This window comes from Bombyx mori, chromosome 23 (assembly GCF_030269925.1).
Source record: "Bombyx mori chromosome 23, ASM3026992v2".
Taxonomy (NCBI): Eukaryota; Metazoa; Arthropoda; class Insecta; order Lepidoptera; family Bombycidae; genus Bombyx; species Bombyx mori.
This window is the reverse complement of record NC_085129.1, coordinates 11,446,189-11,590,367: the sequence shown is the minus strand read 5'-3', so window position 1 is coordinate 11,590,367 and position 144,179 is coordinate 11,446,189. Positions and strand designations below refer to the sequence as shown.

Genomic DNA, 144,179 nt, shown 5'->3' with positions numbered 1-144,179 from the left:
TTTTTAATGAAATTTATTACGTACTCAACAAATGTTCACGATTGACTTCCACTGTGAAGGAATAACATCGTGTAATAAAAATCAAAGACGCAATAATTATAATTTGCGTAATTACTGGTGGTAGGGCCTCTTGTGAGTCCACGCGGGTAGGTACCATCGCCCTGCCTATTTCTGCCGTGAAGCAGTAACGCGTTTCGGTCTGAAGGGTAGGGCAGCCGTTGTAACTATACTGAGATCTTAGAACTTATATCTCAAGGTGGGTGGCGCATTTTACGTTGTAGATCTCTATGGGCTCCAGTAAGCTCCGGTGAGCTCGTCCATCCATATAGGCAATAAAAAAGAATAAAAAAAAACAGTAAAATAAAGTTAAAGAATTGCATTATTATTAAATGCTATTTATATACATATATATAAATATGCTTTATACATCTTACTATTTATATATTATATAATATGAAATGCTAAGAGCCACTTCACAGTATCGTTGACACTATAAGAGCCAAAGTAATTAGTCTTACAGCATCTAACCTTTAGTCTGTTCGTCATTCTGCTACACGCATTTATTAAGCCTCCTAAAAGATATATCATTGATAAGATGATGACTTGGTTCTTAAATAAATAATAATGTTTATAGGTATTATGATAGCTTTTGAGGACATGACAAATTGAAAATCTTCCACGGAGCAAGTGTTTTGCTCAGTAGACTGACAGTCCGATTGTTACAGTTCGGAACTTGTATACAAGCAAACTAATCTTGCAAGTATCGTTCAGGATTTACTATTTCTTACTACTACATCACTGCTCAGTGAAACCAGAGGTAGTATGAGTAAGCTGGGTGCTGCTAGAAAATTTCTATGAGTCGAAACAAAGTCAGTGCTATGGATCCATGTCATGTAGACCTGTTTAGTGAGATAAATGACCTAAGTGTTGATAATCTGGTAGTGAGCTGTAGCGACGTGATGAAGCACCAAAAAGCGCTGTGTATCGACTGCTTTAGATGACTTGTGTTTAACAGCGAGAGTATGGAAACGATAGACCTACATCAATAAAGCGCTGATAAGGTAGTGTGATAGCTGCAATTATTCCAATGCAGATTAATTCACAAATACGAACTCACAAGCTTTTCAAGACGTCGTTGATCAATCAGACGTTTGATTCCTGCAACTGCAATAACAAGAAGTAAATACAGTGTCGAACAAAATAACAGGGTACTTTTAGCGATATCGTAACGTCACTAATAAACGGTAATTTAACGCGACAAGTTAATTATGAACCGACATAAACATGTATCGACTTCGACGGAAATCTGCTCGTAATTCCAGACGTAGGTAACATTTTCACTGATTTAGCTGTTGAATTTGCTCTGAGGTGATGAAATGAATAAATTTTCAATAAATAAACTGATTAGCCTAATAAATAACGCAATAAAAGCAAAATAGAAAATAAATAATAATATAATCATTCCGTTGATAACTTCATTTCCTTGTCTTTTATAATATATTCAATTGTCAATCACTTTAAACACACCACTTGTATGGTGCAGCGCTGAACTGCCCTAACTTTGGAGCAAAAACTTGTGCTCTACAACAAGTTTAGGAGTAATTGAGAGATCTCATTTCGTAGCTAAGAGACACTCAGTCATAATATAATGAATGATAGTAATTGCTTCTATATTAAAAATTTATGTGGAACGAATCTACGTAAATCTTAAATTTAGTAGATAGATAGATTTAGAAAATTTAAGTAGATACGTTAACTAAAAAAGTTACTATTACAAAAACAAATAATAAATCTTAAGATTACCATAATAAGGGAGAAATTCCAATTGGTATAAATTTTTGACCTTTCTTTAAAACTTTCTCTGCAGAAAAATAAACGATTGACAAGTTACCGGTCGGTACGGACCTCACCTCATTAGCTCAGTATCAACACGTCTTGTGCCTTTAATAGATATATAATCATGGATATTATTTAAATTGCCTGACAAATTATATGTCGGTATGCGACTGTACCCGCTCAGATGTCGGTTGCGTTTTAAATTTACGTTCCTTGCCAGCCTCAAGCGGAACTCGAGATTCAATGGGAGAAATTACAACGAACTCCAACTAAATCAAACTATAATTTTCAAGATTGGCTTAATGAATCAATACAATTTTGTGTATTAAAAATAAAAATGATTTTTTGTTTACTCTTAAATTTCATAGCTATTGGGCTAGTGTAAGCAAGCTCTCTCAGGTTGAGCTCCCCCGCCCCCCAGGCTAGAGGTAGGGGGAAAAACCTTATGTGAGCTACAGTTCGAGACAGTGGCAAACAAATTTTCACTTGATGTCAAGAAGGTAAAATAAGTAATATAGAATACGAAAACAATGGACGCGTTATCCGTTTGACAAAAATGACAACAAATTCCTAGGGATGGGAAAATTTTGGGAGAAAAATTACGACTTAGAAAATTGTACTATTACAGTTTAATGTGCAAACTTGATAACATTTTCCATAACTTGATACAAACTTCTTCAACCTAATATCGAATATTTAATATTTAAAATCATCCATATTTATTAAGTCAAACATAATGATATTTAATAAACAATCAAATCACGCCTTCTTATTTATGTGGGCCGAGTCTATGACAATATCAATGCCTTATTGAATAAAAATAGCGCTACTGAATACAAAAGATGTTCTGTGCTCAATTGAGTGCCGCAAATCCAACCTCGATTTATCGGATTACGGCACTTTACCAAAACCATATTACTCCGACTAAGTAACCACTCTGAAAATTTCTTACATCAGTCAAGGCATCTCACAAACACGAGTTGCCAATGCGTGTGCAAGGTCCAGGAAAATTACATTTAAAATGACGAGACTTTCTGTAACTCAGAGGAACATGTATTTTTAGAGTGCGTTTCTTTTTAATTTCCCCTCGACGTATATCGGCCACCCAATCACTGACAACGGCCTGCTGTGATCGTATATACACTATTTAAGTATTCTAAAAAATAGAACGACCGATGAATATGTACCGAGCGATACAATTATACAAAATTCCAATTTTGCAGTCCTATTTTTCAACGTATACACACACGAACAACCACCACGATGAACTAAAAAGATCAGGTTAAAAAAAACTGAAGACTGTATTCTGAAGACCAATTCGATAAGTCAACCATTCAAAAAACTTAATCATCAATCTCGTATCTCGAGTTTGACGGAGGCTCGGACCACAGGACCATATACCATATACACATAAATTAGTTATAGATAAGCAACTCAAGCACTCAACAAAAATGTTTACGGGCGTCGGCCACTAGATGGCTTCGCTTCGATTAGTTTCTCATTGCTCCTGTAGATGGCAGTAACATATTAACTATCCTATATTATATTTCTAATAAAGGATTTTGTAAATTTTCAGAAACCACTAATTGATAAGATTAAATCAATTGTAAAAAAATTTAATTTATCTATAACAAATAAAGCCTTGTATGATTTATAAATTTTTTAATTTTTTGTTTAGTTATACCTAGTCAGGTAATAAATTCTGTCACATGTTTAATGTAATATAATTGAAACAAGTTTATTCTTTATGTAACCATTCATATACCAAAATAAACTTAACAAAACATAGAATCTTATGACACTAAAGTTTATTCAAAATGACCTCCGTGATTTTGAATACAGGCCCTCAATCTGCGCGGCCAGTCGTCTATCGCAGCACGAACGAGGTCCATGTCAATATCGGCGGCTGCCTTAATCAAGGATGTCTTGAGTGACTCCAAATTGGGATGAGGCTTTGAGCACGCCTTTTCCTCCAAGTGTTGCCATATCTTGTAATCTAACAGATTCAAATCTGGACTGGAGGAGGGCCAGTCTTCGTGCCGGATGAAGTCGATTTCACGCGCCGCCAGCCAGTCTTGTGTGCTCTTCGCTCTATGAGCTGGCGCCGAATCTTGTTGGAATACCCAGTGCCTGTTATTGAACATGGTATGAGAAACAGGTTCCACAAGGTTCGTCAGGACTGTATTTTGATACACAACTGCATTCGTTTTTACACCTTTCTCACAAAAATGTACCTCTGTTAAGCCCCAATAAGAAACTCCCAACCATACCATGAGCGAGGATGGAAAATGACCTCGTTGGACACGCGGAATACGGTTGCTCGCTTCTTCACTACTGTGTGCGTACACCTTATCATTTTGATTGTTGTAGCTCTCTTCTACTGTAAAAATTTTTTCATCCGAAAAAAGAATTTCCCGATATTTTTTTCCCGCGTACCGCTTCAACAAAGCGCGGCATCTCTTCAGTCTCAGGTCCATTAGACGAGCATTCAAACGATGTCCTGTTTTTCTTCGATATGCCCGAAGCCCTAAGTCTTCATTTAACACCCTTTTCACCGTGGTTCTGCTTAACCCCATCTGAAGGACCAACAGTTTCTGCTTACGTTTGGGATTTCTTTGAATTCGCGCCTTCACAGCTTTTATCACTGCTGGAGTCCTAACAGACCGAGGGCGACCACTTCTTGACCTATCATCTACACTAGAGTCTTCATTGTATCGTTTGATGGTACGATAAACGAATCTTTTGGTTATATTCAAAATTTTCAGTATGTTAAAAATTTGAATTGGCGCGTAACCGCAACGATGCAACGCAATAACTGCAACACGGTCTTCTTTAAGCGTCCCCTCCATATTTAAAAATGAGTAAAATTCTAAAAGTATACTTTTTTTTTTCCTTGAACAATTCGAAATTCGAATTCAATAAACTTTTTTGTGGCCAGCATTCTAAAAGAAAAGTTTTTACTGTGTGACAATACTTATGACCTGACTAGTTACAATAATTGAATGCCTTAACTTTAAAAACATATAAGTTTAGGGGCATCCGCTACAAGATGTCGATAGTTTCCATACAAAAAATATTCGACTTAAAGTATCGCAGTTTCAGGGGGGGCCCTGGCTCGGACATTGCTTTCTATAGATAACGGAAATCACTCAATAACTAACAACTAGAATATTTCACAAAAAAGTCGTATCACCGTGTATGCTCTTCAGATGAATTACAATATAAAATCGCAGATTAATTATCCTTTCGTTTTATATTTGAAATTGCATAGTTGAGTTCGTTAGCACTCATTTAATTAACGTCAAGACATTTGCCCTTTAAGTGCAGCCAACATGTCCAATAAATTATGTAATGTATTTAACATAATGCTACCACTAAAAGCATTCAAAGGATTATTTAACGAAACGCTAAAGAATACATAATTTATTGAACGTTTACTTCATTAGTTACAAAGGCAAACTATATCCAACAAGAGTCATGAAGGAGCTGACGCTACATAATATCAGAGACGACGTATTTTTTGCAATAAAACTATTATAATCATATTCTTAATTTGAAAATAATTAAAGCCTTTTTGAAAAAGAGACGTCAGCTATGTATTAGGGATATTATTTCAACTGTTTAACATTTTTATCCAGATGAATCCGTTATTACACTCTATTAATAGTACTTTTATTAATATATAGGTAATATTATAATCAATTTTTCCCTATTATATTTAATTAAGTAAAAATAATAATGTATTGAATAGGCTATAATGTACTAATACAGTATTTTCGTGTGATCAATTCGCAATCATATGTTTTCTCGTCGTATTAAAGCTGATAAATTGAATAGCAATATGCGGAAATGTGGTAATGCGTAATAATATGCAGATATTATGACATTATTACATGTTTCTTGTAATTTACGATTTGAATCATTATTTTATTAAGCTACTAAAGCTGTAGCTTCTTTCGATAATGACAGATACCACACTAAGTATAAGAGTTTGTTTTATCGTTTAATATTCAATATCGATCAAAAACTACACCTAGGTACAATAAACAATATACTACTAGCTTATATTGTAATGTAGTATAATATTTCTGAAAGCTCACCCTTAATCACAGCTTCTATAGAAAAAGTCACATTTCTTCTTCTTCTTCATCCAGTGCCTCTTCAATCCTGAAGGTTGGCTGTTAGCTTCCTGTATTCATCTCTATCAGCCGGAACAGCTGTTCGACGGAGGCAATACCGGTCCACTCCCGGATATTCCGGAGCCATGACTTCTTTCTTCGTCCAGCACGTCTCTTTCCGTCCACTTTGCCCATCATTATCAAGTGCAGCAGCATGTATCGTTTCTGCGCACGTGGTCGAGATATTCTATCTTGCGCTTTTGATAGAAGGCAACATTTTCCGAGACATATGAACGCGCTGAAGCACAGTTTCGTTCCTGACCCTCTGCGTCCAACTAATGCGTAACATGCGACGGTAGCACCACATCTCGAATGCCTGTAGGCGTCTTGTAGTGTCCTCTTTCAGGGTCCACGTTTCGCAACTATACATGACGATAGGCCAGATATAGCACACGAGTAACCTGACTTGAAGCTTTATATTCAGATTTCATTCACATTTCTAGGCTTTGTTAATACATTGCTAATTTTATTCTGCCTGGTTCCCAGTCCCAATTCATACTCATATATTAAACCACACAATATACAACCTTAGACTTTGATCGTAAGGTAAAAGTTTCAATTGTTAGGACCTACTTTTCAAGCTTGAGCACACGAATTACTTGCAACAGAAATAGGAAGACAATATCCGTGTTACGCACTCACAATATGCTCTGCCACTACTATTATTCTGGGAATTGGTACAAACGGGTACCATTAAAATTTTATGAAAATCTAACTATTAGTGTTAGAGTTATCCTTAATAATATATAGTTGTTTTCTTTTTTGTAAAAATTTTGTATTTCGTATGATATGCTTCTACTATAGTAGAATTATTTTGTCCGTGCAGTTTGGGTCATAAAACATAGCCCAGCTACGGCGGTGAGCAGGTTGCGCGGGCGCAACGCCATTATCGATAAAAACAAATGAGTCATCGAAGGCAGATACACGGCGACGGGGTGGTATACGAAGGGTGGTGAGACATTGTTATGTTATGAGTCTTTTGTACTTACCTGCAAGTTATAGTACATTATGTCGAAGAGAAATGTGATTTTAGGCAATCGTTCTCTAAATTTCTTTAGTGATACAATGGCTACTCCATCAAAACGGCAGAATTTATTCAAAATAATATTTACACGTGTTGTTATCAACAATGTGTTAAAATTTTCACTGAAATAAGAATAGATCCCGAAAAATTACAGTGTTAATTTCTGCCGTTCTCGTTAACTTGCTGCGGCGATATGTAGTGTAAGTGTTCGATTAGTGATTTTTCTTTGAATTTTATCAATAACCCACAAAATGACAAAGCTAAATACACTATCGATAACGCTTGTCGACAACAATAATGCGCATCACTAAGCCCGTCCGTAAGGCTCGTGAGTAGAAGAGAGAGCGAAATACTCGATTCACCGCTCCGATGTTTTATGACCCAAACTGCACGAACAAAATAATTCTACTATAGGCATTTAATCCCATCGTAGTCCAAACCAACTGCACTCATAGTGCGCCCTATCACTGCCTTACGGTCTCCCTGAAATTAAGCAGCTAATACAGAAACGTAATTACATGAGGCGTTTTATCTGTTCAGTTACGGTCGCTTCAAACGATATAAGATCTATTACGCTTATCTAAAAGTAGTTCGCTTATGTTACAAAAACAACACGAGTTACAAGCTACAGCGAACGTTGACGCCAGGTATTCCCCACGATTGGCACCATTTGTCATGGTTTAATACATTATAATTGTTTTATTCTACTCTGTTTTTGTCTTTGAAGGATGTCCGGCACACTAAGGCCAACATTGTTTACAATACTATATTTATTGAACTGGCCAATAGGTTATTTTTAGCAGCCTTATTTAATAGGTGTTTACTGTTGAATCATTGCGTATCGTTTGGTAATTAGCTTTGTAAAGTAATTTACAATCGAGATAGATTATTTTTTTTTGTCTTCAAATTGGAATTTTTTTTTGTGACTTTAAAGACTAATTTGTGTATTTCGATTTTATCGAATTCATAAATCGAAATTGATACATTTTAGATAGACTAATAAAATTGATTGGGACTCACAGATGCTATACACCCGATAATCTTTGGAAGGCTCCCAATGTGATACATTTCCGATTTAATTGGAAGATTTTATTAAATTTGTATTTTCATTAAATGCAGTATTCTATAGTATATAGTATATGACCTACCCAAAGCGAATCGATTGCCGTAACCTATGGAAAAGAAACGGGAATACTGCTTATGAACAGTGTATTGATACTACGTTTGTCCTGCCCTTCGAACCAAACCATTGCTTAACGTAGAAATAAGCTAGATATTATTACCCATTCAGCAAATGAGAGAGCATGCCTAGTACCCAAAACAATTACATCGGAAACTAATACTGTCACTCAAATTGCCTAACAAAGACTAAATTTGTTGACCTCAACCCAAACACATTCCCTACGACTTTGTTTAAAATAGCAATTACCGCAATATTTATAATGTACAATCTATTCAGAAAGTGAACCATAAAAGTCTATAAGACTGACATATAAACACACTTCGACAATACTTGGATAACAAGAAAACGATTTGCGCATGTTTACAAAGCTACTCAACACGTTGTCCGTAAGTTATCTATGACGTATTATGAATAGCACAAAACCGCAAATTGCGTGAGAGATATTTTTACTAAAATAGCTAAAATCTTTTGGTCCGTGAATCACGATTGTATTGGTGCTTATAATAATACCATACAAGGATATTAAATATAGCTCAGTAATAGGAGACATTTTTAAAAATGGCGGTTTTGTTGATATGGTATTTTGAATAATATATCTGTAAAGAATTTTAATTTTCTATTGTATCTCTTTTCTTCTCAGTCGGGCACTCTTAGTGCTGAAGGACAAAAGAGAATGCAATGTTGCCGACGAGGATGTCGAAGACAAAGTGAAGTGGAGGAGTAAAGTAAGGAGAGCTGACCCCACCACCATGTGGGATAAATAGCCGGGAAGAGAGAGAGAAAGAGGGAGAGGGCACTCTTATCAGACTAGGTGGTCGTGTTTGCGCTGACGATGTATGTGCAGAAGCACCCGTTAGGTCGCCCCATGCGCCCGATGATCGTCAAACAGGCAATACGCTTCCAGGTCTGGCGGTTCGAAGCGTTTCAAGCACATACGACCGATGTGGACTCAGTTGCCTTCTTTATTAAGTCAGTCGAGCGGTTTGGTTATCGAGCGGCCACGTGATCTCCTGCCTTCTGCCCGGCCTTGGATTACCAGTCTCTCCATCGAGTGCTCTTTTCTGGAGATGTGACCAAAGAATGATATTTAGAAAGTCCCAAAAAAGTTGCAACTTTAATCCTAAAACGCGACACATCATCATTATTTTCCTGACATTTACCTCGATGATACTTAGCTATCAACACTAATATCAACTTAAATACAAAATGACTTTTCGAATTTTATTCTCACAGAATGGCGACCGAACGAAATCACATTTATATGCTAATAGCTATCGTTAATATATGTTTGCGATATCATGAACGAGATTTAAAAAGGCCGCCAAATGTCATAAAACATTTGTACCAGGTGTAGCGGAAAGCTGTTAACATGTACAAAAACGAGTCAAAACAGCGAATTTTATTAATATAATGTAACACGATACACCTCTTAAATTGTAATAAAATGTCATTCCCAAACGCGATCTCTGGCCATAAAAACGATCGAGCTTATGTGTTTACATAGTAGTTTTTATTGTCACTTAATATAGATACGGCAACAAAGTATGATGAACGCTAATAATTTATAGGAAACTTCGTGTGATTTACGCGGTTGTATTTTATTTGAAAAGCACGTAAGACGCTTTTCGTACTTCAATATACGAAAACAATCATTCTAATTAAATTCTTTGACCTTCATCTGTGAAGAAACTGAGATTTTAGGAACCAAATTCTTGTTTTCCACAATCAAGGCATAACAGCAAATCAATACAAATTTCCTGCCAAATAGCTACCTACGAAAATCCAATGATTATTTGTAAAAATCAACGCAGCATCATTGTATTATTTGTTATCAAGTATTATCTTTAATATAAATTAAGTTTACTTATTATTAAAATAATTATTATATTTATTTTATTGCCCTTGTAGGCAGACAGGCATAGGGCCCACCCGAAGGTGAATGGTTACCGTCGCCCATGGACGTCAGCAATGCCATGGGCAGAGCCAACCTGATGCTTCCCGTACAATACTCTCCGCAATAATACACTATAATATTTCGACGAGCACAATTTGATAATTCAAACGTAACTTAAATGGGTAATGATGTAATTGCAACCTATGAGAACTAGGCTTAAAACAAACCTCTCACACCGGAAGCAATCGTAACGTAATATGTGAATATTATCTATGTGCTTAATTCAAATTTGTAAATCTATCTAATAGGCTCTACGCTGGGAATGGCAACAAACAACGATAAAGTCGCCTGTGCTGCTACCAAATTAAGGAATCATATTATTTAGTTTGTACTTATTTTCATTATTTAATACATGTCCAGTACCTACATAATACAGCTACTTTTGTTAAGGTTATTTTAAATTCACATCTAATAACTACTAACTCTACTTTCATTGATTTGTCCATTAGATTAATTACATAACAATAAGTTGACATCTTTTTTTGATAATTTGTTTCACTTGAAATTTTCATAGAAAACCTACAAATTTCGGATCACAAATAAACAATTAATTTTCTTCTGTCCATAAAATACTTAAACGCGTTTTATTTATCTAATGAAACCACAAAAAAATGGATTCATTTCTTGAAAAAAATTCTCATCCTACGAATTCGTGTTACACCAAAAAACCTTTTACACATCATTATATATATATTTCGAGTCGACAAACTTTCTAAACAGTAGTCGGACTTTCACAAAACACTATCATGATCCAGGACGATCCGTTATCGAGCATGCCTTCACACAATGAATCGGTACTTGAAAATAATCTTAAGTATAAGTCACTAATATATTTTTTATGATACAGTCATTGTAACGTTTCGGCATGTTTTCATTGGCAGTGACAGATCCTAATTGGATTGTTAAACAAAATAATTAGGGACGATGTCATCGTAAAACATCGTATCCCGTTCAAAAGATCAATAACCGAGCAATGAACTACTGTTATTTTTGATCGGTGATAGTATTAATATTTTAAATTGATTACTTACTTACCTTCTTCGACTATTCTAATATGCTATGATATTTTACTATAACATTAAAATTAATTTCATTCGTCCACGATCACGAAAACTATATTAGACTATTCAAATGTCGGAAATCGTAAAATAACCATAACAATAATTATATTAAACCTTAATAGTATCTTAATCGTGATTTACATATTCTGCTAAATTGATTTCTAACGAACGAAACTACTACTTAATTTAAAACCAACTTTACATTAAATTAAGTGTAAAACTAAAACCATATTTACGGTTTAATCTCTAATATATTTTTTGTTATATTGCTTCCGACATTTTCAATACTAGACAATGACTAAACAGTTTACCTGGCTACGGATGTTGGACCAAAATACTAAAAATAATTTAAAAAAAAACGCTAGACTAAACCGTAAAAGTAGCTTTAGTCATATCACCAAAGAGCCAAACTATTTCATAGACACGAATAAAAGCTATCTCTTGCATCTATGAGCAAAACAACTTATAATGATATATAAAATCTGATCTAATTGATGATAAAGATAACTCGGGTAAATCAACCCGCAAAAACGATGCTAATAATTGATCTATGCGTAGGCTTAATGAGTGGTTATCGAATCTTAGTGTGATTGATATGTGGAACTAATTGTGATTTATCGTTCGCGGCTATGTTTCCATACGTTTTTATAGTTTCGCAGTTGTGACGCATCGTAATAGAAATCTAATCTACATTTACATCGTTTCAATGAGGCCTTGGTGAAGTTTACGTTTATCATTTTTCTTCTAACACTGAAATAATAAGAGATTTGAATTTTTAATTTGATTTTTTATAATAGGAATACAATATTATAAGAAGCGAACTTTTTTACGAACCTCAAGTTCAAGTCAAGTATCAATAGAGTCATCCTGACAAGACACAAGAGCTAAAAAAATAAGATTCGGCCTGCCTTAATTTTTTTAATTTTTTAATCTACAACCACTTTATAGTTATGTAGAGTAAGCAAATGTCATTAATACAATCATTGTAAAATTAAACAATTGTGAGGTTCACATGAATGTCAAATTCGAAACTCTAAAACTAGTGTTCCATGTTTTAATTTCCTGAGGTTTTCTTTATTACATGTCAGTAAATGTCAAAATGAAATTCTCATGCGCGTTCCATGAATTTACACAAAACATCAAACTCCACGAAGCACACATCAAAAACACAAAGTTAAAAAATCTTGCCAATCGATGTTTGAACAAAAATTCAAAGTTAAAACATGCTTCACTAACGTCAATAGCAGACAAACTATTAATGTTACTGGCCCATAGATAAGATATTGTGATTACAAGAAATGTACAATGCTCGGCGTGTGTTGATAAAATACTGTTTGACAGCTTTTAACGTCATAACTAATGTAATTATTTATAATCGCGATTACGTGTGAAGTGTTTGTAACAGTCCTTTCATTGATTCTCTGTTTGTTTTGGATCAGACACTAAATATAGACGAGCACAAAAAAATATTATGACTAATATGAGAATATCGTTGAAATGCATTTACACGAAAAAAAACGGTACTGAATATTACAGTATCTAGATCATATAATACGTTACAAATCTGCGATTTCACTGCGAAGAACATTTTTGCCGCGGCGCGTAAACCAATGAGTATCTCTGTATCTTCTACAAACATTAGAATACTTAAAGTCGAAGTTTCGAGCGATGTTGAATATTTTACTTACAAAATACTTTACAAAGCACAAGTCCGGGCTCGCGTGGAGTACTGCTCCCGCATCTGGATCGGGGCTTGCAAATACCGGCTTTTTCCATTTGACTCCATACAGAAGAGGGCCGGTTTTTACGGTTTAATTTTGCGTTTGTTATTTCTTTCAATTATTTCCAAAAGGACAACTGAGTTTTATGGCTACGAGAACTGTAAAGTATTCGAAACGAAAAATACTTGTGATTAGTTTAATAAATAAATAATAAATAAATAAATATTTACTAACAATCACGCCACGTTAACTGGTCCCGTGATAAGTTCGTAAAGAACTTGTGTTACAGGTACCAGATAACGGATATAAATGTAAGATTTTTATTATACACATACATATATTTAATATACATCCATAACCCTGGAAAAGACATTTATATTTATCATACAAATATCTTCCCTTGGCGGGATTCGAACCCGCGACCCCCTTGTGTAGTGACCATGTCACTTACCACTACACCAGACGGCCGTTAAATAGAACAATAGAATTGTAACAATTTTCAACATTCCAATTTAAGGTTAGGATAGCAGTTGTTTCAATAGAAATACAGCTTATTTTTTATTATTGCATAATAGCCACTTAGCACCAGGTGAGCTGTGAACTCGACCTACATAAGCAATAAAAAATAAATAAAAAAAGAGCGTGAACGAGCTCACAGCGCACCTGGTGTTAATTGGTTACTGGGGCCCATAGACATCTACGACGTAAAAGCGCCACCCACCTTGAGATATAAGTTTAGGGTCCCAAGTATAGTTACAACGGCTGCCCCACCCTTCTAACCGAAACGCATTACTGTTTCACGGCAGAAATAGGCGGGGTGGTTGTACCTACCCGTGCGGACTCACAAGAAGTCCTACCATCAGTAAATCCATGCATGATCTATTTACGATAAAAATGACTTCCTATACTAAACTTAACTATACTATTTTCTAAACTAAATGGTACACTCCTCAACGTCGCTTTATTAAAAGTTTACCTTAATTTGAAATGTTTTATTTAATTGACAATTAAAACAATTTTAGTAGTACAATAGTATTGTCATCCAAAATATCGAAAACAGGATCATAAAAACTTTGAATCCTTATTTGACCGCAAATAATGTTAGCCATTAAAGCATAACAATCTAGTTAAAAATGCCTAGTCATAGCTTAGGAGCACCGTTGACGACATGGGTTTCTCCTGTTCGATCAGATATTTGTCCAAGTCCGTAATCTAAACGTGACACAACAGCGTCTATGCTAATTCTGGCTCGTGTATTCGGGCTTTTGATCGATACAAATTGAATTATTATTCATCATAATAATATAAATGCTTATTTCGAAACTAGTGGGTTATTTAAGGGCCTGTTTCATAATATACAAGTAAAGAGACCTTTAGATTAATTCCAATGACATGTGACTGCTAAATTATTACTTTAAAATCAAGAAATGAGATAAAAATTACATGTTGAATCTTTATACAATAAGCCTATGCTGGAATTGTCATTCTTGGTATAACGCCTTTCGTAACTTACAATTAACCTGCTGTTGAGTGGCTATCAAGCTTAAACGAGCTTAAACATCATAATTTCAAACCCACCTTGAGACAAGAGGCCTAAGTCTCAATAATAGAGTATAACTGGATTCCCACCCTTTAAACAGAAAGGTATTATCGCTTCATTGTAGAAATATTTCAATAGAAATCGGTTTGGGGTTATTTAATTTTTAATTTTTAAATAATACGTTATGCACTAATGAATTTTAAAAACATTTTTTTCAAATGCATTCGCAATAAAGTGGCTACCTTTGTTTAATACAGCGCCGTAAAAGCCTATTATTTACCTTCACAATTAGCGAGTCACACGGATTGAATATCACATCAAACAGCTCGGCAGCAGCCCACTAATTTGAGGTCATAAGACAAACTTTACGAATTCTTTACGAAAAATTGCGTATGAAGAACCGAACAAATTAATTTTGTGGTGGTGAAGTGTATTCTGAGAGAGCACGATTAAGCACCGTCATATTGTATGTGTTTCGTGAAACATTGATAATGTTATTCATAACGCCCATGTTATTTAAAGGCAATGCGTCAAAGCAATAAAAAAAAATTAATTAAATATCAAATTTTTGCATAAATATCAATTTTTTTTATTATTTAAGCTCGCTTTTTAACATCTAGGGTCATTAACGACCATAGTAAATTTACAGTATCATTTTAAGCTATATTGGTTTCAACATAATACTAAATTATACAATTCAATGATGTTTAAAAAACTAAGGACCTGCTTATATCAAATCAAAATCAAATCAAAAATTTTTATTCAACATAAATAAAAGTACATACTTGTTGAACGTCAAAAAGAACTACCGCCAATTCACAAAAACTAGCCTCCGTCCTGAGTAGAACTGGCAAGAAACTCAGCGGGCAAGTCTTTTTTTTTTTAAATATTAGATTTTTTTTAATGTTCATTCATCATTCATCAAACCCATCTTGAGTCAGACAGTCCGTTAAATTATCAGGGAATTTACAAAATTGTCTTAATAATTGAATATGTTGAAGAACGAAAATGTTAACTCTGCCTTTTTTTATTAACCATGAACATGAGCTCGTATACTTCATAGACAGAGGGAACTACATATAAAATGTACACACTTATACTTTAGAAATTCTAAGAGCGTCGTTTCACAACGGTGACTTCATGCCCTCACTCCGAGACTCATACATTTATGATTAATTTAAAATAATATTCAAGAAAGTGTTTATTTCAAAGATTATCAGAATATCAATACTTAATTCTAATCTATCAAACATTTGGCATAAAATGGCGTAAATTCGCACACTTGAGTACTTAGACCAACGTCATATTGCGTCATAGAATGAACTCTGACGTAGAAACAGACGAGGATGTAAGCGAGCATCTATTCTCAAATATCAGTTTATTTTGATAATTCTAGGAGATTTTTATAAACACATATATTTTTCACAATCATTAATTATTCGGGTCAAAACTTTTTTGTAACAACAAATGTTCAAATATAACATGTTTCCTTCTTATTAGAATATCCATACGAATCTTTTTGTGAAACAAATAATATATTGTTCTCTGGCTGATTTATATTAAAACTAGCTCACCCGGCAGACTTTGTAGTGCCTCAGTCGATAAATAAAAGACCTAAACTTTTGTATAAAATAAACTTCAAACAAACAATAGAATCCGTCCGACGGGGGACACATCAAAGGAAAAGCATAATTGTTATTTTTATTTAATTTCAAGCATTTTCATATTTATCTACCTTTTAAACCTTCTCTGGACTTCCACGAATAATTCAAGACCTAAATTAGCCAAATCGGTCCAGCCGCTCTCGAGTTTTAGCGAGACTAACGAACAGCAATTCATTTTTATATATATAGATTTAAGCCTCATTCAGACTATCGCATTCAAAGCAAATAAATTAAGAAGCCCTAGACTAGAGGAACAATAAAGCCGGTGACACGCGTCGTGATTTACTAAATGCAAAGCGCCATAATTTATTTTACAAAGTAGCAGTAGGAAGTCTCCCGCAGTACGCGAGAGTTGCGCAACTGCTGCGATTATCATCGGTCGTGGGCGTGTCTTCATGTGAAAACATTGGTGGCTGGCTCACTACTGCACTTTGTCTTCCGACTTAAAATTATCATTTATACCTTCATTGTATTAGATGAACAGAAATTTAGGTTGAAATTTAATTATAAATCAAACGAATAATCATTCTATTCTTTCTAATATTATAAATGTGAAAGTTTTGTTTGTTTATTTAACTACCCTTGTATCACTTCCGAACGAAGCCACGGATTAACATGATATTTCAAAGTGATCGTTTTAGATTCGGATTGTGATATAGGTGTAGCCTTCATCCCGAAAAAACATCTTGTTCACGCGTGAAAATACACTGACCCTTTCCCTTAACCACGCGGCGAAGCTACAGATAACAGCTTGTAGCTAATAAATATAACTTAGTATTTATAAGTAAGTACTCATAAGGTAATAATGAGGAAATTAAACTATGAAGCTACGCCTTAATAACGATAAAAATTATTGAACTGCTCTATTACTTCTAAAAACAATATATGTTGTTAATAAACAGACTTAAAAAAATCTTAGCGCGATTCAGGCATCATTCGATTTTTTTAAGTTATACTTCTTTAGGCGCGTTATGAAAAATTTATGAGAGTGAAATTTTACGATGCGCGCGCACCGTGACACAAAATTAACAGAAATGAAGTTGCCCACTAAATCGCTCATTACAATACGATCGACGTAACTTGGCGAGTCTGAATATAGCCGCAGGTGAACTTTCGCGCATGTACACTCGTAAAAAAAGTGTTATTAGCATTCATTTTTTTAAATCAAAATACGAATTAAAATTTCCATATACAGGGATCAAGTACAAATAAAATGAATATCAAAACACTAGACAGAAAGCTTTAAAAATAACGTAATAAATTAAAGAGAAATAATAAAAGAATAATAAATTAAGACAGAAAGCTGTAAAAATAACGTAATTAAATTAATTCGAAAGTAAGCCCGAATACTGCCTTCAGTTGCAATCCGCTGTACTGTGCATTGCGATAAACCAGTTTTTTTTTTTATTGCTTAGATGGATGGACTACCTCACAGCCCACCTGGTGTTAAGTGGTTACTAGAGCCCATAGACAACTACAACGTAAATGCGCCACCCACCTCGAGATATAAGTTCTAAGATCTCAGTATAGTTACAACGGCTACCCCAACCCCACCTTCGAACCGAAACGCATTATTGCTTCACGGCGGAAATAGGCGGGGTGAAGGTGAACCTACCCGTGCGGACTCCCAAGAGGTCCTACCACCAGTGCTAAATAAAACTGTCAACATTTTTTACGCCTTCTTCTTTTTCTTTTTAAAAAAATAATCTCAAATTATGTTTGTCGGCCGACGATTTAAAACACTTTTATGCTTTGGTGGCATCTTTGTTAACGAACAGTATAAATGCCAAGGGACACTTAATACTAAAGCAAATTTAAACACAAACAACCTTAAAACTAAACAAAAAACTGAGCACTAAACAAAAACAGTTTAAATAATAATAACAAATCAATGAAAACTTTTGTAGTCGCCCGTACTCAAGACAGAGATAGCGACACGAACACGACACTAGTACTAGCGTGTGAGTGAGACACATTACCGCGTACCGAGAATTACCGAATTTATACGATGTCAAGGAAAGAGATGTCCAATATGCGTGTTTGAGGATGATGTTTAATCGATTTTTTTCAAATTGATTAAAATTTAAATAAAAATATATATTTATATTCCATTTTATAGGAGGTTTAAAATATTCACAAACAGTCCCTATTGTAGTAGTTGTTTATAAATAACTGACATTCAACTAAATCATGTGTTTCAACCAAGAAAATAAAGTATAACTTCCTACGCGCGTACATAAGTACACGCACCCTTTTTTTTTCTTCATATGATTACCATCGATATCTATGGGCGTTTGTTGGATCAATTTACTTATATTGTTTTACTATTTATGTACTGATTGCATAACACTCCTAATTAATTTTCCCCAAGTCACGATTATTTTTCCCAAGCTTGTCAACGCTACATGGTAGTCTTAATAGATAATTGAAAAGGGGAATTTTAGAACAATTGATATTGTTACATTCCCATCGTATCTAATTAGAACTCAAACAACTCTGAAGGAAAACGTTTAAGTTATATAAATAAACTATGCAATCATAACTGACGTATGAACGATTATGTACGTGACGAAAAGCCATTCATGCAATGCAATTGAGAAATACTAATCAAATACCGGGAAATAAATAACATTATAGTCACTGATTATTCCAAAATAATTCGGAAAATATAATAACACTGAAATTCTACGTTACTTTAAAAACTAGAGTTTTGAATGTAATACAATGTGCAAAAGTTGTGATTTTTAGTTAGGAAGGGTTTTTTTATTGCTTAGGTGGATGGACGAGCTCACAGCCCATCTGGTGTTAAGTGGTTACCGGAGCCCATAGACATCTACAACGTAAATGCACCACCCACCCTGAGATATAAGTTCTAAAGTCTCAATATAGTTACAACGGCTGCCCCACCCTTCAAACCGAAACGCATTACTGCTTCGCGTCAGAAATAGGCGAGGAGGTACCTACCCGTGCGGACTCACAAAAGGTCCTACCACCAGTAAATACATATACATAACATATAGCCCGGCAGCTTTTTCAGTTTCCCCAAAACATGTAGGTGAGCACGGGCACAGCCAGGAGTTAGTTGGGAATTGTCAATTAAAAACAGGTCAAGGAACCTGTGATGCGCTAGTCAGGATCACTAATCACTAAGCCGACGAAATTATCAATACCCGTAGAAACAGTTATCTGAACAAAGATGAGGAATTACTTATGTACAGACAGTTCGCACTATGTGAGACATCAATCAATTCTGCGGTCAACATAACATTGATGATTAAACTTTAAATATAATATCGTCAATGCCAGTTATTGATTATGAATATTAAAACGTCAATAACATGGAGAACTCGTCGTATTCCCATACAAACAATATACTGAAATATTCGAACACGATTTATAGTCCATTGAAGCGGACAAATCGAGGCACGCTTCCCTTCATTCAATAATAACAGCGCTCAACGTATGGCGTACATTCAGGCGACAAAGTGAATACAATGCGATTACCCGAGGAAGAGCTATGAAAATAAATGGGATTCTCAATTTTATATCTGACTGTACATTTTACTCGATATTGGAGTTCCTATGCCTTGAACATTTAATAATGCATTAACTAAACGCATTTTCTCACGACTATTGCTATTACATAAAAGATATAAAAATACCTTGAAGCTAGTGGTGAAATTTTAATTAATGAAACTTCATCATGATAGCTATAGGAATGCAAAGTTAAGGTGTTTTAAACTAAAGTAATTAAATTAGTTATTTAATTACAGTAAATGAATTAAACTTGTGAATTGAAAAAAGAGTCTCAAAAATCTTGATTTAAATGTCTCAAAACTCACCTTAATAAGATAAATTGTTTATGCTTTAACCTTCTGTCTTAAAGTAAGTCTCAGTAAAATATTTAAAAATTAAAAGATCTCGCCCCACACGCGGCAAATGCCAGCGTGCTGTAAAAGTCAAACGATTTTACGCGAACAAGATCTCCGTAAATCTATGAGTCGAATGATGGCCCCAGTGTCACGGCTATTAAATTACATGTTCTTGTTTGTTAAATAGTGTTTACAAGAATTTTATCTTTTAAAATATATTATGATTTTAAGGATTTTGTTACGATATTAAAAGTACAGATTATAAGTAGTTTAATTTCGATATTAAAAGTAAGATATAAAAAGATATAAATCAGATATTAAAAGTAAGATGTCACATACCCGACTTCAACTGGACCGTTTTATTTTACAGCTTATAACTAGTCAGGTCATAAGTATTGTCACACAGTAAAAACTTTTCTTTTAGAACGCTGGCCACAAAAAAGTTTATTGAATTCGAATTTCGAATTGTTCATGAAAATAAAAATGTATACTTTTAGAATTTTACTCATTTTTAAATATGGAGTGGACGCTTAAAGAAGACCGTGTTGCAGTTATTGCGTTGCATCGTTGCGGTTACGCGCCAATTCAAATTTTTAACATACTGAAAAATTTGAATATAACCAAAAGATTCGTTTATCGTACCATCGATAAACAACGATATACAACGATACAATGAAGACTCTAGTGTAGATGACAGGTCAAGAAGTGGTCGCCCTCGGTCTGTTAGGACTCCAGCAGTAATAAAATCTGTGAAGGCGCGAATTCAAAGAAATCCCAAACGTAAGCAGAAACTGTTGGCCCTTCAGATGGGGTTAAGCAGAACCACGGTGAAAAGGGTGTGAAATGAAGACTTAGAGCTTCGGGCATATCGAAGAAAAACAGGACATCGTTTGAATGCTGGTCTAATGGACCTGAGACTGAAGAGATGCCGCGCTTTGTTGAAGCGGTACGCGGGAAACAAATATCAGGAAATTCTTTTTTCGGATGAAAAAATTTTAACCGTAGAAGAGAGCTACAACAAACAAAATGATAAGGTGTACGCACACAGTAGTGAAGAAGCGAGCAACCGTATTCCGCGTGTCCAACGAGGTCATTTTCCATCCTCGCTCATGGTATGGTTGGGAGTTTCTTATTGGGGCTTAACAGAGGTACATTTTTGTGAGAAAGGGGTAAAAACGAATGCAGTTGTGTATCAAAATACAGTCCTGACGAACCTTGTGGTACCTGTTTCTCATACCATGTTCAATAACAGGCACTGGGTATTCCAACAAGATTCGGCGCCAGCTCATAGAGCGAAGAGCACACAAGACTGGCTGGCGGCGCGTGAAATCGACTTCATCCGGCACGAAGACTGGCCCTTCTCCAGTCCAGATTTGAATCCGTTAGATTACAAGATAAGGCAACACTTGGAGGAAAAGGCGTGCTCAAAGCCTCATCCCAATTTGGAGTCACTCAAGACATCCTTGATTAAGGCAGCCGCCGATATTGACATGGACCTCGTTCGTGCTGCGTAAGACGACTGGCCGCGCAGATTAAAGGCCTGTATTCAAAATCACGGAGGTCATTTTGAATAAACTTTAGTGTCATAAGAATCTATATCTATATTTTGTTAAGTTCATTTTGGTATATGAATGGTTACATAATGAATAAACTTGTTTCAATTATTTTACATTAAACATGTGACAGAATTTATGACCTGACTAGGTATTATCCTCCTCCTCGCGTAGTTTCCTTGCTTAGGGGTGGTGACCATCATATTTCGACAGGATTTTACTCCTTCTAATGTCCCTCCAGCGCCTCCGATCATTGGCTGCATGAAGGGATTCGTGAAATAGGATCTCTAGGATGCGCCCGCGCGGTCTCTTTCCCTGGATCTTCCCTGGTACGAATAGTCTCTCTAAGCTATTCGATGTTTTTTTTTTTTTTTTTTTTTTTTTTTTTTTTTTTTTTTTTTTTTTTTTTTTTTTTTTTTTTTTTTTTTTTTTTTTTTTTTTTTATTAGGTTCACACAACTGGATGAAAACTGCACACATAAACATTGAACTTATTTACATAAAATAATACATTATCGAATTCACCCTTTTGGATGTGAACACATCTTGCTTAAGAGCGTTTGTGCTTAAGATAAAAATATCGTTAACTAATATTAAATCAAGACAAAGAAAACAAAAAACTGCATATACAAACTTACAAAAAAAAAAAAAAAAAACAATGAAAATAAAAAATTAAAAGAGGGAAATTAATGTTCTATAGAAATAAAAATAAATGTGATTGGTCTACAGCTCGGTGTGGATCACGGAACTTAAATTTATTTTAAGTGAGGCTAGAGAAGCATGGCAAACAAATATGTCAATTTCATCACGTATACTATTTGCCAGGGAAGTCATACGATAGACAGGAGAGTGCTGGCCAAGATTACTTTTGATTTTTGGTAGGTGGAAAGTTTTCCGATTACATAAGCGGCTGCCCAAGCGCGGTACGCTTAAGTGAATACGTTCAAGTATTTCTGGTGAGTCTATTATGCTGTGTATAAGCTTGTAAAGGAACACAAAATCAGCCGCTTTACGTCGGGTGCTTAATGACTGGATCCGATAGAACGAAAGGCGTTCCTTATATGATTTCAGTTGGTGACACTTATTATCATTAAAAGCGAGATGATAAAGGAACCGTTTTTGGATTCTTTCTATCCTGTTTGCATGTACTTGATAGCCAGGGCTCCAGACTGTACAACAATATTCTAAAATGCTTCGTACAATCGTATTATAAATAAGAATAGTTAAGCTAGGTTGCTTGAATATTTTCATTTGCCTATTTATAAAACCAGAAAGCCGAGAGGTCCTGCTAATTATGTTATCAATATGGGATCTGAAGCTCAATGCGCTATCCAAGATGATGCCCAAGTCCCGAACAGTATTGACTTCTTGAAGGGGTGTGTTGTTTATGAAGTATGTGGCTTGAAACGGAACCCTCTTTCTTGTAAATTTAATAAAATTACACTTTTGCAAATTCAAGTGCATGTAATTCTGCGTACTCCATTTGTAAATCGCATTGATATCTGACTGAAGAGCCATTATATCCGAATGGTCTTCAACAGCACGATACACTTTTAAGTCATCAGCATATAATTTAAATTTAGATTGGATGACATGCTTAATGTTATTGATGTAGACTAGGAAAAAGAAAGGACCGAGATGAGACCCTTGAGGGACCCCTGATGGGACCATGTGCACTCTAGATTTAAACCCTTGAATGTTTACCAATTGCGAGCGGTTGCGTATGTACGACTCGCACCATCTCAGTAACGATCCATGGATGCCCAGTTCTGCAAGCTTGTGTAATAGGCAGTTATGGTTAACTAGGTCAAACGCCTTTCTGAAATCGGTGTAGATAGAGTGCACCTCGCCACCTCCGTCCATAGTATCAATTATATCAGAAACATAACTAACTAAGTTAGTATTTGTCGATTTGGATGGCAGAAAGCCGTGTTGATTTGTGTCTATAGATTGCTTGAAATGAGTTATCAGTTTTTTATTAACTATGGCTTCCAATACCTTGCCAAACCCAGACAGTATGGAGACAGGTCGATATTGGGCTATATCATCCAGCCTCCCATCCTTGTGGATCGGTGTTAAGTGCGCTAATTTCCACTGAGTGGGGTAAGCACCACTTTGGAGAGATTTGGTATAAATTTTGGCTAGAGGTTTATATAAACTTAGAGCACATTTTTTTATGAATATAGGAGGTATCAAATCAGGGCCAGGTCCTTTGTCCGCATTTAAAAGCTTTAGCTGATTTAAAACTTCGGTTTCATTAACTTCAACGATATTATATGATGCATTGCCGGACACATTACAATAATGAGAAGAGCAACTTGTTTCATGATTAATGTTGGAATCATACACACTTTGGAAATGTTGAGAGAATAATTCAGAGATCTCCTGTCCTCCCTTAGCCTCTACCCGACCAAGCTTCATTTCGTTAGGCAAAGAACGACTATTAGCTGTTTTATCCTTAAAAATTTTCCAGAAGTATTTCGGACGGTTTTTGAGATGATTGGGAGCATTCTGTTTAAAATTGGAATAACATTCAGTTATCATTACATCGCATCGCTTTCTTGTTATATCGAATTGCAGCTTATCCATTAAATTTCCGTATTTTTTGTATCTGGAGTGAAATTTACGTTTATGTTTAAGAGCTTTTATTAAGGAATTACTAAACCATATTGGGTAATGATCGTTATGTTGGAAGCGGAGTGGAGTATGCTGATTGATTAACGGTCTGATCGTCTGATAAAAATGGTCAACCATTGTATCCACAGAATATGATTCTTGTAGTAAGTTGGTCCAATCAACCACATCCAATCAATCATAATTGGATTTGAAGTAGTTTAATGCTGGGGCAGAGTCAGGTTTCACAACATGCACAGATGTTTCTTGAAATGCAATGTCCAGTGGCGGATGGTATGGGTCAGGTGCAGTCGAAAAGCCCTTGGCAGATTCAATTGAGATATGACTTGACGCACCACTAAATACCAAGTCAAGGATTCGATTATTAGCGTTGATCATATCATTAAACTGATAAAGGTCGCAGTAAGACATGGCGTCTAAAAATTCTGTATAGACATTATTCCCTGATGTTGATGGGGTCATATATGCAGAAGAATTATCTTTACACCACTCAATATCCCCCATATTAAAGTCTCCTACTAAAAGAAATAATGGTTCAGTAATACCTTTTGTCATGTTGTTGTGAATAACCTGCACAGTATTTTTGGTAAAAATGTCGACAAAAATGTCGACATAATCAACATTCAAAGGAGATGGGATGTACACAGCACAAATATTTAACACCATTTTGCCTATTTTCAAAGTCAGCCATAAATCCTCACATTGGGATTCGCAATCAGTTTTTCCGATCAATATGACCGAAGTTCTCGAGTGCACGGCGAAGGCAGAGTGTGGACAGTCTTGTCTTGATCTGCAGTTGATCTAAGATAGACAGATTGCTTCTCTTCGCTGTCCAAGGTATCCGGAGCATTCTTCTCCAGCACCACATCTCAAAAGCATCCACGCGTTTGATATCAGCCGGTTTAAGGGTCCAGGTCTCCGTTCCGGATAGAAAAATGAAAAAGACCAGAGTGAGCACCAGTTTTATCTTCAGCTTATATTATACAAAATTTCATTTAATTACTTTATTTGAAACTTTATTTGGTAAGTAAAGACGTAAAGAAAAAAAAACCTCATCTGATTTGGGTCAAGTATTCCCGAAATATCAACAAAGCAAAGGCACTGCTAAAAATCGACTGTGTTCTCTCAGAACAACAATAATACTTTTTTTTAAATTAGAGTCAATTGTAAGACAGAATAAGCCATAATGTATTTTACATATAATACGACTTTACCTTAACATAATGTTGATAGCATTGAAACGTAGGCTATGAATCTGAACAGCCCATAAAAATATGTAGTATCACCTAGTAAAAAAAAAACATTGGATAGTATAGTTTTTTTTTAAGATAGGTTTGACTACAAATAATATCAAAATTCTCACTGGAAGTAATTCGTCCATGTTCGTCCACCACATCACGTTATTATTCGATTTTGTAATTTCTAAGTTTTGATATGAAGCTCGCTTTTATATTGTTTTTCGAAGATATTTTGAATACTTGGCAATTTTCGCGATAATTCCTTTTTAATATCTCTGCGACTTATAAAAAAATATTTCATACCTACCCGCAAAAGTCATTCATACGTCATATTCCATTGATTCATGTAGTAATTATTTCCCACACGTGAATAATTACCCAAACATCGTAACAGCTATTTCTAGCCCACTACTTTACCATTTTAGGGCTCACTATGATCCTGAATCATGGTGCACGTAGGCGTAAAAGAATATGTTACCTCATTCGCATAATTTCATCTCTCATTTGCCAAAAATACCGTAATTTCGAGCCATAACTTATAAATTGTAACTTGAATAGTAATTTTAGAAAGGAAATAACTAGATTAGCTTTGTTAAAATTAATTTATTTCTATGTATTATAAATTATAATATAACATAACATAACATTTGAAGCTAATCTTATAAATTTGATACGATTCATGTTTAATGAACAGTATTTTATTGCTGAAGTTAAATGCGTAAAATAAGCATTTGTGCTTGCGGAAAATATTATAAATAATAGTCTAGAATTTCACAGTAAAACTTGCAATTATACTAAAATAGTCTCGATCATAAATACTAAATTTGAATTAATAAGGACTGTGATAATTATTTGTAGACTCCAAATCTCAAAGAGTCTCTTCGTCGCGGGGATTGCCGAATCGCGGCAGCGGTTGTCGACGACTTTCACAAGGTCTTATCCAGCCTTATCTCATCCAGCACACTCAGAAAGACAGTCAACACAGTTTAACAATTAACACTCTCAATTTAACCGTGTCTTACGAACGAAGACGCCAACAGTGTTGTTGTACAATCTACGGCATTGGTAGTTTTCCAATTACAGAGCATAATGCGACTCAGTGACGCACAATGCCGAATTATGCTGAAGCTTAATTGGAACGTGAATTAGTTTTCAAATGCATCAGCAGAGTCCGCTAAGCTAGCACAGTTTTAATTAACATTGATTATTTCTAAGAAACTACGACGAAACGAAAGCCTTACAATTTTTTTCAACATTAAATAATATTACTAACGATAATATAAACAAAATTTCGATCAATGCCAACTTAAAAAAAAAACACTTGTCAATTTTCTGTCACTGAGTCGGTATCGATTGCGAGTATCTCGCGAGAGCAGTACTTTTGAGAGTGCTCGATTGTGCGAAGCGTTGCTGTAGATGGAACATTCAACGTTGAGCATTATGCCGCATAATGCGCTCTAGTGCTGTAATTGGAAAACTACCTATATCACTAGTTTGTTGCAGTTGTCATTTAATTTTATTCATGTTTCCACTATCAATCGCTAATTTGTATTAAATTATTCTTCTCTTCTGCTTCTAATTACAAATGTTTTTAGATTACAAGCAGCATCTCTGTTTCTAGCACAGTGTATATAATAATGAAATTATCACGATACGTGCGAATAAAATATTTTACTTTTTAAAATTAGGTCCTTACATATGAAATTGGCGTTTTGTACGGGAGGACCGTAAAGTTTTTTTTTTTTTTTTTGTAAAATATATTCAATAATCAAACTATGCAGCATTGTTATCTATGCACTTTTGTCATGTCATAGGTAGTTCATTGATCCTTTTACTAAAAGAACCATGAGGGCGAGAATCAATGAACTCTTTGAAAGCGGCTTGGACTGCCGCATCGAAGTTGAATTTTTTTGCTTGCAAGAAGTTATTCGAGTTCCGGAAAAAATGTAATCTATTGGAGTAAGGTCCGGGTCTGGGGGCACGGTGGATGTCGCAGACATTTCAATTGTAACTCATCTAACTTAGTGGTTGTTTGTTGTGCAGTGTGTGGTCTTGCGTTGTCGTGAAGCAGCAGTGGCCTAGAGCGTTTGACCAATCTCGGTTGTTTAGCAGCTAGTTCTTCATTCATGATTTGCAGTTGCTGACAATAAATATCTGACGTAACCGTTTGGACAAATTTTAGAAAACTGTAGGGAACGACACCGGCGCTGGTTCACTAAACACTCACAAGTAACTTTTTCTGAGTCAATTTTCGTTTAGGGCGGGATTTGGTTGGGTTTTCAGGGCTCAGCTATTGCGACGACGACCGCTTCCGATTATCGTACAGTATCCACTTTTCATCACAAGTAATGATTCGATTTAAAATCCCTTCGTTATTGTTTTTTTTTATTACTTAGATGGGTGGACGAGCTCATAGCCCGCCTAGTGTTAAGTGGTCACTGGAGCCCATAGACATTTTTTTAGTACTATTTTTCCTTATTAGGAAAGGCAAGGGGATCTAAGCCCATACAGCCTTGTCTGTTCTATGCCCATCAACATCTAGAACGTAAATGCCGCCACCCACCTTGAGATATGAGTTCTAAGATCTCAGTATAGTTACAACGGCTGATCTACCCTTCAAACCGAAATGCATGAAATGCATTACTGCTTCACGGCATATTGTGTCGGTGGATCAAAGTAACACAGCAGTCGACGCGTGTTTACAAGTTCGATTCACTCAATTCATGAGTTCAAGTTACCCATCGTTCAAGTTTTTCTTACTTTCCCGATTTTCTTCAAATGGATTAATACAGTTTTATCATTTACCCTGAAGCCTGCAACTATCTCTGAAGTGCTTTGTGATGGCTCCGCTTCCACAGTATTCTTTAATTCTTCATTTTCCACTTTGGTCTCCGGCCGTCCACGGGGTTGATTCTGAAGGTCGAAATTTCCAGAACGAAAACGTACGTACCGTGCTTTCTTTTATGACTCCAGTGCCGTACACAACATTAACCCTCGAGCTGTTTCTGCGGCACTGGTGCCACGGTAGAACTCGTACTCGTAAATATACCGATATTTCATGTTCCATTGGACGGAAGAAAAAACAAATGAATGACTGTTTTCAAAACTCAAATGAACACCAGCTTAATGAATTTATAGATTTGAATTTGGAATTCAATGAAGAGATATTTCAAATCAAAGTGGTCAGTACGACAAAACCCTAATTTCATATGTGAGGACCTAATATTATTCAGTTTTTTGGTTGTCAGATATTACAGATGAAAATGATAATAACTTTAGACTTGAACGTGAACAGGGTTTTTTCACTCTTATCACTCGACCTAAGTAATGGTTAAATTAGATTTAAATATACAGAATAGAAAATGAACAATAGAATTTGAAGTCGTCGTGGCCTAACGGATAAGACGTCCGGTGCATTCGTGTTGAATGATGCACCGGTGTTCGAATCTCAGGCGGGTACCAATTTTTCTAATGAAATACGTACTCAACAAATGTTCACGATTTACTTCCACGGTGAAGGAATAACATCGTGTAATAAAAATAAAACCCGCAAAATTATAATTTGCGTAATTACTGGTGGTAGGACCTCTTGTGAGTCCACGCGGGTGGGTGCCGCCATCCTGCCTATTTCTGCCGTGAAGCAGTAATGCGTTTCGGTTTGAAGGGTGGGGCAGCCCATGTAACTATACTTGAGACCTTAGAACTTATTCTCAAGGGGGTGGCGCATTTACGTTGTGGATGTCTATGGGCTCCAGTAACCACTTAACACCAGGTGGGCTGTGAGCTCGTCCACCCACCTAAGCAATAAAAAAAATGTAATTTACAGCAAACCACCCTTAATAACATACGGGTAATATCCTGTGCATTGAATCATATTCAAAGCTTGCGTATTGTAGGCGAACCTGAACTTCGCACGTCATCATAAAGTCTTTCGTAAGCTTACATCATCATTATGATGACTGTGAAGAAGAATTTGTGTGCCGTTGGATACGAATATTATGCAAATACAGTTATACTAATAAAAAAGGATTTTTTTTGTCCTAAGTATGTTTAAACAGTTTAAATGTGACAGATATGACTGTGTGTATGTATTTGTTGTAACAAATACTTCACAAACAATATTTTCTAATATTGTCTCGAATTGAGGACGTGCTTAAAGCTTTTTTTAAAGTTTTAATCTCCGGTTTTTTATTGTTTTTATATGATTTCTAAAGTTTTGAATATTGTAAATGTGGTCGCGACTTCTACTGTCTGTACCACTATTGTAGATGTTTTAGAATTGTTAAGATGTGTGTATACCAATCATGTAGCTTGTTATATGATCTGTTTGAAGAAAACTCGTATATGAGATAAGCCCACCCTTGAACATGCTGGTTTGTTTAATTTTGTTTAAACTTATTAATGTTGTTGTCTAAACATGTTTAATGAAAATTATTGTAGTATATATGAATTAAGTGATAACGTATTATTTAGATTCAAATTCTGCACTAAATCCATAGACATAATTAGCCATATCAGTGAATTTCCCAAATTATAGAGCGCAATCGTAAGCACATTTTTATTTGACTTCCACCTTGTATAAAAATAAGGTATTATATTTAAAAAATTATCTAAAATATTTTTTGACCACTAAAATTGTATGCGAAGCTTCCAGAATGGTAAAATTAAAATATGAATGTCCATTTAGTGTCCCTATACCGAATTTTTTTTTTGTTTATATTTAAAAACGACGAATTGTCCAAAGCTACATTAAATTATTGTTTTTTCACACCCATCTCTCGACGTACTACTATATATAATATATATTTAAATATTGGTTAACTGGCGCTTACGCCAACACAACTATTTGAGTATAATATTTATAAATAGAATAGAACTGTTGTTAATCAGAACGTGAATGTTGAATGAATTGACAAACAGAAATAGACGTCATACCAAGTTTCGTTAGTGGATGATTCACTGACAAACGTTGCGATCACAACCGTGTGACCTCGGACCTTGCATACTCTATGACTTACATAATTCCTGTCACTGACTAATAGGATATATGGAAATAAGTAAAAGTATTCTTTGCGGATGTTTATTCGCTTCACATCGAATGAACTTTCCGATGCTACTTTAAAGTTGCACTTGATACTGTGAGGAGACACCAAGTTTTATGGTCTGTCAAATGCCTATAATATGAATGCTGTACTTGACGAAATATTTTATTACTCAAAATTTTATGATTTTTTTATTGCCCTATTAGACAGACGAGCTTACGGCCCACCTACGGGTGAGTGTTAACGTCGCCCATGGACTTTAGCAGTGCCAGGGGCAAAGTCAAGCTGCTGCCTACCGTTACGCTTCCGTACCATAATAGACTTGGATTTTAAAGGTAAAGTAGATCAACTTTATTAATTTTTGCACAGATGGGTGAACGACCTCACGTTGCACATGGTGTTAAGTGCTGGCTGGAGCCCATAGACATCACATGTAGGGACATTTACATTAGAAACGATGTTTGCTTCGCGACCTAAAAAAGAAAGAGGCAAACTGATAAAAATAGCATTGAGGATATGGTGTCTATGTCAGCTCAGCATCAACTAGGCCATGATCGTCTACTCCTTCAGATATACACAAATAAGTGTAATAAAAGTATACTCTCAAATTATCATTGATAAGTTACTGCAATCGTTCCATTCAACACGCCTCACTTTCGCGCCACCCACAACGTCTAGCCGAAAAGCCTACACAACCCAAATTTTAGAAAGGGATCATAGAAAATGATGCCAAATTTAATGATATTACTATTATACTACTATAAGCCAAATGCATTACAAAAAAAATAATATTATTATTTGTATTTGAAACCTAAAAACCTTTTTTCTTTCTTTCTGAAATACTAACTACATATTAAACATTATACAGCCATATGCTTTTGTCTATATTTTAGTGTAATATAGCGTTGTGTAAGTAACTTGAGTAACATATGACAGGAAGGGCGTAGGATGACGTAACCAGCCTCGAAAAGGCTCATGACTACAAAAACAAAAGAATTACAGTTTATACTTTAGTAACTTAATTATATACATGTTGACTGAGATTAGTTAATACGTAGCAACTGATAGAGAGAACTCTGTTAACACTATAGACTGTAACTCGCTAAATTCATTATGATTATGAAAACGTAAGAATTTTGTGAATTTATATCTTTACTCGTTTATATTTCATTAATACATATAAACTTATGTGTTCATTTGACTTCCACTATGTCCACAAAAACACCTACGAAATTTGCGTAATTACTAGTGGTGTGTGGCTCAGTATCATATCACCACCACAGTTTGACGTTCCGGTTTGGTGAAGAAACAATCTAAAAGACAATTTTACGTTTTAAATTAAATCAACTAACGCGAACCTACCGATGAAGATCACGAAAACCATCCTCAACGGCTTCACAAATGAAACTTCACATTAATCTATACGGACGAAGAAATTTTGTAGCTTTATATAAGAATAACACTCTGCCTACCAAATCTATGGGCTTGTTATTAATATGTTTGACATAAAAAAAGAATGACGCAATAAGAAGGGCTCATAGAAACAATAACATTAGTATTACGCGTTCATAAATTAAGCTCACTTTCAACGCAAGGTCACGGCGACACCCACCAGCGAAGCCTACGTTTTATTGAAACAATAAAATTATACAAAACGTTTGATGACACTCAAAAGGAGCGAAATTGAAGAAAAAGCTATTTATTTACATTTGCGATTTTGATGATAAATGTAAAAAAATTGTGTGAGAATTTATTTTTTGAATTCGGTTGTTCTTTTTTTCTTAACCTGTTTAAAAGTTCACCATTTACCTATCTTAATGAACACTAGACCATAATCAATATGATTTTTTATAGGAACACAATCAATATCCATTTTCCTGTTGAACGTATACCAGTAACTAAATATTCTTGAAAATATCCTAGTTGAGATATTTACAGGTTAAGGGTGACATAATTTGTAACATTGCCTCATAATTACAAAACACTATTCAAGTAACATTTTAGACCAATTACAAATAACAGATAAAATTATATGTCACGCGACCGCTAAATTGAAAATAATCACCTTAATAATATTTATTGACCCAAAGTGATTCTCAGAAAATAATTTTCAACATGAGCATATTTGTCTGTAAACTAGCGAGCTATAACTTATATAATAAGTTTAATGAGTGGAATTGATTCAGTAATAACTTTGTTAGATATTAAGTATTACAAGATTACAAGTCGCGGTAAATATTATTAGTGCTACACTAAAAATAAAAAATAAGAAGAATATTTTCTTAATATTTAGCAAAAAGATGAAGGGTAGCAATTTGAGAATTTTTACTTTAATATCAATGATGAATTAATCATCATCTAATACCATATGTATTTAAAGGATCAAGATTCAAAGGAGGATCAAACATAAACGAAGCTTTTCCTAAGAGTACAACAAAATCTATTCCCAAATTTTCTTGAGTGTGCCTAAACTAAAAAAAAACCCTACATTCCAAAATCGAACAATTAAAAAGAGAATTAAGATTTTTTTATAGCTTGAGAGCAATTGCTTGATTATCAAGCATCTAGCCATAAAGTGTCCTAATCTAACTAAAAAATATTTAGAAACATAATTTTATAGAAAATATCGTACAGTAGAAGTGAAAAACCTAAGTGAAAATATTAAGTTGATTATTATAAGGTGTTTACAAAATGAACTATCAAGTTAATTATTCCATAAAAGGTCATTTAATTTTGTGCTTATTAGGTGAAACCTAAAATTAAATGCTCAGCAGGGCATGTATGTTAAAGTAATTATCGATTTCCTGCATCCATTATAACTAATATCTCTAGCTTGTTTTCATCTTATATGGAACTTGCCAATGAATATGTTTTTATTTAACGATTATATATTTTTTGTAATTTTCGGACTAAAGGAGGACAAATCAGACTTGTCACAAAAAAGGCATGCAGGGTTCAACCTGGGTTGGCAGTAATTCAGAATATGCTAAAGAATATTTTGAGATGATACAAGTTTACCATCGCACCACCCACCACCGGAATGTAGTTCTTATAAACTACCTAGAATCCCCGTGTTCATTCACAGAAGCATTTCTAGAGATATTTTTGCCATTTACCATCCATCTTTGGAATGAACTCTTCCATGGTGTCTCCTGAGCGCTGTCACACGTCTCTCTTCAAACGAGGTTTGTGGAGAGTACTTAGGGACAGGCAATGGATTGGCTGTTCCCCTAATGTTACTGATATCCTTGAGCGGCGGTAACGAGTTATCATTGGATGGGCAATAAAAAAATTAAAGTGATTTTCAACATAAATGCGCAGAAGTAGAGAACTAGCATTTTTCTGTTGAACTTAAGAAATTTAAAGTCCTACATGCGACTTATCGTTATGTACCGAATTTTTTTTAAACAGTCTTAAATTAAAGCAATAACTTGTTTGATGTTAATACAAAACAAAAGCAAGCGAAATATTACATTATAATCCAGAAAAGCGTGACCACAATTTTATATTATTTATTAATTGTACTGTGCGTCGTTACAAAGATACTATCTATACCATAGACTCACGTAAGTATTTACGTATTTGTGTCATTAATACAATCATCAACTAGCAGACAATGAAGAATTACATACTTTACCACCAAGTAACCTTAACTCTGCACGAAGTAATTTGCGGAGAACTTAATATAATATTGGATTTTAAAATGTATGAAGAATGGAATCAATGATAAGTGGCATACGTTTTATTTAGCCAAAACTTCTTCAATCTAACTAGTCTGGAAGTAAGCTTTTTGGAGCTTTTAATATATGTGGTACGAATTTAAGGTAGCCGAATAAAAGTTTTCCATTGCTACTAAAATCGTAGCTATTCGTCTATGTCCAGAAAATCGATGTATGTTCATACTAAAACTGTTGTGATTTTTTGTTGTGATTTCACAGAATTAATGCCTTGCATTTTCATCAAAATCAAATGACTTATTTGTTGTAATTTCTTTTTATCGATACCAATCAATAAACTTTCAAAATTAATGCACTAATTTCAAGACCGTTTCTTTGTAGCTGAATTAATGGTTAAAGCACCCTTCAAAGTACCTATATTTTTCAGAATTAAAAAAAAGGTGCCACATCTCTGAAAAACTATTTTCAGTGCAGCGCAATTTGGATTAAACAAATCTTACTCATCTTAACGGTAATGCACCAACTATCGCATCTTAAATCCTGATTTCATCGAGCTTTCACTCCTACACCAGCACACACTCATACGCCACTTATCTAAGTCACAATAACCAATTTATCGTACGTTGATTTTACGCGTTACACTTACCCAGTAAATCAGAGAGAGTAACCTTGATACCAATTTGCACCATCGAATTAACTATGTCATTTTTTTTGCGTGTCTGACCGGCGATATGCAAATAATGGTACCGTCTTAGTACATCGACCTTGCGTCGCCCACGATGTATGAATCAAAACGCGAACTAGCGTATCTTAGTTTAAAGTAGCTCCCAGTGACCTACTGATATCCATAGTGTTTGTGGGCGTTTAACGTTGACGCTGCAAAGACGTTTACGTATTCGCTAACGAGTAAAGTACTCGAAACCTATTGTAGTTGTCAGTGGCTTAGATTTATCCATCTACTTGTACCGTTTCAACAAAACAGTATTATCTGTTAATATGAAACAAATTAATGACATGTACTAGAGCTTTTTAGTCATTTTTTGGTAAAAAATGACATTAATAATTAAAGCATGCAATAAAAACATTCAAATAAATAAATAAAACAGAACGTGTGCTTCAAACTGGTATACAGTATATCTGTTGTTCATCAGTCTGACAAACCAAATCGGATTAAGAATTTTAAAAAAAACGCCAAACAAACCGATTAGTTTCGGATTATAATTACCAAATTAGATTTGCGTTCAATCCAGATCCTATCTTTGGACGCACAAATGACGAGGGTCATTGACAAATATCAATCTGACAGCTGAAGCTTCCCACAAAGCGTAAAGCAGCCTACACATCTCAACTGCAAAATATTCTATAGTCAGCTTTTAACCGCTTAACTATTCGAAGGACATAGAGCAGAATTTTACCCCAAATTCCATTTATTTGAAGATAGTGGGAAAATTTAAATCAAAAGCCCCGTCGCGTGATTGAAAACAACGTGTAAAGGTAAATTTAGTATACCGGTTTATTTAATGAAATCAAATAGTAGAATCCTTCGCAGTTGAAGTATAAGCAAATTTACTGCGACACAATTACATCTTTAAAGTGTTTGTGCGCTCAACATTGCGACTCATGTTCTGTGAGATTAGCATAATTGCCGTGACAATCCCGCGGTATTGTTTCGGAGATTTAAATGATGTATGCAAGAATCACATCAACAATGATGATGATATTAGAATTCATAATTTCATAATGAAGAAGGTCTAAAATCAGCATATCACTCTTCACTTAATAATTAAACCTATTGTGAAAACACGATCATGCTGCTTTGCGCTAAAATTTCATATATAATGCCGATTTTTGAAGTCATCGTGGCCTAAAAGATAAGATGTCCGGTGCATACGTGTTGAGCGATGCACCGGTGTTCGAATCTCAGGCAGGTACCAATTTTTGTAATGAAATACGTACTCAACAAATGTTCACGATTGACTTCCACGGTGAACGCAAATTATAATTTGCGTAATTACTGGCGGTAGGACCTCTTGTGAGTCCGCGCGGGTAGGTACCACCGCCCTGCCTATTTCTGCCGTGAAGCAGTAATGCGTTTCGGTATGAAGGGTGGGGCAGCCGTTGTAATTATACTTGAGACTTTAGAACTTATATCTCAAGGTGGGTGGCGCATTTACGTTGTAGATGTCTATGGGCTCCAGTAACCACTTAACACCAGGTGGGCTGTGAGCGCGTCCAACCATCTAAGCCATAAAAAAAACATATTTAATTAAAACTCTTTTCGGGTATATTCTACTACGTCAGACACTACAAAATCAATGGACGCGCACGGTCAGTTCCGATCGCAACACGGTTGAGCCCGGACGCGTTTTCCCGAGAAATTGTCGCTGCTGTCGCGATCGTGTGTTTGGATTGCACGACATTGTCGTCGACGTTGTTTTGCATTCCGGACGCTCTGTCGCTGGCATCGCGACCTTGAATCGGTAAAGCGTATTTCGTGTTCGTAGTTTTGCACTCGAAACGACAACTCATTTATCATCCACTCATTTCATTATTAAATTTATTTATCTATTCGGCGTGCAAAACAGTATTTTTAAAGACTGAACCCCCACTGCGATCACCGCTTGTTGTGGCACTCACAACCCAGTGGGGCCCCACCTTCCAAACTCCACCCCAATCCCCAGCCAACTGCCGTTTTCACGGCAGAGGCACTCCCCCCCCTGGTTGCTGGTAAAGCGCAGGGGGTGAACTCCTACTCAGGGGACTCGCCTTTCGGCGAGTGTGCCTTAAGTCCCGGGGACGCCCCCCCCGGGCAAGAAAACCATCATGAACACGAACAGCGCGCTATTCGCGCAGTTCGTGCAATTAATATGCCCGGACATTATGTCCCGTTTTGAGGCCTACAAGGCCACGCTAGAGTCGAACCCCGATGGTTCATCCGCCGCCGCCGCGATTATCATCCGCGACTCGCCGTTATCGCCTCCCGCGCCGGCACTCCGCGACTCGCCGATGTCGCCCCCCACCCCCGCGCCCGCGTCGATCGCGTCCTCCGTAGCGGAGAGCTCCGGCTCCGACTCCGAGTCGGAAATGGAGTACGAGTCCGCCGCGAGTCCCCAACCGGGAACCTCGGAAGGGTTCACCACCGTCGCGCGCGGGAAAAAACGCGCCCGCGCCGTGGAACCGTCCGCGGCGCCGAAGCAGCCCAAGGCCGCGAACGCGTCGCGTCCTAAAGTCGTGGTCACACCCGACTCCCCTCGCCGCGCAACTCCGTCGCCGCGCCCCGGGCCCGCGCCCGTCCGAAAAGTCCCCGCGCCGCCGCCGGTCATCCTGCGGGAAAAATCTTCTTGGGATCACGTATCCCTGGCCCTTAAGGCCAACAAGATAAATGTAGTCCATGCGAGGAATATTCCGCATGGAATACAAATCAAAGTAGAGTCATCCGACGACCATAGGTCTTTGACAGCATACCTCCGCGAGGAACGCATAGGTTATCACACCTATGCGCTCCAGGAGGAGCGCGAACTCCGCGTCGTAGTACGCGGAGTCCCAAAAGAGCTCGACGTCGAGCAAATCAAAAATGACCTGGTAGGTCAGTCCTACCCCGTCATAAGCGTGCACCGGATGCACAGCGGTCGCGATAAATTCGCGTATGATATGGTGCTCGTAGCACTAGAAGCCACACCGGAGGGCAAGAAAATTGCCTCATGTCTCCGCACCGTGTGCGGCCTATCGGGGGTCACCGTAGAGGCCCCCTACAAACGCGGCACTCCCGGGCAGTGCCACCGTTGCCAGTTATATGGCCACTCCGCGCGTAACTGCAACGCGCGACCGCGTTGCGTGAAATGTTTAGACGATCACGCGACCACCGATTGCTCGCGGGTAAAGGAGACAGCGACGGAGCCGCCGAGCTGTGTACTCTGCCGCAAGCAGGGACACACGGCCAACTACCGTGGATGCCCCAAGGCTCCACGGAAGCGCCCGGCAAACGCGCCCCCTAAAACCGCTGGCCCAAAGACTTCGGCGCCCCGCGCGCCGAAACCGGCTTTCGTACCGGCTCCGGTGCCCACCGTCTCCGCGTGGGCGAAACCGTTGCCGTTCACGAAGGCAGGAACGACACCGGCACCCCAACCGCGGTACGCGCCGCAACCTCTACTCGCGCCGCGCCCCGCCCCCGCGCCCGCGCCCGGTCCCGCGCCTCGCCCCGGCCCCGCGCACTCAAACGATTTTACAATTATTCGCGACTACATCGCCGCGATAAACATCGACCGCATGCGTGCGTTCGCCGACGCCATGCGCAGAGCGGTCACGGCCGAAGACCGCCTAAACGCGACGTTCGAGTACATCGACGTCATCGAGTCCGTCCAGCGCACGCTGGTTTGATTACCGGTAATCAATGGCGTGCAACGCGAGATTAAAACCCCATTCTTTGAAGTTAGCATTCTACAATGCTAACGGACTCGCGCGTCAGCGCGACCAGGTTTATGAGTTTCTACGTGACAATCTCATCGACATCCTTCTGGTGCAGGAGACCTTCCTAAAGCCCTCGCGTCGCGACCCCAAAGTCGCGAATTACGTCATGGTTAGGAATGACAGACTCTCCACCCGCAAGGGCGGGACTGTCATTTACTATAGGAGGGCCCTGCACTGCGTCCCTCTCGATACTCCCTCGCTCTTACATATCGAGGCGTCAGTGTGCCGCATCGCGCTGACGGGACACCAGCCGATCGTCATCGCATCCGTATATCTCCCTCCTGACAAACCCCTCCTGAACAGTGACCTCGAGACACTGCTCGGTATGGGGGACGCGGTCATTCTGGCAGGCGATTTAAATTGCCACCACACTAGGTGGAACTGCCATCGCACGAATGTGAACGGTAGGCGTCTCGACGCGTTCATAGACGACCTCACATTCGAAATATTCAACCCCCCGACCCCCACGTGCTATCCGTACAACGCCGCGCGTCGTCCGAGCACAATAGATCTGGCACTGCTGAGGAACGTAACTCTGCGCTTGCGCTCCATCGAGGCAATGTCAGAACTCGACTCAGACCACCGACCTGTCGTCATGCAGCTCGGTCGCCCCCTCAACCGCGAACCAGATACGAGGACCATGGTGGATTGGAAGAAGCTAGGCACGTGCTTAGCTGACACCGCTCCACCAATCCTCCCTTGCGGCCCGGATTCAACTCCATCCCCCGAGGACACCGTCGAATCCATAAACATCTTCACTGATCACGTCTCGACGGCGATCACAAGATCTTCAAAGCAAGTCGATGTGGAGGATAGCTTCCACCGCATCAGACTTTCCCCCGATCTTAGGGACCTCGTAAGAGTTAGGAACGCGGCAATCCGGGCCTACGATCGATATCCCACGGATTCAAACCGGACTCGGATGCGTCGCTTACAGCGGGAGGTCAAATCCCGCTTGAGCGACGCCCGAAACGAAAACTGGGATAGTTATTTAAAAGAACTCGCGCCCACTCACCAAGCATACTGGCGACTAGCTAGGACCCTCAAGTCCGAAACTATCGTCACTATGCCGCCTCTCGTACGCCCCTCAGGCCAACCACCGGCTTACGATGACGATGACAAGGCAGAGTTGCTGGCCGATGCACTGCAAGAACAGTGCACCACCAGCACTCAACACGCGGACCCCGAACACACCGAGTTCGTCGACAGGGAGGTCGAGCGCAGAGCTTCCCTGCCGCCCTCGGACGCGTTACCCCCCATTACCACTTCCGAGGTTAAGGAGGCGATCGATAGCCTACAACCACGGAAAGCTCCCGGCTCCGACGGCATCCGCAACCGCGCGCTAAAACTGTTACCAGCCCAACTGATAACGATGTTGGCCACGATATTAAATGCTGCTATGACGAACTGCATCTTTCCCGCGGCGTGGAAAGAAGCGGACGTTATCGGCATACACAAGCCGGGCAAACCGAATAACGAAACCGCGAGTTACCGCCCCATCAGTCTCCTCCCGGCGATAGGCAAATTATACGAACGGCTCCTTCGTAAACGCCTCTGGGATTTCGTATCCGCGAATAAAATTCTTATAGACGAGCAGTTTGGATTCCGCGCCAGACACTCGTGCGTCCATCAAGTGCACCGCCTCACGGAGCACATCTTACTAGGGCTGAACAGGCGGAAACCCATTCCGACAGGAGCCCTCTTCTTCGATATAGCGAAGGCGTTCGACAAAGTCTGGCACAACGGTTTGATATACAAACTGTATAACATGGGAGTGCCAGACAGACTCGTGCTCATCATACGAGACTACTTGTCGAACCGTTCGTTCCGATATCGAGTCGAGGGAACGCGTTCCCGGCCCCGTCACGTCACAGCCGGAGTCCCGCAAGGCTCCGCCCTCTCCCCGTTACTATTCAGTTTGTATATCAATGATATACCCCGGTCTCCGGAGACCCATCTGGCGCTCTTCGCCGATGACACCGCCATCTACTACTCGTGTAGGAAGAAGGCGTTGCTTCATCGACGACTTCAGACCGCGGCTACCACCATGGGACAGTGGTTCCGGAAGTGGCGCATCGACATCAACCCCACGAAAAGCACAGCGGTGCTCTTCAAAAGGGGTCGCCCTCCGAACACCACGCTGAGCATCCCCCTCCCGACTAGGCGCGTCAATAACCCCGCCCCCGCCGTTCGCCCAATCACGATGTTCGACCAGCCCATACCGTGGGCCCCGAAGGTCAAATATTTAGGCGTCACCCTCGACAGTAGGATGACATTCCGCCCCCACATCAAGACGGTACGCGACCGTGCCGCCTTCATTCTAGGACGTCTCTACCCGATGATATGTAGGCGAAGTAAAATGTCCCTTAGAAATAAGGTGACACTCTACAAAACTTGCATACGCCCCGTCATGACCTATGCAAGTGTAGTGTTCGCTCACGCGGCCCGCATACACTTAAAATCCTTTCAAATTATTCAATCCCGTTTTTGCAGGATAGCCGTCGGAGCCCCGTGGTTCGTCAGGAACGTCGACCTCCATGACGACCTGGACTTAGAGTCCATCAGTAAGTATCTTCAGTCGGCGTCCATGCGCCACTTCGATAAAGCGGCACGACACGAGAACCCTCTCATCGTGGCCGCCGGTAACTACATTCCCGATCCTGCGGACAGAATGGAAAGCAGTCGACGTCGCCCTAAACACGTCATCTCGGATCCTCCTGATCCACTAACGGTGCTTTTAGGTACTTCAAGCACCGGTCACCGTTCTCGTCGAACCCGTCGCTTGCGACGAAGGGCTCGACGAGTAAATTAACTCTCAGACACAGCCCACTGAGTTTCTCGCCGGATCTTCTCAGTGGGTCGCGTTTCCGATCCGGTGGTAGATTCTGCGAAGCACGACTCTTGCTAGGGTTCGTGTTAGCAACGACGTCAGGTTTGAGCCCCGTGAGCTCACCTACAAAAGTTAGGGTTACGCTGACATAGCCTCTCAAGGCTCTCAGCTTAGGTAGGGAAAAAAAAAAAAAGGCCTACGGTCCCCGTGGAGCAGGCAAAGGTTACGTCCGCTAGCCGTCTCTGCGGGTTGAATAGGAACTTCCAAAAATTTAGATTTTTTCCGGGTCAGAGTATACGCTGAACTTTCGCCTTCCTATTGGGGATGGTAGGCGTGAGAAATGGTTAGCGTAACAAAAATGCAACCTCCCATATCTGTTTCAGTTGTCTTCAGTACCCTGAGGTTATGTACGATTTGTCAAAAGTCACATACTTGGCCATTTGCAACTTCAATGCGAATTTTCACATACGCACTCGCTAAGAACTTACGCAAAACGTTCGAAATTCCGCTTTGATTGATTATTTTGTTAGCTTCGTCATGCTGCAGTTGCACAAGTTAAATCAAACCGCGTGCTTCAATGAAAGCTAATATTGCACAACAGCGAAGTCTCTATGACCTAAAGGATAAGCAGACAGGTACTAATTATCCTAAGATAATGCGTAGCTAGCATGGGTTCATGAACGATTTCCACGATAAAGGAGTATAGATTTATTAAGGAGTGTAGATTTATTAATAAAATCCGTAAAACTTTAATTTTTAAATAGTATCTAGTAGTTGTAATTAGTGGTAGGACCTATTGAGAGCCCCCACGAGTAGGTGCCACCATCCTTCCTATTTCTTCCGTGAAGCAGTTATGCATTCCGCTTTGAAGGATGAAATAGCCTTTTTACAATATAACTTAAGCCCATGTAATGTCAACAGGACACCTGTAAGGATAATTTGTATTAGTTTTTTGTCTATGATTCAATTATATTGTACTCACCATCCATGAGCAGGAGCATTAGCATGAAGAATCTACCATGATCACTATTATTATTGGTTCGAAGTAAGTATCAGTTGAATGGAATACTTTAAATATATTCAACTGATAATTGTTTTTAACAATTCGGTAGGCAGCGGCTTGGCTCTGCCCCTGGCATTGCTGAAGTCCATGGGCGACGGTAACCACTCACCATCAGGTGGGCCGTATACTCGTCAGCCTACAAAGGCAATAAAAAAATGTATCTTTTTTGTTGGTTTTGGGAATTTTAAGTTTTTTTTTTTTTTTTTTTATGATTGATGGATTACTGGTGGTCCGGAGGCCTTTCCAGTTTCACCAGGACAGGTGGGCGAGCAAAAGCTCAGCCAGGAGGGGTGGGATTTGCTAACAGCTACCCGAGCGCCTCCGAAGGAGACCTAACAACTCAAGAGTAGCTGCTTCGCGAATGAATCTACTACCGGATCGGAATCGCGACCCGCTGAGAAGATCCGGCGAGAAACTCAGCGAGCTGATTCATGGGTTAGGTTGCACGGCGAACTCTTTCTCGAGTTCGACGAGTACGGTTACCGAGGTCCCTAAGCCTGCTCCTAGAGCTGAAGGCGTCTAGTGCAAAGGTTATTGGATCTGATGGATCCGTAAGGACGTGTCTAGGGCGTCGACGGTGACTGGCTCCTGCATGATCAGGATTCGGGGAGTAGTCAGCGGCGGCTACGATAAGGCGATTATCATGACGCATAGCCTTATCGAAGTACCGTTCCGACGCTGACTTCATGTATTTCTGTATAGATTCGAGGCCCAGGTCGTCGTGTAGGTCAACGTTCCTCACGAACCACGGAGCTCCGACGGCTAACCTGCAAAAGCGGGATTGTAGAGATTGAAGGGTGTCTATGTGTGTACGGGCCGCGTGAGCGAACACCACACTCGCGTAAGTCATGACGGGCCTTATGCAAGTTTTGTAAAGTGTCACCTTGTTCCGAAGGGACATTTTACTCCGCTTACAGATCATGGGGTAGAGTCTACCGAGAATAAACGCGGCACGGTCACGGACTGATTTTATATGCGGGCGGAATGTCATCGATGCATCCAGGGTAATGCCCAGGTACTTGACCTTCCTGGCCCAGGGTATGGATTGACTAAAGAGGGTAATCGGGGGTGTGAGATTTCTCCTCCTAATACGGGAGGAAATCCGTGTGGAGCTTCCCCTCTGAAATAGCACCGCAGTACTTTTCGCTGGGTTGATGTCTATGCGCCATTTTCGGAACCACTGTCCTAGGGCTAGGGCTGCGCTCTGAAGCTTCTTCGCGATTAGGGACTTGTTTCTACTGGAATAGTAAACAGTCGTGTCGTCGGCGAATAAAGCTAAATGGGTCGGCGGCGACCGGGGAATATCGTTAACGAATAAGCTAAATAGGAGGGGTGAGAGAACAGAGCCTTGCGGGACTCCAGCTGTGAGAGGTCGTGGGGAGGAGCGGGTTCCCTCGACTCGATAGCGAAAAGAGCGGTTCGACAAGAAGTCCCGTATGATGAGCACGAGACTATCCGGCACACCCATGTTGAATAGTTTGAAAATCAAACCGTTGTGCCAGACTTTGTCGAACGCTTTTGCGACGTCGAAGAAGAGAGCTCCCGTGTATAACGGTTTTGGTCGATTAAGCCCCACAAGAATGTGCTCCGTGAGGCGGTGCACCTGTTGAACGCATGAGTGATTTGTATGGAATCCGAATTGTTCATCGATGAGAATGCCCTTGGATGAGACAAAGTCTCTGAGGCGTTTGTAGAGCAGACGCTCATACAGTTTGCCTAGAGACATGAGGAGGCTAATCGGGCGGTAGCTCGTCGGATGATTTTTTGGTTTACCGGGTTTATGTATGCCGATAACGTCCGCTTCTTTCCACACCGCGGGAAAGATACAGTTCGCCATAGCGGCATTGAAAATAGATGCCAACATCACGATGAGTTGGACGGGTAGAAGTTTAATAACGCGGTTGGATATACCGTCGGAACCGGGAATTTTAAGTATGTATCAATGATACTATGTACACATATGAACTTGTTGTTGTCTGAAATAAAATAAATCATTCGATTCGATTTCAAATTTATAAAGCTTAGAAAGATAATTTACGTGGTGATCAAAAAATAGAACTACATTTATTTACACATAGTAATCAACGCTAGCTTGATTAGCAGAAATTTATTGGAATTTCTGAAGTCGTTTCTGAAATCACCATAACCTAAAAGATAAGACCGCCGGTGCGTATCGAGCGATGCAACTGTGAGGGTGTTCGAATTCCGCTGGTGGGTACCAATTTTTATAATTAAATAATTGGTTAAGATTTGTTTACAAATGGCTTCCACGATGACGGAATAACATCTTGTACGAGAGGTATTGTGTCTCTTAAGCCTGCAGGAGGATTTATCACCACCTTGGTTATTTCTGCCGTGGAGCAATAATACGTTTCGGTTTTAAAATTAAGACGGAGTAGCCATTGTGTAACCATGGTAACCGACATAGCCCAAAAGATTGTGACGTTGAAGTGGCAGTGGGCAGGACACATTGCTGGTAGAACGGTTGGCCGTTGGGGCCTGAGAGTTCTTGAGTAGCGACGGCGTACCGGAAGACGTAGCGTGGGTAGACCTCCTACAAGGATCCGCTGGATGCAGGCAGCGCAGGACCGGTCCTTGTGGCGAGGCTTGGAGGAGCCTATGTCCAACTGTGGACGTCTGTGGGCTGATAATAAGAAGCCTTTGTACTGTAAAAATGAGACTTAGAACTCAAGTCTTTTTTTTATTGCCCTTGTAGGCATACGAGCATACGGTCCACCTGATGATGAGTGGTTACCGTCGCCCATTGACTTCAGCAATGCCAGGGGCAGAGCCAAGCGGCTGCCTATCGTTAAGTACTCTCAAACACGCCTCATTTGAGGAAGGATATGTCATAGCACTCGGGAAACACCGTGGAGGGGAGTTCATTCCAAAACCGGATGGTACGTGGCAAAAAAGATCTCTGGAAACGCACTGTGGATGAATGCAGTGGCTCCAGGTAGTATGGATGAACTCTACTCCGGTGGCAGGCGGTGCGATGATAAAAACGAGATGAAGGTATCATCTCAAACAATTCCTCAGAGCACTCCCCATGGAACATACGGTACAGTGTCTCAAGGTGAGTGGCGGTATTTACGTTGTATCTATAATATCTATGGGCTCCGGTAACTACTTAACACTAAGTAGGCCTCGACCTCGTCCACCCTACTGAGTAATAGAAAAAAAAAGAAATCAAATTGTATCCACGGCTCAACAAACACTAAGAGCATCCAATAATTTGATATACACCAACCACATACTTCTACACCTATTGAAGTTTGAAGTTATTGAATTCCGAGACCTTTACAAACCATACGTGGATGACAGAATGAACATGTTTTCCTTTTTGACATGACAACGTCTTATAATTCGATGGAGCCGGCTGCACGCACGAAAAAACATGACTCATGCGTCGTTACCTCGCTCTGAGGCGTTCCATTTAAGGCTTGAAGTGCAAGCGAGAGCGCGCAACGAGAGACAAATAGGCACATTGTAAAAAAAAAATGACATAATTGTATTTATGATCTATTCAATAGTGATTTCCATTTACCGCCTGCTCTATATCCATACAAAATATCTATCAAACAAATAAAATTAAAATTTTCTTTTGAAAAATGAAACCAGTATTTTCTTATGACGTTGTTACGTTCAACTATCGTCAGTAAACCGACTTTACAGACAACCGATTTTTTTTTTATAAAGTGTCGAATAAGTTTTACTTTATTTTTCGCATTTTGTTTCACTTTATTTTACTATAAAAAACAATCAGATAATATTTGGACGCAGTTATTCCGAAACAATAAAAATAAATTGTTTAGAACAATAACTACGGAACGGAACTTCTTCACATGACACATATGTATGGATAGTCAATACTGGGTTTACCATACATTCAAAACTAGGATGCCTATGTTAGATATTTTAGAATTAGATAAAATTATATTTTCATAGGAAGCGGTTTCTTGAATTTTTTGAGGTCATCTCATTATTTTTCGTATAGCACTAGCTGTTATTGGAGCAAATTTAATTTCTTCTATCTGAAACCGCAGCGTTAGTCCGCAGCGCGTCTCATCTCGATATAACATTACCTTTCTTTAAAGGCGTTCGAAAATATTTTCCAGCGGTAGGCCGCATGGCTGTGTCTCTATACTACAAACACCGTGACGGTAACCACTTACTATTAATAGGGCCGTAAACTCGACTTCTAATACCAGAAAAATCCTTAAAAGCTTAGGCTTTCAACTATAAGCAAATATATAGTTTATACCAATTACAAAAACGAAAAATATCAAAACATTAATAATCTAAATTCAATTTGTAACAAAAACCTTTTAACGATGCTATTGGCCCGTGTTTAATTGATTGAACATCAAGTTTTTTTTTTTTTTTATAACAGTATCCTATTTTGGACGTCCATAAAACGTAAAAGAACGCCATAAAAAATGTGTTCAATAATTTTCCACATCCTACTAAATACAGCTCGATTCAATATTAATATTTCATAATTGTATTAAATAGTACATGGACAACAAACGCAGTTAATGTTTATTACACACTAAAATTAATGCTGGTATTAATTTACATTGACGCCCACGTTTCTACAATTGCAGATCTGAATCTTGGATGTTCGGGCTATATTTTCTGCCAACAATACAATACCGTTTAAAACTAATTTATTTTTTGTTCAATAAATTGTTGCCATATTTAAAAAAAAAGAAACAGTAGGTAAAGATGTATTTTTTACTAGAACATTATATTCTCTTGAAAACTCCTTTATTCCGTATGGCAATTGGGTTCTTCTGATGTCATGGTCTCAAATGTCAAGTTTTTGAAAACTTTCAGGTGTTTAATTATATAAATACTTTTTTTAATTAATGAAATACCGACTTTAACGAAAATATTCATTTGAAATTGTAATCCATTAGGATGAAACATAATGAAATGAAATAACGCCCAAGTCCCTTTTTGAAAGAAAAGCCACTTCATCGTGAAAGTAGAAAATTGCCAAAACACGCTTACTAGAATATTATAATATTAATCCAAACTAAAATAGTAAATTGTAGAATTTCAAAACAAGAACTTTTTGGAACAATTAGAAATTGAATCGAATGTATGTGTCATCTTACTTCATCTTAATTTTTTTTTTTTATTAGCGATTATTTAAATTAAATGTCCCACAAATAACAGAACTTATAAACCGTTACCGGAGAACAATTGTATCAAAGAAATACATCGAGTTTAACAATCGTTCGCTCCTTTCGAAATAAATCATAAGAAATATACTAAATACAAATTCATAAATAACTCTCGTCCCACACGTCGATTGAAAAAGGACTAAGTAGGTGAGAAATTCTGTTCACTAGTAATATAGATTTTGATAAACTAACGCTTACTCGTGGCTCTTTCTGTGTCAGTGTAAAGCAAGTCAACAACAGAAATGATCATTTTGTAAAATTACAGATTATAATCGATTCGTCGTTAAAAATGTAATGAATTCATATTAAACAGTTACCACACTAAATTTCAAGAAGTTATTTCAAAATTTCTAGACTAAGTAAAATACGTCAATTTTTTTTTATGTTAGTAACTCGTTAATTATACAAATGGATATTTACTGAAACCTCTCACACGCCCTTTGTCTTTGGATGGTACAAAGTCTTCCAACGTGTCAGCCATAACTGTGAATGTTTCCCGCAAACAAAGCACAAACAAACCGAGCCACAATTTAAAAGTACATAATTCAACATGCAGACGACTCATCAACCTCCTCTATTCACAATTTCCGATTTTGCATATCGATTTCATCAAAATGTTCTGCTATACAAATCGTTGTAATATATTTCGCCATATGTGTTGAGCGACCGTTATTAATTGTCGACTATTCGGAGTACTAATTGGGAGAAATTTTAAACGAACCTAATATTTTTCGTAATTAATTTTATTACGTTGCTCTTAAAAGGTAACGGCGATTAAGGAACACAATTATATGTAGTTAGAAATTGTTCCAAATGGAAAAAAAACTTTAATTAGTTTGAAAATCCTTGTTAGCCATTTCTGACAACAATAATGTAAAATAGATTGCAACAAAAAGATTTAGTGTTATTTCATGGTAAGTAGTGGTCATCGTAAACAGGATGAGACATGAGATGAAACACTGTCTGAACAAGTGTTCACGTATTACCTCCACGATTAAGGAATTTGTGTATTAAAAATAAAACTCTCATAAATTATACTTTTTATATAATATTGTAAGCCTGCTAGGGTGTGTACCACAATCCACCCTGTTTCTGCCGCGAAGTTGTAATGCATCTAAAGGATGTTTTTTTTTATTTATTGCTTAGTTGGGTGGACGACCTCACAGCCCACTTCTTGTTAAGTGGTCACTGGAGCCCATAAACATCTACAACGTAAATGCGCCCCCACCTTGAGATATAAGTTCTAAGGTCTCAGTATAGTTACAACGGCTACCCCCCCTTCAAACCGAAACGCATTACTGCTTCACAGCAGAAATAGACGGGGTGATGGTATCTACCCGTGCGGACTCACAAGAGATCCTACCACCAGTCGAACAGACTTTATACAATTGATATTTTACCACAATGACATGTCTAAAGGTGAGTGACGGCATTTAAATTCTTGATGCGCACGGGGTCCAATAACTACTTTACACCAGGAGGTCGTACATAAGTAACAAAAATGGTAATTAACAATGATTTGTTGGGTTATGGACGCTCATTGACTTATTGAGAACAATCAAACCACTACTTAACACTAAGGACTCGTTTCAAGGACAAGCCTGCTAGACCATTACTGTAGTGGTATTATTCTAAGCAGCTGGTGGACACCAACATGTCGTGGCCAATTGATTTAAATCTCCAGTTTCCACACGGCTACAATGATAATAAGGGCATTGAGATAAAATCTTACAACACAATCGAATTACTAATATGCCGTCTAAATACTTAAGCGAACCTCGAAAGGTATCGTATAAAATAATTTATTCTTGTCTTGGGCCATATTTGAACAACAACTTTATCGATCACCATACGCATACCTATTTGAGACAAAATTTAGCTTTATACAAATATTACCGACATGTATAATGATGTAAAAGTAAAAAATACTTTTGAGAATGCTATTAAAAATCTGATTCTAAATGTTATTCGAGAACACTGTGGTCTACATACTACTATAGTACTAATACCGGTAATACATTAGTCAGGCTATTGTACTACCATACTGCGATCGCTAACTATAATTTATTGATGACAGAACGCATTGATCTAATCTCACTCACTCATTATCTAATCACTATATCACAATCTAATCACTCCTCCTTAAAGTCAGTATTCGCGAAAATATTCTAATTAAATCCTCTCAAACCTCTATTTTATACCTCGATTTTGCAATATCTAGCTTGACATTTGCAAGCAGAGCTGACACAATGTATCAAAGAGATCTAGTTATTTAGGGCAAGTGTAAGAAGTGAAGATAAAACAAAAAAATACAATACTGAATTATCCGGAACGTTCATTTCTAATCAGTCACTTGAATAAGCCAACGAACTTAAAACCTGCACGGTCTAAGCAGCCAAGACAAAAACAATACAATAATTGTTATTGATTAGTGCCAATTGAATACAATACAAATAACGGAGTCATTGTAATTATTGACAGCCGGGCCGCCCTCGCACCCACTGGGAACATATGTATGTACTTGGTGACATATTGTCTAGCAGTAAAGACATGTGACCAATCAATACTCGTTGGTAAAATAACGGAGACAAGCGCCGAGGCTGTTCTGGTACATAATACTACTTTTTTCTTTCGGCTACAAACAATGAGTACTAAGTGGAATGGAATAGTGACGTCACGACACCTACGAAACAGTTGCTGAAGCTTATCGACCGTTATAAGCCTCATGCTACTGAATTGAAGTCTTAATGACATTGGAATAGCAACTATCCTACCTTTGAATACGCAGCTAGCCGCTAAGTTCATATACCTTTTTTTATGTTTGAGAGATTGCTGGTGACCCGGAGGCCTTTCCAGTTTTACCAGGGCAAGTGGGCGAGCAAGGGCTCAGCCAGGAAGGGTGGAATTTGCTAACAGCTACCCGAGTGCTTCCAAAGGAGATCTAACAACTCAAGGGTAGCTGCTTCGTGAATTAATCTACTACTGGATCGGAATCGCGTACCTCTGAGAAGATCCTGCGAGAAACTCAGCGGGTTGATGTTTAGGTTCAATTGCACGTCGAACTCTTTGCCGAGTTCGACGAGTACAGTTACTGGGGTCCTACTCCTAGTGTTAAGGTGTCTAATGCAGGGCAGAGATCTGATGGATCCGTAAGGACGTGTCTAGAGCGACGGCAGTGACTGGCTCCAGTTTGATCAGGATTCGGGGAGTAGTCAGCGGCGGCAACGATAAGGAGATTATCATGACATATTACCTTATCGAAGCAAAATTCCGCTGCTGACTTCATGTGTTTCCGGATAGATTCGAGGCCCAGGTCGTCGTGTAGGTCAACTTTCCTCACAAACCACGGAGCTCCGACGGCTATTTTGCAAAAGGGGGATTATAGGGATTGGAGGGTGTGCGCGTGCGGCCGCGTCAGCGAACACCACACATGACGGGCCTTATGCAAGTTTTGTAAAGTGTGTCACCTTGTTCCAAAGGGATATTTTACTCCGCTTACAAATCATGGGAGAGGGACATAATTAAAAAAAATATTAACATTCTGCACTCCCTCCTCTATGTTCTCTATAAGTGTGGGCAATTTCATACTCCTCCGTCCGCGCAATTTTCGTAAAAAGGGGTACAAAGTTTCTACTTCACGTATTAATATATAGATTCCTATCACTACACTTGTGTTCAGCGTATCTTATAACGTATGTTTGGGAATGACATGTCATCCTTCAAAACTGGTTTCAGAAATTATACATATAACAGTTTTCTGGATCATTGCTGCTCGGATATAACTCGGCCGATTACGCGTATGGTATTTTTTACCAGCCTATTTCTGCGACAAACTGTTCGGATTCGCAGGGTGGGACAGCCGTTCTACAATAGAAGTGAGACTTCAGGCTTCAAACTTCAACCTATTTGATAGTTTAAATTAAATGCCTTAAAATCGTAGTATCAACTAGTATTTAAGCGGAAGTTAAAATTATGATCTGCTTAAAAATCATCGCATAAAAACATTTGAACACTTAAAATTCAATTGACAAAAAAAATATTCAACATTAGCTAATGATACATTTCGCGCTCACATAAAAAGCTAATGAGTCTCGTAACTATATATTTCTTGAGATCAAATCTTTGTTTGTTTAATACTTCAACTCAATTGAATGTGTAAAATGAGTGATGTTTGTTTGACGGATGTTTGTACAATTATATTTGTTGAAATCGCTTCTAAGGAGACCGTACTCAGATCGCGTCGATAAATGGCCCGACAGTACCTTATGTCACGCAATGACTACACGGTTTTACGAACGTTTACGTACCTTCAAGAAGGATGCGGAAGTTCATTTTCAAATTTAATTTCTATTTTATAAACGAGTGATACCACACACCTTAATTGAACGCTGCCATCTTGATACATGATGTCGAAGTCTCAATTATATTCTATAACAGCTGTTCTACCCTTAAAATCGGAACGAGTGACTGCTTGGTGGCTCAATTAACAAGGCAGTGGTATCCACTCGTGCGGACTTACAATGGATAAGTCCTATCTACTACCTAGCTTACTGGTGTTAGGACCTCTTGTGAGTCCGCACGGGTAGGTACCACCACCCTGCCTATTTCTGCCATGAAGCAGTAATGCGTTTCGGTTTGAAGGGTGGGGCAGCCGCTGTAACTATACTGAGAACTTATATCTCAAGGTGAGTGGTGCATTTACGTTGTGGATGTCTATGGGCTCCAGTAACCACTAAAGACCAGGTGGGCAGTGAGCTCGTTCACCCATCTAAGCAATAAAAATAAAAAAACTACCATCTGTAATACCGTTTTACAAATGTTGTGGCTACCATTTTCACAGCACGATATTAATCCTTCATCATTTCATTATTCCTTCGTCATGAAGACATAAGTTCTGAGGTCTCCGTTTTTTTACAGTACAACGGCTGCCCAAGCTACGAAAGGCACTCCTGATGTGGAAACAGCAGTTACAGGCCGGTGGCCTAATATTGAGTATTGCGAAGACACATTACATGTCTTTTAATGACCCAGATCCAGGTGACAACAGTCCGATTTCCATTGACGGTCAACTTGTAAACATGTGCGATCAATACAAGTATCTGGGTAGTATGATGCACAGATCTGGAAATTTAAAATGCAACATTCAACACCGAATAGCCGCAGCATGGCTAAAATGGCGAGAAGTAAGTGGTGTCACCTGCGATAGGAGGATGCCCGTTAAGCTCAAGGGTATAATCTATAAGACCATAATAAGGCCTGTTCTTATGTATGGCAGAGAAGCATGGGCGGCAACCAAAAGGAACGTGCATACCATACAAGTTGCTGAAATGAAGATGCTGAGGTGGATGTGCGGCGTGACTAGGCTCGATAAAATCCGCAACGAGTACGTGCGTGGAAGTCTAGGTGTACGGGACATCGCCGACAAGATGGAGGAGAGTAGGCTGAGATGGTATGGTCACGTGAAAAGGAAGCCACCTGACTACGTCGGAAATTTGGCGCTACTGCTTGACCTCCCCGGTCGGAGACCTAGAGGTAGACCCTAGACAAGGTGGAGGGACGTAGTGCTGAAGGACAAGAGAGAATGCAATGTTGCTGACGAGGATGTCGAAGGCAGAGCGAAGTGGAGGAGTAAAGTCAGGAAAGCTGACCCCACCACCATGTGGGATAAATAGCTGGGAAGAGAGAGAGAGAGGCTACCCCACCCTTCAAACCGAAACGCATTCTACGCAACTACTTCACGGCAGAATTAAGCAGGGTGGTAGTACCTATCCGTGCAGACTCACAATACGTCCTACCACCAGTAAATGTTTTGTAATTACTAACGAACTGTGAGCCCATTTAACACCCAATGTGCTGTAATCAATATAGAGCAATATAAATGTTTATTTAAATTAATGGATTGACTACTAAAGGTGTACTAAAGATACTCTCCGTGTTTGTTCTATTCGATTGAAAATAGCCACATTGGTATAATATGATTTAAATCATTCAGTACACTTGTCATAATTATTTTTAATTGTGTGCCTGCTGCAAACGGCCCTGTCGATATAATATTTTTTGTAATGTTTATCGTATAGTATATAGGGGATTCACAAAGTTGTACTTTATTTCGGGAGGATGCAAAGTGATAAACCAAGATCGTGTAAATATTTAGGCAACATTCTGAAGTTGTGTGTATACTTGATACTGTGATTACACTTACGCCGCACAAATGGAATATAAAATTAACTTATGGGCTTAGAATAAATACTGTTACTTTTCTATTATTGTAAGGGAGCAGGTGAATTATACTAACTAATATATACCCTATATACTAGCTAATATATTCTGTTGTTTGTAGAATAGAGTAAGTTAGAGTCGATTAATTCAAATCTAAGCAAAAAGCGGCTTCGCGATCAAAAACTATTTACCTGAAATACGCAATTTGTTTGGTACGCAATCACGTAGATTTCGTGAATTTTAAAATGTCCACATGAGGCTACTATTTTATTCAATGCTCGTGAGCATGTGTTAAATACAATACAGTTGAAACTTCGGTTATACATTCTCTTATGATCTTTATGGAATCTGGTAGAGCTCATCTGTAATAGATGGATTATTTGACTTCAATAAAACAAACCTAGAAAAATGGTCACTCATTAGACTCTATCCAGTAAACTAGTAGCTCCCTCCACTCCACGATCACAGACGCTAAAAAACTTAAAATTCTTAATGAGCATAATTTATGAACACTCGTTTTAAACAACGAAACGATTGAACTTTTAACTGTGTTACATTGAGTATTGCACTCGATTGAATTGGAATTGTTATCATTTTTTTCTAGTTATTGTTGAGAAGGGTGAATGACCTGAGTCTATGGTCTATTCTATCAGCTCACAAACGACCAGTGCTGGACATAGGCCTTCCCCAAGCCTCGCCACAAAAATCGGTCCTGCGCTGCCTGCATTCAGCAGATCCCCGCATATGATCATCACGACATAGGTGGCACCACCGTGACCTTGGATTCGAAGTTCCAATTATATTGTTTATCTGTTGTCCCACTCTTCAAAAATTTAAAAATACATATACCTACGTGCGAGATTTTTTAAGTTGGTAACACTACCACACCTATATTCATTTTTGAGAAAATTTCCCTAAACCTGATATTAGGCCATAAGCCATACAATGAGACTTCAAGTGAACAAATAGAACGGTCTTGGAGTGAAAAAAAGCAAATATATTTGCATAATACTGCCAAAGCAAATGAATATCTCAGAATCAATTTAGCGGTTGCTATTGTAATAAGCAGATGACATGCTTAGTACAGTTCGGAGCTGAAGGAGCAATTTGATATCACAAAGGAAACCAGAAATACCGGATATATGAGTATCAAACACACTACTTGTCAATAAAATTAACTGAACCTATTTGTTGAGGAATAATATCTTCTATTTGAAACGATCTTTTTTGGGCAGGCAACTTGGATTTGTACCAGCTAAAATACCTCTTTAATATGCCGCTACTTAGCCCGAATGAAACAGAGCGCAATCGAAGAATACAGAGGGAAACTTGGGCTTTAATCGCCGCTCCTCAAAATAGCATATAGAAAGTGTTCTCTCTCAAGCCCACCTCCTGCTCTTGTAAGATATTGTGCCCTTGCAGAAGTCGTTGAATTAATTCTGTTTACGTCTACACTTATTTAACTTTGAAAAATCTTCACGCTACTTCCACCAGATGATGTACAAAAATATTTTCTTGCTGTTGCAGTGGTATTTTAATGTATTTTTTCTAACATTTGGTAACATAAATAATCAATCATATACAGGATAAGAAGGCAGACGATGATAATGCCCTTTAATATGAAAATTAAATTTAAAAAAAACGTTTGAGATTTAAAAATAAATGTAGTGTTTAAAATAATGTTACAAAAAATTCAGTTTTAGAAACTATTATTTGTAGGCCAAATATTTTTTTTATAAATAATAATATATACTAGAAGGTAATGAAAATTATGATGACACGTTATCCTGCATGTTTGTGTATTTAAATACTTAACGAAACAATTACTTACCTAATATAAATAAACAATTACAATGATTTTTTCACTTTATGCTCTCTCTATACGTATATCAAATCATAAAAATAATTTTATTTAAACTTATTCGAATTATTAGAATTATTTAGATTTATATAGACGGTTTATTTTAGTCTTGATTGAAGTATGACAGTCGGTATTGTTATACAACTAAAGCCCGTAATACCAATTTCTATTTTTAATTTTTAATTAAAATCGAGAGTTTAACGTGTAACTAATGATCAACTCGAAATTTCATTCATAGTTAAGCTTTCCCTCGGAGCTTAAATTATCACGAAGCTAAAATGGCTACGAAGGAACGTTTAAGTCATAAGTTTGGTTTAAGCTGTTCTTTTCAAACTTTCCGCTCGAAATAAACAGCTATTGTTTTGCGTCAAACTTAGTAAATAGAGATATTGATAAACTAATGTGAAAAACTGCATTGTGAATGACTCTTGTAAATAAAAACAAACAAACTCTTTGGCTAGTTTTCAATCAAGTTTGATCCTTCATCTTATTATTTACAACACCAGTTTTTTTTGCCCTACCTTAGCTGGTTGCCTTGAGAGTGATCTATTTAAAGTAATGTTGAGCTCATCTGGTCGGCAGTTTAGCTAAGGGCACAACGCCGGCAAGCTAAGATTTTCAGATTACAAAAAGATACAAACACAAGTTCTAGACTCTGATTCTAGAATACCCTTAACAAAAACACTGATTCCAACTGAGAATCAAACGTAAGTGGTAATCCAATAGTTGCTACTCCAATGCTGCAAACAAAACCTTTTCAGAAAAATCAGATATACCTACCCGTATCTTCTATTTGCATCACCTATTTAGCTGCACTACGAGTTGCAGTAGCTGCAGAGCTCATTACCAAATTATCATAAACGTAGCTATCATATGGGACAGGCAAACACACACCCCGAATTGAGAACAGTTCAGAGTGCATTAATACAAAAACAAAAGTGAGCCAAGTTTGTATTAAGAAAGTAATTTACTTATCAGCTTTCACAGAAAGTAGCTCAGTGAACTAGATTTTCCGCGAGATGACATCTAGGGGAGACAATGTTGGTCGAAATTAGTACTTCAATCATTTTGAATGCATGTACTTAAAGCTTTATCTCTTAAATTAAATTTCGATTGAGTTCGTATTAAATTCCTAAAAATACTAAATCGTTTTCATTCATTAGAATAGAATTTCATGTATAGTACAGACCAGAGCCTGATATATGTACTTTTATACGTTTAAATATATGTATGAGTATAGATATTAGACAAAGAGAAAAAAGAGGGAAAAAGCTTGTTCACTACTTCGTACTAGCCATTGCACTACCTAGTCAGCCAAATAAATAAATGGCACTGAACATAAATCTGTTTAGAATTTTTTTAATGAAAGAATTCTTTGCTGATATTCAGTGAGAACGCTGTGTCCCTTTCGGGGTAAACGAGTGTTGAATATAACAATTGAAGATGCACGTGAACTTCAGCATTAGTTACATAGCTTACATAGCTTAGTGCTTATTTTTAAGCACTGAATAATTAAATTTCGTTTTCGTTCATTAGCTTTTCCTTTACCGAAAACAAATGAAGTGCAAATAAACTCTAACGAATGAAGTATAAAAATAAACAAAAAAATGTTTATGTATGCTTAATGACTAACTTAATTAAACGTAAAAGCGAAACTAGTTTGCTACTTGGAGATAGTAATAATTATAGTTGATTTTATGATCGAATTAAAACTTAAAAATGTTAAAAGTTCCGCCCTTAGCGGCCCCAAGCAGAGATTTACTTATGTACTGGGTTTTTTTTTGTATTGCGTAATAAAATGAACCAGTTTATTGCTTACCCAGTACGGAGTAGTGACTGGATAGGCATAACAAAGCTAATACTGCTATCAATATTGAGACATAGGATTGAAGCTTGAATTGTATTGTTACAAACTTTCAAATGTTAACTTTTAAAAGCTTTCAAACAGAAACGCGCGATTGCTTCGTGCCATAATTCAAAAGATCTTTAAAGTTTTTTTCTGTTTCTTGTGTGTTTTTCTAAATTCAGTACAAAAAGTTTCCTAATATTTCCTAAGTTTCTCATTAAAATAATTACATAGTCTTAATAATTTACTTTAGATTGCTCTTTTTGTACCGAAAAAACGGGAAAGGACTTCCACTATATTCAATTTAGATTAATTCGTTAATACGGCCTTGGGATTGCTACTTGCCTTGAATCGCACTATCATTACATTATAAAAATTATCAGCTTAAACTATTGTTTTTAATAAAAAAATATGAAACTTTTTTTTAGTTTACTAAAGGTAGTGGCCGAGTAAATAATAAATGAAACTTTTACTGATTTACAAAAATTTGAAAATCTAGAAGAAAATTTTGTACGCTCAAAACTACCTTTTCGATAAGCACTAACTCAATAAAGACGATCGTATTCGTAAATATTGCGTTTTTTTTGTATGTTGTTATTTATTAAATTGAGTCTTCGACCTCATGTCTCAAGGTGAATGATGGGGTTCATGTTCTGATATCTACCAGTCGCCACAACCGCTACATGGGTGATTAGCTGTGAGCTTGTTTGCCTCTATAGTACGATAAAAAAACTAAATGTTTGTGTCAAAGCAAAAACTGTCTAATGACATAAGCTACGTCTGTACACGACTATTTCATGTCGTATGTCTACGAAACTTATAGATAGAAATTTATGCAAATAAATTAAGTAAATTAACTAAAAAACAAAACTTAATATCATACTAATGTCATCCGCGTAATATTCAAATTCATTCAATTGATTTAGGGTGTTAACATTGCATCAGTAAAATCTGTTGTGAATTCATCATTCCGAACCGTCTATAGCCTAAAAGGTATTTAAGCTAACGAGTGTGGGAACTCCTAGTCAGGCGACTATACTGAGTTTCTATCCTGATTACTATTTTAAAATAAATAGGTAATCTGTTGAGGACTTTTAAAATACAAGAACAACAAATATTCTCACATTCACTTTTAGCATATCTGATTAATTCTAATTTTAAGATACATATTAATACAATTGAGACTCGACTGGATGTTCAAGGTGAGCAAAAGCGATCCAATCAATACTTCGACTTCAGATCTAGATTTTTTTTACTGCATATATGAGTGGATGAGCTCACAGTCCACCTGGTTTTAAGTGATTTCCGGAGCCCATAGACATTTTTTTTAGTACTCTTTTTCCTTATTGGGAAAGGCAAGGGGATCTAAGCCCATACAGCCTTGTCTGTTCTATGCCCATAGACATCTAGAACGTAAATGCCGCCACCCACCTTTTTTTTTTATTGCCTTTGTAGGCAGACGAGCATACGGCCCACCTGATGGTGAGTGGTTACCGTCGCCTGAGTTCGTATCAGTTCGTATGAGTTCTAAGATCTCAGTATCAGTACAACGGCTGCCCCGCCCTTCAAACCGAAATGCATTACTGCTTCACGGCAGAAATAGGCAGGGTGGTGGTACCTACCCTTGCGGACTCATAAGAGGTCCTACCATCAGTAATTACCTAAATTATAATTTTGCGAGTTTGATTTTTATTACACGATGTTATTCCTTCACCGTCAAGTCAATTGTTAAGTACGTATTTCATTACTAAAATTGGTTTCCGCCTGCGGGATTCCAGATAGCTAGATCCGAACGATGATATCCATTGGGAGTGGCGCATCTCCGAGAACACTAGACTCTATTCAACCCACAGATTAAATTGTCGTAGCCTTGTCTACGCGATACGCTAAAAAACGTAGAAACTAATGTCCGATTACTCACAGTAACGAGAGGTGACGAAACCTTTCGACCCGTACCAAATTTGATTACATCCATTGATCGTCGTATCCTATACGGATTTGGGTGACTTCGCAAAACGACTGAACTAAATCGCACTGAGGATGCGGACAACAATCGGCCACGCATCGGGGAATAGCGGATTTAAAGTAAACAATAAAAACGGGGTTTCCTCATAAACGAGTGTGCGAGTAATGTTTATTACGTATGAGGATACCGTCAGTCATTACTGAATGTTTTTGTTTATTATGATGATGATTAAATGAAACCACTTCCCAATGAGATCAAACGATGCATTATTAATTCGTGGTAATGCATGATTTACATGTAATTTAATATATGACATTTCTTATTATTATGTCCTAATTAAAATAAAATCATCAAAGTCATCCTGGAATGTTTGAATGACGTATTTATAGAAGGAAAATAACTGTAATGCATTAATGTGTGAAAATGATTTATTCAAAACTAAATTTCGAGCTATAAGTGCAATGAAAAACCCATAGATAAGACAGAAAGTCGTCGTGGCCTAAAGTATAAGACGTCCGGTGTATTCGTATCGGCGATGCAACGGTGTTCGAATCCCGCAGTCAAGTACCAATTTTTTTTTATGAAATACGTACTTAACAAATGCTCACGATTGACTTCCACGGTAAAGGAATAGCATCATGAAATAAAAATCAAACCCACAAAATCATAATTTCCGTCATTACTGTTGGTTGGACGTCTTGTGAGTCCGCACGGGTAGGTGCCACTACCCCGCCTATTTCTGCCGTGAGGCAGTAATGCGTTTCGGTTTGAAGGGTGGGGCAGCCGTTGTACTCTACTGAGACCACTGACCACTGTAACCCCTATTCCAATTCAGCTGAAACTTTAATCTTGTTATTCTAAATGGCAACGACAACCATGTTCTAGTAGTTTTAGGCCCCTTAACTGCTTAAAGTCAAGTTAACTGTGAATCCGCTACCAACTAATCTCTAATAAATAAAATAATTTTCAATAATCCTTTACAAAGTTCCGAGTTCCTCGCCAGTTTAATCTGTACCTGTAAGTCGACTCACTGATAGTAAATGTCAACTATTTGTTACAAATTAAATTGAATTATACATACAATAATTTAACATCTTCTTACCATCTTTTTTTAAGTGAGTACGATATTTCGGGAGTGTTGGAAGCGCTGTGATTACGGGTAGATCCTCTATAGCAGCTATCTATCGATCCACAGACGTACTCATTATGTACACATTGTAAGTTAAATACACATGTATATAGATAGCCGCGAAATTTTCAAGCATACAATAAAATAAATAAGAAAGAAGCGACATCAAATCTGAGTAAAAGACCTTTTATTTAAAGAAGTGATATAAAAACTCTTTGGCTATGTATTTACTGCACAAATAATTAAGTTTTTACGTAGCCTCAAAAAGCAAGCGGACAGTATGCTGTTACGCTGAAATACTGAAACGTTAATATATATTTAATTTAATTTATTAAAGCATACGCGAAAAACAGTATTTGACAATGCCTATTTGAGATTTCCAAAAAGTTGTACAAACATAAAAATAAAAGAAACAAACAGTTTAATATTTCAAGATTTTTATTAATAGAGAAACTGTGACTCTCTTACCAACGGTCCCAGTAAGATTCGAAAATCAAAAAATGTGTAATAATATCGTAGAGGTGAAGATATTTGTGTCGGCCAATCGAATGGGACGATCGGGATAGAGGCCAAGAGGCGGTCGTTCTACGGAATGGAGACTCCCATCACTGAAATTAAAACGACTCCCAAATATGGCGGATTTGAAACTTAAAAATATCTCTATACCTACATGTATTAGAAGCGTCGAATAAGCGCGGCTTCAGTTCAATAGAGCACATGTAATAGAAATTTAATTTTACGATTTTGAAAACTGTGTCGGTTGCAAATGTACTATTTATTATAAATTCCATTTTCAAATATGATTTAAATAAAAATAAAAACCGAAAATTCTCAACATCAGACCCTTTAAGAATTTTTGAGTTATTATTAAATTCCACTTCCATAGTCGTTTTTAATATCAGCTAATATTTTAATCATAAACAAAATTTAAAAAAGCACCCATGTTTTTACAACTTTATTTTGTAAACATCACTTTATACATAATATTTAAAACCTCGGGACACCCCTGACAACAGCAAACAAAACACTATACGTCGCCGTCAACGTATGTTCCCAATTGTTGAAAGCAATCGACCACGACATCATATTACAATAAAAACTGAAGACCGTCCGGGAACAAAGCATTTTCACATACCTTCAGGATCCGGTACTGAAACACGTGTATTTATTTGGACAAGACATTGCGTAAGAGCATATGTTTGGTTTGCGTCCTAATCGCGCGCGACGTCTTATTAGTGACGTAAAGGAGCACGGCGGGCCCTCTAAGCTAAACAATCGGTTTTTTGCACCCTTATCACGGGGGGCCGGCCGGCTACATAAAAGCCGTGGAAATACGTTCAGGACACACATTACACGTAAACCCGCGAACCGAACGTATCGACCTACGGACATCGTGTCCTGAACGAGACACGATCGCGAAATCGTTCGACGTTCAATTAACAGAATACGCACGTGAATTTGAACGTTCCAATTTTGAATATTATTAGTGTAGCGGTGAAAGTAACTAGCTCTTTTATATACTGTGGTATTTAATGAGGTTTTAAACCAAAGTTTTTTTTTTATCTGTGATAAATAAACAATATTAAGAAGATGGATGCTTGTACATGCAGCTGTAGTGAAAATCTCTCAAAAAAAGATTCTACCATATATAGTAAGTTTTCAAATATGCTTGTTTTTCTGTCTAGTTATTTTTTTTTTGTTACCTGTAAATTTTATGAAAAAAAGTTCATACTCTTAAGATGAAACTATCTTGTCTAAGTGAATGATTCATAGAGAAACCGTGAACACAATATTCAGTCACCTGAAACTGTATTACATCATTGTGAACTCATAAATTCACGGAAATAATTGTACAATTTATGTTGTAATAGTACGCATACGTTGATTTTTCCTCAAAACTGTAAACGTACCTATTACAAAAGAAGTCATCAAACTTTTGAAAGCGATGATCTAATTTTAATTGAATCATAGTGATAAAAATTTAAATCTGACTAAATATTTTTTTTGCATTAACAGGTGAATGAACTTCAGTCCATTTAATGTGAAGTGGTTCACAGAGCCCATAGAAAATATGTAAATGTCGACACCCATTTTGAGACACCATCTTGAGACTTGAGGTCGAAGCCTCATTGTATTTTGTATGGCTTGTAATCAATTTAATATTAGTGATAAAATTTCAAACTGAAAAATCAAACATGTAAAAAAAGTTTTTAGACTTTAATATAAATCACGCAAAGAAAATTTTCCTCGGTTCATCTGTATCGTATTAATATACTCAATATTAAAACTGAATAAACGTTCGAACTATTCGAACCGCAACCATGAACGATAGAAACACGGAAAATATATTGCAATCGTCTTAAAACCGCAGCGATCAATAGGGTCACGGTTAAATTACACTTAAAGCCAACCCCGCGAGGGACCGCATAGATTATCCCAACTTTAAATTACCTTATTCACTTTCGCGGCCACAGCTTACGATAGTTTCATTCATAAACATCCGAAACGAAAAACGTTTGAAGGCTTAGTATGAGATTGCATTAGGCTGTGGCGTAAAGGGGGCTAAGGGTAAGCGCGCATTTGCTTTGAGAAATGCCCACTTGATTTATATTGTGGCTCGCACAATAGCATTTTGCGTATTGGTAAAGTGTGACGAGCGCAGTTCAACTCGCGGAAGCTGAACATTTCGAGTTTACGGTAAACTAAAATTACTTGACGAAACTACATAAGTCATAATTCATTTTGTAACCGTCGAATAAGCACACGGAACAAGCAACTCCAATGCAATTTTACGATAAAAAGTGTTAAAAACGAGATAAAAACGCTAATTTTGTGTTCACTTTCAACGCTGACGTTAAATTTTTGCTAATGAAGTGTTGGGGTATTATACAATATCTAATGCATGACGAATCCTTTTGCGGAACTATCACGAATACTTTCTACGGTGTGAGTAATAGACTAAATTCGTATGACGCAGCTTTTATAAGTCTTCAGGGTTACACTGTAGGACAGGTTTTCTTGTGGGCGCTTAGGAATGTTTTATTTAAAACTAAAATATGGTTATTGTTTAGTTTTCGCGAGCTGTGGACATATTATCATTTAAAACTGTTTTTAAACCAGAAAAAAAAAACGCGGAATTAAATCGTAAAAGTATTTTAAATTATGTAATCACGGACCCGCGAATATTCAAATAGTCGGGTGTGTTTTTATAAATTTAGCGTTATTTATTTATGCCTACGTTCATTATCTATTTGCATATATAATAATACCAAAGCGAAATACCATTCACCCATCGTGAGATCTCCAAAACCATTCATCCGATAGGCTTTAAGTTGGGCTTTGATGCCAATTTTGCAATTTAAAAGATTTTGCCTAATTTCCATTGAAACATATTATCTCACTACGTACATAATACCGAAAGTAGCAGCATTTACCCAAATAAAAAAATTATATTGTAGCTGTTACTACAGAACTGGTTGTTGATGAATCAGAGAGCGACACAAGCATCTATCCCGGGAAATGTAAAGTGTTTCATTATTTCTGAATATTAAACTTAGCGTATGTTTAGGGACCAGCCAGACATGTTCATTGTTTTCAAAAGAATACATAATATATTCTAATTTCGTTAATGTAAACAAACAAAACTTTCGCACGCTTCTGCAATAGTTTCAAGTAAACCATTAACAATTATGTATTATTTTATCTAACAAGATTTACTCAAAAATTTATCAGCCGTTACTTGTTACAACAGGACCAAAAATTGAAATCAAACAAAGCACTATACGTCAATTTATATTTTGACATAAACATGTATCCAATTTTTTTGTCCGGCGTTGCACGAAAGTAATGGCTCGCGTTTCCTATAACGAAAAATTCGGAAATTCGTGACTCACACGATGATACACCGCCGGAAAAGCCTCCACTGACATCTAATTTCAGGCGATTTTCATATGATACAAATAGACAATGTTAATTAATGAAAGCCATTATGTCGCTAGACTGCTGGGAAACTCCTGTGTAAGGCGAGCAAAAACGTTAATTGCTTTGACGACTTGATAATACTCTGATGTAACTGCACTTGGCATTGTATTAACCGATGTTTATATACACATTAGTAATGACGTGATGAAAAATTTAGAAGCTCCCTGTCAATTTTAATTATCTCAATAGCATTCTCCAGTGAGTCCACGAGACAGTTTAAAGCATTCTAAACATCGGATATAACATAATGACAGTAATAAATGCGAGATTAAGTCGTAAAATGAGTTTTAATCATAAGTTATCCGCCTAATTACAAACGTTCGCCAAACATTATTAACTAAGACAAAACCTTTATTGAGAAAATTAAATGTAGATTCGTAACAGTCTAATTATCTTGATTACATTCGTATATGAATCAGCTATGATATTAAAACATAATAGTGAATAAAAAGAGACATTTAATTGGTAGTAGGGTGTATTGTGAGCTCGGGTAGGACTACACTTCTGTTTATTTCTATGCGAATCAATCAATCATTCTGATTTGAAGCATAGAACAATTGATTTAGAATACAAATTGATATTCGACTTCCTATATCAGGGTGGGAATCAACTGTCACGCCCTGACGTCAATGGGATTCTTTTAACCACGTAACCCTCGGTGGCTCCACAGCTTCCCCTACATGTCTGGTGATATAAAAATATTAATAATAACAGCTTATGTCGACCGCAACTTTGTTCACTTAGAAACAACCCGGGAAGTATATTATTAATCACAAACATAATAATAGCATGTTGACACTATCACTAAGCGAGTACAATATTCTGTCTTGTTAGTCGTTGAACAAAAACGTGTCAAAGTAAACATGACGCTCGGTTCGACCACAGACCACATGCTACATGAATCCCATACGAAATCAACTAAAAGTTTACAGTGCGCTAAATATCGTATTAGAATTTTATTATCCTGTGACGTGGGAGCATATCGGATCCTTTAGATTCTGAATACAAATTTAGTTTTGCATTCGAAATGCGGCCGATCTGTACATTAATGTTTGAACAGGTCTTTTTTTTGGCCGCATTGTTAACTTTGTTTCACATTTCACGAGCCTCCTTTCCCATACTCGTACTTTTAAGTCAACTTTAAAAGTTTGCTGTTATATTTAGTCCTTTAATATTTTTTTATGTTATTAAAAAATAAAGTTCGTGAACAAACGAAATGTCACGGTGTCAAAAAGAAAATGAAAGTTGTTTATAATTTAAGCAAACGATAAATCTAGGGGACATTTGCATAAGCCAATATTTTTGCTTGTTCATTTTTCTGTTTAATTAAAACTGATACAGAGACACGTCATCGCACGTGGGTCGTTATTTCGTAAAAAAAAAATATACATATATCTGAGATTCGGGGCAAACTAACGCACAGCTTTTACTTGATATCCTTCAGCGAGAGAAAGGGAATAGATAAATCGTATCCTTTATCTCAAAACAATGCTTTATTACCGCCCACTATCGACTAATATTTTTGATATCGACGATTGATTAATCACGTCACGTTTACACGACACAGAATGTGTCCCGACAAAAAAAGTTGTCAATGGAAATCTAGTGAGTAGATCATTAAATTCCGCGAGGAGTGAGTAGTGATCTGACAAGACACGTGGTCACAAGTATAAGCGTAATCAGTGCGCGGGCGCGACTCACGCCCGATAAAACTCACTTTAGGATAGACTCGACATCGATGATTCAGCGCTCAAGTCTAAACGAATCACTTGCACAAGTCAGAGAAACGGACGTCCGTGGAGAAGACTGACTTAATTAATTTACGAATATTTTTACGTCATATTAAGTATGTCTTTTTTATAAAATAAATTCAGATATAAATTGCTATTGCTGATAATAAATTTTATTCCTGATAATATAAATTTTAAAATAATGTATTGTTTTTATCGTAACGTCGAATTTATATACACTTTTGTGACCAAAACACACCTAAATAGTTATTAAGTTACAAATGTATCCGTTAGTTTAGATCTACTGGTGGTAGGACCTCTTGTTTTTTTTTTTTTTTTTTTTTTTATTGCCTTTGGGGCATACGGCCCACCTGATGGTGAGTGGTTACCGTCGCCCATGGACTTCAGCAATGCCAGGGGCAGAGCCAAGCCGCTGCCTACCGCTTAATACTCTTGTGAGTCCGCACGGGTAGGTACCACCACCCTGCCTATTTCTGCCGTGAAGCAGTAATGCGTTTCGGTTTGAAGGGTGGGGCAGCCGTTGAAACTATACTTGAGACCTTAGAACTTACATTTCAAGGTGGATGGCGAATTTACGTTGTAGATGTCTATGGGCTCCAGTAACCACTTAACACCAGGTAGGCTGTGAGCTCGTCCACCCGCTTAAGCAATATGAAATTTTGGTAGTACGTCATACAAGAAAACACGACATGAAAATATTGAGTGTCGAGGAAGTCTCCATAAGGGTCGTAGTTCGTTTTCCGGCGGCGCGGGTAAGGGTTTTCGCGTAATGTTTGACCGGCTATTTCATGTACGGTGGGCACCGAAATGTGCCCATTCAACGAGCGGAGGCTGCTCGCGCGCCGGTCTCGCACATTCGTTCCCCTCGCCACGACGGTGACACACGTACAACTAACACGACTTATTAAATCGAGAGTGCAAATCGACATCACTAGTGCTTCCAATATTTGATTTCGAATTGTGTAAAAGAACAGTGAAAAACGAACGGTTCGCGTGTGCTTTCGGTCAGTGTTCCCTCTGCTTCGTTATATTGAACGTTAAAAATTCGCCGGTCGGGATATTTTTGTTCGAATGAACATGGACTTGCACGAAGGCGCTACATCAATGCGTTGTTCATGGATGTCTTTTTAACTGGTGTGTGTTTTGTTTTTAACATAGTGATGAAAGCGTCCAGGTAAATTCATGAAATAATCGTTCCCATCGAAGATCCCATTCATGGATCTTGTGTAAACAGTATTGGTTTTTAGCGCGGGTACCTGAGTTTCTCCTTCGGAAATTTATTAAAAAAAAAAAATTCTGTCATATAGTGATATTCAATCTTACCCACGTTTTTTTAAGAATATCAGAAGCACGAGAGCTATGTCAAGAAAATTGACGTTGCAAAAATGTCACTAATGACAGTCGCTTTTACGAAAAGTCGACAATTAAACAGTTCGAGTAAGCCATGTTATAAAAAGAACATTACATAAAAATCTAACAAGAAGGAAGAATGCTTTACATAAATTATTCGCATTATTGAACGAAATGAATGATAGTGTCAACATCACTGCAGGTCTTACTGTAGTCAATTAAATTCGACAAAAAAAACATGCAACTAGTCGAAGAGGGAAAATAAAACTCTGTTAAAAAAATCTGTAATAATCTATCTAAATTCAATATGATAAATTTTTTGTGTTTTTTTTTTAAATATTTGTTTCTATTAACGGTCTATCTGTCAACATATAATAAATCTAACCACGATTCACTGGAATTTTTGCGGCACTCTAAGAGGACATATTAAATTACTACAGATCCAGCGATTTCAAATTCGGAACACAAACGAATCGATGTGTGTTAAGAAATCGATATTAGATCCTTTTTGGTATTGCACCGGGTTACGTTCGTGTCAAAATGAAAAACATTTTGCCGTCGGCTCTCGATCAATAGGAATTTTCTCTGTAACTCCTCTTTGTCACGCGATATGGTTTGGTTAGCCGAAGAAAGGACAGCTTTACTTATTTGGTCAACTTAATTTATTGTTACGTGGATTGTTGATATCATATTTGATTGGCAACCAATGACTGAATCATCGAGTGACTGTATTTCTATTTTATTTTTTTATAAAATATATTAACGTAGGACATATAACTTTGATTGCATAAAACGCATTTACAATAAAAATTTATCCGTATATTCATTACATTTATAAAAAATTTCGCACTATATTTTAATAATATTTTTGCAAATTAAAATCAACTAATGAAAAAATTAAATAATCAAAATTTCTAAAATTAAACGTTTTTATTCGATAACGAACAATTAATCGATTATATCGATTATGTAAGTGTTTGGGGAAACCCCGATGATAGAAAAATCACAAACGCGAGCCGCATTTCGCGGTAACAATTATTTATGAGCATTGTTTGCTTTCAGCAAAACGCGACCTGTATAATGTCCATTGACGCAACTCATCACGTATAATGGAAACAGACTAAATCATTTTTAAGGAAAACCTTCCCAAAACAGTGAAGTGTGCACTTCCTTTTGCTTCCGCGATTTCAGCGTTGGCAACGTTTCACTAATTTCGAAGTTTTTTGAAAATTTCTGCGCGTTGTATCCGAAGTTATAACATAAACATGAAGAGTTGTATTAAAAGATTACCGATGGCCGTAAATACTAGAAATTTCAAGCACAAAACATCACACCGCAGTTTCTATTGAATATAAATAAAGCATAACACTTCAAACCTTGATGACCCGTGTGAACTTCTAACTCTACCGGCACTTCAGTTTTTCTTCTTACAAATTTTTTTGATAACGAAGCGGAGCAATCTCTTTTGAGGACACGAAGTAGCTTTGATTAAGCTACAGTAAGCAAGTGAAGTGAACGTCTGAACGAAAATATCTACCCTATAATGACGTAATACAGAAGCGCGAATATAAAATATTAAAAAAAAAAAAACATTGAAATAGGTCGAGACTGATTTTTTATTTTTTATTGTATAATAAAAATAAAAGTAAAAAAACATTATATTTCAATGAAATATAATGTTTTTTATCCGAATCAACATATAATTATTAATTACACAATAGTTATGAAATCGTTACCATACGTCACTTGTAATGGTAGGGCGTGTTCTAAGTGCGCGCGGGTAGTTACCGTCGACTGCCCTATTAAAAGACAGCCATTATTCTAAAATTATTTATAAATCGACTTTTCAAGGTGGGCCCAGTACAAATGCATATCATAACCTATTATCGTCAATATATTCTATATCATCAATAAAAACATCACTTAGCGCTTAAGCTAGTAGTCGTAGAATATTATCTAAAACTCGCAAACCTCGTAAGAAATTAACATAGAAATCGTATCTTAATAACCAAGTAAATATATCGAAGATTGATTCTGCTACCATCCGCTCTCGGAGTGCAAATCGTTCTTATACACAAACACATGAATAAATAACAATAAAAGTGCAATGGCGAAACTTTCCACATTTTAGCACTTGAACCGGACAAAAGGAGCTTTAACAGTTGACGGAGCTTCTCTGCTTTTAAAAGTTCGAAAACGACTCGCACAACACTATTGCAGGGCCGGGTCGGGACATAAAATATGTTTTATGGCGTCGGCGCAAAACATCAGAAACCTTCAATAACTGTCAAAGGTTAAATCGTACGGGAGACATAATATGAGTTTTTTGCGCAATGACAATAACTAAGGGCGTGACGCTTTCGTATTTTGTACCGCGACTCGGGAACTATTAGCGTCCTATTACAAAATCTTATCAATCTAATGCCCGTATTATATGACATGAATATTTTATAGCATATTCTAAAATTATCATAATAAATTTATATTGAAGAAATTGAAATCCATCAAATTCGATGATTGCGTAAAGTTATGTCACATTTATTACACAATATTTTAGAATACGTAGCCCAGCTCCGTACAGACGGGTACGGTTGAAATTAACTTTAAAAATATCACGTACTTGTGTTGTGCATCCTAGGACTGAGTAATGGCTGAGAAAGTGGCCCGAGATGTAGTTTCACGATAACCAAGGCCTTATTATTTTTTATGCCTCTTCGGAAACTACAAAGACACGGGCCAGTTGCTTCTGTGCCAGACTCGATGCGACCCATTTACTATGACCAGTTAACCAGCATCAGACTTTATTTTGCAATCGAAAACAAGATTTGCATTTTATTGCCAGAGCTTCAAGGAATAGTTTGGGAAAATCGTTTAAACGATCTGTACTTTACCTCTTATCTCTCGGTTAGTTAAGTGATCATATACTTTCTTCCATAAAGATAACGTAATCGTTGATGATAATACGACACGATAATAACGATAATACGAAATTGCAATCAGTCGGGTATGAAATGTGACTGTGATCACATGTATTAATAAAACAACCATTTCTTCTTTCAGGTTTTCCTAAAAAGCTTTTGGTAGCTACAGCCTTAGTGGTGATGATAGCAATGTGTCTAACGCCGGCCGAGGCACGCACAGTGGAGCACAAGATCCGCCACGAGAGGCGGCACGAAGGCCTAGCACAGCCCACCAAAGAGATCTCCAGGCCCAGAACGGCCGAGCCTCGGCTGGACAAAAGACGGCCACACAGAAAAATGACACTGACCAAAGACTCGCCTGCGTTTGTTAGACAGAGAAGTGCATTAGCCGACCGCTTCAAAAACGCAATGACTAAAATTAAGAAGAAATTAAAGAACACAAGGACTTACTTCAACGAGGAACGGAGGGTGCTGAACGAGACCAGGGACTACAGGGAAGGGATGCCGTCCTGGTTGCCGGCGATCAACTTTGTCGACATACATTTTCACAACTACCGGAATCCACGCAGGACTAGTGCTTCGATATCAGAACGAAAAGTGAGTAAGCTTTTATTTCTCAATAAAAAATATTTATTATGTCGGCTATCGTGGTATAGACACGTGATGCGTAGAGAGGAGATGTATTGAAATGGTAGTGCAAGGTAGAGGGGAAAGAGGTCGACCAAAGAAGACATGGAGTGGTGTGAATGACGATATGAGAGAGAGAGAGAGAGAGTGTTGAGATGACGGCTGATAGAAAAGAATGGAATAGAAAAATTCGCTGTGCCGACCCCACTTAGTGGGATAAGGTGGAGACAAAAAAGAGAAAAACTGTTTATTATCTCACAAGAAATTTGTTTCGTTTCCAAATTCATATGCGATATAGCTTTGACATGAATTAGTTTAGGCGCATCAATTTTCCGCAAAATTCTAATAACAGCCATTCCCGTTCGTAGATAAATAAGATAGTCCGTTCGAATTTCACGGCTAACAAGTCACGGCAGGTCTAAACCAGCCAAACTGATCTAAATAGTTTTAGTATTATCAAGCAAACAAAAAACGTGGCGTAATAAGTTCATCTCATGATCACGCAAGTCGTTTGAGCTTTTGATGTGAATTTCAAAACAACTGACAGTGTAATTACTGCGGTTGATCACTCCACGTCTCGAGGGTGTGGTAGACCCATCCCATGTTTCTTTTGTCCGTTCACTACTTTTACAATATTATTTATTCATTTTCGCTTTACTGGCTCATATTAGTTGCGGTATATTAGCGAGATCCTGAGACTTCAACAGCGCGGCTTAAATGAGTTTCGCTAAGGCCAAATTATATGTCGCCGGCATATCATCAAGCCGATACCTCTTTTATTTACTTCACATTGCATTTAAGAGCTATTTAGATGGCTATTTCATTAATTTGAACACCGCACAGGTCTGAAAATGGATGCGGTTTCAATATGAGCTCCATTACGCCCCTATAACCGCGATCGCTTCATTTATCTGAAGGTTAACGAGGAATGAATTATGAAACAGTAAATAAAATGTACAAACGAAAACAAGGGCAGAATAACTGGGCTCTGTTAACTTTGTTTTCATTACACTTCGATTGTTTAGTTTAGAAAATCATCACAGCGCCGAGCCGAGATAAAATTATCGCGCTTCTTCTCTTTTGTTAATTTAGAAAAGTTAACCGCCCACCTTTATTGACCGACACAAGATGAACTCTTATCAACAATCCTTTCGCATTTTAGTATAAAGAATCGCTTTAAGGTAACGAGCTCATACATGGCTGGTGCTGTTTAAATCAGAGGATTATGGTTAGTCTTTATGGGAACAGAGCAGCTCCAATGAGCCGGTAAAACGCTTCGAGGAAATTTGCATAGATTGACACCACGCGATTTCGCCTCACACGCGATATTGAAACGTACCATTTAATGTTATAGATTAATACTCGCAAGCCTCATAACGATTATGTTAATAATCGTATTCGTTCTCCGCGCGCTGAGCTAGTTCACCGAGTAAAATATTGAAAACACACAGCCGATATTTAAAGTTCGGCGTGTAAGCTCTTTTTATTGTTTACCGAACACACATCTGGTCATCGTGACTTTCTATTATGTATTCATATTGGTCGCCCACTAATTAGTACACAAAAGTTAATGCGCCACGAGACAATGAGAGTGTGAGTATTCGAAACGTCAATATCCCTACACACTAGGGTGACACTTCGTGAGCGCGGGCCACAGAAAACACGATCTCTAAACATGAGCAACGCGGACAGCGCAGCCTTCGAAGCTCTGAATATTGAATACATCTAGCGTATGGCTCATCAGTTCGTCAATGTACGGCCACTTAACGAATTCAAATATTTAAACATTGGGCAAAGGAAAGCGTTAGAATTCAAGTGATCTCGGCTTCGGTCCGGCTTTAGTTGACACACGAACGATTTAAAAATTAAATACTGTTCAAATGAGATGTTAAAATAAAGGGCTTGACGAAAGCTTATTGTGGATAAACTTCTTAAAGTTTTTTTATTACGAGAATAATTATATATACAGTTACACATTTAAGTTTAAATTGGTTAATTTCACAGATACTATTAGCCAATAGGTGTTAGTCAATGGATTGGATTTAATAAATGTATTATGCAGTGCACATTTCAGTGAGTTTCGAATAAAGGGCATAAATTCCACAAGTCCGACGGCGGCACGCTTTCACGGCGACACGCGTATGTCGCTTCGACCGTTTGTTTGTTCAGTATTTACGATTTGACAAAACAACACGAAATGTTTAAAAACACAGTATTTGCTGAAGTGAGACGAATGTGGATTTATGATTCCGCGGCTGTGCGTTTGTCTGCGACACGTCCGTCGGTTAGACTCGCCTCTTTAGCTCGAAACTACGACTTATTGTCCGGTCTTCGGACTTGAATACACGACCACATTCGCCAGCTAGCCAGCGCTTTATCAACGCGACTATACCACGACAATGAACGGGAAACTATACGTGCCAAGCTGTTTTAAGTACCGTGAAAACTTAGCGATTATTTTGTTTATCGTAAACACGCCTATGAAAGTTGAATTATTTTTTTTCCTTGTAAATACTATTTTAGTTTAACTAAACCTAGGATATAGAAATTTTATTAAACTCCCGATATCGGAGTGTAGTTTGTAATCAAAATTTTCCCGTAAACACAATTAAACGGTATCAAGTTCAATAACAAACAGCTGGCGGGGTGAATCACTTACATTCATTAATGGGAAGGAAGTGACCGATGACACAGTTCGACGGAGATCGATTCCAGTTCGAGGATAATTCCGGGAACGGTTCGCGGACGAGACGTATTCATTCATTAACCACTTTAATAATCGCTCATTAACTGCCCGTTATATTGGTTACTCACAGTCATTGTTAGACACGTCATAAAGTGAGCAGAAATCCACGTATTAATTGGAGCGAATTAAATTTAATTTGCATTTATTTGTTTTATGAAGCTCGCATAGTCATAGGAAACGTCGACGCTTAGTACAGAAATAATTATTTATCAGACAATAATACGAGTTATCGCTCGAGTTGCGAGGTGAACAAGTCGTCTTGATTCTGCCTACCTTTATACCTACGAGATAAAACTTTGTGTATTTTAAACAAATTTATTGAACTATATAAATAGTTTTCATAGGAAATCGTCCTATTTTTACACATTAAGTGTACGAAACATCAGTACTATTAAATTAAAAAAAAAAAACATTGGCCCCAAAACATGAAATGATCAATCTATGTCAAATAAAATAAAAATAAAAATTAATATTACACGAAGACAGCTGCGGAATTCAAAAACGAAAAAGCGAATGTTCATTGTCTGATGATTTATTGAATGCAAAAATCTTTCACAATTTAAACAACGGACAAAAAGATAAACAAATTTTCCTTTTAGTTTTAGATAGCTTCATTTTGTTTAGTTTTTTTTCTTTTTAAAAGATATTTATTGCGATTGAAGATTCTTTTACAGGTAAATCCTGCGTTTATTTTTTGTGTTTCACAACTTCAAATGTTTCGATTAATTTTCATTTTCGTGGTGGCAAATCATCATGTTTACGCCTTAGTCTCAATCTCCGCGACGAATGCTTTTATTCAATAGCTTTGATGAACGGAATGTAAATTTCGAAGTGCTAGTGTGAACAATATAATTGCGTCGATCACAAACGCGTAACCTCGACACGAATCCGGTCCCAATAAACTGCACATACTATATTTATAATAAAATGACGCATAGCTTTAATCTCCTACATTAACTTAACAATCACAAAAGTGTTCTCGAAATAATTGTTCGGCGAATCACACAAAAAAAAAGGCTTTCTGCCATTAAAACTATTCATCGAATCTTCAAATTGGAAACGAAACTTCTTAACTTTAAAATCTTCTTCTGCAATCTTAAATGTTCCTACGAACCAAACATTTGTAGCATGCGTTGTATTTTTCGAACAATCTATTTCATTAATAATTATTTTTTATCAATGCATGCAGTACCTGTAATTGTGTTAGCATTTAGTGTGAAATCAATGTATGTGATACCTGTAATGCTCTGTGCTAATGTATAACATGTTGGTACCCAATAAATAAAATAAAAATAAATAAAATAATGGTAGACTCGCAATTTTTCATTTATTATACGTAGATATCTAACGGACGTTTTCATTGTTTCAGTTTACATATCTGATGCCGAAGCTGTACAAGTCTCTAGTGGAGTTCCAAAGCATCTTCAAACACCTGAGCCAGGTCGAGGTTAATTTCGTGGACGACCCGTTCTACGTCTACAACAAAACACGTCAGGATCTCTTAACGAAGACCCTCAACAGGCTCGAGAGCACAATATTGGAGATCAGAGAGAACATGATGAGGACCCGCGTGCCGGTACCGAATGTGGGCCCAAACAAGAACATCGACATGCTGAGCTTAAAAGTCGACGCGCCGCAGTGTCTCAAACAGGATTACATAGCGTTTAGGGCATACGGTAACTTGCTTAACAACTGGTATCTAGAATTCAGATGTCCGTTTGGCAAAAAGGTGATAAACGACAAAATGCAATGCACCGCCTACGAGGCCAAACTAAAGGAGAAGAAAGAATCGAGGATGTCGAAAGCGAAGAAAACGCCCGCCAGTTGATCGGATCATAGGATATTATTTATTGAATGATATTTGTCCCTTTTGTACTTATTTATTATTGTTACTGTTATACGTATGCTCTCTACGCGCGAGTGATTGTTTCAAGTGCTTGACGAAACAACGTTTTGTTGATTAAGTATTGGGTACTTTCTCTGTGATATTTAGTATTCTGTAGATAGTGATTGATTAATTTATTGTTTTTTTTTTTTATAGTTTTAAGCCTTCCTGTTCAGTTCCTTTGTACTTAACTATTCTTTTGACTATATTGTCTACATAGTAGCTTTTTGTTAATCTTAATTTATTCGTGACTTTGACTTTCGTTATTAATTTATGGATATATTATTTTTATTATTTTTTTGAATTCTTTCTACTCTTGACAGTGTTTGAAACTGATTTATTTTCTATGCGGATCGATTAACTTTCGTATTAATCGCTTTCAACTTTTTAGTTTTTAATCTCATAGTATTATTAGTTGGCACTGTTGGTGCCACAATTTTAGCCAAGAAAGACTTTTAGTACTTACGTGTTAATCTTATTTATGTATGTAATTGTTAATTTATAAGCGTGTTTATAATGTGCCGATAGATTTAAATGAATGAACTGATACCGTAATGTGAATATTAAATATATACGTATATATGTATATGTTTAATTTTTTTTAATTAAAAAGTATTCATAATTTTTGTAATGAAAATTTTTGATACAACCGAACTGTATTTAATCAAAATGAAAGAATAAAATTGATTCAATAATGATGGTATTTTGCGTATTTTTCTTTCCCTATTATAAAACTCCCAGATTTAATCTTCTAAGTGGGTACAATAAAATTAGCCTGAATGTGAATGTATCATTTTCAAAAAGTTACATAAAATATTGTTTGTTGCGAACATCTTTGAAATTCACATTATTCACGTTGATGATTGGTAGAGCGATCCTGTATGCTGACGAACACTATATAATTGGTTAAAATTCATTTTTTCTGTACAAACTCAACTTCTCAGAAATGAACATTCAATAAAAACCTACCTTTATCCAATTTATTGAAATCAATGCGTTTCAGTCACTAAGCGCGATCAATACTCTTAAAACAATGTTCAACCTTCGAATCATCTGAAATAACAGTAAAGGTTGAAACAACAATGTATTGAAAAATAACAGTAGGCAGGTCCGCCGAAAATTGTGTTACTTCTCCACTTTTCTACAATGTCATGTAAACAAACGCCGTATGGAACTTATCGGTTTTGTTTACACAATTGTCTATTTTTACAGTCATCCATCAAACGAAATCGAATTATGATCACTTTAGTTTCACGGTCTCGCAAGAGCTTAGAATTGGATTATAAAAACAGTTGGTTTAAGCTTCAAATCTGTGATTGGAGCGCCATCTGTGTAGTAAACCGAAACATTCAAATCGAAATCAGCTTTGCTATTGGACAATAGATGTCGCTTCATGTACAATTTCATTTTCGGGATGATAAAATCTTTTGGTTTTAGTTAAGTACCTTTTACATAGATGGCGCTGTATTTTTCTTTAAACGGAACTTACTTTCTAACGATAGAGTACGTTACCGTCACTACGTTAATACAAGACATTAGTTTAAAAAGGTTTTTCGTCGCCCTTTTCGCTACACAACATGATAGCGTTTCCAAACTGGCCTAAATAGCTATTTAAAAAAAAAAAGATGTGATGTCGTGGGACACCAGGTAGGAACGAAGTTCCTTCGGCTAATGTAAAATCGACACAATTTGCAAAAAAAAATCGTGCTTAATTTTATGTAGGTTTTCTTGATTTTTCTCTTAAATTTTGCTGATTAGTTTTTATTTAAGTACAGGAAAGTATTTAGGAAAATCAGTATTTTAGGAAATAAGAAATTACGTAAAATAAAATAAAATCATAATTCAAATTATCAATTAAAATAACAAAATATGTCTGTTTATTTTTGTTTGACAACATAAAATTACATAGAAATAGAAATAATTACAAAATAGAGAGAGAAGGGATGAGAGAACGAAAAGAAAGAAGGAGAAAGACTCGCTTGTGTATACGACTGTCGCGCCTGCGCACGTCTCATTTAACGGTTTTATTCCACGGACTTTTTCTTACGGTTTTACTATCACATTTTTTTCAGTTCGGTCGCGCAGCTAAATCCATATATCCCCCAAGCCTGCCGTAAGGAACTTCGTTCCAAAAACTACAGCAACCAAAAGAATAGCAATTTATATTTGCTTCTTTTTATTTTTTAAGCGCAAGCCACATTCAGAGTCGGCGGTTGCTACTTGGCCCAGAGCCGTTGAGGACATCCATGAGCGACTGTAACAACTTTACCATTATGTGGACCGTATACTCCTTCATCTGCAAAGACAATAAAAAAAATGGTTGAGTTCCCAAAAACAACGGAGCTAATTTTTTTCCTGCCTATTAACTGATAGCCTAAGGGTTAAATCCCAGCTACGCGCGAACAGCATTTTGAACTGAGTAGATATAACTGAGTTTCTGGTGTCAAATATTACCTCTGTGGTCCTCTTGACCGGGGCCAAGTAGTAACCAGTGCCCGTAAACATAAGGTGTAAGCCGCAACCCACCATGAGCCATAGGATCAAAGTTTCAAAGTTGTACTGCGTGAAACGCGAATGGCTTTACCGGTCATCGTTCTCGTCCAACCCGTCGCTTGCGACGAAGGGCACGGCGAGTAAATTAACATACAGACACAGCCCACTTGAGTTTCTCCTCGGATCTTCTCAGTGGGTCGCGTTTCCGATCCGGTGGTAGATTCTGCGAAGCACGACTCTTGCTAGGGTTCGTGTTAGCAACACTCCCAGTTTGAGCCTCGTGAGCTCACCTACACATCAAGGAGAAGCTGAAATAGCCTCTCAAGCAAGCCTCTCAGCATAGGTAGGAAAAAAAGAAAAAAAAGCACATAGGCTACCTATACTCGTATATAGTAGGCTATACTTTAAGCATATAACATAGTACGATAAACATACAATAGATGGCGCGCGTTTATTGTCCTTGATGTTTTTCGTATTACTAGTGGTCCCGCAGAAGTCGAAATTCGACTATAATTAATTGAAATTATAAGTTTGAACATTATTAAAGGTTCTATTGTCAAATACTATTATACTTCTATAAAAACAGATTTCGCCAAGACTGCACTATAGACAAATAATATTAAAGATAAACAATATTATCTTAATCTCAATTTGACCACAGACTAAACAATAACAAAAGTCTGACAATAAACAAAGAGTATATATATGTAAGCTTGAGGGTAGACATTATCTTGTTGAACACCAAGTAAAACGATGTCACTTTTTGATTCCTGATTTAATCAACAATATGTTATCTTAACAATTCACTTTAACACTTGTCCAACTTTAACCAGTACGTACAACAGTCACTGAATCACACAACGTAACAAGGATATAGTAAGTGCACCAGGCAAGCGCAGTCCAACGAATGTTCATTTCAAGGCACGTTCCGCCTTTTTATACTAGCCGGCGCAGCTGGCTTATGAGTCACTTCTGTTGCAGCTGTTGTTTACGAGTGGAACGACACGGCCGGCGCACCTGGCTTGTGTGAGTCACTCCTATTGCACGTGCTATATAACATAAATATCGTTAACGCCGTCATATATGTGTGTGTGTGTGTGTGTCAAATACATGGTAGTGTGTGTAATGTTTTTTTTATTAATTTAATGTGTTATTAATGCATAATTTAAAAAAATATTAGCATTCTGCACTCCTTCTCTATATTCTCTATAAGTGTAGGAAATTTTATACTCCTCCGTCCGCGGAATTTTCGTAAAAAGGGGTACAAAGTTTTTGCTTCAAGTGTTAATGTATAGATAGATCAACGATGGTCAAATAGGAAGGCAAACGAGTTTCACTAATTACTAAAAGTACAAGTGATTAGTAGCTAACAAAACTAATATTTAACTAGGCTCACTGATCCTTATTAGTAAAAGTGAGGTGCCTGTAAATTCACGCTTGGGCAGTCGGCTTCCTGTACTATGTGATGTTGCAAGCATCAATTTACGAAAACGTTGTACCAATGTGTAATTAAATTTATTGTTTGTTTAATTATAGATGATTTTTTTTAACAAAACTAAACACTGCAAAAACAATACAATCACGAACCTGAATTGAAAATTGTCACATAAAATTCGAACATTAAAGGTCAGGATATTTAGACGTTATTTTAAATCCAAATATTATCCAATATCCAAATAAGGCAAAATCAAGACTGAATTTCATTTTATTTTAAACATAAAAATATTACCTACGAATTACTAAATTTAGCACTTAAGTGTGTGGACTAGCACACAACCTCTCCTCAGATGTTAAGAGCACACTAAGCACGGTGAAGGAATAATATCGTGTAATAAAAATGAAACCCGCAAAATTATAATTTGCGTAATTACTGGTGGTAGGACCTCTTGTGAGCCCGCGCGGTTGTGTACCACCACCCTGCCTATTTCTGCCATGAAGCAGTAATGCGTTTCGGTTTGAAGGGTGGGGCAGCCGTTGTAACTATACTGAGACCTTAGAACTTATATCGCAAGGTGGGTGGCACATTTACGTTGTGGATGTCTATGGGCTCCAGTAACCACTTAACACCAGAAGGGCCCTAAGCTCGTCCACACATCTAAGCAATAAAAAAAATTGTATTACAGGACTTTTTCCTTCATCGTGGATGCCATGCATACATTTTACGTACGTATTTCCTTACGTGGTCCAAAGAACATAACTTCGTTTATTATGGTTTGTAACACCGTCATAATATGTGAAGCAACAAATTTGTCTGCACGCAAGCTTTATTAATTTTTTTTTTTTTAATGAAATGATCACTCAGTTATGCGTGAAAATCGGGTTAATGGCGTTGTTTATAGAATATTCGGTCGCGCTCTGTTTATTCGATAAAACACCTTCACACTATCCGATTTAGTACCTTGAGTGAATGCTAGAAGTGAGAAAATAATTTTTATATCCACGCTGGACCAAGCGTACTGTATTTTTGAAGGCGAAGAGCAATAATTTTGTTCCACGATCAATTGTATTTTACGACCTTCACAAAGGGAGGCAGCAAAGTTTTTTTTTTCCAAGATTGGGGTACGATTAATCTCCATCTGGTGCGATCCTTGGTCTCGAGGGCATCGTGAAGCTTGATGTCTAGAAAAGACCGAATTTAGTCCGACCATCTCGTGGGACTGCGTCCTCTGGGACGTTTGCTCTCTACCTTGCCCGCCACCATCAGCTGCTCAAGATTGTGACCCTCCTTTCGAGAAATGTGTCCAAAAAACTCCAATACGAATGCATATTGTGGTGAATCTTATGTCAGAGAGTTTTAACATTAAGCTCCTTTAGTATTGACACATTGGTTTGAAAGGCAGTCCATGGACTTACTGAGTCTTAGTCATAGATTATACACTTAATATTTGAGATAGATGCGCAACTCTTATTTTCATTTAGTGCTTTAGTTGCTGCCCAATCCAGCAGGCATCGTTGAGGTCGATTATTAGTCTCCCTACCCCCCACCACGTAGCTTTTTTTTAGTAATTTTAATATTTTTTATAACTCTCTTTATGAAAAAATCTTATCGTTTAAGTCTTAGTCTTACTGAGGAATACGCTTCCAAGCCGCGCGTAGTTGAAATAGCCCTAAGGCTAACAGTGACTAGGTAGGGAAAAATAAATCGCTTGTGACGCCGCACCTTTGGAATTCAATAAACCCTCCTTGAAACCGTAGGAATCTTCAAAATTCATTTTTTTTTAATTTCGACCTCACACATTAGCCACAAGTCAATAAAAATCTTTGGATATAACTTCTCGGGCCTATTCCACAGAAGTCCTATGAAGTCTCAGCATATTCCCACTATTTTACTGGAATATTATTTCATACTCTTTCATTCAAGAATCAACTATATCATTCAATCAATCGGCTATAAAAAAAATTAACTTTTTGTATCGTTTATATTAAAAACAAATAAACCAAAGTATACAGAAATTTGATTACGTAAATTGCGTTTTTGGATTTGTTAATTCGATATTGTTAATTTAATTCCATTTCAGCCTCTTTTCGTTTATCGGTTTAAGCTCATAGAAAAGAAATACAAACATAGTTCAGCGTCATTAACTGCTATATAATGTATTGTGTGAAAAAATGAAACTAAATCGCTGGACGTAACTTCTCAGGTTCTTCCAAAAAGCCCAGCTAGAACTCAGTCAATTCCACTCTTTTACTAGAACATTATTTCATTTTCCTCTATATACTAAGTTAAGTAATTTATTACAGTTACAAAAAAAAACAACAAATAAATTCAATACATTTTAATTTTTGTAGAAAAAATGTGTATGTAAACAATGATTCAAGATTTAATAAGCCCGAGATTAGTACATAAAAATGACGTTGCAAAAAGCCACAGGAAGAAGTTATAATAAAAAAAAAGATGTAAAATATATTTTATCATTAATCGTCCTACATACACGTCTTGACTTTGAGTGTGTGTATTGAGTCTCTACCTCAACAGAACCACATTCGAACACTTTAGCTGAAATATGTTTTTTTTCCTGAGAGCCACGCATATCTGAGAACATTTAATACAATACTGGAAATAATATAGTTTATTCACGAATAATTTCATAAAACAACTAAAAATAAACTGAGAATCGAAATAGACAATGCACAATGTAGCAACAACCTCGGGTCACGAACTTTGAAAGCGGTTACATCTTTCTTAAGCGAATCAATTCAAGCCTGTACCAATACGGAGAAATCAATTAATATTACACATAAAAAATAAAAATAAAAACGTAAATTCAAACATATTATCTACACGAATCGTCGATATTTCGTTTGTAATTCACAATCGCAGAACGCAATAGCGATTACATGCGGTGCGGATGGACACGAAACTTGTGAACGTAGAAAGTGTATTTGATCGGGCTTTAGTTGTAAACTGCAGTCTGCATCGGGCGGACGCACGCAACATAACTTCGCTGTCGCTCGTGGAATAAATAAAACAATTACTTTTTTTTTTTTTAATATAGTGAAATAAAATATAGACCATGGATGTGCGTGCGAGGATCATAGCAACTATTCTATTGATTTCTGTCGTCACGGCCGTTCCTGCGGGCGACAGCAGGAGAACTGATAAAAATGGTACGTTGATCTTTATTACTTTTTTTTTTCACAAAAAAAAACAATAATTAAAAAAATATTTTTAGAATTTTGAAATGTAGAACAAAATCGTGCGTTGCGAAACTACTTCTAAATATTTTCGCGCCATTTTGCGTTCTAAATTATTTAGGTCTTCATTTAACTAACATCTATTTATTTTTTTAGATTAATATTGGTTGACAGACAGACAGATTGACAGATGATTTTTTTTTTGTTATCACATTTTAATAGTTTTAATTTACAATAAGTATTTTATATTTTTTTTTTTGTATTTCTATTGAAGGGGACGACGAGCAAGATCCTATTATTAATTTTATTATTATTAATACTATTAACATTACCTGTCCTGGTGAAACTGGAAAGGCATCTGGGCCACCACATCAAAACATCAAAAATAAAAAATAAAATATATATTTTATTATTAATTTGTCTTAGTTTTAATATAAACTCAATCAAAACAAACTGTTCGAATGATAATATTTAAATTTGTAACTTTTCTTTATAATTTCATGTAATATTTCATGAATTTTTTTTTTCATAGAGCTGTGATTGATGGATTGCAATGAGTTAAAAAGGCTCTTAGCGCTAATAGTGTTCATCAAAAACATGAACAAGGACAGATAGCTACTTATATTCAGGAGGGCCAAAGGCTTTCGTTCAATGGCAATTTAAATCATCATCATCATTCTCCTGCCCTTCTCCCAGTCACCTAGATCGGCGCAACATGTTTTCTCCTTCCACACTCCTATACCATATACCGTTTCTTCGCTCACTCCCCTATTACCTATATCGTCTTTCACACAATCCATCTATTTCTTCTTAAGTCTACCTCTTCCTCTAAAGCCTTCCGATCGCAATTTAAATCATGACCACTAATGATTAATTATTGTACCTTTGATTTTACCTACTTAGATCGAATTTAATCTACTATGTATATTGAAACGTATTTTATATTACAATACAAAACTTTCGATACTAAAAACTCAATATAAATATGAACCCATTCATTTGACTGACACGGTGGTGCAGCAGTCAGCGCCCCTGACTGCAGCGCCGAGGGTCGTGAGTTCGATTCCCACATCGGTAAACATTCATGTGATGAACAGGTTTGTTTTGTCTCCGTCAGCGTGTTTATTATCTATATATTTATATATTTAAAAGTATATAAGTATGTGTTGAGTCTCTATTTCGGGCAAGGATTAATAAGACATGTGTTCAGTTAAGTGACTAACGTATATTGGGATTACAACCTAACGTGCTATCATTACAATATAATTACCGCTAACACATACACATATATAATTATTAGTTCCTATGGGGACATTTGTGGTCCCTACATATGTATATCAGTCTCTATTACCCATAACACAAGGAACCCTAATTTGGGGCAGAATGACCGCGCGCGAGTTGTTCCCAGTTATTTATTTATATAAAATATATTTATTATTCGATTGTATTGTAAGGTTCATCGATCCCTTACTTCGTAGTTACGATTTTTCAAAACCACAACGGTTGACCTCTTTGTAGCATCGAATCTGACGCGTAAAAGCACCACCGAAGCGACATCATTGCAAAAGGAACAAAAAATTACACAACCGAGCAAAAGAAACCGTTCGGAAACTAGTTGCAAAAGATTTATAATAAAGAACATTTACGGGTAATTTCACACTAAATAAAATTGACTGCGAGCTCCAAGTGACACTGACCCACTGAGAGATAATTTCTGACTACACAAAACAAAATCATAACTGTTTTGATTTATCGGCAATTTTTTGTCATTAGCAAAATATAACTGTATATTATATATAAATACTAATAATACATTAATTAATTTACTGGTGGTAGGACGTCTTGTGAGTTCGCACGGTATCACCACCCCGCCTGTTTCTGCCGTAAAGCAGTAATGTGTTTCGGTTTGAAGGGTGGGGCCGTTGTACTATTTGTTACAACTCTTGCCTCAAGATGAGTGGCAGCATTTACGTTGTAGATGTCTATGGGCTCCGGTAACCACTTAACACCAGGTGGGTCGTGAGCTCGTCCATCCAATCTAAGCAATAAAATAAAAAACAGGGTCCGCAGAAACTCTCCCAATAAGGAATACATCATAGAAAAATATCTTCGTGATCTCTGCTATACAAGTACAAAACTGCTATCGATTTATTTTTAATGTTTTTACAATGCACGCATTTATTTCACACACTTATTTCAATCGCTCACAATTAGCTGACACGCGGGATTGATGGTCTGCAGCGTACGTACGCAGTAGCAAAAACCTTCGCTTTAGATCTATTGAAATAAGAACTTAATCAAAATACCAAGTAACTATGCATATCTAGCTAAGTAAAGGAATATTATTTAGAATGTTATTTCGGCTTCGAAATCAGATCCTTTAATTCCTATATCGATATAAACTTAAACTTCAAAAGTACATTCTAGAGCTGAAAAGCTATTTTGTTTAAGCAACATTTTTGTAACTTTACAGGAAAACCATTTGAAATTGAAAATATAGAAAATTTTCATAACATTTTTTTTTTCAATTATTTCAATGGAGTAAGCTGTTAATGCTAATACCAAATAAAACGCAGCTTTACTTCAATGGAGTAAGCTGGTAATGCTAATACCAAATAAAACGCACCTTTACATACAAAGATAAATGTCGCATATTAAGCGAAATGTCGCTTAAACCAAATATCCTTTTTCTAGATATGTAGAACATTCAAGAATGATTTCCACGGGAACGGAAAAATTATGTTGCCTTCAAATTAAAAAAAAAGTTTTTAAAGTGCAGGATTACTGTTGGTAGAGTTTATTGTGAGCTTATATTTCTAGCGCGAATAATTACTTCAAGTTAGCAAAATGGGATACCGTTACAATAATCTTTTGCCTATCGATTTCATTAAAAAAGTCACGTTCATTTTACAATTGCGTTTAAATAACGAAGATCCCATCGTTCGAATGTCACGATTTTTTGTAGCAGAATAAGGCCATTCTTATCGAAGGTGGCTTATTGCTAATATTTATAAACTTAGTATTTTTTCAAATAAACAATAAAACAATTAAAAAAATCGTGTATTGTTTTACGCGTGTTAGAAGTTCGATTTAACGCTTTCTTTTTCAAACACTAACATCCTCGTTTCCCGTACGAAGTATTGGGTAAACTGTATATATAAATCTACAATGTAAATCATTTGTATTCACATAGCCAACTAATAGAGCAAAATAATAAAAAATATGTGATTTATTATTAGCACATCGAACGAGGTAAAACTTAAAAAAACTTTCATATCAAGGCCTCCGAACAATTCGTGGTTTCAATATTGTTTAAAAAGTCTAAGAACACCACTGAGCCAGTGAACAGCAAAGCACGACATTCGACAACACAATGCACAAATTTTACAAAAGAATGGCCAATGTTACGTTGTAGCTAATAACTTCTTATAGCCTTTTGTTGTACCGAGCAATTGTCTCCTGAAGTCTAGCTTTGCATTGAATTAGTTGAATAAAAATACGACCGATCACCATAAATTGATCGTAAAAGTGATACGGTCTCTTCTAGATCTGATATTACGTTAGTGTATTGATTAAAATAAATAATAAAAAGTTCGTTTCTGATATTGTCGGTTTATTTATCAGTAGACACGAGAATGCGTGTGTTGCAGCATTTTTTGGGCTTGTGGCATTATTTCCTAACATCCGTTCACAGTAGCAATTAAACTTCTCCTATCCAACGCTGTCCGTCATTCTTACTTGAAATACTTATTTTATCGCGTACCATGAGCCAGTGAGGTTTGGCGTCAAAATGCCTTTTGCTGTGCGAATCAATCATAGGATAGGACATCTTATACCTGCACAGCATTAAGTTTATTGTCTGTGACTAAATTTTAATTTTTTCAATACATAGTTTCTGTATAGAATTTAATCCAATATAATTTAGACTTCGCGAATATTTTAAGTCAAACTAGACCACTGCATTCACGTAGGTACATATTTATTTTCGCAATACGCAATACTTTGTTACCTGTGTCAATAAATACATAAAACATTTTGCGTGATTTAGTAACAAACATTCGAATATTCATATTTAGAATATTAGTATAAATATTATAAATAAATGTAAAAACATGACATTACACTCAATAAATTTCGAGTGGAAAACAGAGCTTAAAAGAAAACAGACATAGAGTAAATTGTAACTAAGTTGTAAAGACTTCTTTGTAAAATAGCTAGACTTTTGCTGTATGTAGCTAACTAACGTTTTTACTAGACCCAGACCTTTAAGTTAAGCAGCTAGCTATTTATTTGAACGCAGACTTAGACTTACTCCATTGTACTCAAATACGGAACTCCACACTTCCGAGGTACTTTCTTGTGTAACGTGAGATCCGAATAACCTTTTGTTTGATTTGCTTATGTCTTCACTGATTACCATTTGTAGGTGTCGTAATTATAAAGTAGGCTAAAAATTTCTGTGCGAATTACATCGATTATGATCGCTTGGTCTTGGTAATATTCTTTTTATTTTCTTCTATTTATGTTGCATTAATTTTTAAATATCTGTAAAGTCCAGTGTATTAGCGACCTCCTTTTTATTAACAAAAAGTCTTCTTTTTTTTCGTAAAATTCATTTCCCGCCACATTGGTACATCGTGTTTAAGTCACAATTTTTTTTAATTGCTATTATAGTCTCACGAGTATACAACAAACCGATGCTAACCGAATGAGCCAACCGGTAAGTGGTTACCGTCGCTTATGGATGTTACGAACCATATAATATAATAAACATGAACAGCAAAATTACAATCATGAAAAGAACACTTATTTGGTTTTTTTTATTGCTTAGATGGGTGTACGAGCTCGCAGCCCACCTGGTATTAAGTGGTTACTGGAGCCCATAGACATCTACGACGTAAATGCGCCACCCACCTTGAGATATCAGTTCTAAAGTCTCAAGTATAGTTACAACGGCTGCCCCGTCCTTCAAAAATGCTAATTTTTAGTACCCTAATTATATCTTATACTTAATCTAAAAAACAAATCATAATAGACAACGTAAATCGCAATTCGTTCATTCTTTTGTAACAAAAGCGGCCTACGCTATTCGCGAACTTTCCAACTGTCACTTAAATCATCAATATCCCCTACCTGGGCGTTGGTATGTGAGATGTCAGTTCATTACCCCCGGGACAGGCCCTGACATGTTGACAATACACTCATCCTTTATGACTTCAACCAACTGACCACTCACCGGGGCCGGGCGCTATGGATCCGTTCGAAAAAATACGACCGGCGCCACAATTTAAACACACTTTATTAAATGATACCCTTCTGAATACGAAATCTAAATACCTCATTTGCAATAACTTTAGTTTTCGTATGTTATGTTGTGAAATAACGAAATCGTCTTAAGATCCGTTTTGCATGCAGTAAATAATAATCAACTTTTGTTATTATTGGTTTAGGATTTGTTCAGAAGTCAGTGCAAAAACTGTCGGCATGTTTAGTGCCAAAACCTTTATTTAGATTTGGTTAATTCGAAGTGTTTTTCAAGAAGCAGAAATAAAGACGTAAATAAAGTATTTTTAGCGCAGTATTTATTATACACAAATAATTATTTTTTTGGCTCACGACCCATCCGGAGCTTAGTGGTCATTATATACTATAATATGTCATTATATGTCTGTTGCGTGAATGACTGTAAGCTTTCATAATACTACCCTCGCACTAATACTACCGTTTTACTTATTGCTAACGTGAAACTTACACGTGAATATCAAAACGAGTGTTAATCCTTTTCTATATACAACGTATTATATATACGTAACAGTGAGGCAAAGCTACTTTCGTAGCTTTTAATAATTTTAGATGTTTAAAATTTTAATCTATACTAATATATAAATCTACAGTGGTTTTTATGGATGTTCCGTTATAACTACTGAACCAAGCATTCGATTGACTTGAAACTTAGTATCCATGTAGAAAATACATATTATTAATGGATAGGCTAATATTTATATGAGTGTTGGACTCCCTAATAATAATGAAAATAAATAATGATGTTAATTTTAAATGCACAGCGAAGCGGGCGGGTACAGCTAGTAATTAATAATTTTAGATATTTAAAAAAACTAACAACAAACTCGACGATATTAAACATCAAAATGACAACACATTTCTCAGAATTAGTACAAAGTACAGGTGGTTGTAAACATCTATCGATTATGCATCGGTATCAAATTTACAAACACAAGATAAAGCACGAACTTCATGAATCACACGTTATCTTATCGTTTTTAAAGTTGATCAATGACCGAATTGGTTATCTACGATTTATTTATATGCAATTATTTTTCGTATGCAATCAAACGTAATTTCAAATTAATCAATATCGATTACAGCTCCCGTGAGTTATGTTATCGATGTTAAGTAATCGATGATGTAAGGATAACAATAATTGTATTTTTAATCGAAAAGTTATTTGGCGATAAATCGTTACGTAAAAAGATTGTTTTATCTCGATATGTTTTGTCACCTTTATTAAAGAGATTGGATACGTTGTATTCGAAAGAATTCTACACTCTCAATTATTTGCTTGAAAGTTTAATTCGCTATTATTATATGTGAGTTTTGATTGTTACAAATTTGATTTACCGCTTTCAAACAGTACTTTCTTTAATAAATGTGTACTCCACTTTTTCAGATCTGAAATGTTTTAAGACGGAATTGTAAAAAATCAAAATAGTAAAAAGTTGAGAAAAGTTACTAATATGAAATAAAAATTTAGTGACAGATTATAATTACAATCTTGTGAATATGAAACCTGAAATGAAAGAGCAATTGAATAATAAAATAATAATGATGTGTACATTAACATGACAAGATGAACCAGCTTTTAGGCCAGCTGTTCACTTTAACACGATTTAAAAGTAAACCAACCACTCTATGCTTGAAGACTAAATTTCCTTTGTTTTTTTGTTGCAATTATACTAATCTTACAATCCTTAAAATGTTATATATTATATTAGAAATCAAAAGAACCTCTACATGATATTAAAATAATAAGCTATTATATAGGTTATAAAATTTTAAAGCTTAAATTATTTCAACAATACTTAAAGAACAATAAACATAATAGTGATATGTGATAATATGATCTACTACATAATTTACATAAATAAAAAATCACTCTTTAATTATTATTTTGTTCATATTTCGTCGCTTACTTTTGCATAAAAAATCTCAGAATTTATTAACAACTACCGTGTTTACTAACTAACTTTTACTGAAATGTAACAAAACATTTCCGAGTGTCACTTTCGATTGATTTTACTTTCGCTCTACCTTGAGTGTGAAGGCATTGACCTGTAAGGTATTGTGCAATCAGCAACGTATGAATCTGGGAACACTATTGTTGTCAACACAGATATAAATAGCTATATTATGTTACATCCGACAGAACCAATGATTCTTGGCAATACCTACATTGCAATATGTTTTTTATGTGACATTCATTTGATACTACAACCTCATGTATCAAGGCGAGTAGCATTTAAAAAAAGTAAAAATAGAATATAGATTATTGAATAGAATAATTCCAATGAAGGTTCCGGGCGCGGAAAAAAAATGGCTTCATATAAGGACTGCTTTATTTTTCGTTCCAATTATAAAAATGTATGTGTATTTTAAAAACAATATCGTAGTCGAATTTGAATTTAATTTTTTTTTAATCTGATAGATATCGATTCTTATGTCGTAAATAAACAAAAAATAAATAATAATCGATTTAAATGCATATATTTTTTAATTCGACACATATTCTGACATCTGAATATAATATTCCAATACGTATATAGCTCTTAGTTTACAATATTAATTGGAATAAATAGGCAGAAAACTAAAACCCATACACCACAGAGCGGATCTCACCAATCGAAATCTTGTCCGAAGCTGCGTTGGTATAACGTTTATCCAACCTCCTACCACAGCGATAGAACTTTGAAACCAATAATGTATCAAAAGACCGCATGTTAGTTAATTGGTTTTTTTTTTTCATTTAATAAACAAAAGTTACTCTTACTTAAAAAAAACGCAATTAGGTATAACTATGGGACTTTCAACTTAAATAATAATAATCATAAACAAAATAAATTTTAAAGATTTTTTAAAGTTTAATATATTATAAAAAACAAATGATTTTTTTTTATTTTTTAAGCGAAGTTGAAATGAATTTCAACCAAATAATTATGTAAATGTTATTCATCAAGTAAATTATGACCTTAATTAATTAAAAAGTGAAATAATTGAAATATTTTACTCAAATTATTATAATACATTGTATTTCGTGTTTGTAAGACGAGTCTCAATTTAAAACAGAGATGAGCTTCACAGTTTATTGATATAAGTAATTGATTCAAACAACTACATACATATATGATTGTGATCTTTATATTATTTTTATCCTATTAACAGACTTTTTTGTTAACACCGGTACTTATATAAAACTGTGAACTGTATTTTTTTTAAACTAGTTTACTCGCAACAAAATTTATTAAATAATATGCATATTACGTAGTTTCATATCTGAAAAAAAAAAACACGATGAAATAGCAAACTAAACAATTGATTACATCTTTTTTATCATTTTGATACGTTCATCAAGACAATCGGAATTATTGTATTGTCATCGGTCATTGATGCTATAGTTGGAATAGACTCTTTGGCTTCCAACGACTAGGGAGGGAAAAATACTGTTAGTTTACAGTCATAAATTTTTCTATACTTAAATTTTAATATTATTATTTTTACTAAATCGAGATTCAAGATAAGGTCAATTATTTTACATAGCATCTTGTCAAATCCAATTAACAAAACCACAAATTCAATAAGCTGCCTTTTTTTTTTTTTTTTTTTTTTTTTTTTTTTTTTTTTTTTTTTTTTTTTTTTTTTTTTTTTTTTTTTTTTTTTTTTTTTTTTTTTTTTTGGTCAGGAGGAAATCGCCGGACTTCCGCCCTCCACTGGGGATAGAGGGCGGAGCATGTCAGAGTCGAACTGACTAAAACCTCCTGTCGCTCAACAACCAACGTCCAAACCTCGCATGAGACAGAACTCATGAAGAGGCAAAGGGGGGAAAGTGAAGCGTTTAGTGCGGAGCACATCTCTCCCATCACCCTCCCCCTCGGGACGCCGGACTGGCGGTCGTCGGCGCCACGACCACCAGCCCTCTCGGTCGGCAGGCTATCCGAAGCCCGCCTAGATGGCGCCGGTTAGAGTGAGCTATCCTACGGAATACCCCGCTGGACCAGAACCAGCGTGGGTCGAGGATAGCCGGCCTTCCATCACCCGGATGCTCTTGCGTAAAACGCGTGCAGAGCAGCTTGCACGTCGTCTTCTTAGGCCCCCCTCGCCGGTTCCCAGACCGACATGTGAGGGGGGACCCGAAACACTTAGAGGGCCAGGGCTTGGGCGAGATCCGCCTCCCTGGCCCCCGCTCGACGGCGGCGGGATTGTGCGTCTCTCACGCGCCCCGCCGCCTCCTTCTGCGAGATGGTGCACTCGCAGAAGTCGAGCATCGCCTTCCACGACTCGTCGTCGCCGAGCATCGATGCCACAACACTCGGCAACGACAAGTCGTTTCCTACTTTTGCGACGAGGACACGGCGCCACCCCTCCCATGCGGGGCAGGCGACGAGCGTATGCTCTGCCGTGTCCAAGTCGCAATCACAATGGTGGCACTCTGCCGTCGGCTCGGCTCTGATCCGGTGCAGGAACTCACCGAAGCAACCATGCCCAGTGAGCACCTGCGTGAGCCGGAAAGTGAGGCGTCCTCTGTCACGATTCACCCAATCCACAAGGACCGGGCGAATCGCCTCGACGGTCCTACGACCGGCCGAAGGATCAGCCAGCCGCCTGGACCATGACTCCAGCACGGACCGCCGAGATTGGGCCCTCCGCGCTCTGACCACACTGTGGCTGGGACGCGCCACGCCCCGGGCGCGAAGGTCAGCCCGCCACTGATAGTCAGCGGCGAGCGCCTCCGCTTCCAGAGCCCAAGGCGGCGTCCCAGCCAGTACACACGCCGCCTCAAAGGAGATGGTGCGATAACCACGGATGACCCTGACCGCGATGGTGCGTTGCGGCCGTTGCAGCAGCTTCGCCACCCCCGCGGCCAGGGACTGGCCCCACACAGGCGCCCCGTATAGGGCCATTGATCGCACCACCCCCGTATAGAGACGGCGCGTCACCTGGTCAGGCCCCCCGACGTTGGGCAGAAGCCGGCTTAACGCGCCGGCCACCCCCAACAAACGAGGGACCAGGTGCTGAAAGTGAGCACGGAAGGTCCAACGACTGTCCAGAATGAGGCCGAGGTACTTCAACTGCACCCCGACCCCAATCCGGACGCCTCCAACCACGATATGGGCATCGACAGGTGGCACTCTCCGGGGCCTGTGGAACCACATGGCCTCGGATTTACTGAGTGCCACGTCGAGACCCAATCTCCTGATTTTGCCGACGACATGCGCCACCCCAGCGGTAGCAAGACGGGCAGACTCAGCAAAACTCCCCCCCCGGGCCACGACCAACGTGTCGTCTGCGTAACAGATTACGCTTAGGCCCGGGAGGAGGGCACCCCTCAGTACCCAGTCATACCCGATATTCCACAAAAGGGGGCCGAGCACCGACCCCTGTGGAACACCGCGCACGACCGGGAACCGGTGCACGATCCCACCGTGTCCGGTACACGTGACCGATCTGTCCTCCAAGTAGGAACCCACCAGCCGGCGAAGGTAGGGGGGCACTCCGTGCCGTTCCAGCGCCCCCCCTATCACGGACCAGGGCAGGGTGTTAAACGCATTGGCGATGTCGAGAGACACCGCCAAAGCCACCCCACCCCTGGAGACGGCCTCCTCCGAGAGGGCCCGCACCAATAAGCTGCCTAACATGATCTTACACGTGAATTTACGATATATTGACATTGACCCAGTTTTTGTAGGTGTATTTCAACTAGATATATGTGTTTACTGGGGTGACTTGAGGACTACAATTGCAGCAATAATCTTCAAATGTCAACGAGGACATTCTCTTGCAGCTGAGAACAGCATTGTGTTCGTTGTGCAATATCACAATGCAATAGGGTTTTATAGAGTGCAAGATGAAACGTTCAGTCACATTTTTAGTTTTCAAGTAATCTGTTGAAACTTTTCCTTACATTTTGTCTCTTTAAAATACTCTAAACGCATGTAATTTCTATTATTAATGCATTCTAACATATGATCAAAAAAACTAATACAAGAGTCTCATTAAGTCAAATTCAAATTGAATTAAAGTGACTTGGACATACTAGCTAAATATCAAAATGAACTCACTATCAGTTTTAAAAGCCCTGAGAAAAACCGGTGAATGAAACTCAGCAAACTTGATACTTAACGTTATTGTATTTCGTCGTCTCATTCACACATAGTTCCTTCACAATCTATGAACAGATAATTAACAAATGTTTTGTGGGATATTAATGGAAAGATTCATTCGAAACTTCAGCAACGCAAAAAACTCAATATTTTCTTCGTTATACAAATCACATAAAAATCGAATTCGAAACATTTCAGGGATGTAACACAATTTTTAATAAGTTTGCAAAATTTGCAGTGGTACACTATAATTCCAATTCAGATACCCTTGTACTTTTGTACGTCAAAATTGTCTTCAATTGATGTTATAAATAGCAAAAATAGTCCTTCTCTGCAAAATGAAACCTGTTTCGACATGATCGAATTTTTCCCAGAAGCAAAATACTGTAAGTTAAAACTTAATGAAAATGACTGAAATAAAATGTGTCATTTCTTCGTAATGATCTATAAATAACCTAGATGAATATCTAAACCAAATATCCAAAAAAGTGTAGTAATTAATATTTCTATATTAGAATAAGCTTACAGAACACTCGACTATTCTAAAACTCTGAACAGATCTTTTGGTACATTTCCCAAACAAACACGATTATTCCCTAACGAAAACAACAGAGTAAAATCAAACGATTAGTCATTCAGCAGACCTCTAAATTTATTTACATTGTCGCGTATTTTAATCCACAATTACAAAGCCTCTGTATTACAATAACTTTATTCCGACACCGTTAGTCGGGGTCGTTGAAAAATCGTGACTTTAGGGCAAGACTGCAACACAAAACGCGAACAATTACTGTGATTTTCTAAATCCTCATTAACACCGACGATTCAAAACGTAATCGAAAATAGACAATTAATTCGATGGCATTCAATTGTTGTAAATGTTCATTGGGTTTGGGTGTACGTGTGGCCTTCGTTTGTGCATGTTATTGTTGACAGCCAAAGGTAACTTATTGAACCAAAGTGTTTGTAAAATAATCGTCACTTAATCTTGTTCAAAAAATGCGATGAAATGTCATAACTATGACAGGCAAACTCTTGGACCTCTTGGGAGTCCGCACGGGTAGGTATCACCACCCCGCCTATTTCCGCCGTGAAGCAGTAATGCATTTCGGTTCGAAGAGTGGGGTAGCCGTTGTAACTATACTGAGACCTTAGAACTTATATCTCGAGGTGGGGGCGCATTTACGTTGTAGATGTCTATGGGCTCCAGTAACCACTTAACACCAGGTGGGCTGTGAGCTCGTCCATCCATCTAAGCAATAAATAAAAAAATCATTCACAATATTTAAGAACCGTAGCAACGCTCTATAACATGCCACAAAAAAATAAAAAAATATTACTATTTTCACTGATGTACAAATCCTATTTAGGCCTTTCTGTTAATTAATCTGGTTCCCTGACATGACAGCTTACTAGGGTTGACAAAATTTTTAGCTTTGATAATTAATTATATTTTTTACTGGGTTTTTCTTAACACGTGGTATAAAGTAGTGTAAATTTCACATTTTTAGAAACGGTAAATGAAACTCAAGACCGCCTGTCCTGTATTGTAGCCCGTAGATATCAAAGCGTGATGAATTCCAAATTTATGAGCATAACATAGGTTTACGAAGTAGAACGTAGTGTTATAAAACTGTAAATCCGTAATAATTTACAATATCTTAGATAACTATAAGGCACATTGTAAGCCACTAATCTACCCATCTGACTCAAAGCGATCTTCAGTTGAACGGTAAAGTGGCTTTTATTCCAAAGCAAACGGGGCTTAAGACTTCATATCTCAATTTATTTTTTCTGTTGCTAAAGTGTCTGAACGAACTCACAGCCCACTAGGCTAAGGGATTACCGGAGTCCATACAAATCACTAGAACGTCAATGCCTCCACCTACCTTCAAAGTTTTAGGTTCTATTTTTTGAGTACATCGGCTGTATGCTGCTTCAAAACGAAACTTATTACTACTTCACAGCAGAAATACGCAGGACGATGGTACTTTTTTAATTATAGGCAGACGAGCATACGGCCCACCTGATGAAAATCTACTTTTCACCATCCAAATTGTAATGATATAAGTCAAAACCTTCATGTTTCCTTTTTCATATCAAGTTAAAATCATGAATCAGTGAATAACTAGTTTATCAAGAATAAGACAGTCACAATATAGTTACGAAACAAGCCCGTTCTAAACTAGTTCAGTTTAGGTGTGTTGTTAATTTGCTTGCTAACAAAGAAGTTCATTGCAACGCGGCCTATGTTACAGCAAACATCAAGGTCAAATGCGGTGTCTGTAACGAGAATGGACATGCGTTTTCAAAACATTTAACACAATAGTTTAGAAGACTTATACGTGGAATGTACAGCAATGATTCAGACTGATTTTATTGTGTCGATTTAATCTTTGTAATTCAAATACAAATGTACTTTAGTGATGATGAATATTTAAGTGTGGTCTGCACCAAGCTCTGCTATTGTGTCAAGAGTTCATGAAACCCTTGTTCAATGTTCTATTTTTATTTTTAGTTGACGCTCCGCTGTCTAGCTTTCGACATTTTTTGTCTGCAAGCCTCTCTGTCTCTTCTAGCCCATCATAATTTTCAACAGGTAATCCTCCTGCTGAGTATAGAACGTTATTCAAATACACTGATTCCAGCCCTTTGGCGCTCCACTATCTAACTGTTGACATTGTTTTGTCTGCAAACATATCTCTTTCTGTCTCTTCTACCCTTCTGAATGATAAACCTTTATTCGAAGAAACTGACTGCGGCCTTGAGCGAATCTTACTTTGTTGTGACGGACGACCGTATAAATGTCGTCCACCTAAAGTACTGGCTCTACATGTTTTACTCTTTACAGCCTAAGCTGAAAAAATAGCATCCTTAACGTTCTAGTTCCTAGCATTACTATGCTTGTTAATCTTTGACCAATGCCCCGTTGCTTATTTCCAATAGGAAGTATTTCCTGATATTATAATAGCAGGTGCTATATTTTAGTCCAATTAGGCCGGTAATTCCATCTTTCTCAGTTTTGCGGGGAAGCAATCATACATGCTTCCGATTCCATTCATCCAATATCTGTGAGTTTGAGTAGCGCCTTAACGTCAGGATAGCCGTAATTATTATATATACATATATCATCTTATATGTATTAGAGATCATAGATGTTGATTTCTTTCTTAGATATTGCGTTTTATTAAGACACACAATATTGTTTACATTCAATTATGTTGTTCAGTACGCAAGCAAACGCATCAAAACATCCATGTTAGTAGAAAAATGTATTAAAATACGAAAACAAGTTTGACGTCAATACTATAGATACGTTAACAAACAATTTTTAAAATCTCTAGTTACTCATTTTTGTAAATAGTAAAAACACGCTTTATTAACTTTTTCTGTGCATCATTGAACCACTTATTGACTTTTTATTTCTCAGCGTGTGTAGATTACATGTCACTGACAAACAGACGTGAATGCCATCACCTATCTGAAAACCAAGTCTACATGTATTACACATGTAACTATATATTAGTATCAAACTAAAACGCCTGACTGCTCCGTGATAGGAACAAGTAGGAGCGTACCTGTGCGCACTCACAAAACGATATATCACCAATAATTACGCGTAATTTATAAATCTTGCCCGTATTTATTTTTTAAGGCTTAATAAAATCATGATGTTACGAAATTTAATTATGCAAATTTTATTTTAATCGTGATAGATGCTCTCTGTAACAAAGGATTCGCCCACGACTTCTATTGCAATAGTTCATGCATTTAATATTTCATAGTCAAAACAAGTTGTTGCTAAAACATTTTCATAGTCACGCCCTTTGTCCTTGCTATGTGTATATTTAGTAAAGAAATCAATGTGATAGATGGATAAATAAATAATATGGTCCAAATAATATCTTATCAACGAATGGTGCACTATATAATGGTTCTAATTCAGATAAAGTCCAGTACAGATAATAAGAAGAAGTTAATACTAGTAATAGGACGGATTAAGAGTCCACACGGATAATTAGTAGTATCCAATCACGTTCTGCCACGAAGCATCATCTCATGACCTCTGGTTCATAAAATCCCGTTATACAATACAATCGAGGCTCATCTAAGAGCATTTATGCTGTGACGTCTTCGTTCTTCGGTAACCAATTAGTAATAAGAGAGCCATGAGTGTGTTTCCATATCTATGTCATACAACAAAAAATGGCAAAAGCAACACCGTGTAGAATATCAACAATTATAATTTTTAATCGGTTGATTTTAAACAGGCTGTTCAAATTGAGGTACCCACCTCGTGGATTGGATATGGAGAGGAATTTGTTAAATCGAAAAAGACAAGGCCGGGTAAAGTCGTTGCCTTTTCGAATTTAAGTAGCTCGGATGTTAAGATACCCTTTACGCAGGAATGTAAATAAAAACAAAAAATATTCGCGCTGAGGTCGTCACCCTTAGGAAGCATGGAATAATAAATGAAACCTTGTAATGTTTGAATGCAGTCCGATGTCAATAACTCGGTTACAACGATGAGTTACATAAACAAATAATCAAGAAAATAACTGTTAGGCTTATCCGGAAGGATTTTAATCTATAGTAGCTTCAATGAAAACGACTGGACGAAGTTGATGTTTGAGTTGTTTTATTTCCGTCACGTGGTTACTTCTTACAGCTTATATACAATTTTTACCTAATTATTCCACCCATCAATATAAGTGATAAACCAACTTAGGAAAAAGTAAAATAAATAAAGTAATTATTGTTAAAAATAAAAAAATAAAAAATACAGTACGAAACCAAAATATAATAAAAATTCAAGTCTTTATTTTTATTATTGTCATCCTGACCAGGACATCAGCCTAAAGTAATAAAATGATTCGTATTTTCGTAATCTTTCACTTGTAATTTAGTACGAGTATCAAACTCGTACAAGTGGATGCCTTGAAATCGGTCAAAGTTACGGTGAAAGATTCCGTTACATAAACAAAGAGATAAAAACAGCTAAATCAAATAAAACTATTTTAAAAAAAGCACCTCCTTTCCAAAGGAATTCGTACTAACATGTACTTCATGAATAACGAAGGAACAACATCTCTAATAAATAAAATATTGAAACTTAGGTACGCAGTGATGGTATATATAGCACTAACACAATTGAGACTTAAAACTCAAATATTATGGTGGGTGGCGGCATATATGTTTCAATCGTTTTTTTTTTGTTTTATGATTAAGGGCTGACTGATGGCCTCGAGGCCTTTCCAGTTTCACAAGGACAGGTGGGCGAGCAAGAGCTCAGCCAGAAGAGACGGGATTTGCTAACAGCTACCCGAGCGCCTCCAAGGAAGACCTAACAACTCAAGAGTAGCTGTTTCGCGAGTGAATGTTTCAATTTCCATAATAGCACATGGGCAGTAAACACTTGTATTGAACAAGATGGCACCAAAGCTCAACTGCTATTTATAAAAGAAAAAAAAGTGATATTGTAAAATTATAATTCTTTTGTATTGTATTATGCTTCACAAAGGAAACCACAATACGCAAAAAGGACAATAAATTACCACTTACAGGGAAAAATAAGATTAAATACAATGACCATTACCTTTAAGACAAAACTAGAGGTTGTTGACATTATAAGATTTGAACCAAACACAAAAGGAATTAAATATTAAAATGTTAACTATATTTTATGAAAGATTCAATAAAAAATACATGGACGTAATATATTTTAAACGATGCCTATCCGGAACTTCTTAACATCTTCTTCTTCATGCTCTTATCCCACATTATGTGAGATCGGCGCAGCGTGTCCTCTTTTAACTATCATATCAAGGCATTACGACTGATCAGCTTGCCTGATGTCAGCTCTTCTTTTGAAATCTATGGGTGGTATATGATATTAGGCCCAAAAAGCCCCTTAGTCGCCTTAAACGACATCAACGGCAAGACTTGAGTCGATTGAATTCTAAGCCGGAAATTGCATGGCAATGCATGGAAATTGCAAGCAATCACACTATCTGGTCATAATATGACTTCTAACGAAATAGCTCATGGTACGTCACATCTTTCACGTATATATAAGCTATGGGACACTTAACATCACGCTAATTAGTAATTAATTAAAAAAAAAATGTTTTTTATTCCGCTACGAAAATTTTTATTCCAATACAATAAAAATCCTGTTTTATTTTTCTGTTTTATTTTATTACAACAACTCTTGACTCTTTACCGTGTTGTCATCATAGGACAAAATTAATTAACATAACTTCGAACACAATACCTCATTTTATATATTCGTTCTATACAAGTACACGTGATGTGTGATTTCTAAATAAAAACTTAGAAAATGCCTTTTTTCTTTCAGTTTATGTGTTTATTTGCATGGCTCAAATACAAATCGGTGGAATCGATTTTAACGCAACTTTCGCAAATAATCAGAATTAATATTAATTTTATAAATATGTAAAGATATAAATATATAAGATATAAAATATTTAATTAAACGTCAGACTTCTGCTTGCAATCACGACTGGATCATAATGGATAAGGAGTAGCATCCCTTTTTTCATATCGACGCTTGAAAGGCAGACGTGACTAAGCGACAATGCGTGAACTTTACAGTAGACTACTTTAAAGTTGAAATACCTGAAAACAAAATTTATTTTAACGAATCTAGCTGTAGCAGAATCTGGCTAGTAGATGTAGGATTGAAACGATTTTAATAGACCTAGAAATATCTTTTTTTGCGCATCAAATATGGTTATTGCCTATCATTTATGTAGTTATTGTCGCTTAGTCACGTTTGCCTTTCAAGCGTCGATATACAAATTTTAAAGCAGCTCATACCATTTATATTTCATTGGAGGTAAAAAACTATTGCCTCCGAGTTCATACGAGATTTCACACACATTTATATTTCAATCAATTAACGAGATAAACCCTAAATTGTAACGGTAGGCAGCGGCTTGGCTCTACCCCTGGCATTGCTGAAGTCCATGGGCGACGGTAACCACTCACCATCAGGCGGGCCGTATGCTTGCCTGCCTACAAGGGAAACAAACAAAAAATGTGTTCAGTACTTCCAATCTTGAGTATTCATTCAAAAGCATTATGAGACATTTAGGAAATTAAAATTCACAATTACATACACAAAAATCTTCAGAATTAATTTCATCATAATATGAAGGATTCGTCATGTGGTTAATAAACATTACTATAATTTTGTGATGAATTCATTTTAATGACTAAATTTCAATTACATAATTTTAAAATTAAATACATATACATACATAAATTTAGAGTGCCTTTTACCTCGGGTAGCATATCATCGTACTGTCCACAGAAGCAGTGGTCAAACAGGGAAGACTATGATCTCTGCTATTGTATACATCGTACTGTAAATCCTTCGTAAAAATTATCAGTTTCTTATTATGATTATTCTTAATCGCAACAACACAATAAATGCTGACACGAGCACAATAGACAACCTTGGTCTATTGGTATTTATCTGTGCTGGGTGTCAATCACCCGTTCGCTCGATAATGCTTTCACAAAATCTCTAACTGGTTCGCAATACAGATCGAACACTCGACATTTCAGACGACCGATCTGGGTCAAGATCAACATTCGATTCGATTTAATCGAATTGTTTTTAGCGATTATCTTAAATTACTTTTTATATTATTTACAATGACGTTTATAAAAATAGTGTTTTGTGCAGTAAATTGAAACCAACATGAGGAATAATTTTATTTACTTGAAGAGGTTAAGCCCGTCTTAATTGAAGATTGAGTAAGTATTTTTTTACTGCTTAGCTGGGTGAACAAACTCACGGCCCAACTGGGGTTAAGCGGTTATGGGAATCCAAGGACATCAAAAACATAAATGCCGCCATTCTGAGGTATGAGTTCTCAGCTTTATAGTAGGTATAGCAGCTGCCCTATCCTTCAAACTAAAACTTATTACTTTTCACGGCAGAAATGAACAGGGTGGTGGTAAGTATACCCGTAATGGCTCACCAGACGCGCTGTCAGGACTAGTAAAGTATCAAATACGCAAATATATTAACGAAAATTCTACTTAATAAATACAGCAACTAGTAAATAAAAAAATCGCCAGTTTAATCACATAATTAGGTGCATTTCATTTTAAAAATAATTATGGATGTATCCGCTGCAATCTAAACATTGTAAGGAACACGCTTACCCCAAATATTTACATAAATAATTGCGTTCATTTCGCAAGTTCATACATGATTGGCTTAAAAAGTCGATGGTCGGTGTAGTGTGCCGTGCGGACCTTGTCGTGCACAAAGCACGCGACGCTATCTTCCACCGGATTCATAAATTACGTTAACATCTACATATATATATTTTTTTATTGCTTAAGTGGATGGACGAGCTCACAGCCCACCTGGTGTTAAGTGGTTACTGGAGCCCATATACATCTACAACGTAAATGCGCCACCCATCTCGAGATATAAGTTCTAAGGTCTCAGTATAGCTACAACGGCTACCCTCACCCTTCGAACCGAAACGCATTACTGCTTCACGGCGGAAATAGGCGGGGTGGTGGTACGGACTCCCAAAAGGTCCTACCACCAGTGATTACGCAAATTATATTTTTTGCGGGTTTGATTTTTATTACACAATGTTATTCCTTCACCGTGGAAGTCGATCGTGAACATTTGTTGAGTATGTATTTCAAATATAATGCCTCTTAATGCTTTAATGAATGCCTCTTATCAAATTTCACTACACGCAAATTTACCATTCCTGTACTATGCGGTTTGCTACTGTAATATTGACAACATTCAAACAATTCTACTATTTAAATTAAAGACGAAACGCTAAACACATAAAAAGGTTCTGATTAAAATGAAGTTTTTATTAAACTTATATATAGAATTCGTTACCACGTGCTCTTGATTCGGTAATTTCGACATCACAACATTAATATTTACAAATAAAGCGTGGCACTATCTAAAGTGTATCATTCATTATATATCACGATGTATTTTTATGCAAAGAAGTAACGCGATACATTTAAATACGAAGGATAACAGGTTTTTCAAGTCATGGAGATGTAAAGCTTAGGTCTCAACGTGAACTATGAAACCCAAATTTATAGTTAGAATTACTCTGTTATTTGATTCTATATCTTTAATCTGAGCTATAATCAATATCAGGCACACGACAAGTTAATAGATTTAAGACTATGAACATCGTTGTTCGACTGTTCCCAATTATTCATAGTTAGAGAGCTATTATTGCTTCAAACGACGGTGTGCGTAAACACTTCTAAGCTATGGATAAACTCTATGTTTTGTTTGGAAAAAAGCATTTGCATTCTTTTAACATTACGAAGGCTACCTTTCGTGAATACTAAGCAATGCAGTCCCGACGTTTCGTTGCGATTTGATACGCTCATGTGTACCACATACAAAATTGTAATTCACGTGAAAGTGAAACTTGGAATGTCGAACGAGTTGTCACATATTACATCACTTCATATGCCCGTATTTATCTCGATTACGATTTAAATCCTCATTCAGGAATTGAGTGTAGAATTGAATGACCGGTACAATTATTATTTGATTAGATTATCATCACTATTATTGGTTCCATATAATCTGTGATCATTATTTCCACAGATAACGCGTATATTTCACGCATTTGCTTTTCAAAATGTTTCTAAGAAAGTTAAAGTATTGTAGAATACACATGAGTACATTGACACACCCGCATAAAACTACATTTTACATGACAATTTCAAACTCATTTCATATTGTATTGAGTTGTAAAAAAAGGCAAAATAGTCCAATTAAATTTAATATATTTAATTATCGAATAGATCTCAAACATAGAAACCCATTCATAACTCGTTTTCAATTTTAGCATTTGATTGACGCCAAGTCTGATATTATTGGTTGTCAATTAATCATTATCGCATTTATTTAAAGAGCTTTTTTATTGATCAATATCTAACAGCCAACTTGAAATTATCAGACGATAAAAACTTCCGAATTATATTTAGAAAATTAACAACACATGTGTACTTTTTTAATATGCATGATTTACATGTGAAACTATGAAAGGAGAAATTTTAATTTTAATTTATAATAATTTGTAACTTAAAATAATTTTAATTACACAACGGTGTAAATACGAAACTATTTAAAATATGCTTATTAAATATTATTTTCGATTTTGATTATTCGATACCATTTTTTAAGATAAACAGTTTGAAAAGCAGCTCGGCATTTCGATCTGCTTATTTGTATGAATGTTGATATCGTTTGCTGATATCCATTGGTATTTTTCTATATTTATTTATGAGATATTTTTAAAAACCGTCCATGATTAAGCAATAACTATTTGTTATTTTTATCTATGCATTTAAGCTTACAATCGAGCATGCGCTCTGCACTGCTTTGTATGCGCTTACAATCCGTGCAAGGCGATAAAATCACAAGGCATGCAACTATCACCTTTATCGGCTTACGTAACATCTATAATTGCTTTTCACATAATAGCATAACTAAAAACTGATATTTCTTTCTATTTCTTAGATTATGACACGTAATTTGCGTCTTTTGTTCGAAGTTCCGTTCTCTCAATTTTTTTTCGATTACTGCAAAAAATATTGCATTGATTCATATTTTATTTAGTAACAGTAATTTGTGTTTTCGATTAATGAATTTATGAATTTCTTATTAAATGTGAACTAATAATTCAATCATCAGTTCAATTCATCAGTATTTTCATGGCCGAGTAATCATGAATGTTTCCTGTATACCTCAGACAGAATAACTGCAGACATTCATACCACAGCAGCAGTGTGTCATCAACTCCCGCAGCTTAACGTAAACTATCAACAGCATTCAGCATTCCAGAGCAAGCCGGATTCGTAGGCGTATAATCCGTCGCAACTGACTCTAACCGCTTTCTAGTCCCACACTACTATCCTCATTTCCTGATCACTTCTGCTACAACGCACTGCAGTTCACGACCCCGCTAAACCTAACATTGTCTTTTATTCCAAAATACTTAAAATTACTTCATAAATTGTGCTCAATCTCAACTGCCTTTGTTGAAGAAAACGTTTTCTTTGCCTGTTGTTTTATTTCACGACTGCTAAATAAGAACTACGATATTCACGAGTACGTACTCATGTGTAATGTCTAACCTTAAAATTATTCGCGCCATTTCGTTTTAGGGCGCCTTTGCTTGCCATTTTTTTTGTTTTTTTTTTTGTAAATTACATTAATGAGTCTTAACCAATATATTTTTTTTGCTAAATACTCTTTTATGAAAACTGTTGATAAGTGACATCAAACATTCTATTTAATACATTAAATATAAATCAAATACATTATAGAGAAACTAAATCAACAAAATACGAAATAGTCCTATGTATGCCTTCATTTCATAATATTATTTTTGTTTACCCATATACTCTCTAAATATCTTAATATTTATTCCTCTTTAAGATTCGTAGAGATACATTTATGATTTCGTAACAAAAAACTTTTGTTTTTAACGATTGTGATAACTTTTGCAAGTTTTTTTCAAAGATTATGGCCAAACTTAACTGGACTTCGATTTTATTGTTATCACCTTAATATTCGTGTGGCAATCAAAAATATTACTACGCAAGCTACTTAAGCAACGATACGAAAAGATTATACGTTTCAGTGCAGCTCAACTTGGTAATTATGTTATTAATATTAGCACAAATATGGGTAAGTGAAGTAGCTGATTTAAGCTTACTTACTGGAGAGAGCGTCGGTAATCATTTACGATCGAGATAATTATTTGCGGACTATCTTTGACAGCAATAATAAGTCAAAGATTAATTTAAACATGCTCTAGTATATGAAATCGATACGAAGACAATGTCTCTGCTTTGCGTTCTTCAGTCTCAGCACCCAATGTTGTAATGCGCTTAAGTCGCAATGCGCGGAAGTCAAAACTTAATTAGCTCAATGTTTTGTTTCCAATCAATTTCCCAAAGCGAAACGATTATCGCCAGTCATTTCAAAATTTGGATAATTCACAGCGAACTCAAACTTTTGAAATATGAAATAGTACATTTACATTGAAATTGTTATTATTTGCAATAACATCGAATCGTTATTTTTGATGAGCTTAGCAGATTCAGTTAGAAGATTTTGTCCCAATCCAATTCAAACTGAGAATTTTAGATTGGTACTAACAGTATTAAAATTTAATAAAATATGAGAATGACCATAGAATATTTACCCACGTAGGACCCCGGAGGATCCAATAATTAACCGTTACCGACTGAATACAAACATCTATTTAAGCAATAAAAATATGTTGCAGAAAATTTCTGAAATTTTTTGAGATTCGAGTATGACGTATATGAGGCTTCGTGAGTTAGATTAATGGTACATATTTCATACACTAGTAGGAATAAACTAAATCTTTAGAAATTTTCCCCACAGTGCGCTGGTTCTATATTTCGGAGGTTCCTGCGGTGGCGAATATCGCCAAAGGGTGAATAAAAAGAGGGGGAGGTCGAGGCTAGGTAATTTTAAAATGAGTAAGTACCTGCCAACCCGTCGCTGGCTTCTTGCAGATTGTAGAAGCCAAGGAACGTGACTGGTGGACGAAGCGTAATGGCGACGGTCGGCCTGACGACTTGACAGCACTCCTCAAATTATTTGTGTTCACAAAACGGGTATAACACTCGCACAACGACAAGGATAAACGTCAGTAGGAGTTCGTAATAAAAAAGTAACAAAAGTCCAAAATATTGTTGATATGAAAACAAGCGTCGCGTGCGTGGACGTAAAATGCGCGCGATGCGATCGGCGATAGTCTTCTTTTTTTTAATTTTTTTTTTATAACTGGCCATGCGATAGGTTTTATGTGTACTCTCATCAAAAAAAAGAACCATACACAAACGGCAACAATTCGACTCAAAGTGCAATGCGGTGCATCGTGACAATTGTTTCGAAACATAATATTCGCCTAATTAAAACCACAAACTTTACCAACAGCCGTATAATATTATATCTGATGCGGATAATTGGTGTTAATTTCGTTCTTTCGTAATATCAAGGGTTTGTAATTGGACTTGAACACTTTTAGCAACTGTTGCAAAAAGTATCAACTTTCTTCCTGTATTGAATAAATTGCGCATAGACTTTCTTATGTTCCGCAGTGTCTTTATAATAACAGACACTTAAAGTTAAATGTCTATATTATAGTATATAAACGGATCCTCAGGGTGGCGGCGACAATTGAGACAATTTACATCCACACGAAATAATATATTCTCTTTAGTACACGTTATGGTGGGTAGAATACGAATGCCCCAGAGATATGCTAACCGTCGGTATTTATACAATCATCTTGACCTATTTTAATACAAACTGAGTAGGTAATATTAAACATTGTTCATCTTAATTATTCTGCTGATTATTTACGTACAATTATTATTTAATAATATCGAATTATGTAACAAATAACATTAAGACTTATTGCGCCGGAAGCTGTCAAGCGGAAGGCGCCAATAAAATATTATAAGTATAAAGAAATATGAATGAACTATTTACTTGATTATGAAATTACTAATTATATTATAAGAATAATAAGTTCTATATATTTCCTAAGTTCGTAAATAATTTATTATGTGAGGCCGGAAGTGTTGCTCGATAACATTCGGCCATCCTGTATATGCCGTGTCCCACGGCGATCAGCGCTGCTATTGGCGCCTGGTTTGTCGCTGGTGTATGGCACCTGAAATTGACATGTTTAAGCAGTAATTATATCTTGTATTATCTAATTCATACGACACAACTTTTATTTATCATAGATCACACACACCTTTTATTCGTTGTACATCATACACCTTTTATTTGTTGTACATCATACACCTTTTATTCGTTGTACATCATACACCTTTTATTTGTTGTACATCATACACCTTTTATTTGTTGTACATCACACACCTTTTATTTGTTGTACATCACACACCTTTTATTTGTACAGCTTTTATTTGTTGTACATCACACAGATTTTATTTGTACAGCTTTTATTTGTTGTACATCACACAGATTTTATTTGTACAGCTTTTATTTGTTGTACATCACACAGATTTTATTTGTACAGCTTTTATTTGTTGTACATCACACAGATTTTATTTGTACAGCTTTTATTTGTTGTATATCACACAGCTTTTATTTGTCGTATATCACACAGCTTTTATTTGTTGTATATCACACAGCTTTTATTTGTTGTATATCACACAGCTTTTATTTGTTGTATATCACACAGCTTTTATTTGTTGTATATCACACAGCTTTTATTTGTTGTATATCACACAGCTTTTATTTGTTGTATATCACACAGCTTTTATTTGTTGTATATCACACAGCTTTTATTTGTTGTATATCACACAGCTTTTATTTGTTGTATATCACACAGCTTTTATTTGTTGTATATAACACAGCTTTTATTTGTTGTATATAACACAGCTTTTATTTGTTGTATATAACACAGCTTTTATTTGTTGTATATAACACAGCTTTTATTTGTTGTATATAACACAGCTTTTATTTTTTTGTACATCACACAGCTTTTATTTTTTTGTACATCACACAGCTTTTATTTTTTTGTACATCACACAGCTTTTATTTTTTTTGTATATAACACAGCTTTTATTTTTTGTACATCACACAGCTTTTATTGTTAACTGATGCAGCCTCTATCCTGAAATAGTTTGATTTTGTTTTATCAGTTACTTGCAATTCTGAGTCAGTAGATTGGTCAAGTATCATAACGTTCATACTACTTTGTAGACTCATTTTTATTAGTAATAATTTCCACGCGTGCTTATTAATCAATTATGTTTCCATTCAATGATTTTGTCTCAGATATTAATTATTTTTAAAAAGCAATCTTTCGACCTTACAAGTCCACCCAAAAGTACATAGGACATACAGCCCAGCTCAAAATATACAGAATTCATAAGAAATGTTTCATTAGTGTTAATATTGAGATAAACTTGTACCAAAGCAGCACTTTACTGTGATATTATACAGCTGTGTCCTAAATACATCGGACAAGTCTGTCTGTAATTTTATTTCACTAAGAGTACTATTAAAAGTTTCACTACTACCCACGAATTTAATAGAATTTTGTGATATTGATATTAATCATTGATTCTCCGATTATTAAATCTATATCCGCGATGTCGTAATTCGTTATTTCCACAAAGCCACAATAATGTTGTCTATATGAACATTCACGGGGATGTTCCTAAAGAGGTCGACGAGTATGAGCCTCCAAAACCTCTCATTGTAACCACGGAAGACAATCTTTAATTTTTTAACTTATCAGCATATGCCACACAGAATATTTAATTTGCTGCCCATGTCTATGTATGCAATGAGACTAGAGCCATTAATTAACACTATTTTTTTTTTGCAAATCTATGCATACGCTGTATGTTGTAAATAAGATATTACTCACTTTTGGGTGTGAAGAGCTGGCCGCATACCATCAGCTGACCGACGTGTGTCCCGGGCGATGGCACACCTCGCAGCGCGGCTCTTTGCAGTTCTTTGTTTCATGACCTTCTCTTCGGCAGGCGTAACATTTCTTTGGTTGAAAGTCGGTCCCTCTTGCAACTGGAGCAACAGCACCTTCTCTTCTCCATGTGGTAGCCATTCGCGGATGTGTAGTATAGTTGCGGTGGTGTATCGCACAATCCCTAGCCGACCCACGAAGACATATCTGCATGATGAACTGGCAGTCTTTGTTGTCCCATCCATATACGTGATCCAACTGGTCGATCTTGTGCAGCCATCCCTTGACGTTGCTAGATTTTTCATCCGGCCGGAACGTTGGAATAACCTCCGCATCGGTTTGGGTGACACGTCGCATTTTATATCGCCTGTGTTTCTCAGCGGTCTCAAATCCGTCAATGCATGGGCCTGGCATAATCCCGCTTCTGAAGTATAAACGGATCCTCAGGGTGGCGGCGACAATTGAGACAATTTACATCCACACGAAATAATATATTCTCTTTAGTACACGTTATGGTGGGTAGAATACGAATGCCCCAGAGATATGCTAACCGTCGGTATTTATACAATCATCTTGACCTATTTTAATACAAACTGAGTAGGTAATATTAAACATTGTTCATCTTAATTATTCTGCTGATTATTTACGTACAATTATTATTTAATAATATCGAATTATGTAACAAATAACATTAAGACTTATTGCGCCGGAAGCTGTCAAGCGGAAGGCGCCAATAAAATATTATAAGTATAAAGAAATATGAATGAACTATTTACTTGATTATGAAATTACTAATTATATTATAAGAATAATAAGTTCTATATATTTCCTAAGTTCGTAAATAATTTATTATGTGAGGCCGGAAGTGTTGCTCGATAACAAGTATCAATCTTTCATATTTGTATAAATTAGGCAGCGGCTTGGCTCTGCCCCTGGCATTGCTAACGTCCATGAGCGACGGTGACCACTTACCATCAGGTGGGCCGTATGCTCGTCTGCCTACAAAGGCAACAAAAAAATAAAAATAAAAATTAATTTTGTATTTAGTGTTGCTGAATATATAATAATTAGGTATTTATACCTACTTTGTTTTAACAAACCCAGTCCGCGTGAAGTAAATTTAAACTGTAGCGTCAACGTCCCGAACACAAACAAACAAAGCTACATTTATTTATTTTCAATTATATTTCTATATATAAAAGCTGATGTGTATATTTCCAATAGACTTCGAAACGCCTAGATTGATTTCGATGAAATTTTGATAGCGATCGAATCGAAGTTAAATCGAAGATTCACCAGGAAATCAGGCCGGGTTTGTCTAGTATTGTACATATAAGATAGTAACAAAACTTACAATCATAGCTCAGCATGAAATATTCTGGCAATGTTCTGAAGGGTGGGGCAGCCCTTGAAACTATACTGAGACCTTAGAACTTATAACTCAAGGTGGGTGGTGCATTTACGTTGTAGATGCCTATGGGCTCCAGTAACCACTTAACACCAGGTGGGCTGTGAGCTCATCCACCCGTCTAAGTAATAAAAAAAAATCGATAGCCTTTTGTTTTTAAATATTACAGTAACTGATTGACAAACTTAGGTTATGTTAAGTTTCAGTTGATGATGAGTTTTATACAAACATCACAATGTGTATACCATCTTCTACCTTGTGTCATGTGGCCTTTTATACCATACGTGGCCATACGTGCATTCTATTGTGTTTTTCTTATTGTAATCTTATGCGACATCCCATATAGTTTTAATTTCAATTATAAATTCATAAACAAAATAATATCGATTAAGAACAAATAAATAGTAGTTAAATGACTTAGATTTATTGTTATCATCTAAGATACAACTCGCACGAAACTAGTACATTTATGTGTAATATATTTTATAACAATACAAAACTATGATTAATGTATCAACTTAAATAAAAGCAGTGAAGTAATTCTCTTGTACTAAATCCTTATGTCGTCAATCACAGACGTAACAAAATAAATTACATGAGGGCGTGCATTACATAATACTAGGATATCTGCCAAGATTTTAGCATTCAGTTACCGTATTTAGTTTTATTCGTTCATCCTCGATTTTCATATTAAAGTACACATTTGATAAGGTTGAAATTAGAATAACAATATTTAACAAAAAATAGTAAACATTTTTTATTTTAGTTTTATTTATTTATTTATTACTACATCTCATGCACATTCTCGTAAATTGGCGGACTTAATGCTTAAGACACTGCCTACCAGTCCACCATTGGTGATGTAGAAAATAGCGTCCTAGGTGCATTGATTGAATAATAATTAAAGAAAATAGATGCTCTAAAAGAGTAGATAATTTATATTTTAATACGTGAAGCAAAAACTTTGTACCACTTTTTACGAAAATTGCGTAGATTGCGTAGTAAATTTCCCACACTAGTAGAGAATATAGAGAAGGAGCGCAGAATGTTATTTTTTTTTTAATTGTGCAAAGAGAATTCATTAAATCAATATAAAAAACATTACACACACTACCATGTATTTAACACAACACACACACACACACGCATGCATACTATTTGTTTATTGTCAAACTTTTCTTATTGCTTATAGTCTGTGGTCAAATTGAGAATAGATTAAATATTGTTTGTCTTTATTAATATTTGTCTATAGTGTAGTCTTAGCAACATCTGTGATTATATAAGTATTTATATTTATATTATTATAAATATATATTATAAATAGTATTTGACAATAGAACCATAATAATGTTCAAACTTATAATTTCAATGAATTATAGTCGAATTTCGACTACCGGGGGACCACTAGTAGTCAAGAGATAAGTGATGACATTTGTGGTGCGATATCTATGAGCTCTGAAGGCAACGGCTGACAACCAAACGGGCTACTTTAAAACATCATCAACAGTTGTTATGGGTCTAATAACAACTATTAATACATATTCCATTAAACCTTAACAAGTTTGTACAAGCCTAAAACAAAAACACAAGCCTAAAATTAAACCCAAACGGTTACTTTGTTAAAGTTAAATAGTACATATACTAGAAAAAAGTCGGAAAGACAAAAAGGAAACACAAAACCATAAACTAGAACAATTCACACGTTACCTAACTCTCGTGAGAAGATAACGTTTGATCTGTTACACGTAATCAATTTCAATGACTACGCATCTGTAATTGTTTAAACGTGTACATCACTTCCGGTCGCGCGATCAGCACGTTTTATCGTAACTATATGTACAATTTGTTTTATACTTATAATAATATTCATCTCGTTTTTATTACGGGCAACGATTATATGTATTTTGTAAAAGTGTTTTGACTATCGTAGTTAAACTAGACGGTTTTACTGCTGTATATAATAATATATCTTTTTAATCATCTCACTAATCACAAAGGAATTTAAAAAAATATTCTAGTTTTATTTTCAACTGGAACAGGAACCACACTCCCGATTAAATCACCTCGAATGACGAGAAGTATAATAAATAGAATTGTAGAAAGAACATTACGGGATACGGAACGATTACGGGATGGTTCCCATAGAAATTCAGCCCACTGAGTTTCTCGCCGGATCTTGTCAGTGGGTCTCGTTTCCGATTCAGTGGTAGATTATGCGAAGCACTGCTCTTGCTAGGGCCAGTGTTAGGAGAGCCCCGTGAGCTCACCTACACGTCATGGTGAAGCTGAAATAGCCTCTCAAGGCTATCAGCATAGGTAGGAAGAAAAAGAGAGGAATGAAATATCTGTACAAATAACAGAAGCAACGTCTCTTTGCGAGTCTTTGTATTGAGTCTTGAGCAGAAGGAACTAGTTCATAGCTTAGTTCATACTTACAGCGACATTATAGCTAAAGTGGACATTCGAATCATATCACAGATAAATTAAGATAATAAATAAATAAAAATAGCAACAAATTAAACTTACTAAACGCCGTCGCTAAATTAAATATTTTGTCAACAAGCTGCCGGCTGTGAGCGCTTTTGAACACACACCGCATTACGTACAAGCTGTAACTCCTTTTTTCCCCAGCCTATTCCTTATTACTATATATTTAAATATATAATAATATACAATTATAATTAATATAGTAGCGTGAGGGGCTATTCCAGCTTTGGGACGGGTAGAGCTCAACCTGAGAATCGGCTAACACTATCCCTAGCAATAACCATTCTTCGCAGAATCTACCAACTGAGAAGATCCGGCAAGAAACTCAGTAGTCAGTTCGCTCTCTTCGTCGTAATCGCTGAACTCGACAAGAACGGCGACCGAAGTGGCTCCAAATCTATTGCATTTGTATTAAAATAGTCTACCATCGGCCTCGTAAATTCTGGTTTTGACAATTTAGGCAATCTACTAATTCACAAATTTCTTTAATGGCTTTTAGATGGTGTACCAATGACATTGTTTTGGAAATTTAGTCACTATTTGAAAATGTCGTATTTTAGTGACATACTAATATTTTACTCACACAGGCGTTAATGTTCGGTAAGTTACTTTTAATTTGACTCATCATTGGTTCGAACATTTACGACGAATGAAAACCATAACAAATATATTACAGTGTCGACGTGCCTCTGCTTAAAAAGATTAAGAACGGTTTTTGATCATTTCAATTTCTGTCAACGTCCTTATTACAATACTAGCGGCCCGCTCCGGCTCCGCTCTGGACTTTAACAAAAATTTCAACGATATTTGAGGTTGTTTTATTTTTTAATAAAAGAACACTTATTGCGGCGTAACTATAATAGTTAGATATCATCGACACTTTTTGTAAATAATAATGTGCTCTACAAAGTCATAGTACATTATTTTATTCTATCATCAATAGTTTTCGCAGGGCACGCGATGTAAAGAATATTTTGTAATTTTTTTACACCTTGGGTTACATTATTGGAGTTTTAGTAAGAATACCTAATTATTTTCAAATCGGTTCAGTAGCTTTGGAGCCCATTCTATACAAACAAACAAACAAATCTTTCCTCTTTATAATATTAGTATAGACTAGCGACCCGCCGTCGCTTCGCTTCGCGTCACCCGCGTTTATTGTCGTACCGCGGATGACGCCGCGGGGCGAAACTAGTCTAAAAAAGTAACCTAAGTTACTCCTTATATCATCAGCTACCTGTCAGTGAAAGTCCCATCAAAATCGGTCCAGCCGTTCCAGAGATTAGCCGGAACAGACAGACAGACAGACAAAAATTATTCTGGTGTATGTACCGTATATATGTATATTCATATGCATGTAGTAAAAAGCGATTATTTCAATATTACAAACAGACACTCCAATTTTATTTATATGCATAGACGAATAACGAGCTGCAGTAAGCTAACTTTCCAATACACGTAACTTATTAGCTTGCGGTCGTGTACGTAAAAGGTGCTCCCTGACTTTAGAATTCGACTTGTAATTCCTGTCTGTCGCAACCAGTATGAGAGATTCCGCTTCCTATATAAAAAACCAGTCGTGTCGCTTATATATCTGTACAAATCTAGAGCAGTTTTTTTATGAATGTTCTTTATTACATGTCGTTACTTGCGTATAGGTAATTATTAATTATGCTTAATATTAAAAGAACGATCACGATTTTGTTTTTGAGGAAGCAATGATGTAGTCCTGTTTGTATGAGGTAGATTGAAGGTAACAAATTACTTTCAATGGTGATAAAGTGTTTAAATAATACGTGTTTTTTTTTTTAATAAAACGTATTTCTATTTAGAATGGGATAGGATTGAATAAGCTACACATAATCGATTGAAGAGATAGTTCTTGTTATATTTGAGATACCAAACCAAAGAAAGTGTTAAAATGTTTAAAGTAATTTTGACCATTAATTCAGAGTTACTTTTCTATTTAAGAATTACCTAAGTCTCAAATATGTAGTATAAATTTATATTCTAAAATCTGTAGATTGGCATAAAAATCAACTAACACTATTTTTCCTTAGTTAAGTGAACGGACTCTCGACCTATCTTACGTTAAGCACTTACCAGAGTCCATAAAAGGGATAAATTCCGTCTCTCACCTGAGTACGAGAACTAATTCTGAATTTTAAAATATAAGAGCTCAATATTGAAACAGGCCGAGTGGTGATACCTACCCGTAGCTCACAGAACGCTCTACAAGACCGTAGTTTGCTCTTTATTTATTTCAATAATAATATTATCGTTGTTTTTAATATATTTTTATGTTTAAATGAAGACTTCTTAGGGTATATCGATTTAAATCATTCCAATAATACAGCTAGACAAAGTGTGGCTAATATAACAAACCTAAGTCATCCACTACTTACATATATTTAGTTTTCACTTTTCCTTTTCGTGTATTCAAAACTATTTTTTCCAGTTCCATTCTGTTAAAAATTATGTATTAATTAGATTGTCTTTTTTTTTCAGGTAAATTGCAACGATCGGCGCTTCTACATTAGTAAACTAAGGAATCTATAAAAATAAAATTTCTGTGACTAATAGTCGCGTCCGAATACTAAAAACATCATTTGCCAGGCAATCGTGCATTCTGACCAGAAGGATAGGGTAGCCGTTGTGCCAATAAAAAGCTTAGACCCCAAACTGAGAGCAGTGTTCACGTTCAGTAGCGTCTATTGACTCTTGCAACTGGTTATCACGTGGTCCGAGGGAAAGTTTCCTCTGCTGTAACTTCACTCACAAAATTGCTGATAAAAGTTAGCAATGTTGCAAGTTGCAGTAGCCAGCGGCTTGGCTCTGCCCCTGGCATTGCTGACGTCCATGAGCGACGGTGAACACTTTCCATCAGGTAGGCCGTATGCTCCTGTGCGTAAAAAGGCAATTAAAAAATAATAATTAAACGTGTACTTCAATTAAAAGTCGGAAATATCTGCTTAATGTTCCAACTACAAGACACCTTCACTATCTTTTGTGAGCATTGAGCATATGTTATCCATGGAGCGAACAACTTAAACGCAAAAATTAAAATTTAATGTACTCGGCGATAAATATTGCACAACGACCTTTAAAAAAAGACAATAGGCTAATTTCAGCTTCGTAGAGCGTTACAGAGGTAATACGATAGAGGTCGCACGAAAATTTTAACACTCCGGTATCTATTAGGACCGCACAATACCGCACTTGAAAAACATTACAAGAACTTGAAAAAAAAAACAATACCGATGTGACAATGTCAGCAGATTTATTTATTTATTGCTTAGTTGAGCTCACAGCCCACCTGGTGTAAAGTGGTTACCGGATCCCATCGACATCTATAACGTAAATGCCGTCATCCACCTTGAGATATGACTTCTAAGAGTTCTAAGGTCTGAAGTATAGTTTACAACGGCTGCCCCATCTTTCAAACCCAAACGCATTACTGCTTCACGGCTGAAATAGACAGGTTGTCTCTTTCCATAGCTCGATGTGCTCTAATCATCGCCGGGTACTGTAATATATTGTAAACTGACAGCCAACTGTGAACACTCGCGATTCGTACCTACATCACACTCTTACGTGATTTAAAAATAAAAATAATGGTCCTAATCTCAAATACCTTATAATCTCTAATACTTTATTTCAAATTTGTCATTCCTGCATTGAAAGACACATATGATAGAGCTAGGTTGTTTCGTTATTGTATAGTAGCTAATTCGAATTACTATCTGCCCAACATACAACACTGGCCTTCCCGGATTCGGATTTACCAATTGTCCATCCATGGCATTGTATCCCCAACCAATGTTCTAAATCTATTCTCCTATAATATTTTATCCCCAATACTCATAGTGATTATACATTTATACTCCTATGTCCCCGTCCTATCATTTCTGCAGCAAAGCAACTCCAGCAAATTTGAATGGCGGAACAGCCGATAATTTAATTCAGCTGAAGTTTCGTTCTGATATCCCGTATTCTCGTGACGTAGCGTGAGCTTTTTTTACCTATGTACACCACATAAAAGCCCGTAAAAAAATTCGCAAATCTTATTAGAAGAAGTAATCTTATTGAAGTCACATCAAAAAAAACTTAAGCATCTTCAATCGAGTGCTCTTCGTACGAAAATATACAATACCGGTGCTTGCGGTAAATACGCTAAAGAATAGTCCAAACAAAATGTCAGGATACAGTTATAGGCTAATATACAACTATTTGCGGATGAAACATAATCGAATTTGAATATTTGTTTAGCAAACAAACTTAATAGATGTTGTACATCTACCTGACACAGATTCATTAATTGATGTGCACGAACACGTCTGTTCGTTTGATTAATATTTCCTTTTGTAACGGGACTCGAATTACAAAATATGGCTCATTAATTTTCATAATGTTCCTATAATTAATTTCGAGTTTCTTTAATGTTACATTTTTGTACTCATTTTCGAATTTAACATTGAAATTCTCGATGGTTAGATTTGAGCGATTTGAAATATGTAAACTGAGTACAGTGGCATAGCACTTACATCCTGTTAAATATTTTAATTTTCTAGGAACTTTCCATTCGATAGATAACTACGGAAACACCTCCGATCTTCTTCAAAACTATTGGCATAAATGTATTACAGTAATTAAAGTATAATTTGAACTGTTTTCTTAATAAAAACGTGCAGACCGACTATTGTACCTAACTGGTAATAAATTCAAGTCTTGAGACGACTATGTGCCAAATACCCCATGCAGGCAGAAACATGAATAAAGTGTAATAATTCTCTGTAGATTGAGCAATGGGAGCCTTATCTAAATTAAGTAACGTTAATACTAAATTAATGCATCAATTGTCTTGATCTTAGAATTCCCAAGCGCTTTTGATGAGTACGCTATTATTTCTTACCGAAATTTATTTTAATACAATTTAATCGCAAACATCCTGATCCTACCAATCTGTAATTAAGTATGACCTTTTCCTTATCTTTTTTCGTCAATGTCAAGCACTGAACTTGTACTGTCCGTCCCAAATGAGCATATACCAAGACACGTTTTCCCACAGCGAGCTAGAAGACTGCATCAGTAAGCACGCCACCTATTGTTCTGACTTCGGTCAAGGGCAATGAACGCGTGCTTTTACCGATATATACAACACAACTATTAATCATATACTTTCCACTATTAGTCATCACGTTTTTAAAAGTTATTGCACTCAAATAACATGCATACTTATTTTTCTATTCCGAAATAGCTAGTAAATATATATTTTATAGCTTTAGAAAATAACGTAAAAATTAAACACGCTTAGTCGATATTTTAGTTCTCATTCTAACTCCTTCGTCAGAATTTACTTGTCACATACAAAAAAATGTAAATTACATAGACATTTGTTACATAAATATTATACACAGCACAGGGCTATTGTACCTACTAGTTGAGCACAAGATATTTGATTGAAATACAATTTGTAGAGTAATTGGATTTTGCAAATGAGCTGAGACTTTATATGAAGATTTAAAAGTGATGGCATCTCTAGCCATGAATGTTTCAAATACCGCCAATAAATCATAATGTAATTGGTTCTGACAGAACAATTTGTTAATCCTTGAGTTTACATTAAATTATAACCGATGTAACGCAACCATTTAGAAATCATATTTGTTTCGGTATTAGCAAGGTTAGAAGCGCGGCTAATTTACATCGCAGCAATTGTAATTAATTAAAAAAAAATTACAGCACAAAATGAAATAATGAACAAGTTTGTTTCTTTTAAATAAAATGCATGAATACATAAGAATGAAAAAAACAACAACAGTTTTTTTTAAATATTATTTCAGTATGTATTTCCAGTGACATTTAAATTCATGTCATTACTTTAGTTCCGATTCGCATATAAGGTTCGCCGCTGACAAGAAAAACCTAACTCAGGACTTGAAGGCATAATAAATATTAACACACAAAATTAAGAATATAATTTTATATATTACACAAGTTTTAAAGCTGAGCATAAATAATTACATATTATTTTATGACAGAGAAGTCAAAATTTAATTGTAATATGAATACGAATAAATTAACTTTTAAGATATCTAACTTCTTAATTCCTTGTTTGCATGTTGAACTAGTAAAAATTTACTGAGTTGAAAAAATGAAGATTAAAGCTTGAAGAACAAATATAACAAAACATTGCTATTTAAAAATAGTCAATTAGAAAGCAACTTTGTAATTAGTGCAAGGTTAATAGATAACATAAACGTTGGAAAAAATTGCGTGACTAATTCAGCACGCGCTTGTTCGCAATCGCACCACTGCGCGCCTTCGGTAAACGAAGAAAAAAATGTCCGGAACAAAATTGATATCGCTCAACAATCGAATAGCCAGCGAATAGATTAATCGAATAGAAAGAAAAGCAATAAGAATTTGGTCGGTTCAGCATCCGCTATCTGGGTCGACTTTAGGTACATATAATATAGATTCTGAAATCTTTCCGTATATGTATAAAATTCTTAAAACATATTTTTTTTGTAATTCACAATAATTTGATAGAAAAATCTTAAAAAGTAATTATTTAAATAACACATCTAGTTTTAACAAATTTGTGAGACTTCAACTTATTTAATATCTACGCAGCTAACGAAGGTACATGGATTTTGCACCACGCATCAAATAGAAAACAAAAAGGAAAACAAACTAGAAATGAACAACGCACCGTGCTTTACATAGAAACTTTAAAAACTTTGATGACAATAAAATAAAAACTAAAATGAAAATTACTCAAAAAAGAGTAATACGAAGTTTAAACGTTTTCGAAGTATGATCGTCAAGAACTATCCTCAGACACAGCCCACTGAGTTTCTCGCCGGATCTTCTCAGTGAGTCGCGTTTCCGATCCGATGGTAGATTCTGCAAAGCACGGCTCTTGCGAGGGCTCTTGTTAGCAACGTCGTCAGGTTTGAGCCTGACGACGTTGCTAACAAGCCGTGAGCTCATCTACTAGTTAAGGTTACACTAAAATAGCCTCTCAAGGCTCTCAGCTTAGGTAGGAAAAAAAAAGTCAAGAACGGACAACAATTGCTGCGAGGTTGAAGGATGCTCGCAATTATCCGGCACATGCGTTTCTAAAAGTTCATAACTTCGTAAATGACCTTAAATCTATTGTCATACAGCACGAACAGTCTCGTTGTTATCAATTTAAAAACAAATATAACAAAACAAAGTTCTGAAAAACTCTGATATATCTTCCCATAGACACAAACCACTAAGTTTTTCGCTGGATCTTCTCAGTGGGTGGCGATTTAGTTCCAGTGGTAGATTCAACGAAGCACTGCTCTTGCTAGCCCTAGTGTTAGTTAGTGCTTCCAGATTGAGCCCCGTGAGCTCACCTACCCATCCGCGCGTATTTGGAATAGCCTTTTACGCTACCAAAGATTAGGTAGGGAAAAAAGAATTCTACCATTTACATAGATAGCATTGCAATAATTTTAAAATTAAAAATAATAATGTAGACATCATAATAGCAAATCTTAAAATTATTGTACTCAAAAGAAAATGTTAAGACCTTTATAGATTAAAAATATTCCCAAGCTGCACACCATTGTGTTTACAAGAGCCTTAAAAATTAAGATAAAATCCAACAATCGTTCACAATGCTTGAACTTTTGCAAGATTTAAAATAATACAGTTCTCATGCGTTAGGAAATGCACGAAATCAAGGAACTCGAAAAATAGAATTGAATATAATATAGTCTTGCATTTCAAAGCCCTCTGGTTTCCGAAAGCAATGCTAAGCATACGCATTTATTATATATAAATAGCGTGTAGCACGTTCACGATTGATCATGATTGACGGTTTTTTAGGATTATTAATTAATATTATATATATTGTTGAAGTAATACTTGAATACTTGGTATACACAGTGTGCTTGTTCATGAGCTAGCAAATATTAAGAAGCTTGTAGTTTAAAAGAACACTGTGTATTCAACAGCACGTTGCATATATATCTATTTAATATAATAATCATACACTTTAACATGTTTTATTAAATTTATAAATTTTTAATAAATACTATTTAAGATCGATTGATACATACTACTTGTGCGATTGCATGATTATATAGATCATTGTTATTTTGTATAGATAGTATAGTAGTAGATTGTATATCATAGAATTTATATAAAAAAATTAACAATGTAGAAAATTTTACATTATTAAAGACTTGGTTATGTAAAGATAGGTAAATCTAATTATCCCAAACTCGATAAGTTTACTATTAGCCACGCACGGTTGTCGCTGTAGCATATTATTAGATAATTTAAAATATATTTTTTTCTACCTAAGCTGATGGCCTTGAGAGGCTATGTCAGCGTCACCTTAACTAGTAGGTGAGCTCACGGGGCTCAAACCTGATGACGTTGCTAACACGAACCCCAGCAAGAGCCGTGCTTCGCAGAATCTACCACCGGATCGGAAACGTGACCCAAGATCCGGCGAGAAACTCAGTGGGCTGTGTCTGAGGGTTAATTTACTCGTCGAATCCTTCGTTAATATTTTTATTTTCGAAATTGTAATTTCAATAATTAAGAGCGGGTAATAATTAACACCGAATGAAACTTCATTTGTCATGGCGGAGGAACATCAATTTATTCATTTACTTGTTGACAGCGGTCGCACGTGGTGGTCGCACACACAAAACTTTTGATTTTAATTACTAATTATTATTGTAATCTCCGACTGTTTAAGTAATTTAGACATCTGCATATCAAATCAAATCAAATTAAATCAAATCAAAAAAATTTAATTAAAATAGTGAAGAGTCAACACTGCAATATACTTATTTTAAAGTTTCCTAAAGTTCAAAGTTCAAATATTCATTCCGCGGCGGCCAAGCTATACTCCCGAGATTTCTATCATCTATGAGCAACCACACACCATCCGATGGGCCACACTCTAATCTGCCTTCGAAGGAAAAAATTAAAAAGACCGCAAAACAAATGATGAAACAACTAATCTGATACTATACACTCTGTTACATAATATTAAAAGCATTGCAATGGATTTGCAAATATCTCGATAAGTAATTCGATTCAGACTAGAAACGAAATTATTGTGAATTAATGATACAGTTTAATATTTATCAGTGCATCGCGTGTCGGGCAAACGAGCCGTGAACATCGAAATGTTGTAAACTGTGACCTACTGTTACAATAAAAAAAACCTAAACAACAACCTTGATGATTTCCCAAAGCATCGTTCCGTTAACAATGCAGCTTAACCGAACCTCTGATTGATACATACTGCCTCAGCGATCGCACAACTACGAAAATAAAAAATAAAAAATTTAATACTTAATTTGAACGAAGGAACGTTGATATTTTTAGTACGCTTTTATTAGCTTCAGACGTATATGTATGTTAGTATGTCACGGAATTTTTGAAAATGATTTTGACCCCCTTACAAAATGTCGGATTAACTTGAAATTTGGTACACTTATTAAGGATCGATGACATCTTAATACTTAAACAAAAAATAAAAAAATATATTGTAAAACTGAAATTCAACTAAATAAACATAGTTTAAAAAAACTAAATAATAACATAGTTTAAAAAAACTAAAAAATACGCCTTTATAGAAAATTCAACTAAAAAATGAAAAATAAATAATAGTTTAAAAAAACAAAAAAAATACGCTTTTATAGAAAATCTCGCTAAAAAATAAAAAATAAACCTTAATAAATTTGAATAAAAAATAGTATAAGAAATAATGATTTTATCGTAATAAAAGCGTTGTAAAAAATATATTTTAATCATTTTAAAAAAATATAGCAAAAACGTGTGCTCTCTGGTCTCCCAAAGAGATACTATTGTTCCCCTGGTGCCGCCATTAACCAACAGATATTAAGTATAAAACTTAATTGTATTGCTTAAATATTCCTCAACCTACTACTTGGGACAGATAGGTGGGGCGAGGGAATATCTTCCAGTGCGAGTCCCAAAGAATATGAACTTGCTGTGGTCTCCTTTGGAGGCGCTTAGGCAGTTGTTAGCAAATCCCACCGCTATCACCCACGAGTAATCCCTTGGCCTAATTCGAAGAATTTTCTGTGTAAAGCGTAAGCGTAAATACTTACGATAAAAGTTAATCATTTAAGTTTACTACTAACTAAAACTAATCATCTAAGTCTTTCACAATGGACCAGCCAACAAGCTACATGAAAGTTGTTAAGTAGTTACCGGAGCCCATAGATATCTACAACGTAAATACGCCACCCACCTTGAGATATAAGTTCTAAAGACCTCCTGTGATTCCGCACGGGTAGGTACCACCACCACCCTGCCTATTTGTGCCGTGAAGCAGTAATGCGTTTCGGTTTGAAGGGTGGGGCAGCTGTTATAACTATACTTGAAACACTACCATAAAAATATTTTTTTAACTAATTTAACACCTTAACAATAATCGGAACATCGAAAATAATTACGACAAAAACGCGAGATTATTATCAGTCGTAAAAGGAGTTTTAAAAAACATTTACAACTTAACTCATTCAACGCCGCTGAAAAATTATTCACAAACAACAATATTAATTATAAATTATTTATGTAGCTTGATGTATTCGTGACTCAAAGACCATCACATTATTAACATCTATACTAATATTATAAAGCTGAAGAGTTTGTTTGTTTGAACGCGCTAATCTCAGGAACTACTGGTCCGCTTTGAAAAATTCTTTCAGTGTTCAATAGACCATTTATCGAGAAAGGCTATATAACATCATGCTAAAACTAATGCAAGCGGAGCACCAATAAAGAATGTTTCAAAATCGGGGTTTTTTCCCCTTTTGAGAGCTTCCACTGCGTGCGCTGCGGAAACGGTTTAAGGTTCGCTAAAATAATGTATGAGAGAAATATTCCCTTTTGAAAGATCTAAAAAAAGTCCGCGACAGTATATGTCTATAAAAGTTGGCTCTCTATAACGTTTTCTATGCTAACCAAATTTGTTCTAAAATAAAGCATTATTTGTGAAGGTGTTTTTATAAAGATGATATTCTACGTAACTGAAGAGGCGGGTAACATTTAGCGTTATGCCAAACTAACTATTCCACGCGGACGAAGTCGTGGGCAAAAGCTAGTTCTTAGTATGATCCTACAACGCCTAGAGGAAAATCTTGTCCACAATTTCAGCCTATTAAATCACATTAAACAATTACGTTACTTTTTCACTTGCGACTCACCTAGAGCAATAATTACAAATTACCTTTAGATGCTTAATTAGTAAATACTGAGTTAGTGAAAATTGTACATGTAATCATTAACATATCTTGATGGCATAAGCTTGGGAAGAACTATCGTACACTACATTCTTCGCTACTAAGTGCTTCAATTATTATAAACACCAGCTATTATAGTAATCGTTAGTACTTGGATAATAATAATTACATTTTGTAACTGTCAAGGGTCGTTTGTTATTTTATACAGTTCGTGAGATCAATGTATTTATTTATGAAACACAAATCATATCAAACCTTGCACAAGTATAGAAAAAATCGCCGTTAAACGTTCCACTTATATTTGGAATAAAATCGAATTTCATATAATAATCCCAAAGTAAAATACGCTATCTCAATTATAACGCATTCAAATAAAATGTTTTTACGCTAAACATATTTAACAAAGGGGTAGAATTAACCAATTAAATAATTACCGGCCGTAACAATAAAACAATTGTTCAACATGTGTTCAACAAATAGGTACAGAGAAATCTAAAGCAGACAATTTAAATGACATTTTACTCATCAAATAGGACAAAACCACCAAACTGTTCACAGCTTTAAACTTCCTCGTTTCCTCTATTACGGACTTAATAACGTTTGGAAATCTAACAAACTGTAAGTTTGCAGTTTTTTTTAAAATTCAGGAATAGATATTATTATTCATAAACGTATTTTCGTGGCTTCGTCTTTCGTCATATATTTACAAGGTACACATACCTAGATTACTAAGGCTACAAATTCGAGCCATTGCGAACACGTATCACTTTTTTTTCTACCTAAACTGGTAGCCTTAGAGAGCTATGCCAGCATCACCGAGCGAGTATGTGAGCTCAGGAGGCTCTAACCTGAGAGCGATGCTAACACTAGCTCTCGCAAGAGCAGTGCTTCGCAGAATCTAGCACCGGATTGGAAACGCGACCCACTAAGGAGATCCGACGAAAAACTCAATGGGCTGTGTCTGTGGGTTAATTTACTTGCCGAGCCCTTCGTCGCAAGCGACGCCACGACGGGTTGGACGACAACGGTGACCGGTGCTCGGTACCTAAAAGCACCGTTAGTGGATCGGGAGGGACCGAAATGACGTGATCACTTATCATGTTACATATGTATATGAACTCGAAATACCTACGATGCCTGATGAAGATTTATGTAAACGGACACAAGATCTGTCCATGGTGTTTAATACATTATGAGCTTGCTGACTAACAGTTCTTCTGTTTGTATACAGTTATGAAACAAATACGAAAATTTTTTTTTTTTTTTTTATTGCCCTTGTAGGCAGACGAGCATACGGCCCACCTGATGGTGAGTGGTTACCGTCGCCCATGGACTTCAGCAATGCCAGGGGCAGAGCCAAGCCGCTGCCTACCGCTTAATACTCTCCACAAGCCTCGTTTGAAGAAGGACATGTCATAGCGCTCGGGAAACACCGTGGAAGGGAGCTCATTCCATAGCCGGATGGTACGTGGCAAAAAAGATCTCTGGAAACGCACTGTGGATGACCGCAGTGGCTCCAGGTAGTATGGATGAACTCTATTCCGGTGGCGGGCGGTGCGATGGTAAAAACGAGATGCCGGTATCATTTCGAACAATTCCTCAGAGCATTCCCCATGGAACATACGGTACAAAATACAGAGGGAACCGAAGTCTCTCCGCAGACCGAGAGGCTCCAAACGATCCGAGAGAATGGGATTATCGACAATCCGAACGGCCCTCCTCTGTATGGAGTCAAATGGAAAAACAGCTTAACTATCTATATCGTCATCATTGCTCATATTTTTTAATGGTGGGTGGACCTTTTGTGAGTCCTCACGGGTAGGTACCACCACGCTGCCTATTTCTGCCTATTTCTTCTGGGGCTGTGATCTGGTTCACCCATCTAAGCAATAAAAAATAAATCTTCATCAAATTGAACATTCAAGTTTATGTCGCTTAAGTTCCACTATAAATACTAACAAATATTTGTTATCTTGAAGACTTTGTGGTATTCAAAACTACTAAACAATAAATGTTACAACATCGAGTAAAAGTACAATGATATATATAACCTACAGTCAGAAACAAATTAAGTCTTAAAATACTTTTGACTATGCAATGTAACTCAAATATTTTTATGACGAGATATAATAAGTGGTTAAATGGAAAGCTAGTTCGCCTACGCCTGTAAGGAAGTAACACATTACTACAGCTGATTGTTAAAATTTCATAAAGTTATTTCTTAATAAAGCTATTTGATTTAGATTAAACTTTACATTAGTGACAATGCATGAAATAACGTTAAATAATGTTAAATTTTATCATAATAAATTACAAGAAAATTAAAATGTTTGTCACGCTATACGTCACACTATATTATTCAGAATTTTGAAATATTATTACATTATTTACCTCTGAAACTGAAACACGCCTCCCGGAGTTTTGCAATGCGATGCTGTTATCACGGACGGATAACAGGAAACCAGTGGGCAGAGGCTGGTATTATTTGTTAATAGCTGAATTAATATCCACACATACGTTCTGACCTGAAGGATAACACGACCAGTGAACTAATATCAAGTGACGACACTAGCCGCGGTTGAAATCCCGCACGGTAAAATTTTATTCTTATAAAACACGTACTTAACACGTGTTCACGAATGACTTCCACGATGAAGAAACAACAAAGTATGGCTAAGTCTACATAGATACTAAAATCATCCAGTCTAATTTTAAAGGTGGAACAACTGTTTCACTATAGAATTTAGGCTCTAACCTCATGGCAATGAGTGGCGGCAATCAAATTGAAATTTCTATGGGCACCGGTAACTTAAAAAGGTGGGTGGGATTCACTAAACTATACCAATAAATTGTTAATATTGATAGTAATATGTGTTAATATCCAACCTAAATTTTAGTTATTGTTTTAGTCTAAACCTATAATATATAGGTTTTGGTAAAACTAACATTTGTTTTTTTTTAAATCAACAATTCGTTCCTGATTCAATACACTTTATCAAGTGCCATTCGCTGACTTCAATCAATTTTATATTAAAATTATTTTTTTAATAAATAAAATATGCTAAGAACAGTATCTTCTCAAAACGAAAGTGAATTCCGATAATATCCATTACAATAGGCTTTTGCATAGTATGTTTTTAAGTCATTGTAAGTGAAAGTTTACATTGTGCAATACCATGATATAATCCCGAGTGGAATTCGAAATACATCGCTCCATGTGGGGGACATCAAAAACTTGGATTTCACTTTATATTATTTATGAGAAACAGACACGATGATTGAGTAATGATTAATATTTTTTACGAATATGCATTTTATACGCATGTCGCATGTACGTTTTTATACAAACACAAAACAAAAATGTAAGACGAAGATGCCGCCACAGCTATTGTAAGGCATAGAAATGACTATAATCTTAAAATTGTAGGTAGTGAAAACGTATGGTGGGCGGTGTATTGTAATGTGAGGGATATGTAACAGTACCAATCTCCCTTTTTTGGCATGTTTCGGTTATCCATTCCGGGTTGAAAAGTAGTACAATATCTATGGCCTATGTAATAACTCATATTGCTCACATCTCAGCTTGAGTGAGTACTTTTAAAGATATAGTAAAATAAAATTAATAGACCACAATTATAAACTACAATTAATATTTAAAGAGCCATTTAGAATAAATTAAAAAGTCGCAGTACTTCTGTTTAGACACAAAAGTTATCGGATTACGATAGACTTTTAATAAATTTAAATTATAAGAATCTTAACCTTGCACAATCAGCTGTTTATCTTAGAAGCTGACACATTGAAATATAACTCAACATTAATTTTACGACCAAAAACAGAAAATAGATTTGTTAATTTCTTTTAATGCACCTCTGACCTGTTGTGAGGCGGTCACTGTGTTAAGTCAAAGACCTTATTAGCCCACATCCGAAAACGATATTATATCATAGTATCGATTAGCATAATTTCGCAATGTCAAGAGTCGTTGCCTGTGTTGTTCATACATATTGATTCGGTTTCGCATATTTTAATTGTACATCGTTGTTGATCAATAGCATCTTCATTATCTTATTTCAGAAATCAATATTGTAATTTTTATGTTCTCCGGTAACCACCTAATAATATTAGGTAGGCCGTAAGTTCGTTCACCCAATCTAAACAAACAAAAATATCTCAAATATAGTTTGTCAAAAACAGTTACAAGTTTGCACGAGTAGCTAATTCCATCGTATTTATTTTTGGTGGTGTTTATAGTCTCCACACATGGACCAATTTATAGGAAAGGAAAAAATTATATGATTTTTCCTAATCTAATTTTCATGATTAATGGCCACAAATATTGGAATAACCTTTTTTTACATATAATACGCAGACGTATGTATGTAACGGAATCTTTAAACATGATTTTGACCCCCTTCAAAACGTCGGATTAACTCGAAATTTGGTATACTTATTAAGGACTGATGACAATTCAATATTAAAAAAAAATCGGACTCATAATATGTCATATAACAGCAGTAAAAATGTGGTGGATAGTCAATCAGATATTGTATGGTGAGGCAGCTACAAGAAACGATAGGGGCAAGAAGTCCCATTCCTTAGATTTTTCGTTTCAACACGTTTAGTTCTGATGAAAATGTTACTTCAAAAATATTGCCAATGTTCAGCACCGTTCAATTAGTATAACTAGTAACTACTAGACTACAGACTACATTTTCATTAACGTGTTATATAAATTGTTAGTTTGATCCAATTTAAACGACCTTACGTTTATTTCAATAGCAAGTTCTTGATTCTTGACACTGCTGAATGTTAAAATGAGACAAAACAAGTCAACAAGAATTTATTAGTCCGGTATTAGGCGTTGCTAAATATCAGTACGTAGATAAATGTTTCTACCGTTCGACTCGAATTTAATTATGTTTTGTAAAATGAACCTTGAATCTATATAGTACTTAGAGATATAGAAAAGGATATACTATGTGCGCATTAACGCTTTATTAAATTCATATTACTCTGATTTGAATTCTAAACAATCAATTGAAATTTATTTTACGCTACAGCAAAAATCTATATATAAAAATGAATTGCTGTTCGTTAGTCTCGGTAAAACTCGAGAACGGCTGGACGGATTTGGTAAATTTTAGTCTTGAATTATTTGTGGAAGTCCAGAGAAGATTTAAAGGGTAGATAAATATGAAAATGCTCGGAATTAAATAAAAACAACAATTTTGTTTTTCCTTTGAAGTGTCCCCCGTTGGACGGATTCCTTTTGTTTATTTTAATTTTAATTTAGGCCTTTCATTTATCGATTGAGGCACTACGAAGTCTGCCGGGTCAGCTAGCGCTAAAATAAATATGTACTCGTGCCATTGCGTTAGAATAATGTTGTAACTGTCACAATGGAATACAAATCAAATATTCATGATTAAATTTAAAAAATTGTCTTGATATAAATTCAACATTTTGTCTTTTACACCTCTGACCTGTTGTGAGAGCGTCAGAGAACACTTCAAACTGATTGCTCTTGTAGCAATATTTTGAAACACCAATGTAGGAATTACCAAATTCAAATCAAATTGAAAAATATCGATGAGGCCCCCGTAGACAGGGTAGATAGATCCCAAGGTGTTTGTATTAAGTGATGCGATTGTACCGAAGTTCAAATCATCTGGCATTCACCAACTTTACTCAAATATACCTATATACGTGGTAATGCAGTGCCGTAGGTACATTATTACAATCATTTAAAACCATTGTTTGGGTTATTTTCACATAGCGTATTAATTTGTTTGACACGCTTAGACTTGATACTTTTGGAACGTTTCAAAAGCAGCCGCCAAACAAAAGGGCGATCAAAGTTCATATATGTAGATATTATATAATTTAATTAAACGATGTATTGGATTCATTCAAACACAGTCCAAACGAAACGGATTATTTGTTTCATAACCTTTGAGCTGTTAAAGTTTTCTCTACGAAATAAAAGTTGTTTAAGCGTTTGGAAATGAAGTTAAATTGTTTTTTTTATTTGCGAAAGCAGAAATGCGTATTGCACACACACATGTATTACATAAGTCTCTTTGGAAACAATTAATTACTTCTCAGATTTGAACTTCTGAGCCCGTGATGGTAACCAACTAAGCTATGCTGATATCAAATATGTGTCCTTAAACGAAAATACTAGAAAAACAAAGAAAATCAGCTCAAAACCAAAATTTGCTGTATTCATGCGTACCTTTTTTTGTGATTGAGGGATTCTTTGTGGCCCAGAGGCCTTTCCAGTTTCACCAGGACAGGTGGGCGAGCAAGAGCTCAGCCAGGAGGGGTGGGATTTGCTAACAGCTACCCGAGCACCTCCAAAGGAGACCTAACAACTCAAGAGCAACTGGTTCGCGAATGAATGTACTACCGGATCGGAATCGCCACCCCCTGCAGAGACCCGGCGAGAAACTCAGAGGGCTGATGTTTAGGTTAGGTTGCACGTCGAATTCATTGCCGAGTTCGACGAGTACGGCTACCAGAGTCCCTAAGCATGTTCCTAGTGTTAGAGCCAAAAGCGTCTAATGCAACGGTTGTTAGATCTGATGGATTCGTATGGACATGTACATTGCCATTTTTCAACTTCGAAACAATGAGATCTGTGGACTCCGGTCATCAGAATTATACTTATTGTAAAAACAAAATACAATTCGATATCTTCAAATCGTGACAATATACAATTGAACGTAATCACTTTAATTATCTTATACTGCGCAATGAACTACCTATTGCAATTGATTCTCTTGGGCGTTATTTGAGATGTCTTGTTTTAGCTTAGCGTGCAGTTTGAGTTAACCAACACTTACCTCGTAAAATTATAAATACCTAGATAAAATAAAGATTAACACAACAAATATCCATTACCGAGTTTTTTTTCTATAAAACATTTAAATAATAAATCTTCACTTTTCTCATAAAACTTTATGATTGGCTACGTTTTTAATCATGTTCAGGATATTCAAAGCTATGCTACAAATAGATTCTGTTCTCTCTCTGTCTCTCTTATGTGGATATGAAACAATATTTCACAACAAGTACGAGACGACTTATCGACTATCATTACTCGACATTCAGAAAAGCAATGCCTGATGATTTGACAAACGACCTCATTATTCAGCTTACGTAAAAGGGAAGCGTGAAGACTCAACTGCTTTCTAGTTTAGGACCTGCCTGCATTAATGTGCATATTTCGTAACATTCTGAAATATGTCGTGACTGTTGAGTGGACTTCGCCGGTTTATAATTAAGACGTGGCCTTAAAACGATTTCTCTGATGAGCTTATTACAAGAGAACCCGGATTAACCGGTGCTGTACTTATATGGTGTTCTGAATACCAACAATGTGTGAAAGTTAGGAAATATGAAGTGAATTATTAAATATTATGCATAGACGACGAACGCGCGGCCCACTTAAGTTTTTTTAAAATTTTCCAATGAACCTACCTCATGGTCACAATGATGGATCTCAGCTAATCCGGATATACATTCAAACAACTTTTGAGCCATGTCGAGCGGTTATTTTTATTTATTTGTTTTTTATTATTACGTAGACGGGTAAAGCTCATTACAGATCCGCTCATAACGAAAATGCACCGCCCACCTTGATATAGCAAAAATAAGTAGGTACTAAACGTGCTTACAATACGTCTTACTAACAGTATATAGCGATTGGTGATCGCAGTATAATGGTATAATACTCGAGGAATGCTGTTGCACATTTGCCGATATTTCCTCTATATACATAGCTGCCTTTTTTATGCCACCCGTGTAAAGAAACATTAACGTTGCGTTTATAAACATAGGCAGCCGCTTGTCATCAGAAGGAACATAAACTCCTCTGTCTGCGTTTAGTTAAAAGCCAGAACTCTTTACAGTTCTAAAATACCAAACGTTGAAAACAATGGGGTCTTGCATGAAAGCTCCACAAAGAACAATTACACAAGGAAATTGCGCGTTTTTTTATTTTAACACGGAATTTAATTTTTATTCTGTTACCAAGTAAATTTAAAACGTGACCGTGTGTCGTAATAAATAACACCGTAAAACAAACCAGACGAAACATCTAAAAGGTTAGAAGTCTCTTGTTGAAACTATTCGTAATTTCTACTACCGTCTTACGGAGCATTTCGAAAGCAAAACAATTACGCACAATTTCACGCCCAAATGACATTTTTAAGGCATTTTGTACGTATTAGTCACGGTTCATAAAGATAATTACGTTCATAAAATAACATACATATGTATACATGAACGCGTGCCGTTTCTGTCTTCTGCTGTTGCTAAACCTTTGAATGGTCGATATCTGATAATGAATATCATAAAATATGTTTAAAGTAATGTTGTTCTTGCGTATATTCCAAAGATGATTTTTAAATTATAAATACGTAATCTGTGTCAAAAATTGTGTCTGATTTATCATTATTATTATTATTGCTTTTATAATACCCGAGCAGACAGACGAGCATACGACCCACCTGATGGTAAGTGGTTACCGTTGCTCATAGACGTCATCAATGCCAGGGATAGAGCCAAGCCGCTGCCTACCGCTTATTAATGGATGCATAAGCGTACAGACTGTTAAGCATACATTTATTGGTGGTGGGACGTCTTATGAGACGGCACTTGTAGGTACCACTACCCCGCTCATTTCTGCCGTGAATCAGTAATGCGTCTCGATTTTGAAAAGTGGGACAGCCGTTGTTCTACAAAACTGAGACTTAGAATTCATGTCTCAAGACGCGTTCTAGCATTTACGCTGAATTTACGGATGCCATTGTCTCCATTAACCACTGAACACCAGATGAACCCTCTAAACAATAAATAAAAGTATGTATATCGTTGAATGTCATAATTTAGTAATAATCTTAGTAAACATTCAACAATATTTAATGCCTATAGATAAATGTTAAGATTAATACAATAGTTTAACTTTAAATGACGATAAAATCAAATTACATTTATTATTTTGCAATATGTGTGTAGCAATATGGAAATAAATAAACGCATGCAGGAAATTACTGTAATGATATAGAACCTGTGTTTCGCTTGAAGTTGTCAGGAAAACAAAGCAGTTTTAACAATAAACGACGCTATTATAGGATAAATTATTTAAATCTCCGCTTTGAGAATGAATATGATTAGTTACATTCCGTAAATGTGAAAAGAGCATTAAACAGCCTAAGCCACTAGAGCTTAGGCCTCCAAAGCTATAAACCTCCTCAAAATACGCGTCATGACAAAACCTAGACCGGTGACACTGACTTGGTCTCTCTAGACCATCAGCTTAGTTTAAATGACAAAACTGACTGGTTAGAAAGCAATTAACAGTCAATTTGGATCTTCTTCATTTTGACCGTATCCTACTATGTAGGATCAGTGTAGCATGTTTTCTTTTTTCATTCAGACCATAGAGCCATATTCCATACGTCATCTATACAGTGACACCCTTCTCTCGCATTTCCTCCTTCACACAGGTAAGCAGCGACTTGTCTCTGACCCTGGGATTGCTGACGTCCATAAGCGACGGTAACCACTAAGCGTCATGTGGGTCGTATGATCGTCTGCCCAAAAGAGCAATAAAAAAAGAACAGTCCATCCAAGTCCTTTAACAGACCAGGCTGGATATTATTAGTTTAATGCTTATTTTTACCAAATATAATACTATTTTAAAAGACGTTTATTAATTGCCTATCTTTCAAATTTTAATAGAATCAAGATTCATGTCAATGCGTTCTGGTAAAAGTACATTACCATTATATTGAGGTTCACAAAAAGAACTGATATACAAAATCAAGATCACATATACCCTCATTCAGACCATCATCAATGTTGCAACTGTTATTTAATTCTCCGTAATAGTCCCAGTGCGTAACGACAGAAAGATGGCGAATCATCAACTATCTCAGAGCTATTGAGTTCATGTTGTGAAATCAGTGATTGTTTACGCACAACACGACCATTGAGATGGACATTCTCGTAAAGTATGGTGGTAGCTCATAATGCCTAACAAATTTTTTTAAGACTGTTTTATTTTTATATATTTGTTTTAGTTACAGTTTTACCGCCAGTACATACTTTATACAATTGACCACAATACTAATAAAATAACATGACCACGAACCAAAAGCAAGAAACAGATAAATCAAGTATAAAGGAAATGTTGCCAGCTTCATTCGGTAACAATAAATTTGATCCTAGAACTATTTTAGCATTGTATGTTGAAATAAAACATTTAGATATTACTAGTACTTTTTAAATTAGTTATGCAGTTCACATATAGGATTTAAATTTAAGCAATCGCGTAACAAACTAATCGTTCATCTTTATTGTATCTAAACTTGGTTTATCACAACGAGGTCAAACCACTAGTTTATTTCAACGTTAGCTTTCGCTATGCTTAAAAAACGGTCTTTGTTTAAACAGCTAAATAAGTAAAGACAAATAGCGCTTTGTCATACTTATGTTATAATATTTTTCTGTTATGAAAATAGATGTCTTTAATGTGGTAATAATCACAGGTCGCCAACTGAATTTTTGATAATAAAAATTTAAATATTACCAATGACGTTTTTAAGAGAGAAAAAATCAGTGTGTAAAAAATATATTTAATTCATGATTGAATACTATAATCAAACTGAAATCAGTGTAATGAAATTAGTTAAAGTTTATGTATAAAATATAACTTAATACGTTTGAAATATCCAAAACGATATAGCATCAAGAGCAAGCTGTAATAAACCATATATTCTAAAAGCTAAGATTTTGGCTATTACAATAAGTGAATTATAATTCGAAGAAAATATTTTACTGTTGTGCATCAGCCTTTGTGAACACAATAAGAGACTGTGGATTGCTAACATGGAACGTTAACCCAAATTTCCTCCTCATTGGTTTTGCAAGTATTTCTTAATAGTTTTCACCAAAATTTAACGATTTTAGAGCAGCCACGGCAACAGGTCATGGGTCAGCAGAAAACTAATAATGTTCATTGATATTTAAATGAAATTTGTAACGTGCGGGATCTTTTGAAATTGTGTTGACCCAATTTTGCAATTAATAATAACAAAACAACACATTTTCTAGTTTGCAAAGTTATCACTTACTCACTGAAGTTTATACTGAACACAAGGAAATTTGTACAGGCGGCAGTATTAAGTATTAAGAACCAGCAAAAGCAGACCCTCGCCATGTGATTCCTTTAGGCTACAGTAGCTTACACCTCATCTAAAACTAAGAACCAATGGGCCTCCGCTTCCTATTAGCTAAGTACAAAGCTAAATTCAAGAATATTAAAAAATTTCTCGTATATAACTTTCCTCGCTCGGAAATCTTTCAATTATCTTTTAGTACGATGTTGTGATGGTATGATAATATATATAAATATCATTTAACAACAATTAGATCCTTATATAAATATTAATTACGAACCCCATTCGGTACACCGAAAGTTAAAATCATGTCTTTTATAAAAAAAAATTGTTTCTATTAATCAAAATATGCATCCATGGCATCGGTGTATCTCTACCAGCGCAGACGTAGTTTTTCAATGCCCTTCTTGAAGAAGTCAGGTGTACGGGGGACCTCTTGTGAGTCCGCACGGGTAAGTACCACCACCCTACCTATTTCTGCCGTGAAGCAGTAATGCGTTTCGGTTTGAAGGGTGGGGCAGCCGTTTTAACTATATCTGAGACCTTAGAACTTATATCTCAAGGTGAGTGGCGCACTTACATCGTAGATGCCTATGGGCTCTAGTAACCAATTAACACCAGGTGGGCTGTGAGCTCGTCCACCCATCTAAGCAATAAAAAAAAATTAAAGGCATTTTCTACTGCTTCTCGCGTATTTAATTTTTCCCCTGGATCCACTCCCGGTGCTTTTAGGCTCTTCAGGCGCTGATCACCGTCCTCGTCGAACTCGTTAATTACGACAAAGAGTTTGAGGAGCGAACTAAACCATAGACACCACCGGATCTTCTCAGTTGGTCGCGATTCTGATTCGGTGGTATATTCTGCGAAGCACTGCTCTTACTAGGGCTGGTGTTAGCAAATTCTCATAGATTAAGCCCGTGAGCTCACCTACCCTTCCGCGCGTAGCTAGAATAGCACCCTAAGTTACCAAAGAATAAGTAGGGAAAAATTAATAAATTAATTAACACCACTTTTCCTTAGCGGTTTCAATGATTTAATTAATTTTATAAAAAAAACATTTGACCGATGTTGTCATAAATCAATCAAATCACTATTTACTAACTTAAATAAAATTCTCCAGATATAGAAATTTCGACATTTAAACGTGGTTGTAGAATTTACAAATAAATTTTAATAAATAAAAATAGTGTAAAAATATATATATATTTTATTGTACAAAAAGCGTGAGGTGCTTTTTAAGATATTACTGAAATAATATTATAATTCTTCTACTCATATCTGTCAGAAAAATATTTATATCTAACTAGCTGACCCGGCAGACTTCGTAGTGCCTCAATCGATAAATAAAAGACCTAAACTTTTGTATAAAATAAACTTAAAACATACAAACGACGACGGGGGACACATCAAAGGAAAAAAAAAATTGTTATTTTTATTTGATTCCGAGCATTTTCATATTTGTCTACCTTTTAAACCTTCTCTGGACTTCCACAAATAATTTAAGACCAAAATTAGCCAACATGCACCCTACGCTTTTTTTACAATAAAATATATATTTTTTACACCATTTTCAATTTAAATTTATTAAAATTTATTTTCTATTCTTTATTTGAATTTTATTTAAAGCGTGATTTTTTGTTTTTTTAAACTAGTATTTATTTTTCATTTTTTAGTAATTTTTTTTTTGCAAATTCAATAATGGAATAATCTTATCAAATTAGTGTATTATCAGCGGTCCTCGATAAATCTACAAAGTTCTGGTACCAAAATCTGGCCGTTTAAAGTGGGTCAAAATCGCGTGACAACAACATACAAGTGAAGCTAATATAAAGCGTGTAAAAATCAATTTTCTTACCGTACAGAAAATAGATGCACAATTTTAAGATTATCTTAGATATTATTATACAGTACGAAACAAAGGACGAACGTTGACAGCAACTCATAATGTATTATTACAATAAACTTATTTATTATTAAATATTCATTTATTCGAGCAGGAAAAGTATTAGACGAGTATATGCGGTAGTCAATTTAATACAAATGACATATAGGAACACGTCACTTAATGACATTAATAAAAAATATAATGTAGTAGTACCATTACCTTCTATGTTAGATATTCTGCGACACACACTTTATTAATTTGAATGAGATTTATTCATAAACAGATTTTGTCGCCAAATCATAATGTTACTTTTTTTTTGTTGATGATAGAAAGTCATCAACGTCAGTATACCTGTATGTCTAGACACGTCCTAACGCATCCACCTGTATTGTATGTATCAGTAGCGTCTGAAAGCAGTGAGAGTATCCACTCTCTGATAGCAGTATAAAAAGAATTAGTCAGCGTATTCTTCGAACTCGCTGAAGAGTTGGATGTGAAACTTAACCTATAGAATCCGCTCGCTGAGTTGCTCGCCGGACTTTTCAGCCGAAGTGGCAGATGCACTGGAGAAGCAGCTGCCCTTGACCTGTTAGGCCTCCTCCGAGTATTCTAGAACAGCTGCTACCAAACCTTTTGCTCCTCCTTGGGCCCTTCGCTCACAGTGAAGCTGAAAAGTACAATATATATCGCAATATTTCGTAAAAAAAACTTTTTTTTTAAACTTGGCACAACAGATGTTTCCCTTTTTATTTGTACTAAAAAGATATACCTATTGTACTTACTGGAACTATTTGTTCGTTTCAGATGATACGAGAGGCCTCACTGCAGAGTCATCAGAAATCACATCAGAAGTGGTGCCGCCGCCGCCTGGCATGCACGTAGAACCCGACGCAGCCGCAACAGATGACCATACGGACCATTCTGTTGAACTAGTCGGAAGATCTCAAACCTTCTTCCCAACATTCGCAAACTTGTTTGAGCCACGACAACAAAACAATTACAGACTTGATTTTGGAAATAATCAGGAAGGGGCCTACAGCCAGCGACCGAATTCATATAAATCACTACTTAATTATCCCATTTTTGGTGGTTATAGGAATCTAGAAAACTTTGGTAAAGCGAGCTCGCCAATCAACACACCTGCTGCACCCCTTGTTGATACAACATCCAGTGTGCTCGGCTCTGGTAATTTCGGTATCATCAGAGGCGGAACATTTTTCGCTCAAAACGACGAAGATGATTATAGTGACAGTTTCAATTACTACAACAATGGTCACGGAAGGCCTTCGTTCGACGTCAATTACATCGCCAATCCGAGACCCAATTACAATCAAGACCAATTCGCTAACTTCAGAGATTTTGCCGACATCAATTCACCAGCTAATTCTGCCTACTCACACTACGTTGTCGTTTATGCTAATAAAAATTCAACAGCGGATGAAATCAGTGAGGAAACCAGGAGAATCATGTCTGAACCAAAGAACATTATTGAAACGTTAGAACGACTAGACGAACCGGCGATTATGCCGAAAATGTCAAAAGTAAAAACAAAATTGGAAATGACCAAACGAAAGATGATCAACAAAAAGGAGCAATGGAAGAAGAACTCGAAACTCAATCCAAAACAGGATGCGGAAGAACCTCTACTTGCGTTAAGTTAAAGTTAGTGTAAGCATATAAAAGACTTGTGTTGTGTAACTGATGAGTTCCAGTTTAAGAGTGAGGTGTGACATGCATCGTCATGGAAATGACGAAAGTAGTTCATTGTCTTATTGTAAATTTAAGTAGATAAGTTGTTGTTTGTTGAGCAAATGGTCTGAAGAGTAAAGATGATGAATGAAAGAGTCGTTGGAATTGTGTGTGAATAATAAAATAATAAATGAATTTAAAGTTTTAAAAGCTTCTAGTAGTTATTTATTTTACCTCGTTCTATTTATCATAGTCAAACACCTGTGTGTTCACTAGATAGTTACACTTACTAACGGCATACTATATGATTAAATATGTCGAAAGCAATGTTTCAAAAGTGATCTACATTTACAACACACATTACACCTAGAAGATTATAATTTGATAATTTAGAGCCTACTTCATAACGAAACAATTTAGAATTAAATTAGAACATTCAATATTATAATTATTTTCCATCATCATCACTTACCTTTTATTTTTTGGTTACCTTACCAGAGATTTAGTCCACCAAATAAGACAAAAAATACAGTTTCCAGGCATTTTTTGAATAGAATAGACAAGGAGAGTCGAGACATCAATAAGTGAATTTTACACGTAGTATTTCAAATAGATAAGACGATGGCACCACCTGTACGAATTCACAATACACCGCACCATCTTTTATTAATATTTTGCAAAATGCGAATATCGTCGTGATACCTTGACACAATTGTCAATAATCCCATTCTCACGGATCGTTTTGGACCTCTGGTTCTGTGAAGGGACTTCGGTTCCCACTTTATTTTGTGCCGTATACTCCATGGGGAGTGCTCTGAGGAGTTATTTGAAATGATACCATCATCTCGTTTTTACCATCGCACCACCCGCCCTTTTTTGCCACGTACCATCCGGCTTTGGAATAAGCTCCCCTGCAAGGGATTTCCAGAACGCGAGATTATTAAACGGTAGGTAACGGCTTGGCTCTGCCCCTGAAATTGCTGACGTCTACGAGCGACGGTAACCACTCACCATCAGGTGGGCCGTATGCTCGTCTGCCTAAATAAGCAACAAAACATCGAGTTTTTGAGTAGCTTATACATAATTATGTGTATAATCGATATGACTTCACTCACATCTAAGCGGTTACTATACATAGCTTACATTTTTCATTTACAATTAAACAAGCAGGCCGCCGTCTACCTTGAAATATTACATTATTATATAGTACTAGCTGACCCAGCAGACTTAAAGACCTAAACTTTTGTATAAAATAAACTTAAAACAAACAAAAGGAATCCGTCCGACGGGGGACACATCAAAGGAAAAACAAAATTGTTATTTTTATTTAATTCCGAGCATTTTCATATTTATCTACCTTTTAAACCTTCTCTGGACTTCCACAAATAATTCAAGACCAAAGTTAGCCAAAACGGTCCAACCGTTCTCGAGTTTTAGCGAGACTAACGAACAGCAATTCATTTTTATACGAGTATATAATATATATAGAAGATTATTTTCATAGGAATAAAAGTTATCTCGGCGTTAAAACAGAAATGCATAATTGCTCTGCTGCAGAAATAGACAGGACTGTAGTACCAACCTTAAAGGGCTCCCTGCTCGGTGGATATAAATACATTAATAGAAGATGTGTAAGAACATAAAGCTCATAAGGCTACGAATTTTGGGGAATACGTTATTGTAGATGATAGAGAAGAGAGGGATCGCATAGCAGCATATTTTGAGTTGCTTTTAAATAATATTAAAGGCAGACGAAATAACGGTTCAGACAGTTTGTCGTCATATAAGATCGATAATTATCCTGTAATATGCATAGAATTAACAATTGTTCATAGGATCTTCAAGCCAGAGAGCTAGATAATTTAAACCTAAGAGGTAGATACCTGACGAAATTAGAAAGAAAAATAGATGATAATATGGACATATAGGCTCACAACACGCTGCTAGAAGCAACATTGCGGATTTTTATAATTTTCCTCTTTCCTATCCCTCACAATTAAACGAAATATACACTGTTTTACAAGTTTCTCGATAAATTCTACGACATGAATACGATGATCGACGTTGCTATCTGTACCGATATGTATGCCTACTTCAAAACTGTCTGACCTCTGCTTCTTCTTCTTGTCAGCCCATGGACGTCCACTGCTTGACATAGGCCTCCCCCAAGCCTCGCCACAAAGTCCGGTCCTGCGCTGCCTGCATCCAGTGGATCCCCGCGAACCTCAATAGATCGTCGGCCCATCTTGTGGGAGGCCTACCCACGCTACGTCTTCCAGTACGCGGTCGCCACTCAAGAACTTTCTGGCCCCAACGACCTCTGCATTTACCCTGAAATTATGCTGCTAAAAATTTTCATTGTACCTAAATTATGCCAGAAAATCTATTGCTTCGGACTTGCTCGGCAATGGGTCGATAAACCGAATTGGAGTTATTTGTTGTAAAGTTTGTTCTATCGAGTAGCAGCCACTCTGAAAGCTACTAATGCAGCTTCAAAAATAATACTCACAATAATATACACAAGACATTCATAAAACATATAGATGAAAATTAACCCACACTGCAAATTCAACAATTGGAGCATTCGTAAACGTCGATTTCATAAGCATTTACCTTGCAAGTAGATACATGAATGTGCGGTCTCCGGAATCCAAGGACTTTAAAGCCAAATGTTCACTCAACTAATGTTCACGATTGACTTCCACGGTGAAGGAATAACGTCGTGTAATAAAAATGAAACCCGCAAAATTATAATTTGCGTAATTACTGGTGGTAGGACCTCTTGTGAGTCCGCGCGGGTGGGTACCACCACCCTGCCTATTTCTGCCGTGAAGCAGTAATGCGTTTCGGTTTGAAGGGTGGGGCAGCCGTTGTAACTATACTTGAGGCCTTAGAACTTGTATCTCAAGGTGGATGGCGCATTTACGTTGTGGATGTCTATGGGCTCCAGTAACCACTTAACACCAGATGGGCTGTGAGCTCGTTAACCCATCCAAACAATAAATAAAAAAAAAAAAAAAGAAAAAAAAAACAAAAAAAAAAAAAAAAAAAAAACCTACCTTACACCGTTACAACTGTACAAATTAGACGAAAAATTTTCCTTTAATGGCTTTAGATGATTAAATAACAAAACTACCTACTTTTAACTCTAATTACGCCCTGTGCGACGATTCAGGCAAAACAAGAACGCCTGTATTTTTAAAGTAGCAAACATGCATTCAAGCAAAAAATTTCTATAGTAAAATTAATCTGTTTAAATTTAATATATCAAAATAAATATGTACAAGTGATACGTTTCCTCTGTTTGTGTAATCTTTCTTTAATAACTATGCACCAAGTTTAATGTTATCATTAAAAATAGAAATGATTTTTTTATTCAAATGTATGTATTAGCTACCAAAAAAGAAAATATTAGACATAAAGTTAGATTTAATGAAACGTCAGTTATTATGGTCGAATTTCGATCATTGGACAAACATTTCTATTTAAAGCAACCAAGGGCATCACACTATGCGATAAAATATTTAACACTTCATTAGTGATTTTACTGCCCTAGTTGCACAGAACAGGAACTCAGAGCTCAGTTAATGTATCTGGACTTTTTTGGTAATGATGACTCATTACCTAACAGTTTCGTATTTATGTTAGTCCACAAGAGTGGAGAAAAAAACAAAATAACTGAACGTGATGACTGCTAGATTCCTCCCAAAGGTGTTAAACATTCCAACAAATTTCTAAGATATATCTGAGAGGTTATGTGTTTCATTTTATTTAATTCCACATCATTTTACTCAATTTAATCGAATAGTAAATTGAATAATAGTCAATACCTACCAAAAAAACATTTATTTACACTCCATATCTCTTTTTTATAATAGGTAGGTATGATTTCCCATTTTTAAAGTGAAATACGTAGGTGGAACGGTCTTGTTGCCTTTGCCTGTACAATTGGCCATATCATTTAAAAAAGCATGAAATCACATCTCAATTAATTGATCGTGATCATTAAGCTTTGATCGCGATCTCGAATCACAAGATCTGGTCACAACATTACAATCAATCTTGATTTCATCGGTCCGCGTATGGTAGCTGCCGTGACCCATGTTAACACCTGTTGTGATGGATTTATATAAAGTTAGAGCAGTAGTGTCCCTTGTTTTGACCTT

At 36.3% G+C, this 144,179-nt stretch overlaps 3 protein-coding genes and 1 pseudogene across 5 annotated transcripts; 3 read left to right on the top strand and 1 right to left on the bottom strand.

Annotated features, from left to right (window-relative positions):
- Nucleotides 1-53,055: 53,055 nt before the first annotated feature.
- LOC134201174 (uncharacterized) lies at nt 53,056-53,836 on the top strand (annotated as a pseudogene).
- An 8,253-nt stretch (nt 53,837-62,089) lies between these two features.
- Nucleotides 62,090-76,713, top strand: LOC101738909 (uncharacterized). Of its 3 annotated transcripts, none has more exons than XM_012695866.4 (3): nt 62,090-62,400; nt 70,892-71,349; nt 75,495-76,713. In XM_012695866.4, the coding sequence occupies exons 1-3, from the start codon at nt 62,340-62,342 to the stop codon at nt 75,951-75,953; spliced, it is 978 nt and encodes a 325-aa protein (XP_012551320.1). In that variant the 5' UTR covers nt 62,090-62,339; the 3' UTR covers nt 75,954-76,713. The 3 variants fall into 3 exon arrangements, with proteins under 3 accessions (XP_012551320.1, XP_004932693.1, XP_012551321.1); XM_004932636.5 differs by lacking the exon at nt 62,090-62,400 and adding an exon at nt 67,276-67,615; XM_012695867.4 differs by lacking the exon at nt 62,090-62,400 and adding an exon at nt 67,282-67,655.
- Nucleotides 76,714-82,823: 6,110 nt separating this feature from the next.
- LOC101738769 (uncharacterized) lies at nt 82,824-140,223 on the top strand. Its single transcript, XM_004932635.5, has 2 exons — nt 82,824-83,111; nt 139,129-140,223. Exons 1-2 carry the CDS (start codon nt 83,018-83,020, stop codon nt 139,983-139,985), a joined length of 951 nt encoding a protein of 316 aa, XP_004932692.1. The 5' UTR covers nt 82,824-83,017; the 3' UTR covers nt 139,986-140,223.
- Nucleotides 108,083-110,893, bottom strand: LOC119630349 (uncharacterized). The gene is made up of 2 exons (XM_038019431.2): nt 110,029-110,893; nt 108,083-108,294 (listed from the first exon to the last, which is right to left on the bottom strand). Exons 1-2 carry the CDS (start codon nt 110,418-110,420, stop codon nt 108,153-108,155), a joined length of 534 nt encoding a protein of 177 aa, XP_037875359.1. The 5' UTR covers nt 110,421-110,893; the 3' UTR covers nt 108,083-108,152.
- Nucleotides 140,224-144,179: the final 3,956 nt, after the last annotated feature.

Coding starts and splice junctions, on each gene's coding strand:
- LOC101738909 (XM_012695866.4), top strand. CDS start 62,340: ATGGATGCTTGTACATGCAGCTGTAGTGAAAATCTCTCAAAAAAAGAT. Junction 62,401..70,891: donor AAAAGATTCTACCATATATA/GTAAGTTTTCAA, acceptor TTCTTCTTTCAG/GTTTTCCTAAAAAGCTTTTG. Junction 71,350..75,494: donor CTTCGATATCAGAACGAAAA/GTGAGTAAGCTT, acceptor TCATTGTTTCAG/TTTACATATCTGATGCCGAA.
- LOC101738769 (XM_004932635.5), top strand. CDS start 83,018: ATGGATGTGCGTGCGAGGATCATAGCAACTATTCTATTGATTTCTGTC. Junction 83,112..139,128: donor CAGGAGAACTGATAAAAATG/GTACGTTGATCT, acceptor TGTTCGTTTCAG/ATGATACGAGAGGCCTCACT.
- LOC119630349 (XM_038019431.2), bottom strand. CDS start 110,420: ATGCGGAGGTTATTCCAACGTTCCGGCCGGATGAAAAATCTAGCAACG. Junction 108,295..110,028: donor CCAGCTCTTCACACCCAAAA/GTGAGTAATATC, acceptor TGTCAATTTCAG/GTGCCATACACCAGCGACAA.